A 122,701-nucleotide genomic window follows, 5' to 3' on the forward strand; every position below is an offset into this window, starting at 1 on the left:
GGACATTTGCATCCTGAGCCTATTTTCATCACATCCATTTCCCCTCATCAAAAGGAGACACTTGGACGTCCCTCAAATCTCATTTCGGTTGTGACTCACTAACCCCGGAGATGGATTTGATGACGATAACGCTGTGTGTGTGTGTGTGTGTGTGTGTGTGTGTGTGTGTGTGTGTGTGTGTGTGTGTGTTCTTGTATTTCTACCCTTCTTGAGACATCAACAGGGAAAAGTACCTTTCATATGAGGACCGGTGAACAGAGGTGGGTAGTAACGCGCTACATTTACTCCGTTACATCTACTTGAGTAACTTTTTGATAAATTGTACTTCTAAGAGTAGTTTTAATGCAACTTACTTTTACTTTTACTTGAGTATATTTATAGAGAAGAAACGCTACTTTTACTCCGCTACTTTTATCTACATTCAGCTCGCTACTCGCTACTAATTTTTATCAACCTGTTAATGCACGCTTTGTTTGTTTTGGTCTGTCAGACAGACCTTCAAAGTGCCTGCGTTACTGGTGACGTTTCACTCCGTTCCACCAATAAAATGCAGTCACTAGTGACGTTTGACTCCGTTCCACCAATCAGATGCAGTCACTGGTGACGTTGGACCAATCAAACAGAGCCAGGCGGTCACATGACCTGACTTAAACAAGTTGAAAAACTTATTCGGGTGTTACCATTTAGTGGTCAATTGTACGGAATATGTACTGTACTGTGCAACCTACTAATAAAAGTGTTGGAATAATTGTTTGTAAGTTATCACAAAAGAAACATTATATTACATTATGTTCCTGATGAGAAGATGAATGCTGTCTTTCGAGAATATGTACTACAGCTGTAGCTCAATTTAATGTTGTTCTTGTTGAATACTTTTCTTAGGGTGTTGTCTCTAAGAAAAGTATTCAACAAGAACAACATTAAATTGAGCTACAGCTGTATGAACAATATACGACAAATCATCTCAAACCACAACAAAACAATTGCAAATGAGCCGTCGGCCCCCGGACAGAGCGACTCCAAAACCAACAAAGGCTGTAACTGTCGAAAGAAACCTGATTGCCCTCTCAACGGGGGGTGCTTACAAACATCAGTTGTCTACCAATCTAAGGTAATACGCAAGGACATTAACACATCCGACACATATGTAGGATTAACCGAGGGAGAATTCAAAACCAGATGGAACAATCACAAGGCTTCTTTCAGGAACAAAAACCTGCGAAATACCACAGAACTCAGCAAACACATTTGGGACCTCAAAGACAATAATGTTGAATATTCAATAACATGGCAAATTCTTGCATCCAGCACACCTTACAATAGTGGTAATAAAAGATGCAACCTATGCTTGAAAGAGAAACTGTTTATTATTTACCGTCCAGACCTGTCATCCCTCAACAAGCGCAGCGAAATTGTCACAGCATGCCGCCATAGACGGAAACACCTCCTAGGTAACACATGAGCCAATCACCACGCCCCTAGGCCAGCCTGTACCCACCCACTCCGTGCCCTATATAAACCATGGTATGCGAATGCTCCCATTAAAAGCTCCCATTAAAATCTCCTGACGATTGAGGGTACCCCCCTCATGAAACAGGCCTGTAGAGATGAAATAGTCTTGTGATTTTTTTCCCACACATACATATATTGCGCTCTACTACGGTATCGAGCACTATTTTTTGGATAACCTTATTAAGACATATATATATATATATATATATATATATATATATATATATATATATATATATATATATATATATATATATATATATATATATATATATATGATATGTGTGTGTATGTTACTCATCAGTTACTCAGTACTTGAGTAGTTTTTTCACAACATACTTTTTACTTTTACTCAAGTAAATATTTGGGTGACTACTCATTACTTTTACTTGAGTAATAAATCTCTAAAGTAACAGTACTCTTACTTGAGTACAATTTCTGGCTACTCTACCCACCTCTGCCGGTGAACAAGTTAGGCCCGAAATCATGGTCCCAATACAGAAAACCATTGCATCTAGTAGAGAACCAAATACTGGAGTCCGTGAACATTGCTCCAAAGTCAGGATTTTTTTGTTGATTTAATGTGCATACAAAAGTAAACATTGACAGGTGCAAAAGCAGAAATATATGATAAGACAAACTAAAGAAGGACTTCCCTATTCATCCCCCAAAAAACCCGCCAGGTTAACAGCTGATTGTACAAACCCTGTTTCCAAATGAGTTGGGAAATTGTGTTAGATGTAAATATAAACGGAATACAATGATTTGCAAATCATTTTCAACCCATATTCAGTTGAATATGCTACAAAGACAACATATTTGATGTTCAAACTGATAAACCTTTTTTTTTTTGCAAATAATCATTAACTTTAGAATTTGATGCCAGCAACACGTGACAAAGATGTTGGAAAAGTTGGCAAAAAATACTGATAAAGTTGAGGAATGCTCATCAAACACTTATATGGAACATCCCACAGATAAACAGGAAAATTGGGAACAGGTGGGTGCCATGATTGGGTATAAAAGTAGATTCCATGAAATGCTCAGTCATTCACAAACAAGGATGGGGCGAGGGTCACCACTTTGTCAACAAATGCGTGAGCAAATTGTTGAACAGTTTAAGAAAAACCTTTCTCAACCAGCTATTGCAAGGAATTTAGGGATTTCACCATCTACGGTCCGTAATATCATCAAAGGGTTCAGAGAATCTGGAGAAATCACTGCACGTAAGCAGCTAAGCCCGTGACCTTCGATCCCTCAGGCTGTATTGCATCAACAAGCGACATCAGTGGGTAAAGGATATCACCACATGGGCTCAGGAACACTTCAGAAACCCACTGTCATTAACTACAGTTGGTCGCTACATCTGTAAGTGCAAGTTAAAACTCTCCTATGCAAGGCGAAAACCGTTTATCAACAACACCCAGAAACGCCGTCGGCTTCGCTGGGCCTGAGCTCATCTTAGATGGACTAATACAAAGTGGAAAAGTGTTCTGTGGTCTGACGAGTCCACATTTCAAATTGTTTTTGGAAACTGTGGACGTCGTGTCCTCCGGACCAAAGAGGAAAAGAACCATCCGGCTTGTTATAAGCGCAAAGTTGAGCCAGCATCTGTGATGGTATGGGGGTGTATTAGTGCCCAAGACATGGGTAACTTACACATCTGTGAAGGCGCCATTAATGCTGAAAGGTACATACAGGTTTTGGAGCAACATATGTTGCCATCCAAGCAACATTACCATGGACGCCCCTGCTTATTTCAGCAAGACAATGCCAAGCCACGTGCTACATCAACGTGGCTTCATAGTAAAAGAGTGCGGGTACTAGACTGGCCTGCCTGTAGTCCAGACCTGTCTCCCATTGAAAATGTGTGGCGCATTATGAAGCCTAAAATACCCCAACGGAGACCCCCGGACTGTTGAACAACTTAAGCTGTACATCAAGCAAGAATGGGAAAGAATTCCACCTAAGAAGCTTAAAAAATGTGTCTCCTCAGTTCCCAAACGTTTACTGACTGTTGTTAAAAGGAAAGGCCATGTAACACAGTGGTGAACATGCCCTTTTCCAACTACTTTGGCACGTGTTGCAGCCATGAAATTCTAAGTTAATTATTATTTGCAAAAAAAAAATAAAGTTTATGAGTTTGAACATCAAATATGTTGTCTTTGTAGTGCATTCAATTGAATATGGGTTGAAAAGGATTTGCAAATCATTGTATTTCGTTCATATTTACATCTAACACAATTTCCCAACTCATATGGAAACTGGGTTTGTATGACTTCCGGTGCTGACGTAAGACAACCCGCGTCCCATATGTGACCGTAGGATGAACAAATACACTACGGTACTAAGACTATAGTGGCCATTAACAGTTAGCTTCTACAGCTGGGTTGCCCAAAGTGCGGCACAGGGGCCATCTGTGGTCCGTGACTCGTTTGTCATAGGCCTTAAGCACATTACAAAAAAACAAAAAAATAGAGATCTCATTTGCACCCCTGGTGGTGAAATCTATTAAAATTAGGGTGGTCCCAAAAAGGAGTGATTTTTCATATTGACTGTGTGCCGGTATTAAAAGTGCTCCCCCTCTGGTCAACATATGAAATAACAACTGTGTGTAAAAATTTGAAGTGCTCCCCCTCTGGCCAATACATGTAATAACAAGCGTGTGTAAGAAATTGAAATGCACCCCCTTTGGTCAAAATTAATAAATAAATAAATAAATATGTGTTTAGAGACAAACTGTAATGACTTGAAGTAAATAATGAAGATTAAAAACCAATTACAGACAAAAAAAAAAAAAAATTGACTAAAAGTCTTTTTGTCACAATGTGTCAACTTTTTTCTTATAAAGTTGGGAACCATTTTTTATATTCTTTCTGTTTCTGTAATATTGCAATATTTTCTCGTAAAATTATTACTTTATGTAAAATGATTACCTTTTAATGCAAAATGGTGACTCTTGTCATATAAAATTCGGACTTTTATCACAATATTGCCAATTTTTTTGCTGTTCTAAAATAGTGAATTTTTTAAAAGTAAAATCATGACTTTTGTCATCATTTTGCTTAGTAAAAATTCAGATTATGATTATAATATTGCCAAAATTGTAAAGTTTTCTTATAAAATTGTGACTTTTGTTGAGTAAAATTACGACTCTTTTCATAAAATTGCCAACATTTTAAGCTTTTCTTGTAAAATTGCGACTGTTAGAGTAAAATTTCAACTTTTATCATAATATTGCACAAATGTTCAGTTTTTCTTGTAAAAAATGACTTGCGTTGAGTAAAATGACGACTTTTATTATAATACTGCCAAAATTCTACGTTTTTCTTGTGAAATTGTGACCTTTTTCTTGTGAAATTCCAACTCATTTTTCACAAGAAGCTTTTTTATATTCGCATAGTATGTATATATTATTAATGTTGTAAGTACTAATCGTTTTATATCTAGAAAGGGTGGTCCTACCAAGTGGTCTTTTTCTCACAATGTGTCGACCTTTTTCTTATAAAATTGGGAACAATTTCTCATAGTCTTTCTGTTTCAGTAATATGGCAATATTCTCTCAAAATTATAACTATGTAAAATGATTTCCTTTGAATGCAAAATGGTGACTTTTGTCATATAAAATTCAGACTTTTATTACAATATTGCCAATTTTTGTTGTTGTAAAACAGTGACATTTTTGGAGTAAAATGATGACTTTTGTCATAATTTTGCCAAGTAAAAATTCCGATTACGAGTATAATATTGCCAAAATTGTAAAGTTTCTTATAAAATTGTGACTTTTGTCAAGTAAAATTACGACTCGTTTCATAAAATTGCCAAAATGTTAAGCTTTTCTTGTAAAATTGCAACTCTTATTGAGTAAAATTCCAACTTTTATCCTAATATTGCGCAAATGTTCAGTTTTTCTTGTAAAATTTTGACTTGCGTGGAGTAAAATGACGACTTTTATTATAATGCTGCCAAAATCCTAAGTTTTTCTTGTGAAATTGTGACTTTTTTCTTGTGAAATTCCAACTCATTTTTCACAAGAAGCTTTTTTATATTCGCATAGTATGTATATATTAATAATGTTGTAAATACTAATCGTTTTATATCTAGAAAGGGTGGTCCTAAAGAGGTAGGCATTTTTCGCAGGTCTCAAGAAGGTAACAAATACAAGAGTGTGTGTGTGTGTGTGTGTGTGTGTGTGTGTGTGTGTGTGTGTGTGTGTGTGTGTGTGTGTGTGTGTGTGTGTGTGTGTGTGTGTGTGTGTTCTTGTATTTCTACCCTTCTTGAGGAGACATCAACAAGGAAAAGTACCTTCCATATGAGTCCCAATACGGAAAACCTTTGCATCTAATAGAGGATGTCTCATTTGCACCCCTGGTGGTGAAACCTATCAAAATGAGGGTGGTCCCAAAAAAGAGGGATTTTTCAAATTGACTGTGTCGGTTTTAAAAGTGGTCAACATATGAAATAACAAGTCAGTGTAAACATTTGAAGTGCTCCCCCTCTGGCCAACACATGTAATAACAAGTGCGTAAGAAATTGAAATGCACCCCTTTAGCCAAAATTAATAACAAATATTTAAAAAAATATGTATATAGAGGCATACTGTAATAACTTGAAGTAAATAATAATAAATGATTTATAAGTAAATAATGAAGATTAAAAACCAATCACCAACAAAAAAATAAAAAAAATAACTAAAAGTGGTCTTTTTCTCACAATGTGTCGACCTTTTTCTTATAAAATTGGGAACAATTTCTCATAGTCTTTCTGTTTCAGTAATATGGCAATATTCTCTCAAAATTATAACTTTATGTAAAATGATTTCCTTTGAATGCAAAATGGTGACTTTTGTCATATAAAATTCAGACTTTTATTACAATATTGCCAATTTTTGTTGTTGTAAAACAGTGACATTTTTGGAGTAAAATGATGACTTGTCATAATTTTGCCAAGTAAAAATTCCGATTACGAGTATAATATTGCCAAAATTGTAAAGTTTCTTATAAAATTGTGACTTTTGTCAAGTAAAATTACGACTCGTTTCATAAAATTGCCAAAATGTTAAGCTTTTCTTGTAAAATTGCAACTCTTATTGAGTAAAATTCCAACTTTTATCCTAATATTGCGCAAATGTTCAGTTTTTCTTGTAAAATTTTGACTTGCGTGGAGTAAAATGACGACTTTTATTATAACGCTGCCAAAATCCTAAGTTTTTCTTGTGAAATTGTGACTTTTTTCTTGTGAAATTCCAACTCATTTTTCACAAGAAGCTTTTTTATATTCGCATAGTATGTATATATTAATAATGTTGTAAATACTAATCGTTTTATATCTAGAAAGGGTGGTCCTAAAGGGGTAGGCATTTTTCGCAGGTCTCAAGAAGGTAATAAATACAAGAGTGTGTGTGTGTGTGTGTGTGTGTGTGTGTGTGTGTGTGTGTGTGTGTGTGTGTGTGTGTGTGTGTGTGTGTGTGTGTGTGTGTGTGTGTGTGTGTGTGTGTGTGTGTTCTTGTATTTCTACCCTTCTTGAGGAGACATCAACAAGGAAAAGTACCTTCCATATGAGGAGCGGTGAACAAGTTAGGACATAAATCATGGTCCCAATACGGAAAACCATTGCATCTAATAGAGAATGTCTCATTTGCACCCCTGGTGGTGAAATCTATCAAAATGAGGGTGGTCCCAAAAAAGAGGGATTTTTCAAATTGACTGTGTCGGTTTTAAAAGTTGTCAACATATGAAATAACAAGTGAGTGCAAATATTTGAAGTGCTCCCCCTCTGGCCAACCCATGTAATAACAAGTGCGTAAAAAATTGAAATGCACCCCTTTAGCCAAAATTAATAAAAAATATTTAAAAAAATATGTATATAGAGGCATACTGTAATAACTTTAAGTAAATAATGAAGATTAAAAACCAATTACCAAAAAAAAACAACAACAAAAAAAAAACATTAACTAAAAGCAGTCTTTTTCTCACAATGTGTCTATTTTTTTCTTATAAAATTGGGAACAATTTCTCATAGTCTTTCTGTAATGTGGCAATATTTTCTCGTAAAATTATTACTGTTTAAAGTAAAATGATTTCCTTTTAATGCAAAATGGTGACATTTGTCATATAAAATTCCGACTTTTATCACAATATTGCCAATTTTTTGTTGTTGTTGTAAAACAGTGACATTGTTTGAGTAAAATTATGACTTTTGTCATAACTTTGCCAAGTAAAAATTCCGATTACGAGTACCGTATTTTCCGCACTATTAGCCGCACATAAAAACCACAAATTTACTCAAAAGCTGACAGTGCGGCTTTTAACCCGGTGCGCTTTATATATGGATAAATATTAAGATTCATTTTCATAAAGTTTCGGTCTCGCAACTTCGGTAAACAGCCGCCATCTTTTTTCCCGGTAGAACAGGAAGCGCTTCTTCTTCTACGCAAGCAACCGCCAAGGTAAGCACCCGCCCCCATAGAACAGGAAGCGCTTCTTCTTCTACTGTAAGCAACCACCCGCCCGCGTAGAAGAAGAAAAAGCGCGCGGATATCACCGTAGGTTTCATTTCCTTTGTGTGTTTACATCTGTAAAGACCACAAAATGGCTCCTACTAAACGACAGGGAGACGCAATCTCTCCATCCGCACACGGATTACTATTTCACAGCAACTGATATTCCTGTCAAACGCACTGTGGATACAACGGGAGCACGTACGGTGAATATTCGCACCACAGGGAATGAGAAGTCATCCTTCACTGTGGTTCTAGCTTGCCATGCTAATGGCCAGAAACTTCCACCCATGGTGATATTCAAAAGGAAGACCTTGCCAAAAGAGACCTTTCCAGCCGGCGTCATCATAAAAGCTAACTCGAAGGGATGGATGAAGAAAAGATGAGCGAGTGGTTAAGGTAAGTTTGGCTTTTTTCACGCAGCTCTGTCCATGTTGATATACGTATGTTTGTGATTGCACATTTGCGTACATTTTGGGAGTGAACAGAGTTGTTAGAACGCTGGTTTTTAATATATTATTAAAGTTTGACTGACCTATCTGACTGTTTTTTTGACATTCCTTTAGCGCAGTTAGATGCGGCTTACAACACCGGGCGGCTTATAGGTGGACAAAGTTTTGAAATATGCCGTTCATTGAAGGCGCGGCTTTTAACCCAGGGCGCCTTATGGTGCGGAAAATACGGTATAATATTGCCAAAATTGTAAAGTTTCTTATAAAATTGTGACTTTTGTCGAGTAAAATTACGACTCATTTCATAAAATTGCCAAAATGTTAAGCTATTCTTGTAAAATTGCAACTCTTATTGAGTAAAATCCCAACTTTTATCATTATATTGCGCAAATGTTGAGTTTTTCTTGTAAAATTTTGACTTGCGTGGAGTAAAATGACGACTTTTATCATAATGCTGCCAAAATCTTAAGGTTTTTCTTGTGAAACTGTGACTTTTTTTCTTGTGAAATTCCAACTCATTTTTCACAACAAGCTTTTTTATATTTGCATATTATGTATATATTATTAATGTTGTAAAGTCTTTATACATCTAGAAAGGGTGGTCCAAAAGAGGTAGGCATTTGACAGAAATCTCAAGAAGGTAAGAAATACAAGAGCGTGTGTGTGCGTGTGCATGTGTGTGTGTGTGCGTGTGTGTGTGTGTGTGTGTGTTGAAGGAACCAAATCCCAGTAAATAGATGCATGAAGCCTTTGTGATGAACCCTTGAATACAAACAGCGTTGTCGTGTGTTTGGATGCGCATCCATCAACTGAAGAACGTCAGAGTGGATAATGGCGCTCTGATTCGACTGTCCATGAAGAAGTGTTGTGCGTAAAAAGCCGGCACTTGAGAATAAAGCCGCGCTGTACCGTAAACGACAGTGTCGCTCCTACTTGCGTAATCAACAACACCCAAATAGGCCTGACGGAACAATTTAAACTAGGGTTGATCATCTATGCAGTACTCCCGCCACCCCCACAGGGGGGCAACAGCGAGAGATATGTGTCACAACGAGGCAACAGTGGGACGAGTAGAAGAAGACTACTCATCCAACCATGAAAAAATCTAAATAAATTGCAAAAATGGGACTTTTAACACAAGTATGAACATTCTGCTTCCCCTTTTAAGCCAGGGTTAAAACCTTTTTCCACCAGGGACCGGTTTAATGTGGGCGTTATTTTTCACAGACCAGTTTTCCACGTGTGGCAGATAAAAACAGCAAAAAAATGAGCGTGAAAAATCAACTGACCATAACGGTGAAGAAGTGGGAGCATTGATGGCATATACTATATACCAGTGTTTCTTAACCATAGGGTCGAGCGCCCCCTACAATGTAATATACAGGTAAAAGCCAGTAAATTAGAATATTTTGAAAAACTTGATTTATTTCAGTAATTGCATTCAAAAGGTGTAACTTGTACATTATATTTATTCATTGCACACAGACTGATGCATTCAAATGTTTATTTCATTTAATTTTGATGATTTGAAGTGGCAACAAATGAAAATCCAAAATTCCGTGTGTCACAAAATTAGAATATTACTTAAGGCTAATACAAAAAAGGGATTTTTAGAAATGTTGGCCAACTGAAAAGTATGAAAATGAAAAATATGAGCATGTACAATACTCAATACTTGGTTGGAGCTCCTTTTGCCTCAATTACTGCGTTAATGCGGCGTGGCATGGAGTCGATGAGTTTCTGGCACTGCTCAGGTGTTATGAGAGCCCAGGTTGCTCTGATAGTGGCCTTCAACTCTTCTGCGTTTTTGGGTCTGGCATTCTGCATCTTCCTTTTCACAATACCCCACAGATTTTCTATGGGGCTAAGGTCAGGGGAGTTGGCGGGCCAATTTAGAACAGAAATACCATGGTCCGTAAACCAGGCACGGGTAGATTTTGCGCTGTGTGCAGGCGCCAAGTCCTGTTGGAACTTGAAATCTCCATCTCCATAGAGCAGGTCAGCAGCAGGAAGCATGAAGTGCTCTAAAACTTGCTGGTAGACGGCTGCGTTGACCCTGGATCTCAGGAAACAGAGTGGACCGACACCAGCAGATGACATGGCACCCCAAACCATCACCCAACCATGCAAATTTTGCATTTCCTTTGGAAATCGAGGTCCCAGAGTCTGGAGGAAGACAGGAGAGGCACAGGATCCACGTTGCCTGAAGTCTAGTGTAAAGTTTCCACCATCAGTGATGGTTTGGGGTGCCATGTCATCTGCTGGTGTCGGTCCACTCTGTTTCCTGAGATCCAGGGTCAACGCAGCCGTCTACCAGCAAGTTTTAGAGCACTTCATGCTTCCTGCTGCTGACCTGCTCTATGGAGATGGAGATTTCAAGTTCCAACAGGACTTGGCGCCTGCACACAGCGCAAAATCTACCCGTGCCTGGTTTACGGAACATGGTATTTCTGTTCTAAATTGGCCCGCCAACTCCCCTGACCTTAGCCCCATAGAAAATCTGTGGGGTATTGTGAAAAGGAAGATGCAGAATGCCAGACCCAAAAACGCAGAAGAGTTGAAGGCCACTATCAGAGCAACCTGGGCTCTCATAACACCTGAGCAGTGCCAGAAACACATCGACTCCATGCCACGCCGCATTAACGCAGTAATTGAGGCAAAAGGAGCTCCAACCAAGTATTGAGTATTGTACATGCTCATATTTTTCATTTTCATACTTTTCAGTTGGCCAACATTTCTAAAAATCCCTTTTTTGTATTAGCCTTAAGTAATATTCTAATTTTGTGACACACGGAATTTTGGATTTTCATTTGTTGCCACTTCAAATCATCAAAATTAAATGAAATAAACATTTGAATGCATCAGTCTGTGTGCAATGAATAAATATAATGTACAAGTTACACCTTTTGAATGCAATTACTGAAATAAATCAACTTTTTCAAAATATTCTAATTTACTGGCTTTTACCTGTATATATATCTACATCCTGAAAATATGCAAACAAAACTGTGTTTAGATAATTGATACTTCAAACTTGCATAAATAAATCTTAAGGATATAACATAACTTGGCTTCTGAGAGCTTCAAAATGTAATGAATAAAATGCTAAAGTTGTTGATAAACAAGCAATCATTTTAATAATTAAATATGGTCATTATAAATGAATTATTATGATCATTTAAAATTAATTATTTAATATATGTTTATTTTAATGTATGATTCTATGGCTGGATGTAATAAGGAGTCAGAAAAAATACAAATAAAAACAATTAATTTTGATGTTTTTAGCCAAATATAGTAAAAATGTATTTAGTTTTTTTTTGTAATTAATAAATATATTTATTTTTAGGTAAGATAAACATAATAGCGTTTTCTATTCGGGCTCCAGCACTATGGAATGCCCTCCCGGTAACAGTTAGAGATGCTACCTCAGTAGAAACATTTAAGTCCCATCTCAAAACTCATTTGTATACTCTAGCCTTTGAATAGCCCCCCTTTTTTAGACCAGTTGATCTGCCGTTTCTTTTCTTTTCTCCTCTGCTCCCCCCTATCCCTTGTGGAGGGGAAGACACACAGATCCGGTGGCCATGGATGGGGTGCTGGCTGTCCGGGGTCGGGACCCGGGGTGGACCGCTTGCCTGTATATCGGTTGGGAACATCTCTGCGCTGCTGACCCGTCTCCGCTCGGGATGGTTTCCTGCTGACCCCACTGTGGACTGGACTCTTACTGTTATGCTGGATCCACTATGGACTGGACTCTCACAATATTATGTTAGACCCACTCGACATCCATTGCATTCGGTCTCCCTAGAGGGGGAGGGTTACCCACATATGCGGTCCTCTCCAAGGTTTCTCATAGTCATTCACATCAACGTCCCACTGGGGTGAGTTTTTCCTTGCCCTTACGTGGGCTATACCGAGGATGTCGTTGTGGCTTGTGCAGCCCTTTGAGACACTTGTGATTTAGGGCTATATAAATAAACATTGATTGATTGATTGATAATAGAATTTATCTCTAGTCTGGATGATTTAGTTCTTGTCACCATGTTGTCCTCCTGTCATAAAAAAAAAAGGCTGTCCTCACTCAGGTCCGCATGGAGCTGGAGGGGGCGTGGCCTCCAGCTCCGGCTGAAAATCGGGAGATTTTCGGGAGAATATTTGTCCCGGGAGGTTTTCGGGTGAGGCGCTGGCCGGAAAATTCGGGAGGGTTGGCAAGTATGCATCTTGATAATAATTAGGTGTGCTTATTAATGTACTTAAACAAAGGAATTGTAATATACATCTATTAACACACTTATTGGTGTGTTTATTAATGTACTATAACAAAGGAGTTGTAATAAACATTTATTAACACGCTAATTGGTGAATCACAGACTTTTGGCCAAGGGGAGAAGAATGCAGATTTACCCCCAGATTGACTTTTTTTTTTTTGGTTAAATATAAACTTTCTATGGTAATTTTAAAGACCCCAACATGAGTACCCTCTCGCGCTCATCTCCCATCACACCTCAAACGTGTTGCCCGTCTCTCCTCGCCAGCGTCTTTGCATACAAAATGCTGACTTTGTTCGCCCGCCAAGTAGCAAACGTGCGCGCCTATGGTGTCAATGTGCGCGTCGCGCCAGGATGATTCATGCTAACTTGGCCAACACTTGCCAGGCCTGTTTGTTCTGTGGAAATGTGCCTCCAGTGCACGCCAGCCTATCTGCACGCATGGCGGCAAATGAACCTGTGAATGTGTGTGTGTGTGTGTGTGTGTGTGTGTGTGTGTGTGTGTGTGTGTGTGTGCTTGTATTTCTACCCTTCTTGAGCTATCAACAAGGAAAAGTACCTTCCGTATAAGGACCGGTAATCAAGTTAGGACTGAAATCATGGTCCCAATACGGAAAGAGCCAAATACTAGAATCCGTGAACATTGCTCCAAAGTCAGGATGTTTTTGTTGATTTAATTTGCATACAAAAGTAAACATTGACAGGTGCAAAGGCAGCAATATATGATAAAACAAGCTAAAGAAGGACTTCCCTATTCATCCCCCCAAAAAACCGCCATGTGAACAGCTGATTTTACGACTTCCGGTGCTGACGTAAGACAACCCGCGTCCCATATGTGACCATAGGATGAACAAATACACTACGGTACTAAGACTATAGTGGTCATTAACAGTTGGCTTCTACAGCTGGGTTGCCCAAAGTGCGGCACAGGGGCCATCTGTGGTCCGTGACTCGTTTGTCATCGGCCTTAAGCCCATTACAAAAAAAAACAAAAAATAGAGATCTCATTTGCACCCCTGGTGGTGAGCTCTATCAAAATTAGGGTGGTCCCAAAAAGAAGTGTATTCATCAATAAATCAATCAATCAATGTTTACTTATATAGCCCGAAATCACGAGTGTCTCAATGGGCTGCACAAGCCAAAACGACATCCTCGGCTCGGATCCCACATCAGGGCAAGAAAAAAACTCAACCCAATGGGATGGCAATGAGAAACCTTGGAGGGGACCACAGGGGAACCACGGGCGACCTGTGCAATGAACGTCGAGTGGATCTAGCATAATACTGTGAGAGCCAATTCAATTGAATATAGGTTGAAAAGGATTTGCAAATCATTGTATTCTATTTTTATGTAAGATTTACACGTTTGTACATTGGCTTCGCTATTGATGTGCTCAGTGGCCTAGTGGTTAGAGTGTCCGCTCTGAGCTCGGTAGGTCGTGAGTTCAAACCCCGGCCGAGTCATACCAAAGACTATAAAAATGGGACCCATTACCTCCCTGCTTGGCACTCTGCATCAAGGCTTGGAATTGGGGGTTGAATCACCAAAAATGATTCCCGGGCGCGGCCACCGTTGCTGCTCACTGCTCCCCTCACCTCCCAGGGGGGTGAACAAGGGGATGGATCAAATGCAGAGGACAAATTTCACCACACCTAGTGTGTGTGTGTGTGTGTGACTATCAGTGCCGGCCCAAGCCTCCATGGGGCCCTAAGCAAAATTTGATTTTGGGGCCCTCTATTTCTGCCAATAATATTGATTGTTGATCATTCACACACCTACTATAAACTCATTGCGGCTCTGGCAGTGTTGTTTACATGATCCTATTGTCAGCCTGGCATGTCTTTACAAATGACATGTCATTTATAAAGATATGGGGGTGGCCCAGTTAAGAACATAAATAATACCAATGAATGAACGAATGATGTCCAGAGTGCCACATATGGTTCCTAATCTTAAAATGTAGAAAACATTCAGCTACAAGAGTGGCCTGGGGTTGAACAGTCCAAGTGATAAAGCTTTGTATTTACAGTAAAAGTGTCATCTTGTCTCATCAGTCTTGTACATATTAGTCTTTAATTACTAGTTTACATTTTTAGTTAATTGTTCATATTTAATGTTTACTTTGTACAAAGAGAGCGCAGTCTACTGAAGTTAAATTCATCAATAGTTTTCCCCTTTGAAAGACGCAAGGCAAAATCCTTCCATTTCACCATGTTGCTACAATGATCTTCACTGTTTTCATGCTGTTTCAGCAGTGCACCTATGTTGACCCAATCCCGCTGTCCCTCGGCTGCCAGTTTTAAGGACTTTTTGGAAAATAATTTGCAGCAAAAGCAATAGACTGCATCTTTACTTCTTGAATAAGTCAGCCAGCTACGCTTGACTTTTTTCCCCATTGACTAGCTGTCTGTAGGTATAATGATAATGAAAACTTGGGCCATCATGCCGTTTGGGGAATGAAAAGTTCTCCTTAATAGACAGTGGTCCTCTGATCACCTGCTCAGTCCTGTCTGAATCTGAGAGGAAAGATATGGCGTCACATTAGTGCCAAAAATCCAAGCGCATAAAAACTGTTATCGCGCGCTGATTCTCCACCCTTTTGCACGCGCGTGGTGTCTTTTTGCGCGCGCGTGGTGTCTTTTTGCGCGCGCGCGGTGCCTTTCTGCGCGCGCGCCCTCTCGGTCTGTGCGCTCTCTGTGTACTCCTGGCATCTCTCCTCGCGCTGTCATTTTTTTTTTGGCACTTTGGGGGCAGGTATGCTTAGACAGCCCCTCCTTTCTGATTGGCTCTGAGCATTTTTCATATGACCAATCATTCTCCAGCGTAGCAACGTTGTAGCCATCTTACCTCGGACAGCTAGCCTCAATCATTACATTGATGTCAAAGCAAGTTATGGTAATTTAATTAGTACATGTACCAATTAAATTACCATAACTTGCTCGATTTTCAACCAATTTACAAACGGTTTGCCTTGTTACAAATCTTATTACATGTAGATATGACATAGGATGCTGCACCTGTTGAAATTACCTCTTTCGCTTTAAAAAAAAAATGACTTAATTGTGCAACATAGTTGTGTAGGGTCAGTGTTAGTCAGTTCTCTGATTATTTTAAACTGTTTCAGAATACATTATTAAAAGGCTATTTTTAACATTTTAAAAACAAAATTCAAAGATTATTTCATTAATTTTATGGCTGAATCAAAAGAAATTCCATAAATTAGAAAACAAATGTTCAAGAAGAAGTGAAAACTTTGCGCCTATAACAATCTTGATACATATTGACGATGACCCGCCCTGCTATACTTCTGATTGGCTCTGAGCGTTTCGCCTGACCAATCAGAAAGAAGGGGCCGTCTAAGCATACCCGCCCCCAAAGTGCCAAAACGAAACATGCCAGCGCACAGACCGAGACGGCGCGCGCGCAAAAAGGCACCACACGCGCGCAAAAGGGTGTCGCGCGCGCACGAAGTGGAGAATCAGCGCGCGATAACAGTTTTTATGCGCTCGGATTTTTGGCACTAATGTGACGCCATAGCAGGCGGCAAACGTCACAGGTGCAGCAGAGGCAGCTTTACATTTAAAGAGAGGCAGGAAGAATCACTAAGCCTAGATCAGCAGCAGCACTCTGTTGACCTAAAATTGTGTTTTTGTACAATAATATATCTTTGATCATTTAGAAATCATCAGTCAGACTCGTACATGCAAAAAATTAAAAATACGATTTTTTTGTTAATTGCTTTTGGGGGCCCCCTGGTGGCCGCGGGGCCCTAAGCAAGCGCTTAGTACGCTTATGCCATGGGCCGGCTCTGGTGACTATCATTGGTACTTTTAACTCTACTGATTAGCATTAGCGATTTTACATGGCAATTTCAACACCTCCAAATGTTTATTTACTGTCGTAGCGGAGAGTGGGGGAGGGGGGGGAGGGGGGGGGGGCGCCAAATGTTTACTTCTTCTTAGGAGGGGCGTAACAGAAACTAGTTGAGACTGCACTACACTCCACACACACTTGCACAGGCACACACACACATATGTACACCAGCCGTATGAAAAATGTGTTGCGCTTAGGTATGTCCAATAATGGCTTTTTGCCGATATCCGACTCTTTAATTACCAATACCGATATCAACCGATACCGATATATACAGTCGTGGAATTAACACATTATTATGCCTAATTTGGACAACCAGGTATGGTGAAGATAAGGTAAGTAAAAGGTAAAGGTAAATAAATAAAATAAAATAAGATAAATAAATTAAAAACATTTTCTTGAATAAAAAAGAAAGTAAAACAATGTAAAAACATCCATCCATCTTCTTCCGCTTATCCGAGGTCGGGTCGCGGGGGCAGAAGCCTAAGCAGGGAAGCCCAGACTTCCCTCTCCCCAGCCACTTCGTCCAGCTCCTCCCGGGGGATCCCGAGGCGTTCCCAGGCCAGCCGGGAGACATAGTCTTCCCAACGTGTCCTGGGTCTTCCTCGTGGCCTCCCACCGGTCGGACGTGCCCTAAACACCTCCTTAGGGAGGCGCTCGGGTGGCATCCTGACCAGATGCCCGAACCACCTCATCTGGCTCCTCTCGATGTGGAGGAGCAGCGGCTTTACTTTGAGCTCCCCCCGGATGACAGAGCTTCTCACCCTATCTCTAAGGGAGAGCCCCGCCACCCGGCGGAGGAAACTCATTTCGGCCGCTTGTACCCGTGATCTTGTCCTTTCGGTCATAACCCAAAGCTCATGACCATAGGTGAGGATGGGAACGTAGATCGACCGGTAAATTGAGAGCTTTGCCTTCCGGCTCAGCTCCTTCTTCACCACAACGGATCGATACAGCGTCCGCATTACTGAAGACGCCGCACCGATCCGCCTGTCGATCTCACGATCCACTCTTCCCTCACTCGTGAACAAGACTCCGAGGTACTTGAACTCCTCCACTTGGGGCAAGATCTCCTCCCCAACCCGGAGATGGCACTCCACCCTTTTCCGGGCGAGAACCATGGACTCGGACTTGGAGGTGCTGATTCTCATCCCAGTCGCTTCACACTCAGCTGCGAACCGATCCAGTGAGAGCTGAAGATCCTGGCCAGATGAAGCCATCAGGATCAAATCATCTGCAAAAAGCAGAGACCTAATCCTGCAGCCACCAAACCGGATCCCCTCAACGCCTTGACTGCGCCTAGAAATTCTGTCCATAAAAGTTATGAACAGAATCGGTGACAAAGGGCAGCCTTGGCGGAGTCCAACCCTCACCGGAAACGTGTCCGACTTACTGCCGGCAATGCGGACCAAGCTCTGACACTGATCATACAGGGAGCGGACCGCCACAATCAGACAGTCCGAAACCCCATACTCTCTGAGCACTCCCCACAGGACTTCCCGAGGGACACGGTCGAATGCCTTCTCCAAGTCCACAAAGCACATGTAGACTGGTTGGGCAAACTCCCATGCACCCTCAAGGACCCTGCCGAGAGTATAGAGCTGGTCCACAGTTCCACGACCAGGACGAAAACCACACTGTTCCTCCTGAATCCGAGGTTCGACTATCCGGCGTAGCCTCCTCTCCAGTACACCTGAATAGACCTTACCGGGAAGGCTGAGGAGTGTGAATGTAAAAACAGTTACATAAAACATTTACATAAAAATGATTAATTAATGAAAATTTGTAAAATGAACTGTTAAAGGTTAGTACTATTAGTGGACCACAATCATGTGTGCTTACGGACTGTATCCCTTGCAGACTGTATTGATATATATTGATATATAATGTCGGAACCACAATATTAATAACAGAAAGAAACAACCCTTTTGTGTGAATGAGGGAGGTTTTTTGGGTTGGTGCACTAATTGTAAGTGTATCTTGTGTTTTTTGAGTTGATTTAATAAAAAAAAATAAAAAAAATAAAAAAAAACGATACTGATAATAAAAAAAACGACACCGATAATTTCCGATATTACATTTTAACGCATTTATCGGCCGATAATATAAGCAGGCCGATATTATCGGACATCTCTAGTTGCGCTCATTTGACGGCGTGGCGGATCAAGAGGATAAGTCCTTAATGATATTCGTGGCGAGGCTCACAGGTTGGAGCCTATCCCAGCTGACTGCAGGCAAGACGCAGGGGACATATGAACAAACAAAATATACACAACTATTGTGTCAACAACATGTGGGAGGAAGTGGGCGTACCAACAGAAAACCCACACATGCAGAAGGAGAACATGGAAAGTCCACACATGGGATTCGAACCCCGTTCAGTCACACGGTGATGTCCGTGCCTCCAAGCGGAGAACGCTGCAGACTCCCGCCGTCGCGGCCCGTCTTAGCAGCGGACCGTAAAGCCCTCGCGTGTGCCACCCGAGCCATGAATTATTAGTCAGCAGCCGTCTGTCTCTGCTGCGCCGCAGACGTTGGAGAAAAAGGCCATCGCATGCGAGCACGTCAGCCAGCGCGGAGCGAGGGGGAGGGGCCGGAGCGTACAGTAAATCAGGTCCAATTAAAGGCAAAGAAATGTGAGGGGAGTGAAGAAGGGTAATATTTACTGCACATTAGCTCGTTACAGTTATTAACTGCATATCAGGACTTGGATTTATTGGCTTACACAGTCTTGTGAGCGCTCGGGCCTAAGGGAGTCGCATAAAGCAGGCCTGGGCAATTACAGGTAAAAGCCAGTAAATTAGAATATTTTGAAAAACTTGATTTATTTCAGTAATTGCATTCAAAAGGTGTAACTTGTACATTATATTTATTCATTGCACACAGACTGATGCATTCAAATGTTTATTTCATTTAATTTTGATGATTTGAAGTGGCAACAAATGAAAATCCAAAATTCCGTGTGTCACAAAATTAGAATATTACTTAAGGCTAATACAAAAAAGGGATTTTTAGAAATGTTGGCCAACTGAAAAGTATGAAAATGACAAATATGAGCATGTACAATACTCAATACTTGGTTGGAGCTCCTTTTGCCTCAATTACTGCGTTAATGCGGCGTGGCATGGAGTCGATGAGTTTCTGGCACTGCTCAGGTGTTATGAGAGCCCAGGTTGCTCTGATAGTGGCCTTCAACTCTTCTGCGTTTTTGGGTCTGGCATTCTGCATCTTCCTTTTCACAATACCCCACAGATTTTCTATGGGGCTAAGGTCAGGGGAGTTGGCGGGCCAATTTAGAACAGAAATACCATGGTCCGTAAACCAGGCACGGGTAGATTTTGCGCTGTGTGCAGGCGCCAAGTCCTGTTGGAACTTGAAATCTCCATCTCCATAGAGCAGGTCAGCAGCAGGAAGCATGAAGTGCTCTAAAACTTGCTGGTAGACGGCTGCGTTGACCCTGGATCTCAGGAAACAGAGTGGACCGACACCAGCAGATGACATGGCACCCCAAACCATCACCCAACCATGCAAATTTTGCATTTCCTTTGGAAATCGAGGTCCCAGAGTCTGGAGGAAGACAGGAGAGGCACAGGATCCACGTTGCCTGAAGTCTAGTGTAAAGTTTCCACCATCAGTGATGGTTTGGGGTGCCATGTCATCTGCTGGTGTCGGTCCACTCTGTTTCCTGAGATCCAGGGTCAACGCAGCCGTCTACCAGCAAGTTTTAGAGCACTTAATGCTTCCTGCTGCTGACCTGCTCTATGGAGATGGAGATTTCAAGTTCCAACAGGACTTGGCGCCTGCACACAGCGCAAAATCTACCCATGCATGGTTTACCGACCATGGTATTTCTGTTCTAAATTGGCCCGCCAACTCCCCTGACCTTAGCCCCATAGAAAATCTGTGGGGTATTGTGAAAAGGAAGATGCAGAATGCCAGACCCAAAAACGCAGAAGAGTTGAAGGCCACTATCAGAGCAACCTGGGCTCTCATAACACCTGAGCAGTGCCAGAAACTCATCGACTCCATGCCACGCCGCATTAACGCAGTAATTGAGGCAAAAGGAGCTCCAACCAAGTATTGAGTATTGTACATGCTCATATTTTTCATTTTCATACTTTTCAGTTGGCCAACATTTCTAAAAATCCCTTTTTTGTATTAGCCTTAAGTAATATTCTAATTTTGTGACACACGGAATTTTGGATTTTCATTTGTTGCCACTTCAAATCATCAAAATTAAATGAAATAAACATTTGAATGCATCAGTCTGTGTGCAATGAATAAATATAATGTACAAGTTACACCTTTTGAATGCAATTACTGAAATAAATCAAGTTTTTCAAAATATTCTAATTTACTGGCTTTTACCTGTATTTTCACTTGGGGGCCCAAATTTAAAGAAAAAAAAATGTGTCTATTTTTAGGAAGACTACCGTAATACAAAACCTCACAATGTCTGATTGAGTGCTAAAAACGTTATGACAGACCGCCTTCAAAAACGAAATGGAATTTTGAACTTTCTACTGAACGAGACACCCAGAAAGTACATGACAATAATGTGGGATTTACAATATTAACTATGAACGATAAAACACTGAATATTGACAACATATGAAAATTGCACCCCCTCTCGATCGACATATTTTACAATCAGGCAAAACACAACAAAAATGTAAAAAAAAAACAGCAAAATATCAATGCAAAGGGTAATAAACACCAACAATAAGATATATTATCACTTTTGTGCAGAAATTGGTTGTAAAAATGTGCTTCCGCGTGTGTTTCTGACGCGCGCGTTTCGGGCTGGCTGCTCTGAAAGCAAACCCCGCCCACTCTGCTTTGTTCCTGGTCTGAGTTGCTGTGATGTAGATTACCGTAATAACTCAAAAGCACAGATTTCAACCATTGAAATTAGATAATATCGGCTTGCCAATATTGTCGGCCAATAAATGCTTTAGTATGTAATATTGGAAATTATCGGTATCGTTTTTTTTTATTATTGGTATCGTTTTTTTTTTTTAATTATTATTAAAACAACATAAAAAACACAATATACACTTACAGTTAGTACACCAACCCCAAAAAACCTCCCCCCCAAAGGGGTTGCTTCTTTCTGTTATTAATATTCTGGTTCCTACATTATATATCAATATATATCAATACAGTCTGCCAGTGACGTGCGGTGAGGTTCATGACTGGTGAGGCACTGACTTCATCACAATCAGATTTACAAACATATGAAATCAAATCAAATCAAATCAAATCAACTTTATTTATAGAGCACATTTAAAATTTACCACAGGGGTAGCCAAAGTGCTGTACAATGAGCAGGTTAAAAGATAAAACGAGTACCGAGCAAACACAACACAACACAAACAGAACACGATAAAAAATAAATAATTAAAATAGAATTAATAAAAACATAAAAACATAAAAACAGGATCACAGCAGGTGTATTATGGGGCGCCATTGCAGGATGGATATCACTCAGTGTTAAAAGCCATGGAATAAAAGTATGTTTTTAAGAGAGATTTAAAAACAGGAAGAGAGGAGGCTTGTCTAACACTCAGGGGTAGGTCGTTCCAGAGCTTGGGAGCAGCAACGGCGAAAGCTCTGTCACCTCTAAGCTTCAGCCTTGTGTCAGGGACCGTCAACAGCAGCTGATCGGCTGATCTTAAGGATCGGGTGGGGCAGTAAGGCTGAAGGAGGTCGGAGAGATAGGTTGGCGCGAGGTTGTTTAGACATTTAAAAACAAATAAAAGGAGTTTAAAATGTATTCGGTAACGCACAGGGAGCCAGTGAAGGGACGCTAAAATCAGGGTGATGTGCTCACGTCTGCGGGTCTGTGTTAGCAGACGAGCAGCAGAGTTCTGCACGAGCTGCAGGCGGGCGAGGGAGGCCTGGCTAATGCCAACATACAGGGCATTACAATAATCAAGACGAGTCGAGATAAAAGCGTGGATTAATTTCTCAAGATCATGTCTTGATAGAAGCGGTTTCACTTTCGCTATTTGGCGTAATTGATAAAAGCTTTTTTGAACGACGCTGCTGATTTGTTTTTCGAATTTAAAATCTGAGTCAAACTTTACCCCCAGGTTTGTGACAGAGTCGCTGAGATACGGGGTCAGAGTGCCGAGGTCAACGTTGGGGGAGGGAGAGCGACTTGGACCGAACAACATAACTTCTGTTTTATCTTCATTTAGGCTCAGGAAGTTAGCTGAAAGCCAGACTTTGATGTCGTGCAGGCAGTCAATAAGACGTTGAACCGTGTTATTTTGTGCCATGGGAAAATAAATCTGGCAATCATCGGCATAAAAATGAAATGCAATACTGTACTTCCTAAAAATAGAACCAAGGGGGAGAAGGTAAAGCGCAACTAAAATTGGGGCAAGGATTGAGCCTTGGGGGACCCCATGTGGTAAAGGAGCTGTGGACGACATAAAACTGTCTACTTTTACACAAAAACTCCTGTCGGTTAGGTACGACCGGAACCAGTTGAGGGCGACGCCCTTAATGCCCACACAGTTCTCAAGACGAGTGATTAAGGTGGTAAAGAGTATCTTATTCACCATTTGATTGGCAGCAGTTAACGGGTTATGTTTAAAAGCTCATACCAGCATTCTTCCCTGCTTGGCACTCAGCATCAAGGCTTGGAATTGGGGGTTAAAGCACCAAAAATCATTCCCGGGCGCGGCGCCGCTGCTGCTGCCCACTGCTCCCCTCACCTCCCAGGGGGTGATCAAGGGGATGGGTCAAATGCAGAGGACACATTTCATTACACCTAGTGTGTGTGTGACAATCATTGGTACCTTAACTTAACTTTAACTTTACACATACAAACTGTAGCACACAAAAAAGCACATTTAATTAAAAAAAAACGTTATTATGGTCTTACCTTTACTTATAAATGAACTACTCCTTTTCGGACATGCTAATGAAACAACTGGAAATATGTGATGCATTACATTGTATTGTACGCATGTTCGAAATAAACTGGAACTGAACTGAAGTCCATGCGCCGCTGTTGTGCTGGATTAATGGCACCCCCGCCGTAGAATGCACCCCCTGGCGAGAGTGTTATATCAACTCAAGCCCTCACTTCAACTTTCCACGTGCAAGATTGAATCTATTTAAAAAAGTGTAACCGAGGGTTTATAAATGTCGCCTATACTGTATGAAACTACAAAATAACAAACACGGAGGCTCCAGTTTACACGAGGACCACTTTAATTACCTTCTTTCAAAAACCTCCGCTCCACTCCGTGTCATCACTTCCGCTCTTAGCGCCTTCAAAATAAGAGCTCAAGGCATAGACTGTATAACAGTGCATAACAGGAACTTAACATCACAAAGAGGAAAGCCCATAAAAAGAGGTTACAAAAGTTATCTAATAAGAAGCCAAAAAGTGCAAAAACAATAATGTTCGTGTTGGAGGAGTTGTGAATTAGGTACACCTGCAGTCTGCAGATGTACCTAATGTTGTGGCCCTGCAGTCATTCACAACTCCTCCAACACGAACATTATTGTTTTTGCACTTTTTGGCTTCTTATGAAATAACTTTTTTAAATAGATTCAATCTTGCACGTGGAAAGTTTAAGTGTGGGCTTTAGTTGATATAACACTCCCGTCAGGGGTTGCATTCTACGCCGGGGGTGCAGGAGGCGGGATTACTGCGAGCCTCAGCCAGTGCGTCTTTTGCAGCCGTTTTATGATCGCTCAGCACAAGAAATACGTTACACACATACAGTTGTTGACAAAATACACTGTACATTATATACCTCAGCTAACTAAACTATGGAAATGTATAATATAGTTCATATAGCAATACGGTCTCACTGCACAGCAGGCCAGCAGTTAGCCGAGTCCGCAATCCATGGTGAGGCACAACTGAGTGACGTGCCTCAACTGGCTGCTGATCACCGCACCGTCTCTTCTCAGTATTTGAACGGCAAATGTGAAAATTCAGCGATTTTGAATAAAGATAATCTAAAACTGGTGAAGTTAAATGGAAAATAACTTTATAGTATAATCACTATATGTGGGCGGCATGGCGTAGTGGGTAGAGCAACCGTGCCAGAAACCTGAGGGTTGCAGGTTCGCTCCCCGCCTCTTACCATCCAAAAATCGCTGCCGTTGTGTCCTTGGGCGGGACACTTCACCCTTTGCCCCCGGTGCCACTCACACCGGTGAATTGAATGATGAATGATAGGTGGTGGTCGGAGGGGCCGTTGGCGCAAATTGCAGCCACGCTTCCGTCAGTCTACCCCAGGGCAGCTGTGGCTATGAAAGTAGCTTACCACCACCAGGTTTGAACGATTGATGGGTTCTACATGTAAAGCGACTTTGGGTACTTAGAAAAGTGCTATATAAATCCCAGTTATTATATAACAATTTAATAAAAATAAAAAAATGTTTACATTTTTTTCTTTCCATGATGGCAGGTGAGGCGGGGCCTCACCTGCCTCTAGTGACTGCACGTCACTGCAGTCTGCAAGGGATACAGTCCGTAAGCACACATGATTGTGCGTGCTGCTGGTCCACTAATAGTACTAACCTTTAACAGTTAATTTTACTCATTTTCATTAATTACTAGTTTCTATGTAACTGTTTTTATATTGTTTTACTTTCTTTTTTATTCAAGAATATGTTTTTAATGTATTTATCTTATTATTTATTTTTTTTAAAGACCTTATCTTCACCATACCTGGTTGTCCAAATTAGGCATAATAATGTGTTAATACTGTATATATTGATATCGGTTGATATCTGTATCAGTATCGGTAATTAAGGGTTTGGTCAATATCGGAATATCGGATATCGGCAAAAAGCCATTATCGGACATCCCTAATTGAAATACTTTCTATAGTTCAAGACTTACGGTCGTTTAAAAGCAGCACTGCACATCATAATGGCGGCGACAGTTTTGATGTTAAAAGTCTAAAAAAAATTATGTAGAACGTCAGGCGAACCGGATTGAAAATCTTAACGGGCCGCATGTGGCCCGTGGACCGTATTTTGCCCAGGGTCTGCCTCAGGTTTAATTGTGATGAGTGTGCAAAATTTGGTGTGTGACTGTTGTCACATGCACAAACATTTGTAGTTTATTGTGTTAATGTATTAACACTAAACCTTCTAATTTATTAATGTAAAATACACAGTGGAAGTTGAACATAATAAAAGTATATTTTCCGTTTAGATTTTCAGACTTGAAAACCTAAATAAATAAAACTAAGGAAGGAAAATGGCAGAATAATTATATCTAAGTTATCGCAAAACTTTGTGTTTCAATGAGTTCCCGGCGAGAGCACAAAAGCTGTCTTTGAACCTACCAAGCAGAAGGCTTGTAAAACTCCACTGTGTAGGATGGGAAGCAACATGAAGGTGTTGTGTTTCTTTCATGTATTGCAATCAACAGAAAGATATTGTCTTGACCCAAGAACTACAAAAGGGGAGAGGAAGCAGGACCAGACTCCCCTCCAGGCGACCTTTTCTTTGAACTTTTGTATTCAAAGGCGATGGCTGTTTACGACCCCGTCCCTTAGAAACAGCTGTTGCCATGTAATCAGGGAAAGTCCAAATAAAAGAGGAGGCGTACAATCTTTCGCCAGAGCGTGTTGAGACATGTTTCTCCTCATTGAGCTAAATTTCATTCTGTCTCTGTTTAATTCCTTGTTTCTGGTCTTGTTTAATAAATGTCATCAGTGTTTGAACCTGACAGAAAATAATTCAAAAGAAGGAACATCAATCCCCAACAGAAAATCTGGAGCTTCTCTTTCTACATGCTGTTAACTAGCTGCACACGCTGGAAACAAGTAGCGAGGGCAGAATAATGAACTTATTGACAGTGCAGTGTGAAAGCCGATGTGTTTACTTTGTAATGAAGTAAACTAAGTCTCAAAGGAATATAATAGAGACACTTCCTGACGAAACATCCACATTTTGATGTCATACGGAAAGAAGCAGTTACCAGTGGAAGTGGATATGTCACCACAACATCCGGTTTCGCTGAGAAAAGTCTATTTAAGATGACCGAATTTCCGGTGCATCACTTGTCAATAGTGCGCAAATAATAGGCTATATACCAGAGGTGTGGACTCGAGTCACATGACTTGGACTCGAGTCATGAATTTGATGACTTTAGACTCGACTTGACAAAATGTAAAAAGACTTGCAACTCGACTTAGACTTTAACATCAATGACTTGTGACTTCACTTGGACTTGAGCCTTTTGAATTGACATGACTTGACATGACTTGCTACTTTCCCCAAAACCCAAAGATGAAAAAGTTATTCGGGAGCGCTCCGTATTTTTCATTGTGTACTTGTCTATCAGCGTTGCGTGTGTCAGCTGGTGTGGTCTCAGTACAACAGCCAATCAAATTAGATCTACTTTGTTTTCATCACACAGCATTCATCCAATCAAATTGCAGGACAACCAACGAAGAAGACATGTCCAAACCACACGCCAGTGAACAAAAAATGATGCCTAAAATAATTTCGTTTGGGTATAAAAATTACGAGGTGGTCAACACAAAACGGTTTGCAGTATGCAACACATGCGGTTCGAAAATTACTGATGGAGAGGCAACAACTTCCAACTTCGTCCGGCATTTGAAGTTGCACAAAGAACGGTAAGTTTTGAATGTAAGATAACGTTTATTGGCTAAGTAACGTGACTTTTATTTGCTGTGTAGTTAAATCAGTGAGGCTGTAAACTCACTGCTAACGTTATAACGTTATTGCAAACACGGGAATCTGTTGCAGTTCACTACCTTATTCATACTTTTTGTTCAGTGATTTTTTTTAAGCAGGGTTACGTTAGTCAATATATCACACATAACGTTAGACGGCGGTCAGCAGCACCGCGTATTTTAGCCACCTAAAAAAAGACAAAAATAGTAAAATAAAGGTCAGTTAAAATGTATACTATATTATGAATATGTGTACCGTTTTAGCTAGCTTTCTGACATACTGTTGGTTGTTTACCTCAGTGGTCCCCAACCACCGGGCCGTGGCCCGGTACTGGTCCGTGGATCGATTGGTATCGGGCCGCACAAGAAATAATATTTTTTTTTTCTTTTTTTAATTAAATCAACATAAAAAACACAAGATACACTTACAAGTAGTGCACCAACCCAAAACAACTCTCTCCCCCCTTTTGTTCTGGGCATTGAACATGAAGACTCTTCCTTCACTGTTCCGAGTGGCCATGAGAGTCTTGGCAGTGCCTGCCTCCAGTGCTCCAGTGGAGCGAGTTTTCAGCCATGGTGGCATCATACTACGCCCCCATCGTGCACAAATGACTGACAGACTCTTGGCTAATTTGGTCTTTTGCAAATGCAATGCAGCATAGGGCCCTGACATATAAAAAGTACAACTTTTTTGTTATGTTCACGTATATGTCATGTTTTTTCAATGTTAACACTTTTGTACAAATAAGTACATTTGCACTTTATTTTTCAATGTGTTTGTTCTGTAAAGGAATGAGTTAATGTTTAAAATGACTGGTTAATAGTGCTATTATAAAGTGCAATGTCAGCACAATTTTCTTTCCTGCAATTTAAAATGCACTTGTTTTAATAAATAAATACAGCGTTTGAAAAGCCTACACAATCTGTGTTAATATATTAGTCTGTGGTTAAAAGGACTTGAAAGGACTCGAAACTCAAAATGCAGGACTTAGGACTTGACTTGAGACTTTCCAGTGTTGACTTTGGACTTGACTCGGGGCTTGCCTGTCTTGACTCGGGACTTGACTCGGACTTGAGGGCAAAGACTTGAGACTTACTTGTGACTTGCAAAACAATGACTTGGTCCCACCTCTGCTATATACTATATAATACATTAATATATATTTTGATTACGAAGAAATACCGATTGTTGAAGGACCGGAATTGACGCTGTGGTCTGACTACGGTCCGTTTGAAAAAATCCTTAAAAAATAAACAGTCCAGGTGACTTTTCCTCTTTTATCCTCAATTTCTTCATTTTGTCTTCCTCTTCTTACTCCACGCAAAGTTATCAACCGCCAGAAAACAAGATCAGGATTTCCCCCTTAATGTAACCGGCAAAATAAAAGCTGCCACATCTTAAAAAGTATGTTGGTTTTTTTTATGAGAAAACAAATTAGAGGGATATAATGGATTGTAACCTCCAGAAGAAGTCACAAAGTTTGACGCTCTTTTTAACTTTTATTGCCAATCTCATGCTAAAAAGTATTTCTTCTCGTGCACACATGTATGTCTCCTTGCTTACCTACCAGACACAAAACAACACTTCCTCATTCTCCGCCAATCCTTTGTCAGGCACTGTGTGTTCGCCATCATGGGAACAATGAACATATCCTGTTGATATATATAATAATATATATTCTCACCACATGCAAAGTATCAAGCGCCAGACAAGCAAACCTGATTTGATTTAGATTTTTATTAAGGATCCCCATTAGCTGGTTGCCACAACAACCCACTAGTCTTCCTGGGGTCCACAAACTCAATACAATTACAAGTAAAAGCATATAATTATAACTACACAAATACAGAAACAAATAAAAGCATCAATAAGAAAACAAGCAAACAATTTACAGTCACAGAATAATAATTACCGTATTTTCCGGACTATAAGTCGCAGTTTTTTTTCATAGTTTTGGCCGGGGGTGCGACTCAGGAGCGACTTATGTGTGAAATTATTAACACATTACCGTAAAATATAAAATAATATTATTCAGCTCATTCACGTAAGAGACTAGACGTATAAGATTTCATGGGATTTAGCGATCAGGAGTGACAGATTGTTTGGTAAACGTATAGCATGTTCTATATGTTATAGTTATTTGAATGACTCTTACCATAATATGTTACGTTAACATACCAGTTGGTTATTTATGCCTCATATAACGTACACTTATTCAGCCTGTTGTTCACTATTCTTTATTTATTTTAAATTGCCTTTCAAATGTCTATTCTTGGTGTTGGCTTTTATCAAATACATTTCCCCAAAAAATGCGACTTATACTCCAGTGCGACTTACAGTGGGGCAAAAAAGTATTTAGTCAGCCACCAATTGTGCAAGTTCTCCCACTTAAAATGATGACAGAGGTCTGTAATTTTCATCATAGGTACACTTCAACTGTGAGAGACAGAATGTGAACAAAAAATCCAGGAATTCACATTGTAGGATTTTTGAATAATTTATTTGTAAATTATGGTGGAAAATAAGTATTTGGTCAATAACAAAAATTCAACTCAATACTTTGTAATATAACCTTGGTTGGCAATAACAGAGGTCAAACGATTACTATAGGTCTTTACCAGGTTTGCACACACAGTAGCTGGTATTTTGGCCCATTCCTCCATGCAGATCTTCTCGAGAGCAGTGATGTTTTGGGGCTGTCGCCGAGCAACATGGACTTTCAACTCCCTCCACAGATTTTCTATGGAGTTGAGGTCTGGAGACTGGCTAGGCCACTCCAGGACTTTCAAATGCTTCTTACGGAGCCACTCCTTCGTTGCCCGGGCGGTGTGTTTGTGATCATTGTCATGCTGGAAGACCCAGCCACGTTTCATCTTCAAAACTCTCACTGATGGAAGGAGGTTTTGGCTCAAAATCTCATGATACATGGCCCCATTCATTCTTTCCTTAACACGGATCAGTCGGCCTGTCCCCTTAGCAGAAAAACAACCCCAAAGCATGATGTTTCCACCCCCAAGCTTCACAGTAGGTATGGCGTTCTTGGGATGCAACTCAGTATTCTTCTTCCTCCTAACACGACGAGTTGAGTTTATACCAAAAAGTTCTATTTTGGTTTCATCTGACCACATGGCATTCCCCCAATCCTTTGCTGTATCATCCATGTGCTCTCTGGCAAACTTCAGTCTGGTGCAGGTCTACAATTCTTTTCCTGGTGTCCTTCGACAGCTCTTTGGTCTTGGCCATAGTAGAGTTTGGAGTCTGACTGTTTGAGGCTGTGGACAGGTGTCTTTTATACAGATAACGAGTTCAAACAGGTGCCATTAATACAGGTAACAAGTGGAGGACAGAAGAGCTTCTTAAAGAAGAAGTTACAGGTCTGTGAGAGCCAGAGATCTTCCTTGTTTGAAGTGACCAAATACTTATTTTCCACCATAATTTACAAATAAATTCTTTAAAATTCCTACAATGTGAATTCCTGGATTTCCACATTCTGTCTCTCACAGTTGAAGTGTACCTATGATGAAAATTACAGACCTCTGTCATCATTTTAAGTGGGATAACTTGCACAATCGGTTGCTGACTAAATACTTTTTTGCCCCACTGTATATGTTTTTTTCCTTCTTTATTATGCATTTTCGGCTGGTGCGACTTATACGCCGAAAAATACGGTACCATATAAATATAACTACACAATACAAAACCAAACAAAAATCATCAATAAGCAAACTAATTTACAGACTCAGATAAAATATCACTTTCCTTTTAAAAACCTGTTTACTTTCAATGCCGGTGAGAATTTGAGGCAGGTTATTCCAGAGCGATACAGATCTATAAATAAAAGATTTCCGCAAAGCATTCTTCCTGAGACGAGGGAGTACAAAAAGCCCCTCACTGGACGCCCTGATATTATGATTATGTATAGTGCTACTGTAAACTACAAACCCCGTTTCCATATGAGTTGGGAAATTGTGTTAGATGTAAATATAAACGGAATACAATGATTTGCAAATCCTTTTCAACCCATATTCAATTGAATGCACTACAAAGACAAGATATTTGATGTTTAAACTCATAAACTTAATTTTTTTATTGCAAATAATTAACTTAGAATTTCGTGCCAAAGTAGTTGGGAAAGGGCATGTTCACCACTGTGTTACATGGCCTTTCTTTTTAAAAACACTCAGTAAACATTTGGGAACTGAGGAGACACATTTTTTTAAGCTTGTCAGGTGGAATTCTTTCCCATTCTTGCTTGATGTACAGCTTAAGTTGTTCAACAGTCCGGGGGTCTCCGTTGTGGTATTTTAGGCTTCATAATGCGCCACACATTTTCAATGGGAGACAGGTCTGGACTACAGGCAGGCCAGTCTAGTACCCGCACTCTTTTACTACGAAGCCACGTTGATGTAACATGTGGCTTGGCATTGTCTTGCTGAAATAAGCAGGGGCGTCCATGGTAACGTTGCTTGGATGGCAACATATGTTGCTCTAAAACCTGTATGTACCTTTCAGCATTAATGGCGCCTTCACAGATGTGTAAGTTACCCATGTCTTGGGCACTAATACACCCCCATACCATCACAGATGCTGGCTTTTCAACTTTGCGCCTATAACAATCCGAATGTTTTTTTTCCTCTTTAGTCCGGAGGACACGACGTCCACAGTTTCCAAAAACAATTTGAAATGTGGACTCGTCAGACCACAGTACACTTTTCCACTTTGCATCAGTCCATCTTAGATGAGCTCAGGCCCAGCAAAGCCGACGGCGTTTCTGGGTGTTGTTGATAATCAGTTTTCGCCTTGCATAGGAGAGTTTTAACTTGCACTTAGAGATGTAGCGACCAACTGTAGTTACTGACAGTGGGTTTCTGAAGTGTTCCTGAGCCCATGTGGTGATATCCTTTACACACCGATGTCGCTTGTTGATGCAGTACAGCCTGAGGGATCGAAGGTCACGGGCTTAGCTGCTTACGTGCAGTGATTTTTCCAGATTCTCTGAACCCTTTGATGATATTACGGACCGTAGATGGTGAAATCCCTAAATTCCTTGCAATAGCTGGTTGAGAAAGGTTTTTGTTCAACTATTTGCTCACGCATTTGTTGACAAAGTGGTGACCCTCGCCCCATCCTTGTTTGTGAATGACTGAGCATTTCATGGAATCTACTTTTATACCCAATCATGGCACCCACCTGTTCCCAATTTGCCTGTTCACCTGTGGGATGTTCCAAATAAGTGTTTGATGAGCAATCCTAAACTTTATCAGTATTTATTGCCACCTTTCCCTACTTCTTTGTCACGTGTTGCTGGCATCAAATTCTAAAGTTAATGATTATTTGCAACAACAAAAAAATGTTTTTCAGGTTGAACATCAAATATGTTGTCTTTGTAGCATATTCAACTGAATATGGGTTGAAAATGATTTGCAAATCATTGTATTCCGTTTATATTTACATCCAACACAATTTCCTAACTCATATGGAAACGGGGTTTGTATTTGGGCCATGAGAAAAGCAGGAGTTTTACTACCGTTTACTGATTTGAACAATATTAGAGTATTAGCTGACAACCTGTTCTGCACTGTTAGCCAAGGAAAGAGAAGCATGCATTTGGTTTAACATTGCTTCTTAGTGAACAACCCAGAACCAGCCTTGCTGCCCTATTCTGGACAATCTGGAGCTTACTGATCTCACCACTAGCAGCAGAGGCCCAGACTGTAGAACCATAGTCCAGATGACACAAGACTAAACTCTTAAAGGGGAACATCATCACCAGACCTATGTAAGTGTCAATATATACCTTGATGTTGCAGAAAAAAGACCATATATTTTTTTAACCGATTTCCGAACTCTAAATGGGTGAATTTTGGCGAATTAAACGCCTTTCTATTATTCGCTCTCGGCGCGATGACGTCACAACATGACGTCACATCGGGAAGCAATCCGCCATTTTCTCAAACACATTACAAACACCGAGTCAAATCAGCTCTGTTATTTTCCGTTTTTTTCGACTGTTTTCCGTACCTTGGAGACATCATGCCTCGAGGGTGTAACAACACGAACAGGGACGGATTCAAGTTGCACCAGTGGCCCAAAGATGCGAAGGTGGCAAGAAATTGGACGTTTGTTCCGCACACTTTACCGACGAAAGCTATGCTACGACAGAGATGGACCCTAGCTTCCCTGGCCTGCTGACAACTCCAAAACTGAACAGATCAGCTTTCAGGAAAAGAGAGCGGATGAGAGTATGTCTACAGAATATATTAATTGATGAAAACTGGGCTGTCTGCACTCTCAAAGTGCATGTTGTTGCCAAATGTATTTCATATGCTGTAAACCTAGTTCATAGTTGTTAGTTTCCTTTAATGCCAAACAAACACATACCAATCGTTGGTTAGAAGGCGATCGCCGAATTCGTCCTCGCTTTCTCCCGTGTCGCTGGCTGTCGTGTCGTTTTCGTCGGTTTGGCTTGCATACGGTTCAAACCGATATGGCTCAATAGCTTCAGTTTCTTCTTCAATTTCGTTTTCGCTACCTGCCTCCACACTACAACCATCCGTTTCAATACATGCGTAATCTGTTGAATCGCTTAAGCCGTTGAAATCCGAGTCTGAATCCGAGCTAATGTCGCTATAAACTTGCTGTTCTAGCCGTCATGTTTGTTTGTATTGGCATCACTGTGTGACGTCACAGGAAAATGGACAGGTGTATATAACGATGGTTAAAATCAGGCACTTTGAAGCTTTTTTTAGGGATATTGCGTGATGGGTAAAATTTTGAAAAAAACTTCGAAAAATAAAATAAGCCACTGGGAACTGATTTTTAATGGTTTTACCCCTTCTGAAATTGTGATAATGTTCCCCTTTAAAGGGAAACATTATCACCAGACCTATGTAAGCGTCAATATATACTTTGATGTTGCAGAAAAAAATACCTTTTTTTTTTTAACCGATTTCCGAACTCTAAATGGGTGAATTTTGGCGAATTAAACGCCTTTCTGTTATTCGCTCTCGGAGCGATGACGTCACGCATCGGGAAGAAATCCGCCATTTTCTCAAACACAGTCAAATCAGCTCTGTTATTTTCCGTTTTTTCGACTGTTTTCCGTACCTTGGAGACATCATGCCTCGAGGGTGTAACAACACGAACAGGGACGGATTCGAGTTGCACCAGTGGCCCAAAGATGCAAAAGTGGCAAGAAATTGGACGTTTGTTCCGCACACTTTACCGACGAAAGCTATGCTACGACAGAGATGGACCCTAGCTTCCCTGGCCTGCTGACAACTCCAAAACTGGACAGATCAGCTTTCAGGAAAAGAGAGCGGATGAGAGTATGTCTACAGAATATATTAATTGATGAAAACTGGGCTGTCTGCACTCTCAAAGTGCATGTTGTTGCCAAATGTATTTCATATGCTGTAAACCTAGTTCATAGTTGTTAGGTTCCTTTAATGCCAAACAAACACATACCAATCGTTGGTTAGAAGGCGATCGCCGAATTCGTCCTCGCTTTCTCCCGTGTCGCTGGCTGTCGTGTCGTTTTCGTCGGTTTGGCTTGCATACGGTTCAAACCGATATGGCTCGATAGCTTCAGTTTCTTCTTCAATTTCGTTTTCGCTACCTGCCTCCACACTACAACCATCCGTTTCAATACATGCGTAATCTGTTGAATCGCTTAAGCCGCTGAAATCCGAGTCTGAATCCGAGCTAATGTCGCTATACCTTGCTGTTCTAGCCGTCATGTTTGTTTGTATTGGCATCACTGTGTGACGTCACAGGAAAATGGACAGGTGTATATAACGATGGTTAAAATCAGGCACTTTGAAGCTTTTTTTAGAGATATTGCGTGATGGGTAAAATTTTGAAAAAAACTTCAAAAAATAAAATAAGCCACTGGGAACTGATTTTTAATGGTTTTACCCCTTCTGAAATTGTGATAATGTTCCCCTTTAAAGGGAAACATTATCACCAGACCTATGTAAGCGTCAATATATACTTTGATGTTGCAGAAAAAAATACCTTTTTTTTTTAACCGATTTCCGAACTCTAAATGGGTGAATTTTGGCGAATTAAACGCCTTTCTGTTATTCGCTCTCGGAGCGATGACGTCACGCATCGGGAAGAAATCCGCCATTTTCTCAAACACCGAGTCAAATCAGCTCTGTTATTTTCCGTTTTTTCGACTGTTTTCCGTACCTTGGAGACATCATGCCTCGTCGGTGTGTTGTCGGAGGGTGTAACAACACGAACAGGGACGGATTCGAGTTGCACCAGTGGCCCAAAGATGCAAAAGTGGCAAGAAATTGGACGTTTGTTCCGCACACTTTACCGACGAAAGCTATGCTACGACAGAGATGGACCCTAGCTTCCCTGGCCTGCTGACATCAACTCCAAAACTGGACAGATCAGCTTTCAGGAAAAGAGAGCGGATGAGGGTATGTCTACAGAATATATTAATTGATGAAAACTGGGCTGTCTGCACTCTCAAAGTGCATGTTGTTGCCAAATGTATTTCATATGCTGTAAACCTAGTTCATAGTTGTTAGTTTCCTTTAATGCCAAACAAACACATACCAATCGTTGGTTAGAAGGCGATCGCCGAATTCGTCCTCGCTTTCTCCCGTGTCGCTGGCTGTCGTGTCGTTTTCGTCGGTTTCGCTTGCATACGGTTCAAACCGATATGGCTCAATAGCTTCAGTTTCTTCTTCAATTTCGTTTTCGCTACCTGCCTCCACACTACAACCATCCGTTTCAATACATGCGTTGTCAGGACTTGATCTTTATTGTTTGCTTTTCCGGGATGCAGCGGAAAGTTGGCACGGGCGAGACGGGAACCAAGGTACATGATTTATTTATTAACTATAAATACAAAAAAAAATCAAACAAAAAGCGCGCACAGTGGCGGAGAATAAACTATGAACAATTAAACAAAAACATTAACTGTGGCTTGAAAAACAAAAACTTACTTGGCATGGAACCGGCATGAAAAAGGAGCAGCAAGGATCATAAGGGTGTGCAGAAGCATATATGGGGTGTGAGGTCGTCAGAAAGACAAACTGAAAAACACTGAACTTAAATACTATGGACATGATGAGTGAAAGCAGGTGCGTGACTCAAAACGTGAAACAGGTGCGTGACGTGACAGGCAAAAACCAATGGTTGCTATGGTGACCAGACAAGGGAGTGAAAAAGACAGAAACTAAACAAAACATGACTTAAAACAAAACATGATAATACAGACATGACATGCGTAACCTGTTGAATCGCTTAAGCCGTTGAAATCCGAGTCTGAATCCGAGCTAATGTCGCTATAGCTTGCTGTTCTATCCGCCATGTTTGTTTGTGTTGGCATCACTATGTGACGTCACAGGAAAATGGACGGGTGTGTATATAACGATGGTTAAAATCAGGCACTTTGAAGCTTTTTTTAGGGATATTGCGTGATGGGTAAAATTTTTTTAAAAACTTCGAAAAATAAAATAAGCCACTGGGAACTGATTTTTAATGGTTTTAACCCTTCTGAAATTGTGATAATGTTCCCCTTTAACAATCTGAAAAAGAAGAGGTGGATCAACAAAAGCAGCACATTTCCTGGAAATACCAACAGCCCTTCCCATCTTTGTAACTATATCACTGACATGATTTGACCAGGATAGAGTGCAGTCCAGGAGCTTGGCACTTCTGACCTGTTGAACTGTTGAAATACCTAGCCTCAGATCCAACTTTGGTAGTGGATACTGCTACCTGATTGGCTGTTAGCGTGTCACGCCCACTAATCAGTGATCAGTTCCTGTGTTACTCGGTTACCAGAGAGCGAGGGCCTTTGTTCGTGCAACCAACCTTGTTTCCAACGAAATATAAAAATGTTTTTTCAACGTTTTATCGATTGTATTTTTTACTGATATCAGTTATTGCGTTTTATTGCCCCGCCCTATTTTCAAAATCATTAAATCGATCTTTTAAATTAAATTGACTAAATAATTAATCTGCATTATGCTTGATTAAAAAAAATATTCGACAGTTAATTTTATCTTGCAGTTAAACATTTCCTGGGGGGACGCCATGGCAAGGGATTTGTCGGAATATAAACACTTTATTCTAAACGAAGAACAACAACGAACGCCTCAGCAAAGCAGAAGACGAAAAGCTCAGGAGTTCCTCCGATGCTTCTCTAGAAAACAGAATTGGACAATTTATTAGAGGCTGTATTATTGTGGTCATGTCGGGTCTTTTAATATCTTTTTTTTTTTTTTTTTTTCATTACCTGCACATGACTCCAGTGAGGATAGCATCAGGAAATTTTCACACAGCGAAGCTCATATCTCGCCGTGACCCTTGACACACAACAGCCTCACTTTATTGCTTCTGTGTGTGTGTGTGTGTGTGTGTGCTCTCTAGATACTTGGCAGTAACACCTCGCCGTGCAGCTCCAAAGCAAACACTGAGCGGACACATCATTAGGCACACCTGCAACCATCTTTAGCAGGCCTATTCAACCAAGTTGTTTCGGGGGCCACATTTCCAGAAATCTTCTCCCTTTACTGTTTGTCTTATTTTGTATAATCCCGAAGAACCAGCATCTTCTCCAGTAGACCCCTGATTTTGGTCTATTTGTTTGTCGACCGTAGCGCCATACTTGCCAACCTTGAGACCTCCGATTTCGGGAGGTGGGGGGGTGGGGGGCGTGGTCTGGAGTGAGGCGGGGGTGTGGTTGGGGGTGTGGTTAAGAGGGGAGGAGTATATTTACAGCTAGAATTCACCAAGTCAAGTATTTCATATATATATACACAGGTAAAAGCCAGTAAATTAGAATATTTTGAAAAACTTGATTTATTTCAGTAATTGCATTCAAAAGGTGTAACTTGTACATTATATTTATTCATTGCACACAGACTGATGCATTCAAATGTTTATTTCATTTAATTTTGATGATTTGAAGTGGCAACAAATGAAAATCCAAAATTCCGTGTGTCACAAAATTAGAATATTACTTAAGGCTAATACAAAAAAGGGATTTTTAGAAATGTTGGCCAACTGAAAAGTATGAAAATGAAAAATATGAGCATGTACAATACTCAATACTTGGTTGGAGCTCCTTTTGCCTCAATTACTGCGTTAATGCGGCGTGGCATGGAGTCGATGAGTTTCTGGCACTGCTCAGGTGTTATGAGAGCCCAGGTTGCTCTGATAGTGGCCTTCAACTCTTCTGCGTTTTTGGGTCTGGCATTCTGCATCTTCCTTTTCACAATACCCCACAGATTTTCTATGGGGCTAAGGTCAGGGGAGTTGGCGGGCCAATTTAGAACAGAAATACCATGGTCCGTAAACCAGGCACGGGTAGATTTTGCGCTGTGTGCAGGCGCCAAGTCCTGTTGGAACTTGAAATCTCCATCTCCATAGAGCAGGTCAGCAGCAGGAAGCATGAAGTGCTCTAAAACTTGCTGGTAGACGGCTGCGTTGACCCTGGATCTCAGGAAACAGAGTGGACCGACACCAGCAGATGACATGGCACCCCAAACCATCACTGATGGTGGAAACTTTACACTAGACTTCAGGCAACGTGGATCCTGTGCCTCTCCTGTCTTCCTCCAGACTCTGGGACCTCGATTTCCAAAGGAAATGCAAAATTTGCATGGTTGGGTGATGGTTTGGGGTGCCATGTCATCTGCTGGTGTCGGTCCACTCTGTTTCCTGAGATCCAGGGTCAACGCAGCCGTCTACCAGCAAGTTTTAGAGCACTTCATGCTTCCTGCTGCTGACCTGCTCTATGGAGATGGAGATTTCAAGTTCCAACAGGACTTGGCGCCTGCACACAGCGCAAAATCTACCCGTGCCTGGTTTACGGACCATGGTATTTCTGTTCTAAATTGGCCCGCCAACTCCCCTGACCTTAGCCCCATAGAAAATCTGTGGGGTATTGTGAAAAGGAAGATGCAGAATGCCAGACCCAAAAACGCAGAAGAGTTGAAGGCCACTATCAGAGCAACCTGGGCTCTCATAACACCTGAGCAGTGCCAGAAACTCATCGACTCCATGCCACGCCGCATTAACGCAGTAATTGAGGCAAAAGGAGCTCCAACCAAGTATTGAGTATTGTACATGCTCATATTTTTCATTTTCATACTTTTCAGTTGGCCAACATTTCTAAAAATCCCTTTTTTGTATTAGCCTTAAGTAATATTCTAATTTTGTGACACACGGAATTTTGGATTTTCATTTGTTGCCACTTCAAATCATCAAAATTAAATGAAATAAACATTTGAATGCATCAGTCTGTGTGCAATGAATAAATATAATGTACAAGTTACACCTTTTGAATGCAATTACTGAAATAAATCAACTTTTTCAAAATATTCTAATTTACTGGCTTTTACCTGTATACCTTGATGTTGCAGAAAAAAGACCATATATTTTTTTAACCGATTTCCGAACTCTAAATGGGTGAATTTTGGCGAATTAAACGCCTTTCTATTATTCGCTCTCGGAGCGATGTGACGTCACATGGGGAAGCAATCCGCCATTTTCTCACTTTCGTCGGTGTGTTGTCGGAGGGTGTAACAACACGAACAGGGACGGATTCAAGTTGCACCAGTGGCCCAAAGATGCGAAAGTGGCAAGAAATTGGACGAAATGTGTTCAAAATACGAGGCTGTGGGGAAAGCCGACGAAATGGTCAGTCGTTTGTTCCGCACACTTTACCTACGAAAGCTATGCTACGACAGAGATGGCAAGAATGTGTGGATATCCTGCGACACTCAAAGCAGATCAGCTTTCAGGAAAAGAGAGCGGATGAGGGTATGTCTACAGAATATATTAATTGATGAAAACTTTATTCATTACTCGCGGTTTTACGTAAATTATTATACATAAACTGTGTTTACCAATAATTTAGCTTAAAGACATTTATTTTTTTCAATCATTCGAGTACATTCGGGTAATCTTGTGTAATGCAGTATTTTGTGTCTATTTAGGTATGGTTAACCTGAGTGCTGAAATCGTGGAAAAATATATGTTCTTAGCTCGCCTGAAATGGGCTGTCTGCACTCTCAAAGTGCATGTTGTTGCCAAATGTATTTCATATGCTGTAAACCTAGTTCATAGTTGTTAGTTTCCTTTAATGCCAAACAAACACATACCAATCGTTGGTTAGAAGGCGATCGCCGAATTCCTCCTCGCTTTCTCCCGTGTCGCTGGCTGTCGTGTCGTTTGTTGGTTTCGCTTGCATACGGTTCAAACCGATATGGCTCAATAGCTTCAGTTTCTCCTTCAATTTGGTTTTCGCTACCTGCCTCCACACTACAACCATCCGTTTCAATACATTCGTAATCTGTTGAATCGCTTAAGCCGCTGAAATCCGAGCCTGAATCCGAGCTAATGTCGCTATACCTTGCTGTTCTATCTGCCATGTTTGTTTGTGTTGGCTTCACTATGTGACGTCACAGGAAAATGGACGGGTGGTTAAAATCAGGCACTTTGAAGCTTTTTTTAGGGATATTGCGTGATGGGTAAAATTTTGAAAAAAACTTCGGAAAATAAAATAAGCCACTGGGAACTGATTTTTAATGGTTTTAACCCTTCTGAAATTGTGATAATGTTCCCCTTTAAGGAATATAACATAACTGTCATGTCTGTGATCATGTTTTGTTTGGTTATGTTTTGCTTGGTTTTTGGACACTTTTTAGTTCTTGTCTTCACTCCCTTGCTTTGTCACCATAGTAACCATTAGTTTCACCTGGTTCACATCCTCATGTCACGCACCTGTCTCACGTTTTTCACATTTTGAGTCACGCACCTGTTTTCACTAATCATGTAACCAGTATTTAAGCTTGTTGTTGCCAGGCAGTCGGCCTGGTGACATTATCCTATCTTACCCCTGATATTCTGGATTTGCTCTGTGCTGACTTATTTCATGCTTGTATTCCATGCAATAGTCTTCATGCTTTTCACGTCACAGTAAGTGTAGTTTTTCTTGTCCATAGTTTCTGTCTAAGTGTTTTTTGTTTCTTAGCCAAGTTTATCGCCGCCTTTGTGCGCGCCTTTTGTTTGCACCTTTTTTTTGTAGTTTAGAGTTAAAAATAAATATGTACTTACACGCCTTGCCCGCGCCAACTTTCCTTTCCATTCCGGGAAAACAAAACCCCCCAAGAGCCACGTTTTAACAATAACTTGGCTTCTGAGAGCTTCAAAATGTTATGAATAAAATGCTAAAGTTGTTGATAAACAAGCAATTATTTTAATAATGAAATATGGTCATTTTAAATGAATTATTATGATCATTTAAAATTTATTAATTCAAATATGTTTATTTTAATGTATAATTCAATGGCTGGATGTGATAAGGAGTCAGAAAAAATATAAATAAAAATACAATCAATTTTTATGTTTTTAGCAAAATATTGTAAAAATGTATTTAGTTGTTTTTTTTATTATTAATAAATATATCTATTTTTAGGTAAGATAAACATAATAATACAATGTATCTCTAGTCTGGATGGTTTAGTTCTTGTCACCCTGTTGTCCTCCCGTCTCTTCCCCAAGGATGGCTCCATGAGCTGGGCAAACGCCTGGAGATACCCTACGTCAACAACACGGTCGGCAGCCCGTCGGTGCGCAGCTCGTACTTCGCCGCCCTCTACTTCACCCTCAGCAGCCTGACCAGCGTCGGCTTTGGCAACGTATGCGCCAACACGGACGCCGAGAAGATCTTCTCCATCTGCACCATGCTCATCGGCCGTATGCCGGACGCCTCGTATGGAATAACGTGATTGGGCAGGCACGCTGTTTATATCGTGGGAAAGCGGACGTGAAAAAAGGCTGTCCTCACTCAGGTCCGCATGGAGCTGGAGGGGGCGTGGCCTCCAGCTCCGGCTGAAAATCGGGAGATTTTCGGGAGAATATTTGTCCCGGGAGGTTTTCGGGAGAGGCGCTGAATTTCGGGAGTCTCCCGGAAAATTCGGGAGGGTTGGCAAGTATGCGTAGCGCTCGGTTGTTTTTAGTAGCCTTACGCAAAAAAAAAAGCAATCAAAAAAAAGCATCTTTAGTGTTTAAAAATGAGAGTCTCTCGCAAGTTTTTTTAACCGTACTTGCGGGCACTTGAACTTGAAAAAGAGAGGACCTAAGATCAACATTCCCTCCGTCGAGACGCTTTAAAGAGGACATGAATTCCATCGATTACTTTATTGAGCAAAACTCTTTTGTCGGCCATGACCAAAACTTCCGTAAAAAAAAAAGTTTCTATCGAGCAAAACTGGTCATTTTCTGCCGTACAAACCAAACCAAAACCAACTTTGTCATCTGTCATATCAACAGCAGCTCCAGCACAACTCCAACACCACCATAATGTGTAATTCCAGGTCGCTACACTATGATTTACCAATCAAATGTGTGCCTATTCTACTGTCATTTATTAAGAATCTTAATTTATAAATATTAATGATCAAATGATGTTATTATATTAAAAAAAATACTAATAAAAATATATTTTACAAACAGAAAGTTACAGGAATGTACACATGATCCCATGCTTACATCTCATTGTGCAACATGTGAATGTTTTAATATTTTTTGTTATTGTCAATGTAAGTGGCCCAAAACACTTATATTAGAAAATAATCTCATGGAAATGACTGCAGTCATTTGATTATAATAATAATACATTTAACTTGTTATTTAGTCAGGTTTGGGACAGGTGTGCTGCTGATGTGACCACAGTGTGCACGCCTGACGTCGCTCACGTGTGCTCCACTGAATGCTCAAGGAGTTTTTGCGCTTTCCTAAGATGGAACTTTGAGGAACACCGCTATAGTATACCTACAGAAGTACAAACCCCAAAACCAGTGTGTAAATGGTAAATAAAAACAAAATACAATGATTTGCAAATCCTTTTCAACCTATATTCAATTGAATAGACTGCAAAGACAAGATACTTAACGTTTGAACTGGAAAACCTTGTCATTTTTTTGCTAATTTTAGCTCATTTGGAATTTAAAGCCTGCAACATGTTTCAAAAAAGCTGGCACATGTGGCAAAAAAGACTGAGAAAGTTGAGGAATGCTCATCAAACACTTATTTGGAACATCCCACAGGTGAACAGGATACTTAAGAACAGGTGGGTGCCATGATTGGGTATAAAAGCAGCTTCCATGAAATGCTCAGTCATTCACAAACAACGATGGGGCGAGAGTCACCACTGTGTGAACAAATGTGTGAGCAAATTGTTGAACAGTTTAAGAACAACATTTCTCAACGAGCTATTGCAAGGAATTTAGGGATTTCACCATCTACGGTCTGTAATATCAAAAGGTTCAGAGAATCTGGAGAAATCACTGCACGTTAAGGGGCAGTGATTTCCTCAGGCGGTAGTGCATCAAAAAACAACATCAGTGTGTAAAGGATATCACCACATGGGCTCAGAAACACTTCAGAAAACCCCTGTCAGTAACTACCAGAGGTGGGACCAAGTCATTGCTTTGCAAGTCACAAGTAAGTCTCAAGTCTTTACCCTCAAGTCTCGAGTCAAGTCCCGAGTCAAGACAGGGCAAGTCCGAGTCAAGTCCAAAGTCAAGACTGGAAAGTCTCAAGTCAAGTCCCAAGTCCTGCATTTTGAGTTTCGAGTCCTTTCAAGTCATTTAACCACAGACTAATATATTTACACAGATTGTGTATGCTTTTAAAACACTGTATTTATTTATTAAAACAAGTGCATTTGAAATTGCAGGGAAAAAGATAGTGCTGACATTGCACTTCAAAATAGCACTATTAACCAGTCATTTTAAACATGTAACTCATTCCTTTACAGAATAAACACATTTGAAAAAAACAAGTGCAACTGTACTTATTTGCACAAAAGTGTTAACATTGTATTTCCATGGCATATTGCATTGTAACTAGTTCCACAGCAGTTTCTATCCTGTTCTTACCTTATCTCATTGATCTCATCTCATACTGTATGTGTGTTGATGTGTGCGTACACATGAAAAACATAACAAATATATGAACATAACAATGAACAGAGTTGTACTTTTTAGATGTCAGGACCCTATGCAATATGTACACATATTCTTAATATAGTATACATTTTAACTGACCTTTATTTGACTATGTTTGTCTTTTTGTAGGTGGCTAAAATACGCGGTGCTGCTGACTGCCGTCTAACGTTACGTTACTGTGTGTGATACATTGACTAACATAATGTTACTGTGTGTGATACATTGACTAACGTAATGTTACTGTGTGTGATACATTGACTAACGTTACGTTACTGTGTGTGATACATTGACTAACGTAATGTTACTGTGTGTGATACATTGACTAACGTTACGTTACTGTGTGTGATACATTGACTAACGTAATGTTACTGTGTGTGATACATTGACTAACGTAATGTTACTGTGTGTGATACATTGACTAACGTAATGTTACTGTGTGTGATACATTGACTAACGTAATGTTACTGTGTGTGATACATTGACTAACGTTACGTTACTGTGTGTGATACATTGACTAACGTAACGTTATGTATAGGTAGCTCATGAAACCCTGTTTAAAAAAAAATCACTTGACAAAAAGTATGAATAAGGTAGCAAACTGCAGTGGACGCAACAGATTGCCGTGTTTGCAATGACGTTATAACCATAGACATCTTATAAGTAGACGCAGCATTGGTTGCTGTGACGTGAGCAATTTGCCCGCCATCTTGAAGTGCTGATGAGGAGCCGGCGAGCAGCCTAAACTGACAGTTGAAAGGTAGAAAACAAAGATGGTGTTCAGCGTTTTCCTGCTCAAATGAGCGGACTGTTGAAAATAGGAATCGGGGGATTATTTTTCACAAGTAAGATTTAACATTAACGTACTATTGGTTGTATTTTATGAAAATAATATTACCACAGAGTTGAGAAGGATCAAAGATCTTCAATATTTGTATGTGAAAATCACAAAGAAATCTTCTGTGGGAGGATGACGCCCCTACAGGGGTTTGCTTTACAAACTTTCAGCCCCACCTAAAACAAAATTCACCAGCCGCCACTGATTATGATGCATTCTCATTTTAGGCAAAGTATAAGACAATACTTTCTTAACAGTATAATTGTAACCAGGAATCAGTCTTCAAGTAACAATATTCAAATACTAACATTGTTGGGTTGAACAGAATTTGGTTTTATTCTGAATCCAGTGAAACAGATTGGTGGTTTTAGCTGATATGAAGACTTTCAGGTGTTTATATATGTTTAAGTATTTGGCAGACGCTTTTATCCAAAGCGACTTACATAAAATAATACATATAAAACAATCACTGCAAACATGATCATTTAAGGGAAGAATGTAATAGAAAATATCAATACAAAGTGTCAAGACATAAACTCTCTGCTGCTGAAGCAACAGAGATACAGTCTATAGGTCCCTAAGATATATAGATATCTAATGTATTCATACATTGTTTATGTAGGATACACGCATATGTATATATAACCTAATCATATTGTTTCTTCAACTTAAAAATAGTTTACCGGTTTTTTTCCCCTTCTCTGGGATTATATTCCCAGTTTTGATCTCGGACGTCTGGTCACTTATAGCGTATAAGAATATTATATTACTGTTAAGCAAACTATGAATAATAAAACACGCCAAAACCTGTGTCTGTTACACACGTATGACAAAAAAGGGGGTGAAAATCAGTCGTATTCAGTGAGGTAAAATGAATTAAATGCACTGACAGTTCATTGCTCCTGCCAAATGAATTGCACTGAGTGGAGCGGATCACCACTCCAAGATGGCGGCCACGCGCCTCGTCTGCGCCAGTAGGCAGTAGCGCTCGATGCTGCGTCTACTTATATATGGTTATAACGTTAGCAGTGAGTTTGCAGCCTCACTGATTTAACTACACAGCAAATAAAAGTCACGTTACTTAGCCAATAAACGTTATCTTACATTCAAAACTTACCCTTCTTTGTGCAACTTCAAATGTTGAACGTTGTTGGAAGTTGTTGCGTCTCCGTCTGTAATATTCGAACTGCGTGATTTGCATACGGCAATTCGTTTTTTGTTGACCAAGTCGTAGTTTTTATACCCGAACGAAACCAACTTTAACATAATTGTTTATCACTGGCACGTTGTTGGACAACTCTTGGTCATTGGTTGTCCTGCAATTTGATTGGATGAATGCTGTGTGATGAAAACAACGTAGTTCTAATTTGATTGGCTGTTGTACTGACAGCACACCAGCTGACAGGAATAACACGCTGATAGACAGACGAAGAAAATGAAAAATACGGAGCGCTCCCAAATATCCTTTTTAAGCTTTGGATTTTGGGGAAAGTGGCAAGTCATGTCAAGTCATGTCAAGTCAAAAGGCTCAAGTCCAAGTGAAGTCACAAGTCATTGATGTTAAAGTCTAAGTCGAGTTGCAAGTCTCTTTACATTTTGTCAAGTCGAGTCTAAAGTCATCAAATTCATGACTCGAGTCTGACTCGAGTCCAAGTCATGTGACTCGAGTCCACACCTCTGGTAACTACAGTACGTCACTACATCTGTAAGTGCAAGTTAAAACTCTACTATGCAAAGCCAAAGCCATTTATCAACAACATCCAAAAACGTTGCCGGCTTCGCTGGGCCCGAGCTCATCTAAGATGGACTGATGCAAAGTGGAAAAGTGTTCTGTGGTCTGACGAGTCCACTTTTCAAATTGTTTAAGGAAACTGTGGACGTCGTGTCCTCCGGACCAAAGAGGAAAAGAACCATCCGGATTGTTATAGGCGCAAAGTTGAAAAGCCAGCATCTGTGATGGTATGGGGGTGTATTAGTGCCCAAGACATGGGTAACTTACACATCTGTGAAGGCACCATTAATGCTGAAAGTTACATACAGGTTTTGGAGCAACATATGTTGCCATCCAAGCAACGTTATCATGGACGCCCCTGCTTATTTCAGCAAGACAATGCCAAGCCACGTGTTACAACAGCGTGGCTTCATAGCAAAAGAGTGCGGCTACTAGACTGGCCTGCCTGTAGTCCAGACCTGTCTCCCATTGAAAATGTGTGGCGCAATATGAAGCCTAAAATACCACAGCGGAGACCCCCGGACTGTTGAACAACTTAAGCTGTACATCAAGCAAGAATGGGAAAGAATTCCACCTGAGAAGCTTAAAAATGTGTCTCCTCAGTTCCCAAACGTTTACTGAGTGTTGTTAAAAGGAAAGGCCATGTAACACAGTGGTGAACATGCCCTTTCCCAACTACTTTGGCACGTGTTGCAGCCATGAAATTCTAAGTTAATTATTATTTGCAAAAAAAAAAAAAAAAGTTTATGAGTTTGAACATCAAATATCTTGTCTTTGTAGTGCATTCAATTGAATATGGGTTGAAAAGGATTTGCAAATCATTGTATTCCGTTTATATTCACATCTAACACAATTTCCCAACTCATATGGAAACGGGGTTTGTAAATAAAATAGCCCCTCCTACCAGTTTTACGTATCGACACGAAAATCGCAGGAAACGTTTATCATAAAGGTCTCAAGGACCCATATCTAAAAAAAACAACCAGGAAGTCGGCCATCTTGGTTTTCGTCTTCCATTATTCGGGCAAAATAAAGGGGTCGTACTTTAACCAACTCCTCCTAGGGACTTTGGCCAAATGAGTCAAGGTTAAATTTACAGATGCCACACAAATTCTGCCTAGGCCACAAGATGTGGGCGTGGCATGGCGCCAAACATTACTCTGATGATTTCGCCAGTGTTGGGTTAGTTACTGAAAACCAGTAACTACTTACAGTTACTAGTTTCTTTATTTCAAAAGTAACTCAGTTACTTACACCAAAGAGTAATGCATTACTGTGAAAAGTAACTATTTAGTTCTTTTTTTTCCTTTTTTTAAGGCTCCCATTAATGCCCTTTTGGCCTTCATTTCAGTACTGTTATTGCACTGGAGAATAATACAATCTGTTGATCAACTTGACATGCATTTGCATCACTGAACTCAGAAAGCAATGTGGTCTACATACAACACACAAAAGACAAAGATATGTTTCAAAGGGCCAATTTATTTCAGGCCAGAACAAATTGACAAAACTATTTTAAAAATCTTTGATCCAAGTCACAACTTACATTTAACTAAAATGTTATTTTCTTTGTGCTCGACAAAATAAAAGTATTGAGAATGTCTCCATGTTAAGAAACTCGACTTCTGGCTTCACCATGATGTCTTGTTAGTTGTTATGAGAGTAGCGTATGTGTGTGTGTGTGTGTGTGGCCCTTTAAGATATAACAGCATGTGAGGTGAGTGATGTCAGTGAGAGAGTGGGCGAGAGAGGTGAGCGAGCGGCAACAGTGAGTGCGTGCAGGTGCTCTAGCTTGGTGGATGGCTGCGACCAATAAAGTCACAAAGTTGCAACAAACCGCCGGCCTCGTCATTCACCCTCAGCTGTAAAGACCCACTTCCGGGTAAAGTGAAGGTTGTTAGCCCCGAAGTACATAGGCCCTGGAGGAACGTCTCTCCTGCGCCCCTCAACTACGGTCTGGGAGCCCACCCCCCCCATCCCCCACCCACACAAAGCACGCCTCTTCTCTGCACGCCTCTTCTTTTCCTTGTGACACAGAAGGACGACACCGCAGCGCTCCAATAAAACACACTCAGATCTTCTGTTTCTAGCCGATACTACATAAAAAAATAACGTAAAATAACGCAGTAACGCATCATGTAGTAACGGTAACTGAGTTACTGAATATAAAAAATAACGCGTTAGATTACTAGTTACCGCCGAAACAGTAACGTGTTACTTTGTAATGCGTTAGTCCCAACACTGGATTTCGTCACAAAACACGAAACGTTACGAACTTGTCACCACAAAGATCTTGTTGTAATTTGGTAGAAATGATGACGACGACCGGCACAGTGGAACAGAGGTTAGTGCGTGTGCCTCACAATAAGAAGGTCCTGGGTTCGATCAAATTTGGCAATATTTGCAAATCTTGCAGCATGACTTTTTCAATTACGCATGCACCTCCTGGTACCCTAGCACCTCCAAAACCCTCAAATCTAGACTCCAAACATCCCAGGACAAGCTAGTCAGATTACTTCTAGACCTCCACCCCAGATCACACCTCACTCCTACCCACTTCTCCAAAGTGGGCTGGCTCAAGGTGGAGGACAGAGTAAAACAACTTGCACTGAGCCTTGTCTATAAAATCCGCTACACCTCCCTGATACCGAAGTACATGTCAAACTACTTCCTTAACGTAAATGACCGCCATAACCACAACACCAGGGGGAGCTCCACTAACCACGTTAAACCCAGATTCCGATCTAACAAAGGTCTTAACTCATTCTCTTTCTATGCCACATCAACGTGGAATGCACTCCCAACAGGTGTAAAAGAAAGGGCATCTCCATCCTCCTTCAAAACCGCACTAAAAGAACACCTCCAAATCAAATCAAATCAAATCAACTTTATTTATAGAGCACATTTAAAATTTACCACAGGGGTAGCCAAAGTGCTGTACAATGAGCAGGTTAAAAGATAAAACGAGTACCGAGCAAACACAACACAACACAAACAGAACACGATAAAAAATAAATAATTAAAATAGAATTAATAAAAACATAAAAACATAAAAACAGGATCACAGCAGGTGTATTATGGGGCGCCATTGCAGGATGGATATCACTCAGTGTTAAAAGCCATGGAATAAAAGTATGTTTTTAAGAGAGATTTAAAAACAGGAAGAGAGGAGGCTTGTCTAACACTCAGGGGTAGGTCGTTCCAAAGCTTGGGAGCAGCAACGGCGAAAGCTCTGTCACCTCTAAGCTTCAGCCTTGTGTCAGGGACCGTCAACAGCAGCTGATCGGCTGATCTTAAGGATCGGGTGGGGCAGTAAGGCTGAAGGAGGTCGGAGAGATAGGTTGGCGCGAGGTTGTTTAGACATTTAAAAATTCGGTAATATTCGGTAACGCACAGGGAGCCAGTGAAGGGACGCTAAAATAGGGGTGATGTGCTCACGTCTGCGGGTCTGTGTTAGCAGACGAGCAGCAGAGTTCTGCACGAGCTGCAGGCGGGCGAGGGAGGCCTGGCTAATGCCAACATACAGGGCATTACAGTAATCAAGACGAGTCAAGATAAAAGCGTGGATTAATTTCTCAAGATCATGTCTTGATAGAAGCGGTTTCACTTTCGCTATTTGGCGTAATTGATAAAAGCTTTTTTGAACGACGCTGCTGATTTGTTTTTCGAATTTAAAATCTGAGTCAAACTTTACCCCCAGGTTTGTGACACAGTCGCTGAGATACGGGGTCAGAGTGCCGAGGTCAACGTTGGGGGAGGGAGAGCGACTTGGACCGAACAACATAACTTCTGTTTTATCTTCATTTAGGCTCAGGAAGTTAGCTGAAAGCCAGACTTTGATGTCGTGCAGGCAGTCAATAAGACGTTGAACCGTGTTATTTTGTGCCATGGGAAAATAAATCTGGCAATCATCGGCATAAAAATGAAATGCAATACTGTACTTCCTAAAAATAGAACCAAGGGGGAGAAGGTAAAGCGCAAATAAAATTGGGGCAAGGATTGAGCCCTGGGGGACCCCATGTGGTAAAGGAGCTGTGGACGACATAAAACTGTCTACTTTTACACAAAAACTCCTGTCGGTTAGGTACGACCGGAACCAGTTGAGGGCGACGCCCTTAATGCCCACACAGTTCTCAAGACGAGTGATTAAGGTGGCGTGGTCGACGGTGTGGAACGCAGCAGACAGATCTAAAAGCACCAGGACAACATATTTACCAGAATCAGTGGACAGGAGGATATCGTTAAAAACTTTTAGAAGCGCTGACTCTGTGCTGTGGAGGGCTTTAAAACCGGACTGGAACAGCTCAGTGATACCATTATCCTCTAAGAAGGGCAACAACTGACTGTAGACAACCTTCTCTAATATTTTGGAAATGTATGGAAGATTAGAGATAGGTCTGAAGTTAGAGAGGAGAGAGGGGTCGAGGCTGGGTTTTTTAAGTAGAGGTCGTACCACTGCATGTTTAAACTCTACTGGAACTATTCCAGAAGAGAGGCTACTATTGATAACTTCAAACCTAAACTAACACCCTCCCTTCCTCATATCTCTTCAGATTGTAAATAATCAAATGTAAATAATCAAATGTAGTCACTTTTTCTTATAATTTCGGATCTCTCTCTCTGTGTCCAATACTTGCTGTACATATGTAGCAAGTCAGACCTACACTGTTCCAATGTCAATTTCTCTGATGATGCAATTGTTGATACCAACCTAACTTAACCCCCCTCCATATCCCACACCCCGGATTGTAAATAATGTAAATAATTCAATTTATATACTGTGATGATTATCTTGTGTGATGACTGTATTATGAAAATAGTATCATGAATCAATTAAATTGGCCCCCGACTTAAACAAGTTGAAAAACTTATTGGGGTGTTACCATTTAGTGGTCAATTGTACGGAATATGTACTTCACTGTGCAATCTACTAATAAAAGTTTCAATCAATCAATCAATCAATCAAAAACTGTTCAGCCCTCTATTACGTCAATTACTGCCCTCATGTGGATTATACGTGTAATGCATGCATCTGATCCGATACATCAGGCTTTGTAAGGCAAAAAAAAACTACACTGATGATGTAGAGGGCTCCAAAACCTATGTATCACTCGGCGTTGCAGGGCTAAGACGAGCTTCATGCACAAGAAGAGGAAGTTGAGAGCTAATCGAGCGTCTAAGTGGACGCCTCGGCAAGTCAGGAAGAAGAAAAGAGGCTCTGCTGCGGCCGCGCGACCTCAACGAGCGTTATTTATTCATGATTCGCCCCGCGTTTGTGCCGAGTCAGAACGCATTTTGCGGGCAAATCAGAGGGGCGGGGGTGGCAAAGGTCAAAAAGGCCTGAAAATGCTGGGCAGGAAGTCACATGACACTGCGGAAACTGCTGTTGGTCATGAATATTGGATACCTCAGCAAAGACAAAGAATGTTGTCGTCCAATTTTGAAAAAGAGTGCATGATCGTGTCCATCTTCCCTTTCATTTCCTTGCCAGATGCTCATTTACATATGCAAATGCTTACTTGTACGATTGTGTCCTTTTTGGACCTTGAAGGAAAACCAAGGTTCTGCTAGGACTGGGCAATAAAACTATATCAAAGGGTTGGAATTAGGGGTTAAATCACCAAAAATGATTTCCAGGCACGGCACCGCTGCTGCCCACTGCTCCCCTCACCTCCCAGGGGGTGAACAATCCACCTACTCAGTGGCCTAGTGGTTAGAGTGTCTGCCCTGAGATCGGTAGGTTGTGAGTTCAAACCCCGGCCGAGTCATCCCAAAGACTATAAAAATGGGACCCATTACCTCCCTGCTTGGCACTCACCATCAAGGACTGGAATTGGGGGTTAAATCACCAAAAATTATTCCCGGGCGCGGCACCGCTGCTGCCCACTACTCCCCTCACCTCCCAGGGGGTAGAGATGCGCGGATAGGCAATTATTTCATCCGCAACCGCGTCAGAAAGTCGTCAACCATCCGCCATCCACCCGATGTAACGTTTGATCAGAACTACACCCGCCCACCATCCGCCCGTTGTTATATATCTAATATTAATAAAAAAAATTAAAAAAAAGGGTGAAAACTACGCGAATTGCACCTTGTGCAGACAAGATTTTTCGATCGGACACGGAGGAATTAGCGATGTAAAAGACCACGTTGGGACAAAAAAACACAAGTCTAATGCCGTTGCTAGCGATACAAGTGGAAAACTTTCAACGTTTTTCGTCGCCCAAACAGATTCTTTGGATGTGATAAATGCCGAAGTTTTATTTACGGAGGCAATAATTGAGCATGGACTTCCAATCGCACTGGCTGATCACATGGGACAGTTAATAATGTAATGCAACCTTTAAAAATCATTACGCGGTGATCGCGATCCCAAAAATAAACTTTTCTTGCATGATAATGTCCAGAAAAATTCGCTTTATATTACTATAGAGTCCTTTTAACGAATGAGTTTGATGGTTTATCACAAACCTTAAATGAAAGAAGTCCTTTGTTCTCCTGCACCATGCATGCGCAATCCTGTCGGCTGTATTTCACAGCACGACATACTGTAAAAAGTGTTTATACTATTTATACTTTCAATTAACAAATTGAAGTCTTGTGAAAGGTTGACAGGATAACTGGCATTAACTGTCAAAATAATTTCAAACTATTGAAGTTAGCTTACAGAATAAACATGTCAATCAACCCATATGATTTTTGCTGTAATATTTTTGTTTTGAAAAGTCACTGTGACTGATAGAAAAGTGATGGTTTTAGCAACATTTTAACCTGTCTGAATGCTAATAGTCATTTTGCGTCGGGGGGCGAAGCCCTGAACCCTCCACCAGGACTTTGTCCTGGACCTACCGGGGCCTGCGGCCCTTGGACCCTGGCTACTAGGTTTTTCTGATTTAAAAGTTGGCAGGTATGGTGAGGTTATAAAGCTTTTGCCTGTTAAAGAAAGGAGACTGATCCAATGCAGTGCACACATTCGCGTGCCACGCTGTCACGACCCAGACGCACACCAGTGCGCAATCATATGGGAGCCGCGCTGAGCGCACCTCCAAGCGCGTCTCGCTGCCGGCGACGGCCAGGTATGGGCCCACGCTCCAGCGCCATCCATTTTCAGGGCTAGTTGATTCGGCAGGTGGGTTGTTACACACTCCTTAGCGGGTTCCAACTTCCATGGCCACCGTCCTGCTGTCTATATCAACCAGGGTGAGCCCCACCCCTTTCATGAGCGCACTACGCGCGGAGTGACCCCTGTTACGCGCCCCCGGCAACAGGGGTGGCAAGCAGGTAAGCTGCGCGGGCGGAGCGCGCGGAGTGACCCATGTTACGAGCCCCCGGCCACGGGGGTGGCGGGCAGGTAAGCTGCTTACCTACTGCGCGTGACGCCGGCCGCGGCGAAAGCGGACGAGGCGGGGTGTCGGTGCGGTGGGCGCGGTAGTGACCCTGGACGTGCGTCGGGCCCTTCTCGCGGATCGCCTCAGCTACGGCTCCCGGTGGGGCCCTCTCGGGGGAAGGGGCCTCGGTCCCGGACCCCGGCGAGGCGTCCCTTCTCCGCTCCGTAAAAGTGTCCATCTCTTTTCTTTTTTTTTCTTCTGTTGTGGCATATGCAGCAGGTGCCTGCTCGTTTTTCGTATGTGGGTAACAACATTTAACTATGTATATATATTTCCCAATTGGTTTAACTGCCACCCGCAAAAAAAAAAAAAAAAAAAAAAATTAATCCGCCCGACCCGACCCGCGAGCGGATAAAATCTTAGTTTTTTTAATTTCATCCGCCCGATCCGCGGATAATCCGCGGACTCCGCGGTTGTGTCCGCAAACCGCGCATCTCTACCAGGGGGTGAACAAGGGGATGGGTCAAATGCTGAGGACAAATTTCACCACACCTAGTGTGTGCGTGTGGCAATCATTGGTACTTTAACTTTAACTTAATATATGTCGTCATAGAGGGCTTCACGGTGGAAGAGGGGTTAGTGCATCTGCCTCACAATACGAAGGTCCTGAGTAGTCTTGGGTTCAATCCCGGGCTCGGGATCTTTCTGTGTGGAGTTTGCATGTTCTCCCCGTGACTGCGTGGGTTCCCTCCGGGTACTCCGGCTTCCTCCCACTTCCAAAGACATGCACCTGGGGATAAGTTGATTGGCAACACTAAATTGGCCCTAGTGTGTGGATGTGAGTGTGAATGTTGTCTGTCTATCTGTGTTGGCCCTGCGATGAGGTGGCGACTTGTCCAGGGTGTACCCCGCCTTCCGCCCGATTGTAGCTGAGATAGGCTCCAGCGCCCCCCGCGACCCCAAAGGGAATAAGCGGCAGAAAATGGATGGATGTCGTCATAGACACGTAATTGATGTCAATAAAAACATGCGTTCGATAAAACCTTCAGTATTTTTTTTTAATTTCTTCTTGGTGGGAAGAAAGTGAAAGTGTGGAAGCAAGGTTGGTTGCACAAGCAAAAGGCACTCGTTCTCCGGTAGCCGAGCAACGGGAAGTGAATCACGTGACACGCTAACAGTATCAACTATCAAGTTTGGTTTATTGTTTGCATGGAGTAAGAAGAGAAAGTCAAAATGAAGAAATTGAGGATAAAAGGGGAAAAGTCAACTCGACCGTTTTTTGGATTTTTTTTTTTCCCCAAAAGGGACCGTAGTCTGTAAATGATGTAAGGCAAGACCGCTAATACCATACCATCTTAGCCGCACACACCCTTTAGAGCACAGTAGTGACTTTCTGCCACTAAACCTGCAGAAAATAGTTCTGTTTACATTTTCACACTTTGCACTATTTTCTTACAATTTATGAAGCATTTCTTACATACTTTATTTTTGCACCTTAATTTTAAGAGCTTATTGTTAAGTCTTCAATGTGATTTTACTTTTTTTTTTTACATAGTTTGAGTGTTTTCCACGATTGTGTTGACAATTCCTTTCTGCCTTGATAGCTAAGGGATTATAATTAGAGGAAGTCCTGCAACATATTTTCCATAGGTCATAAAAAATGTCAATAATTATCAATATACAGGACTGTCTCAGAAAATTAGAATGTTGTGATAAAGTCCTTTATTTTCTGTAATGCAACTAAAAACATGAAAATGTCATACATTCTGGATTCATTACACATCAACTGAAATATTGCAAGCCTTTTATTATTTTAATATTGCTGATTATGGCATACAGCTTAAGAAAACTCAAAAATCATATCTCAAAAATTCAAATATGTCCTCAGACCAAGTAAAAAAAAAGATTTATAACAGCAAAACAAAATCAAACATTTGAAAATGTAAATTAATGCACTCAGTACTTGGTTGGGAATCCTTTTGCACGGATTACTGCATCAATGTGGCGTGGCATGGAGGCAATCTGCCTGTGGCATTGCTGAGGTGTAATGGATGCCCAGGATGCTTCAATAGCGGCCTTTAGCTCATTTGCATTATTGGGTCTGGTGTCTTTCAGCTTCTTCTTCACAATACCCCACAAATTCTCTATGGGGTTCAGATCAAGGGAGTTGGTAGGCCAATCGAGGACAGTAATGCCATGGTCAGTACACCAGTTACTGGTGGTTTTGGCACTGTGGGCAGGTGCCAGTTCATGCTGGAAAATTAAATCATCATCTCCATAGAGCTTTTCAACAGATGGAAGCATGTAGCCGTATTCCCATGGCCAAGCCACTCCTGAACTCAAGACAACGGAAGAAGCGTCTGACTTGGGCTATGGAAAAGAAGCACTGGACAGTTGCAGAGTGGTCCAGAGTCCTGTTTTCAGACGAAAGTTTTGTATTTCATTTGGAAGTCAAGGCACTAGAGTCTGGAGGAAGGCTGGAGAGGAGCAAAATCCAAGTTGCTTGAAATCCAATGTGAAGTTCCCACAGTCAGCAATGGTTTGGAGAGCCATGTCGGCTGCTGGTGTTGGTCCACTGTGTTTCATCAAGTCCAGAGTCAATGCAGCTGTGTACCAAGAGATTTAGAGCACTACATGCTTCCATCTGTTGAAAAGCTCCATGGAGATGATGATTTCATTTTCCAGCATGATTTGGCACCTGCCCACAGTGCCAAAACCACCAGTAACTGGTGTACTGACCATGGCATTATTGTCCTCGATTGGCCTGCCAACTCCCCTGACCTGAACCCCATGGAGAATTTGTGGGGTATTGTGAAGAAGAAGCTGAAAGACACCAGACCCAATAATGCAAATGAGCTAAAGGCCGCTATTGAAGCATCCTGGGCATCCATAACACCTCAGCAATGCCACAGGCTGATTGCCTCCATGCCACGCCGCATTGATGCAGTAATCCGTGCAAAAGGATTCCCAACCAAGTACTGAGTGCATTAATTGACATCTTCAAATGTTTGATTTTGTTTTGCTGTTTTAAATCTTTTTTTTCTGAGGAAATATTCTAATTTTTTTAGATTTGAGTTTTCTTACGCTGTATGCCATAATCAGCAATATTAAAAGAATAAAAGGCTTGCAATATTTCAGTGTAATGAATCCAGAATGTATGACATTTTCATGTTTTTAGTTGCATTACAGAAAATAAAGAACTTTATCACAATATTCTAATTTTCTGAGACAGTCCTGTAGACTGATGTATTAATAATGTTCACACAATTACTGCATACCAAATAATTCCTTTCCCTAGTTAAATAAGAATAACAGGGCAAATTCATGTTACACAGCCTTTATTTCCTGCCACTAAACCTGCAGAAAATAGTTCTCAGGTTTCTTTATGTTCACATTTTCACACTTTGCACTATTTTCTTACAATTTATGAAGCATTTCTTACATACTTTATTTTTTAACCTTAATTTTAAGAGCTTATTGTTAAGTCTTCAATGTGATTTTACTATTTTGTTTACATAGTTTGAGTGTTTTCCACGCTTGTGTTGACATTTCCTTTCTGCCTTGATAGCTGAGGGATTATAATCAGAAGAAGGCCTGCACCTTATTTTCCATTTGTCATAAAAATGTCAATAATTATCAATATCCACTGATATATTAATAATGTTCAAACAATTACTGCATACCAAACAGCTCATTTCCATAGTTAAATAAGAATAAAATGGCAAATTAATGTTACACAGCCGTTATTCCCTAGCACTAAACCGGCAGAAAATTGTTCTTCTCGGGTTTCTCTATGTTTAAATTTTCACACTTTGCACTATTTTATTACACTTTATGAAGGATTTCTTACAAATTCATTATTTTTATTTCCCTCTTTTTAAGAGCCTATTAAGTCTTCAATGTGATTTTACTATTTTGTTTACATAGTTTGAGTGTTTTCCATGCTTGTGTTGACATTTCCTTTCTGCCTTGATAGCAGAGAGCATTACAGTCAGAGGAATGTAACATTTCAAATGAAATATATTTTTTTTACTGCTCCTTACTTTCAATAGGTATGGTAGCAATAATTATCAATATCAACCGATATGAACAGATTAAAAAACAACAATTGTAGGTAGAGGACTGTGGAGGAAAGAAGCAGTGTTGACACGTGTGAGAACATGGACAGGCTAGAAAATGCGAATCTGGCAGTAAACCAAAAAAAGTGGTTTTCTCTGGCCAATACCAAACACGTCGCCATGGAAACACAGGAAAGGAATCATATCGGGAAATCATTTCTTGGAGTCGAGCACCATTTATGCGGCGTGTCAACAAATCCCAGACGGCGTGCTGAATTGTGGGAGTTTGGCAGCGGCTCGCCGTTTTTTGGCCGCCGCGTAAACAAACGCGTGCGATGAAAGCGTTCGCTGGATTAGCGGCGGCTGTCATCCATTGTTGGGGACCAGCTGAATAAAAACATCGGCAAGGAATAAACTCCAAGCAAGCTGATTATCTTATTATCGACTTGGTCACTCAGTGGCGCCACCATCAGGATGCTCCACGTATAGCACACATACGCCGGGCAGCGGCAGTCAATACCATCTATCTATCCATTTTCTACCGCTTGTCCCTTTTGGGGTCGCGGGCAATGCATTCTAGGTAATACAGGGGTGTCCAAACTTTTTCCACTGAGGGCCGAACACTGAAAAATTAAAGCATGCGGGGGCCATTTTGATATTTTTCATTTACAAAATCAATACACACACACACACACACGTTAGGTCAGGAAAAAACAGAGGCTATTTCATCCCTACAAGCCTGTTTCGCAGGTTTCCGTGCTCTTCAGGGGATTTTAACATTTTAAAATCCACCTTCCCTTTATTTCGAAAATCCTCGAAAAAATTGTCGCACAGCAGCTAAATGAACACTTAGTGTCTAACAATCTCTGTGAACCTTTTCAATCCGGTTTCAGGGCAAATCACTCTACGGAGACAGCCCTCGCAAAAATGACTAATGATCTACTGCTAACGATGGATTCTGATGCGTCATCTATGTTGCTGCTTCTTGATCTTAGCGCTGCTTTCGATACCGTCGATCATAATATTTTATTAGAGCGTATCAAAACACGTATTGGTATGTCAGACTTAGCTTTGTCGTGGTTTAACTCTTATCTTACTGACAGGATGCAATGCGTCTCCCATAATAATGTGACCTCGGACTATGTTAAGGTAACGTGCGGAGTTCCTCAGGGTTCGGTTCTTGGCCCTGCACTCTTTAGTATTTACATGCTGCCGCTAGGCGACATCATACGCAAATACGGTGTTAGCTTTCATTGCTATGCTGATGACACCCAACTCTACATGCCCCTAAAGCTGACCAACACGCCGGATTGTAGTCAGCTGGAGGCGTGTCTTAATTAAATTAAACAATGGATGTCCGCTAACTTCTTGCAACTCAACGCCAAGAAAACGGAAATGCTGATTATCGGTCCTGCTAAACACCGACATTTATTTGATAATACCACCTTAACATTTGACAACCAAACAATTACACAAGGCGAATCAGTAAAGAATCTGGGTATTATCTTCCACCCAACTCTCTCCTTTGAATCACACATTAAGAGTGTTACTAAAACGGCCTTCTTTCATCTCCGTAATATCGCTAAAATTCGTTCTATTTTATCCACTAGCGACGCTGAGATCATTATTCATGCGTTCGTTACGTCTCGTCTCGACTACTGTAACGTATTATTTTCGGGTCTCCCTATGTCTAGCATTAAAAAATTACAGTTGGTACAAAATGCGGCTGCTAGACTTTTGACAAGAACAAGAAAGTTTGATCATATTACGCCTATACTGGCTCACCTGCACTGGCTTCCTGTGCACTTAAGATGTGACTTTAAGGTTTTACTACTTACGTATAAAATACTACACGGTCTAGCTCCGTCCTATCTTGTCGATTGCATTGTACCATATGTCCCGGCAAGAAATCTGCGTTCAAAGAACTCCGGCTTATTAGTGATTCCCAGAGCCCAAAAAAAGTCTGCGGGCTATAGAGCGTTTTCTATTCGGGCTCCAGTACTATGGAATGCCCTCCCGGTAACAATTAGAGATGCTACCTCAGTAGAAGCATTTAAGTCCCATCTTAAAACTCATTTGTATACTCTAGCCTTTAAATAGCCCCCCTGTTAGACCAGTTGATCTGCCGTTTCTTTTCTTTTCTCCTCTGCTCCCCTTTTCCTTGAGGGGGGGGGGGGCACAGGTCCGGTGGCCATGGATGAAGTGCTGGCTGTCCAGAGTCGGGACCCGGGGTGGACCGCTCGCCTGTGCATCGGCTGGGAACATCTCTGCGCTGCTGACCCGTCTCCGCTCGGGATGGTGTCCTGCTGGCCCCACTATGGACTGGACTCTTACTATTATGTTGGATCCACTATGGACTGGACTCTCACAATATTATGTCAGACCCACTCGACATCCATTGCTTTCGGTCTCCCCTAGAGGGGGGGTGGGGTTACCCACATATGCGGTCCTCTCCAAGGTTTCTCATAGTCATTCACATCGACGTCCCACTGGGGTGAGTTTTTCCTTGCCCGTATGTGGGCTTTGTACCGAGGATGTCGTCGTGGCTTGTGCAGCCCTTTGAGACACTTGTGATTTAGGGCTATATAAATAAAGATTGATTGATTGATTGATTGAAGAGCACGGAAACCTGCGAAACAGGCTTGTAGGGATGAAATAGCCTGTGTTTTTTCCCTGACCTATTTAATCCATACAAGCCTGTTTTGCAGGTTTCCGTGCTCTTCAGGGGATTTTTTGCATTTTTAAATCCTCTGAAGAGCAGGAAAACCTGCGAAACAGCCTTGTAGGGATGAAATAGCCTCTGTTTTTTCCTGACCTAACGTATATTCCGCTCTACCCCGGTATTGAGCACTGTATAACGGATAAACCACAATAACCTCGACTAATATTTATTGTGCCACCCACACTGTTTTAAATGCAGCTTAAAAATGTAGATAGTGGGTTTCACGATGTAAAGCGCTTTGAGTCTCCAGAGAAAAGCACTATATAAATATAATTCACTTCCCTCAAGTCATAAAAATGGTAAAATATCAGTCGTATGTGCCTTTTTTTACTTACTATTCAATGCTTAAATCTCGAGATCAACTTCAGTTCTATCTATTGATATCAAATTAAAAACAATTTAATTTTTATTTTGTATATTTTATGCCCTTTATGATGAAGAAAACCCTGTTTTTAATGGCAAACAAAATATGCAATATTTTCCCAAAATAAAAATTTCAAAGTGGAATATTTGAGGATGAATAGGTCAATAATTAATACAATTCATTAATGGTTTTGTTTTTTTTTCAATCAATGACACTTTAAAAACAATCCTACTTAAGTTCTTTAGAATCCAAAATGGCCCCACTCATAAAAATGTTTTAAAAATAAGTCTATATTATATATATATATATATTGCATTTTTTATGAAATACGTATATCTTTAGGTCAATTTTAATATATCGAGTAAACCATTTTAATTGTTTGTTTGTATGCCTTTTTGTCAAAAAAAAACCCTGTTTTTTTATTGCAAGCACACAAAATATGCAATATTTTCCCCCAAAAAATTATTCAAAGTGGAAATTTTGATATGAAGTAATTGTAGGTCAAAATTTCATGACAATGTTAATTTAAATGTATTATTATTTTGAGCACTGAAATTTTTCCAAACAAAATCCCAATAAAATGGTGCCACTCATAAGTGTTAAATATAAATCATACATTCATTTTTATTATTTTACTTTTAACACTTAAGTCTCAAGCTCAACCTCAAATCTTTCCGTCAATTATAAGTTTTTTTTTTAATGTTTTTTTTGTTGGTTTAACGCCCTTTTTGTAAAAAAAAATTTTATTTTTATTTTTTTATATGGCACATGCACAAAATACAATATTTCCCCCAAAATATATTTCAAAGTGGAATATTTGATGTGATTTTGATTCATTATTAATTTTTTGGCAATGACTATTTTAAAGAGAAAAAAACATTATTCATGGCAACTTTGTGTTATTAGAGTAAACATTGCAACTTTTTCTTGTTACATTTAATCCGTTTGCTCTTTTATTCCACTTTGTTATTTTTAGAATGTGCTTTCTGTGCTAAAAAAAAAATTAGCTGCAGGCTGAAAATCGCCCCCGGTCCCCATTTTGGTCTTCTCTGGTCTAACATGTTTGTTATTACAAAACACAATGACAATTTTTTGTATTTATTGGGGTTTCACAGCTGTGGGCCCGCTACAATTGGATTTGTGCTGATGAACACATTATAACGGGACTGTCTGTGAATGTAGCTTGTGTTTACAACAACATGAACAGCTCATACACACCTGGTCTGCCAGAGAATAAGAGGACATAGCAATAATTGTTCTATTTAGTGAGTATATAGAACTCTCTAGATACTATTTTCCAAAGGAGCTATAGCAACCAACCTAGCAACTTTTTATTGTCCAAGTTGACCGGTAACAGACGGTAATGATGATGAGATTTTTTTCATGTTTGTCTCGGACGGAAGCACCTCTAAACACGAGTACCCCAGCTTATGAGTTTTTCGGTATACAAGTTGTCTTTCAGCTCATTTTTAAACTTGAGGTGTTGTGAAAAATAATATAAATTAGGAGCCTCCCCGCCACTAGATGGCGTAGCGAATGTCACAGTGAAAAAAACATGCAAGATCCAAGGGATCCTCTGTACCGATTCCTGGTACAGAGGAATTGATATCAGTACTCAATGCTACCAATTTTTGGTACTTTTTGTGTATAACTGTTTTTGATAATAAAATCAAATATTTTTTTCAACATTTAAAAATGATAGTCAGTTCAGCCTCGGCTGAAGCTAGTCTTTTGTTGCGCCCTAAAAAGTGTTAATACTGAAAGTATTGTACTTAATATGCACCAGCTGTTGGATTGTAACGTGATTGTAGTTTTCATTAACACATTTGAAAGTGTTGAAATCGCCATGTGAAATCGCTAATGCTAATCAGTCGCATGTCAATAAAAAAGCCAATGTATATTAGCATTGCGCTAGCACATTTTTAGAAAAAGTGGAGCCCGAGTCATACCAAAGACTATAAAAATGGGACCCATTACCTCCCTGCTTGGCACTCAGCATCAAGGGTTGGAATTGGGGATTAAATCACCAAAATGATTCCCAAGCGCGGCCACCGCTGCTGCCCACTGCTCCCCTCACCTCCCAGGGGATGTCAAGGGTGATGGGTCAAATGCAGAGAATAATTTCGCCACACCTAGTGTGTGTGTGTGACAATCACTGGTACTTTAACTTTAACTTAACTTACTTACATTAGAGCATTTCTTGAGTCAATTACTTTGTTGGCATTGAAAAATTGCAACATTACCTGGAGGTAGTTTGGCTGAGTCGGCTCTCGGTGCTGCTGGAGTGATCGCCAAGTGCCAAAGTGCAACCGGGCGTACCGTAGGACCGGCGGGATTCAGTCTGTGCCAAAGAAGTACCGGATTTGGAAGCCATCCTTAGTTGGAGCATAGCACTGCTCGTCTGCACCATGTTGAATAATAATGAGTCAACGTTTAAAGAATATCTTAACATTTATCCATGAAAATATGGAAAAGCTGCTAAAGATGTGTTTGATGGAGAAGCTGGGAGACACTGTGAAAGTAAATATTGTACACTCTTATTAGAAACCCCAAAACCAGTGAAGTTGGCACATTGTGTGAACCGTAAATAAAAACAGAATACAATGATTTGCAAATCTTTTTCAATCTATATTCAATTGAATAGACTGCAAACACAAGATACTTAACGTTTGAACTGGAAAACGTTATTTTTTGCATATATTAGCTCATTTGGAATTTGATGCCTGCAACATGTTTCAAAAAAGCTGGCACAAGTCACAAAAAAGACTGAGAAAGTTGAGGAATGCTCATCAAACATTTATTTGGAACATCCCACAGGTGAACAGGCTAATTGGGAACAGGTGGGTGCCATGATTGGGTATAAAAGCAGCTTCCGTGAAATGCCATTCACAAACAAGGATGGGGCGAGGGTCACCACTTTGTCAACAAATGTGTGAGCAAATTGTTGAACAGTTTAAGAACAACATTTCTCAACGAGCTATTGCAAGGAATTTAGGGATTTCACCATCTACGGTCCGTAATATCATCAAAAGGTTCAGAGAGTATGGAGAAATCACTGCACGTAAGCGATGATATTACAGACCTTCGATCCCTCAGGCGGTACCGCATCAAAAAGCGACATCAGTGTGTAAAGGATATCACCACATGGGCTCGGGAACACTTCAGGGAACCACTGTCGGTTACTACAGTTGGTCGCTACATCTGTAAGTGCAAGTTAAAACTCTCCTATGCAAGGCGAAAACCGTTTATCAACAACACCCAGAAACGCTGTCGGCTTCGCTGGGCCTGAGCTCATCTACGATGGACTGATACAAAGTGGAAAAGTGTTCTGTGGTCTGATAAGTCCACATTTCAAATTGTTTTTGGAAACTGTGGACGTCGTGTCCTCCGGACCAAAGAAGAAAAGAACCATCCGGATTGTTATAGGCACAAAGTTCAAAAGCCAGCATCTGTGATGGTGTGGGGGTGTATTAGTGCCCAAGACATGGGTAACTCACACATCTGTGAAGGCGCCATTAATGCTGAAAGGTACATACAGGTTTTGGAGCAACATATGTTGCCATCCAAGCAACGTTACCATGGACGCCCCTGCTTATTTCAGCAAGACAATGCCAAGCCACGTGTTACATCAACGTGGCTTCATAGTAAAAGAGTGCGGGTACGAGACTGGCCTGCCTGTAGTCCAGACCTGTCTCCCATTGAAAATGTGTGGCGCATTATGAAGCCTAAAATACCACAACGGAGACCCCCGGACTGTTGGACAACTTAAGCTGTACATCAAGCAAGAATGGGAAAGAATTCCACCTGAGAAGCTTCAAAAATGTGTCTCCTCAGTTCCCAAACGTTTACTGAGTGTTGTTAAAAGGAAAGGCCATGTAACACAGTGGTGAACATGCCCTTTCCCAACTACTTTGGCACGTGTTGCAGCCATGAAATTCTAAGTTAATTATTATTTGCAAAAAAAAAAAAAAAGTTTATGAGTTTGAACATCAAATATCTTGTCTTTGTAGTGCATTCAATTGAATATGGGTTGAAAAGGATTTGCAAATCATTGCATTCCGTTTTTATTTACATCTAACACAATTTCCCAACTCATATGGAAACGGGGTTTGTACATTCTATTGTATTGCTATTAAACAATATTTATTATCTGAAAGTGAGGTTTTTTTTCTTTTAAAAAGACTTGTCAGGTGTTAAAATGGGGATCTCTTGGGGTCCGAGAATGGATGAGATTCATTCGTATTTTCCGCACTATAAGGCGCACCTAAAAACCACAAATTTTCTCAAAAGCTGACAGTGCGCCTTATAACCCGGTGCGCTTTATTACGATTCATTTTCATAAAGTTTCGATCTCGCAACTTCGGTAAACAGCCGCCATCTTTTTTCCCGGTAGAACAGGAAGCGCTTCTTCTTCTACGCAAGCAACCGCCAAGGAAAGCACCCGCCCCCATAGAACAGGAAGCGCTTCTTCTTCTACTGTAAGCAACCACCCGCCCCCGGAAGAAGAAGAAGAAGAAGAAAAAACGCGCGGATATCACCGTACGTTTCATTTCCTGTTTACATCTGTAAAGACCACAAAATGGCTCCTACTAAGCGAAAAGGATCCGGTTCATAAAAAGACGCAATCTCTCCATCCGCACACGGATTACTACCGTATTTCACAGCAACTGATATTCCTGTGAACTGCACTGTGGAACGGGAGCACGTACGGTGAATATTCGCACCACAGGGAATGAGAAGTCATCCTTCACTGTGGTTCTAGCTTGCCATGCTAACTTCCACCCATGGTGATATTCAAAAGGAAGACCTTGCCAAAAGAGACCTTTCCAGCCGGCGTCATCATAAAAGCTAACTCGAAGGGATGGATGGATGAAGAAAAGATGAGCGAGTGGTTAAGGGAAGTTTACGCGAAGAGGCCGGGTGGCTTTTTTCACACAGCTCCGAAGGCGAACACACCTTCACTAAGACGGGCAGACAGCGCCGGACGACATACGCCAACATTTGCCAGTGGATCGTAAATGCCTGGGCAGATATTTCGGTCACAACTGTGGTCCGAGCTTTCCGGAAGGCAGGATTCACAGAACAACAGCGACACTGACTCCCGATGACTTCGACGAGACGGAACCGGCCATTTTGGATACCACGCTTGCGCAACTTTTCAATTCGGACACCGAAGACGAAGAATTCGAAGGATTTACGAATGAAGAATAACTTCAGAAGGTGAGCGCTATGTTTATTTTGTGTGTTGTGACATTAACGTTCGAGCAACATTATGTTACTATTGCTCTACACCATTTTGAATTTTACTATGTTTGTGATTGCACATTTGCGTACATTTTGGGACAGAGTTGTTAGAACGCTGGTTTTCAATATATTATTAAAGTTTGACTGAACTATCTGACTGTTTTTTTGACATTCCCTTTAGCGCAGCGTAGGCGCGGCTTATAATCCGGGGCGGCTTATTGGTGGACAAAGTTATGAAATATGCCATTCATTGAAGGTGCGGCTAATAATCCGGTGCGCCTTATAGTGCGGAAAATACGGTAATTGGGCGAGTCGCATCTTGAATTAACCGAGATTCTTTTCCATGATCATGATTTCAAGCTTGCCTTGACTTTGAAACTTCATTTCTTGCGGAGACAACTGCAGCGTGGGAGGACGTGCTTGTGGTCACGGGGGATGGCACTTGATTAAAACGTGACAGGCCTGCGTGCTCGTTAAGCGCGGCTTCTTATTAATCAACAATTAGAGCTGGCGGCTAATGAGCAGAGTGATGCATCACTCCGCCAGAGGACAAAGATGTTTGACTAATATTATGAATAGCCACACACTATGGATGTGAGGCCATGAGAGAAAATAAAGTCCGTTGCTCATTTTTTAACGGCCCACAGCACAATTGTTAGCATTCTAACGTTAGTATGCTGGCTTATTTTGCCTAATTTTGTAGGTAGACACCTCAGTCATATATTGGTACTTGATGCATGCTAACTTTAGCGTGCTAGCATGTTAAACAAGTGTGTCATGTACTCACTTCAGAGTAATACATTTTGGTACTTGATGTATGTTAGTTAGCATGCAATGTTTTTTCCATAATTTAACAGTTATACTCGTCATTATTTCAGTAATGCCAATTGCAAGCATGTTATTGCTAGCATGGTAGTGTTAGCATGCTAGGTTTTTTTTTTGCTAATTTTGCAGGTTCACAGCATCAAATATTTTGTTACTTGACGAATGATACCTGTTCGCATTCTAACATTAGCATGCTAGCTTTTTTTTTGTTAATTTTGTAGGTAGACACCTCAGTCATATTTTGGTACTTGATGCATGCTAACTTTAGCATGCTAGCATGTTAAACAAGTGTGTCATGTACTCACTTCAGAGTAATACATTTTGGTACTTGATGTATGTTAGTTAGCATGCAATGTTTTTTCCATAATTTAACAGTTATACTCGTCATTATTTCAGTAATGCCAATTGCAAGCATGTTATTGTTAGCATGGTAGTGTTAGCATGCTAGGTTTTTTTTTTGCTAATTTTGCAGGTTCACAGCATCAAATATTTTGTTACTTGACGAATGATACCTGTTCGCATTCTAACATTAGCATGCTAGCTTTTTTTTTGTTAATTTTGTAGGTAGACACCTCAGTCATATTTTGGTACTTGATGCATGCTAACTTTAGCATGCTAGCATGTTAAACAAGTGTTTCATGTACACACTTCAGAGTAATACATTTTGGTACTTGATGCATGTTACAGTTAACATGCAATGTTTTTTTGATAATTTAACAGTTATACTCTTCATTATTTCAGAAATGCCAATTGCAAGCATGTTATTGTTAGCATAGTACTGTTAGCATGCTAGTTTTATTTGTGCTAATTTTGCAGGTTCACAGCATCAAATATTATGTTACCTGACAAATGATACCTGTTCGCATTCTAACGTTAGCATGCTACCTTTTTTGGTTAATTTTGTAGGTAGACACCTCAGTCATATATTGGTACTTGATGCATGCTAACTTTAGCGTGCTAGCATGTTAAACAAGTGTGTCATGTACTCACTTCAGAGTAATACATTTTGGTACTTGATGTATGTTAGTTAGCATGCAATGTTTTTTCCATAATTTAACAGTTATACTCGTCATTATTTCAGTAATGCCAATTGCAAGCATGTTATTGTTAGCATGGTGGTGTTAGCATGCTAGGTTTTTTTTTGCTAATTTTGCAGGTTCACAGCATCAAATATTTTGTTACTTGACGAATGATACCTGTTCGCATTCTAACATTAGCATGCTAGCTTCTTTTTTTTTGTTAATTTTGTAGGTAGACACCTCAGTCATATTTTGGTACTTGATGCATGCTAACTTTAGCATGCTAGCATGTTAAACAAGTGTTTCATGTACACACTTCAGAGTAATACATTTTGGTACTTGATGTATGTTAGTTAGCATGCAATGTTTTTTCCATAATTTAACAGTTATACTCGTCATTATTTCAGTAATGCCAATTGCAAGCATGTTATTGTTAGCATGGTAGTGTTAGCATGCTAGGTTTTTTTTTGCTAATTTTGCAGGTTCACAGCATCAAATATTTTGTTACTTGACGAATGATACCTGTTCGCATTCTAACATTAGCATGCTAGCTTTTTTTTTTTGTTAATTTTGTAGGTAGACACCTCAGTCATATTTTGGTACTTGATGCATGCTAACTTTAGCATGCTAGCATGTTAAACAAGTGTTTCATGTACTCACTTCAGAGTAATACATTTTGGTACTTGATGTATGTTAGTTAGCATGCAATGTTTTTTCCATAATTTAACAGTTATACTCGTCATTATTTCAGTAATGCCAATTGCAAGCATGTTATTGTTAGCATGGTAGTGTTAGCATGCTAGGTTTTTTTTTGCTAATTTTGCAGGTTCACAGCATCAAATATTTTGTTACTTGACGAATGATACCTGTTCGCATTCTAACATTAGCATGCTAGCTTTTTTTTTTTGTTAATTTTGTAGGTAGACACCTCAGTCATATATTGGTACTTGATGCATGCTAACTTTAGCGTGCTAGCATGTTAAACAAGTGTGTCATGTACTCACTTCAGAGTAATACATTTTGGTACTTGATGTATGTTAGTTAGCATGCAATGTTCTTTCCATAATTTAACAGTTATACTCGTCATTATTTCAGTAATGCCAATTGCAAGCACGTTATTGTTAGCATGGTAGTGTTAGCATGCTAGGTTTTTTTTTTGCTAATTTTGCAGGTTCACAGCATCAAATATTTTGTTACTTGACGAATGATACCTGTTCGCATTCTAACATTAGCATGCTAGCTTTTTTTTGTTGTTAATTTTGTAGGTAGACACCTCAGTCATATTTTGGTACTTGATGCATGCTAACTTTAGCGTGCTAGCATGTTAAACAAGTGTGTCATGTACTCACTTCAGAGTAATACATTTTGGTACTTGATGTATGTTAGTTAGCATGCAATGTTTTTTCCATAATTTAACAGTTATACTCGTCATTATTTCAGTAATGCCAATTGCAAGCATGTTATTGTTAGCATAGTACTGTTAGCATGCTAGTTTTATTTGTGCTAATTTTGCAGGTTCACAGCATCAAATATTATGCTACCTGACAAATGATACCTGTTCGCATTCTAACGTTAGCATGCTACCTTTTTTGGTTAATTTTGTAGGTAGACACCTCAGTCATATTTTGGTACTTGATGCATGCTAACTTTAGCGTGCTAGCATGTTAAACAAGTGTGTCATGTACTCACTTCAGAGTAATACATTTTGGTACTTGATGTATGTTAGTTAGCATGCAATGTTTTTTCCATAATTTAACAGTTATACTCGTCATTATTTCAGTAATGCCAATTGCAAGCATGTTATTGTTAGCATGGTAGTGTTAGCATGCTAGGTTTTTTTTTTGCTAATTTTGCAGGTTCACAGCATCAAATATTTTGTTACTTGACGAATGATACCTGTTCGCATTCTAACATTAGCATGCTAGCTTTTTTTTTTTGTTAATTTTGTAGGTAGACACCTCAGTCATATTTTGGTACTTGATGCATGCTAACTTTAGCATGCTAGCATGTTAAACAAGTGTGTCATGTACTCACTTCAGAGTAATACATTTTGGTACTTGATGTATGTTAGTTAGCATGCAATGTTTTTTCCATAATTTAACAGATATACTCGTCATTATTTCAGTAATGCCAATTGCAAGCATGTTATTGTTAGCATGGTAGTGTTAGCATGCTAGGTTTTTTTTTGCTAATTTTGCAGGTTCACAGCATCAAATATTTTGTTACTTGACGAATGATACCTGTTCGCATTCTAACATTAGCATGCTAGCTTTTTTTTGTTTGTTAATTTTGTAGGTAGACACCTCAGTCATATATTGGTACTTGATGCATGCTAACTTTAGCGTGCTAGCATGTTAAACAAGTGTGTCATGTACTCACTTCAGAGTAATACATTTTGGTACTTGATGTATGTTAGTTAGCATGCAATGTTCTTTCCATAATTTAACAGTTATACTCGTCATTATTTCAGTAATGCCAATTGCAAGCATGTTATTGTTAGCATGGTAGTGTTAGCATGCTAGGTTTTTTTTTGCTAATTTTGCAGGTTCACAGCATCAAATATTTTGTTACTTGACGAATGATACCTGTTCGCATTCTAACATTAGCATGCTAGCTTTTTTTTGTTGTTAATTTTGTAGGTAGACACCTCAGTCATATTTTGGTACTTGATGCATGCTAACTTTAGCATGCTAGCATGTTAAACAAGTGTGTCATGTACTCACTTCAGAGTAATACATTTTGGTACTTGATGTATGTTAGTTAGCATGCAATGTTTTTTCCATAATTTAACAGTTATACTCGTCATTATTTCAGTAATGCCAATTGCAAGCATGTTATTGTTAGCATGGTAGTGTTAGCATGCTAGGTTTTTGTTTGCTAATTTTGCAGGTTCACAGCATCAAATATTTTGTTACTTGACGAATGATACCTGTTCGCATTCTAACATTAGCATGCTAGCTTTTTTTTTTGTTAATTTTGTAGGTAGACACCTCAGTCATATTTTGGTACTTGATGCATGCTAACTTTAGCGTGCTAGCATGTTAAACAAGTGTGTCATGTACTCACTTCAGAGTAATACATTTTGGTACTTGATGCATGTTACAGTTAACATGCAATGTTTTTTTGATAATTTAACAGTTATACTCTTCATTATTTCAGAAATGCCAATTGCAAGCATGTTATTGTTAGCATAGTACTGTTAGCATGCTAGTTTTATTTGTGCTAATTTTGCAGGTTCACAGCATCAAATATTATGTTACCTGACAAATGATACCTGTTCGCATTCTAACGTTAGCATGCTACCTTTTTTGGTTAATTTTGTAGGTAGACACCTCAGTCATATATTGGTACTTGATGCATGCTAACTTTAGCGTGCTAGCATGTTAAACAAGTGTGTCATGTACTCACTTCAGAGTAATACATTTTGGTACTTGATGTATGTTAGTTAGCATGCAATGTTTTTTCCATAATTTAACAGTTATACTCGTCATTATTTCAGTAATGCCAATTGCAAGCATGTTATTGTTAGCATGGTAGTGTTAGCATGCTAGGTTTTTTTTTGCTAATTTTGCAGGTTCACAGCATCAAATATTTTGTTACTTGACGAATGATACCTGTTCGCATTCTAACATTAGCATGCTAGCTTTTTTTTTGTGTTAATTTTGTAGGTAGACACTTCAGTCATATTTTGGTACTTGATGCATGCTAACTTTAGCGTGCTAGCATGTTAAACAAGTGTGTCATGTACTCACTTCAGAGTAATACATTTTGGTACTTGATGTATGTTAGTTAGCATGCAATGTTTTTTCCATAATTTAACAGTTATACTCGTCATTATTTCAGTAATGCCAATTGCAAGCATGTTATTGTTAGCATGGTAGTGTTAGCATGCTAGGTTTTTTTTTGCTAATTTTGCAGGTTCACAGCATCAAATATTTTGTTACTTGACGAATGATACCTGTTCGCATTCTAACATTAGCATGCTAGCTTTTTTTTGTTGTTAATTTTGTAGGTAGACACCTCAGTCATATTTTGGTACTTGATGCATGCTAACTTTAGCGTGCTAGCATGTTAAACAAGTGTGTCATGTACTCACTTCAGAGTAATACATTTTGGTACTTGATGTATGTTAGTTAGCATGCAATGTTTTTTCCATAATTTAACAGTTATACTCGTCATTATTTCAGTAATGCCAATTGCAAGCATGTTATTGTTAGCATGGTAGTGTTAGCATGCTAGGTTTTTTTTTGCTAATTTTGCAGGTTCACAGCATCAAATATTTTGTTACTTGACGAATGATACCTGTTCGCATTCTAACATTAGCATGCTAGCTTTTTTTTTTTTGTTAATTTTGTAGGTAGACACCTCAGTCATATTTTGGTACTTGATGCATGCTAACTTTAGCATGCTAGCATGTTAAACAAGTGTTTCATGTACACACTTCAGAGTAATACATTTTGGTACTTGATGCATGTTACAGTTAACATGCAATGTTTTTTTGATAATTTAACAGTTATACTCTTCATTATTTCAGAAATGCCAATTGCAAGCATGTTATTGTTAGCATAGTACTGTTAGCATGCTAGTTTTATTTGTGCTAATTTTGCAGGTTCACAGCATCAAATATTATGTTACCTGACAAATGATACCTGTTCGCATTCTAACGTTAGCATGCTACCTTTTTTGGTTAATTTTGTAGGTAGACACCTCAGTCATATATTGGTACTTGATGCATGCTAACTTTAGCGTGCTAGTATTTTAAACAACTTTCATGTGCACACTGAGTAATATTTTTTTGGTACTTGATGCATGTTACAGTGAGCATGCAATTTTTTTCCAATAATTCAACGATATACTCATTATTTCAGTAATGCTAACTGCAAGCATGTTATTGTTAGCATAGTACTGTTAGCATGCTAGCTTTTTTTTTTTACAAAGTTTTACAAAAATAGAATAGTTGTCGAAGACCAAACGTTTTCACACTAAAAAATTCAAACATGTGAGGGCAATTTTGTTATTTTTCATTTTCAAAATATATGTATTTTTTTAACCTGTAGGGCTCCCTTCAAGTTTGGTCCCGGAGATTTAAAAATGTAAAAAATAAGTCATATATTAACACTTAAATCTCTAGATCCACTTCAGATCCATATGTCGATATAAAGTTGGGTTTTTTTTACAATTTATTTCTACTATTTTATGCCCTTTTTGTCAAAGAAAATATTTTTTTTTATGGCAAACCCACAAACTATGCAATATTCCCCCCCCAAAAATATTACAAAGTAGAATATTTGATGTGGAGTAATTGGAGCCTTTAAATAGATTATTAATTCATAACATTCATTTTAATTCATTATTTATTTATTTTTTAGTAAAGACAATTTTGAAAAAAAAATCTTACAAAAAATATTGGTTATCCAAAAGAGCCCAACTCATAAAACTGTTAAAAAATAAGTCACACTTTTTTTATTTGATTATTTATTTTAATTTTTTTTCAACGCTAATCAGTCTAAATACATTTTTTTTCAGTTTTTTTTGTTGGTTTGTTTTATGTCCTTATTGTCGTAGAAAATTTGGAGGGCGGGAGAGGGGGAGTGGCAAACCCACAAACTATGCAATATTTTCCCCAAAAAATATTTCAAAGTGGAATATTTGATGTGAAGTAATTGGAGCCTTATATAGGTAAATAATTCATAACAGTTATTTTGATTGATTTTTTATTTTATTTTTTTAGTAAAGAGTTTGAAAAAAAATATTACTAAAATTATTGGGTATCCAAAAGGGTCCCCCTCAAGTGTTAAAAATATATATTTTTTTACATTCAACGCCTAAATCAGTCTAAATCCATTTTCTTCAGGGGGAGTGGCAAACCCACAAATTATGCAATATTTTCCCCCAAAAAATATTTCAAAGTGTAATATTTATAATAATCAGAAATAAAATAAAATATAAACAGATACACACACACACATATATATATATATACACATATACATGCATATATATATATATATACATATACATGCATATATACATATACATGCATATATATATATACACATGCATATATATATATATATATACACACACACACACACACACACACACACACACATATATATATAAATATTATTAATGTATTATTATTATTTTATTTTTATTTTTTTTGGTTTATTTAATCGATGTATTTGTAGATATTACTTTGTTTTTTTTTGTTGTTTCTTTCTTTTTGGCGGGGGTAGCTGTTATGGGTGGGATATAAACAAAAATATTTTGACATTTAGGGCAGACAATAGATATATGATTTATGTGAATATGATGTAATGGATAGGAAAGTCTGATGCTGGATGTCAATAAAAATAAAATGAAAAAACAAAACAAAAAACAAAGTGTAATATTTGATGTGAAGTAATTGGAGCCTTACCTAAAGTAGATCAATAATTCATCACAACATTGATTTTGATCATTCTTTTTTTTTTTTTTTTTTTTTAGCAATGACAGTTTTAAAGAAAACAAATCTCACAAAAATTCCACTCATAAAAGTGTTAAAAATAAGTCATACTTTTAAAACTATATACATTTTAACGCTTAAATCAGTCTAAATCAATATTGTTTTATTGTTGTTGTTGCAATGCCAGTTTTAAAGAAAATAAATCTCACAAAAAATATTGGGGATCCAAAAGAGCCCCACTAATAAAGTGTTAAAAATAGGTTATACATTATTTTAATTTATTTTTTACTCTGCAACACTGTCAATTATTTGTTTTCATTCATTTATTTTTTGCCCTTTTTGTCAAGGAAAAAAAACGTCTTTTTTTTTTATGGCATACAACAATATGCAATATTTTCCTCAGGAAATATTTCAAAGTGGAATATTTGAAGCTTCAGCCTTTAACCAATTGTTACTATAACAATCTACAAGGTTAATACAGTTCACTTCTTTCTTTTGTATTTCAAGTTGTAGAATTGAAGACATTATCTGTAAATAAACAATCCGCCTGTTATTTTAAGTAATATGCCAGAAATGACAAACTATGTATATTTCTATTTTTTTTAAAGAAAAATACCAAATTAATTATACATAGCAATTTCTGTTTTCTTAAATTACTTTCAAATTCATGTAATATTACGATATTTTTCCGTAAAATGTTTCATGAAAATTTCTGTAATTATGTTTTTGATCATTATTTGGTTTACAATGTTTTACTTTAATTTTATGGTTTTCGTTTGGCAGTCGTAGCTGCCAGTAGATGACCGTTTTTTTACAGAATTTTTTTTTACAGTATATGATTAGCCTAAGTGGCTGGACAGGACAAAAAATAAAAATAAAAATAAAAAGCTTCAAATGGGTCAATTATTCACGTTATTATTTTTTGAGCAATGCCAGTTTTAAAGAAAACCATAATAGCCTGCATGGCAGCTTCGTGTTATTAGAGTCCACATTTGCAACTTTTTTCATTGCAGTTTTTGTAATGTTATTTTTAAAATGTGCCGCGGGCTGTTAAAAACATTTGCTACAAATGGCCCTTGGGTACCCCTGTGTCTGAGGGACCAATGCACATAAAGTAGTTGAATGTTTATTATCAGATTTAGAGTTGAATCAGACAGAAATGAAGGTTTATTTGGAAAGCATTCCACCGAGCTAATGGCACTGATTGAGCCTCCTGTAAGACGAGACGGGAGCGAAATGAGCCCTCAGAGGAAGCTCCCGGTTGCCAAATCGCTTCCGTGTGAGGAAACAAGAACCTTCCAAGCTGCCAAGATAGCAGGCAAATTACAAGATGCGGTTCTATGAATAAATAAATAATTTCACAGCCAATCCCGCTGCGTTCTCGGGAGATAGAAGACGTTGGGGCTGGTGACAAGGCGCACTTGGGGGTAGGGGGGGGAACAGGAGCATTGGCGCCCCCAGCCTGTTGGACAGGTGTTACGGCAAGCACATACCTGAAGGCATCCATGGCGTCATGTTGCGTCAGCCTCCGGGGACACGCTGGTTGACTGTGGTCATGCATGCTGCAGAGGAAGCAGTCAATTAGCCAAGACTTATCAGTAACAATGTGTACACGGCCCCCATTATCCCCCCCAAACAGCCTGTCCGCTCTTTCACTGCCGGCTTACACGACCGGGGGTTAAGTGTTCCTTAATTGACACAGACTCCTGCCGTCTCATGCGTTATTCATCAGGCATCGCCACACGGCAATCACACTTTCATGTGCGCCATTAGCCCGCCAGCAGCTAGCATCAGGCGGCAGGTATATAGCGCCATCTTCATTTCTGAGGGAATAATGCATGAGCGCTGACGGCAGAGTTCACTGGTATGCAGGACGGGTGCACGCCAGAAGGCGGAGAAGGCGTCATGCTCTGATAGGGACCCCGGTGCTACAGGTTGTCATGCTACCACGCTAGGAAATCAAGCTAATTAGCATAGTGTTTGAGATGAATTCTCCATAGCCCAACGTCTTCAATCTCCTGAGAAACCCTGGAGTTCTATTGTATTGCTTTTCATATAATATTGATTTTCTTCTTAAAAACGCATCTTGTTAAATGTGTTTTGAGTTACGACCTTATTGTGTAAATTGAGATGACACTACTGTATAAGAGACGTAAAAAAGTAAGCAAAGACCTGACGTTTCTGACGACTTTGGCAAACTAACAATGAATCTTCCTCGTTTACTCACACACTCGTTTTGGAATTTTATCTACCATTCACAATCCTTATGTAAGACAAGAACACATATGTTGTGTTTTTGCAGTCCATGAATGTCCCCCGCTTGCTTCATTTTCATTTTGGGGACGTCTGCAATCCATCCATTAAAAGGGGGGTACTGTAATGATTCGTTGCCCGGGTAATGACTTGGTTTGTTTTATTATTCTTCCTTTATTTTGCATTCTATATCGTAAATAAACATTAGCAATAGTCATATAACAATGGTTATGACTGAAAGAATAAGATCGCGGATACAAGAGGCCGAAATGAGTTTCCTAAGAAGGGTGGCTGGCATCTCCCTTAAAGATAGGGTGAGAAGTTCAGTCACCCGAGAGAGACTCAGAGTAGAGCCGCTGCTCCTTCGCTTGGAAAGGAGCCAGCTTAGGTGGTTCGGGCATCTCGTGCAGATGCCTCACGAGAGTCTCCCTAGGGAGGTCCTCGTTGCACGTCCCACTGGGAGGAGACCCCGGAGCAGACCACGGACCAGACGGGGGGAATACATCTCTTCTCTGGCCTGGGAACGTTTCAGGATCCCCAGGAGGAAGTTGCCAATGTTGCTCTGGAGAGGGAAGTCTGGGGGTCTCTGCTGGAGCACGTTGTCCCCACGACCCGATTCCGGATAAGCGGTTGAAGATGGATGGATTGATCCAACAATGGAGCTAATGAGAGTTGCTCTGTTCCACCTATAAAGTGCACTAAAAACATCCAAAATGTCATGATTCGTTGCCCGTGTTATGTTTTTGTTCTATGTTTTAGTCGAGTTGTGTTCACAATGTGCTTGTTAGTGTTGTTGGTTGCACCGGTGTCTTGCCCTGGCACTGCCTTCCTCCAATCCACCCTCTCTCTCCTCTTGTGTTTAGTCCATGTGTATTTAGTTATCTGTTACTGTCTTGTCTTTGTCTGTACGTCGTATGGAAGTTGTTGGGTCCTCCTCACCAAACCTCCACATCCACAACAGTGACAGTACGATCGGACTAAGAAATGGACCCAAGAGATGGCCTCCCTCCAGCTCTTCCCGACGACGTCACGGAAGAAACGTCCGCAGGAGCTTGCAGCCTGCCTCCTCGTTGGCAGTCCATAAATGCCCCCCGCTTGCTTCATTTTGGGGACGTCTGGAATCCGTCCATTAAAGGGGGGGTACTGTTATGATTCGTCGCCCGGGTAATGGCTTGGTTTGTTTTGTTATTCATCCTATGTTTTAGTTCAAAAGCTAAATACTATCTATGTGTGCTTCTCATTGTTTTACAGCTTTCTTAATTCCTTCAAAACATTTAGTAGTCATATCAAACTTACGAAGCACCCGCTCTCTGTTTCATCGCCTCACTTTCAGCTAGCTAGCTGTTAAAGCTAAGTTAGTCCCAGTCCGAAGCTAATGCTCCTTTCTCATGCATAGGTTGGCCCTACTAGAGGGCCGTGCCCGCCAGTTTGAGCAGAGTAATATCGCAACTATAGACGCCGTGGACACATTTGCTAGCGTTAGCTGTAGCGAGCTGAGTGGCCCAGTTTATAGCAGCCCTAAGCGGCCATGGTGAACCGGTAAAGACGCATAATATATTTAGCCCTTTAGCTAGTCCCACACCCCAGTCTACCGGACACCACACCTTAGTCATAGGGTACTCTATCACCCGGGGGCCGGATAAGCATTGAAGCGAATCTTAGGGAGCTGATTTGCAACCGGCCTGGCAAACATGTACAACAGGCTAATCGCTCCACTAGCTACGCCAACATAGTTGTACACGTCGGTTACAATGACACTAGGATGAGACAGTCAGGGATTACAAAGAGGAACATAGCTAGGACTTGTCTCAGGCCCCCTGCCTGCGAGAGGCAATGATGAGAGGTATAGCAGATTAGTCTTGCTTAACAAGTGGCTGGCTAGATTTTGTAGAGCACAGGGACTAACGCTTATTAATAATTGGCTCTCTTTTTGAGGCATACCGGGCTTGCTGAGGAGGGACGGCCTTCACCCTAACTGGGAAGGCACCATCACTCTAAATAGTACATAGATTACTGTTTGAGTCACACTTGACTAACTACACTAGAACAAGCTCGGACACAGGCAATTACAGTGTCTGTTAGTCCGGGTGAGGAGTCAGTTAAGATAGAACTAACCAGCACCAGGCTAGAAAATTCCTGCACACATAGCATTTCTCGTAGAATATAACTTTTTTTTTGCTGTAGTGACTGTGCCAGAGGAGGACCTGCATTCTATTAAGGTGGCAAATTATGACGCGTTCAATTTATCGCAACACCAAGCAAATAATCTCAAGATCCCCATAATATTCCTAGATGTGGTTGAAATTATTTAAGGCACACTATGCAAAATAGACGTAATGTTATTAATATCCGTACTACGGATACCATTAACAAAAATTGCTCAAAACAGCCCACTACCTATAATATGGGCTTTTCAAACACCAGATCATTGTCTCCCAAAACTTTATTAGTTAATGAGATCATTAGAGACAACAATCTTAAAGTCATTGGTCTCAGTGAACCTTGGCTAAAACCAGATATTTTTTTTTCCGCTTAACGAGGCATCTCCTTCTAACTACATGAGTGCACATATTCCTCATCCCCTTAAAAGGAGTGGAAGTGTTATGATCCGCTGCCCGGATCATAGTTTGTTTACGTTTTATGTCTGTTGGCTTAGTTCTGTTACAGCACCCCCGTTTTGTGTCTCCTTGGTTGCCATGGTTATTTATTGTTTTCACCTGCCTCTGATTAGTGTTCGGCACGCTCACCTGCTGACGGGCACTAGTCAGAGAGCTATTTCGTCCTGCCTTTTCGCCTCACTCATCCTGGTGCTTTTGTTTGCTTAAAGCAACTGTCACGTTGGTTCCCTATGGTTTTTCTTGCGCTAAGTCCCGTCTTAGTGTTCCTTGTTAGCTATTCTGTTTGCTCCTCGTGCTATAGGCATTCCAGTGCATGGATGCTTTTTGCACCAACAGCCGTGACGCCCAAGACTTAGGCGTGAAACTTTTAGGCTGCTGCGGTTCTGGCGACACTCGTGTCTGCCTTCTCGACAGCCATGGATGTGGCCATTCCGTGGTCGGCCTCGCCTGCTGCAGCGGCATTCCACTCGCCGCCGTCACCTGACTCGTCCTCGGTGGATTCGGGGACACTTGACCTGGCGACCCTCTGCCAAGTCCCCCCTTCGCCCTCCCGTGACTTTGGACTTTGTTTTTGTTTTTGTTTTGGGGAAATCTGATGATGTTGATCTTCCTATCATTGTGAAGCAGAATTTACCAAGTGTTGGATTGTTCACCCACTAATGGGGAACGTGAGCTGGGTTTAGACCGTCATGAAACAGATTCGTTTTACCCTACTGATGATGTGTTGTTGCAATAGTTATGGGTTACAGCCCTGCAACCCACATCTGCGGTCCCTTCCAAAGTTTCTCGTTGTTCCCTTTGGGTTGAGTTTTTTTTCCTGCCCTGATGTGGGATCTTAGCCCAGGATGTCGTTGTGGCTTGTGCAGCCCTTTGAGACACTTGTGATTAAGGGCTATATAAGTCAACTTTGATTGATTTAAGTATTTTTTTGCTTCTTGTTTTTGCAGTTCTTGTTAGCTATCCTTAGCTATGTTTCCTTGTGCTTGTTTTGTGCATATCCTTGTTGCACTCTACCCTTAACCTGCAGTTTTCTGCTTTTTTGAAATCACAAGCTCCACTAAGACAAGCATTCCTGACATCTCCGGGTATAAGTTTATGTCCACAGCCTTCTACTATCCAGGTGAGAGGCATGATTTATAATCTAGAATTTACTTTCACCAACTCAGAGGCAATGCAGCAGCTCTGTATAGCAGCTAAAGCTAGTTAGCTCTCTGTGATCACTGCGCCTCTACAAATAGTTTGTCTGCGTTAGCGCTTATAACAATATCGCTAATACTTGGTTAATATTCAGGTCATGTAAATGGAGTACTGCTGGTGGTTTTTGGATGTTTTTAGAGGTCTTTATGGGCGGAATAGTGTAGTCTCATTAGCTGCATTGTTAGCCACCTCGTACTTGCCGTGTTTTACGACTTAGAATGTATAAACAAAGAATAAAATCATATGTTCTTGTCTTACATAAGGATTGTGAATGATAGGGAAATTTCTCTACACCTGTCTTACTCAGGAGTCAGGAGTCTCAGGTGTTCTCAGGGCCCCAAAACGAACCGTATTCGTGGCGAAAATCAAGTCTATCCCGTTTTGAAATAGACGAGAAATGTCACGTTTGAAGGCACCATAACAAGCCGTGTTCTATATATCGTGCACGTATGACAACGCCTTCTTTCATCGCCGGCACAAACCAGATGAAAGGCGCTTCAAACAGAATTGGGCTTTGGCATGCAGCTCGCTTAACGAGCCTCCACCGCGCTGCAGCTCCCTCATGCGCAGACTCATGCCATTGGCTAAAAATAACACAGGTTCTCAAGGAGATTCTTCGGGGACACTTCTTGGATCGAGATAACAAAGATGCCTTTGGGCTTCCCTACTGACAACGTTGCCCCTAACCACTCACAATGACTCTAAAAATGTAGGAGAAAAGGAAGCAAAAGGAGCAGAAGATATGCTTGCTAGCAAGAGGATTTCGTGAGCTAGCATTACGTCAAGCGAGTTAGCGACTGACAAGATAAGACCTAGCTATGTTTAAAATCTGCATTCCGTCAGTTAGCTACTTTGGCTAGGAGCAGAAGATATGCTTACTCGCAAGAGGATTTTGCTAGCTAGCATTAGCGTCAAGCGAGTTAGCGACTGACAAACAAGATAAGACCTAGCTATGTTTAAAATCTGCATTCCGTCAGTTAGCTACTTTGGCTAGGAGCAGAAGATAAGCTTACTCGCAAGAGGATTTCGCAAGCTAGCATTAGCGTCTAGCAAGTTAGCAAAAAAAATCTACATTCCGTCAGTTAGCTACTTAGGCTAGCAACAGAAAATATGCTTACTAGCAAGAGGATTTTGCTAGCTAGCATTAGCGTCAAGCGAGTTAGCAATTCAAACAAGATAAGACCTAGCTATGTTTAAAATCTGCATTCCGTCAGTTAGCTACTTTGGCTAGGAGCAGAAGATATGCTTGCTAGCAAGAGGATTTTGCGAGCTAGCATTAGCATCTAGCGAGTTAGCGACTCACAAAAAAGATAAGACCTACCTATGTTTAAAATCTGCATTCCGCACTATGTATGACATCAAAAAAACAAAAAATATATAGACTTTTTCTTCACTTTAGGGCTCTCTTCAAGTTTAGTCCCAGGGACCCAGAAGGGTCTCAGTCATAAAAACAAAAACAATAAAAAGTCAGATTAGTATTTTTTATTATTTAAATCTATAGATCAACTTCAGGTCTATTGAGATAATTACAACATAATTATGTTTTATGCCCTCTTTTTCAAATCCATGTTTTCTATGGCAAAAACACCCATCCTTCCATCCATTTTCTACCGCTTATTCCCTTTGGGGTCACGGGGGGCGCTGGAGCCTATCTCAGCTACAATCGGGCGGAAGGCGGGGTACACCCTGGACAAGTCGCCACCTCATCGCAGGGCCAACACAGATAGACAGACAACATTCACACTCACATTCACACACTAGGGCCAATTTAGTGTTGCCAATCAACCTATCCCCAGGTGCATGTCTTTGGAGGTGGGAGGAAGCCGGAGTACCCGGAGGGAACCCACGCAGTCACGGGGAGAACATGCAAACTCCACACAGAAAGATCCCGAGCCCGGGATTGAACCCAGGACTTCTCAGGACCTTCGTATTGTGAGGCAGATGCACTAACCCCTCTGCCACCGTGCTGCCCTGGCAAAAACACAACATAGGCAATTATAATATAACTATTACAATAATAATAATAATAATAATTCATAAGAGCATCGATTTCAAATTGGGCAGCAGCCCAAGCAGGGAAGCCCAGACTTCCCTCTCCCCAGCCACTTCGTCCAGCTCTTCCCGGGGGATCCTGAGGCATTCTCAGGCCAGCCGGGAGACATAGTCTTCCCAACGTGTCCTGGGTCTTCCCCGTGGCCTCCTACCGGTCGAACGTGCCCTAAACACCTCCCTAGAGAGGCGATCGGGTGGCATCCTGACCAGATGCCCGAACCACCTCATCTGGCTCCTCTCGATGTGGAGGAGCAGCGGCTTTACTTTGAGCTCCCCTCGGATGGCAGAGCTTCTCACCCTATCTCTAAGGGAGAGCCCTGCCACCCGGCGGAGAAAACTCATTTCGGCCGCTTGTACCCGTGATCTTGTCCTTTCGGTCATAACCCAAAGTTCATGACCATAGGTGAGGATGGGAACGTAGATCGACCGGTAAATTGAGAGCTTTGCCTTCCGGCTCAGCTCCTTCTTCACCACAACGGATCGATACAGCGTCCGCATTACTGAAGACGCCGCACCAATCCGCCTGTCGATCTCACGATCCACTCTTCCCCCACTCGTGAACAAGTCTCCGAGGTACTTGAACTCCTCCACTTGGGGCAGGGTTTCCTCCGCAACCCGGAGATGGCACTCCACCCTTTTCCGGGCGAGAACCATGGACTCGGACTTGGAGGTGCTGATTCCCATCCCAGTCGCTTCACACTCAGCTGCAAACCGATCCAGCGAGAGCTGAAGATCCTGGCCAGATGAAGCCATCAGGACCACATCATCTGCAAAAAGCAGAGACCTAATCCTGCAGCCACCAAACCGGATCCCCTCAACGCCTTGACTGCGCCTAGAAATTCTGTCCATAAAAGTTATGAACAGAATCGGTGACAAAGGGCAGCCTTGGCGGAGTCCAACCCTCACTGGAAACGTGTCTGACTTACTGCCGGCAATGCGGACCAAGCTCTGACACTGATCATACAGGGAGCAGACCGCCAAAATCAGACAGTCCGTTACCCCATACTCTCTGAGCACTCCCCACAGGACTTCCCGAGGGACACGGTCGAATGCCTTCTCCAAGTCCACAAAGCACATGTAGACTGGTTGGGCAAACTCCCATGCACCCTCAAGGACCCTGCCTTGTCTTTGTAGTGCATTCAATTGAATATGGGTTGAAAAGGATTTGCAAATCATTGTATTCCGTTTATATTTACATTTAACACAATTTCCCAACTCATATGGAAACGGGGTTTGTGTATATATATATATATATATATATATATATATATATATAAACATTTACATACACACACACATTACACACATATATATATATATATATATATATATATATATATATTATATATATAGACACGTTTTTATACACATTCACATTTGTATATATACACACATATACATATATATACACATATATATATATATATATATATATATCTGTGTGTATGAATGTGTGTGTGTGTGTTACATGTCGTATTTGCTGATGTTGCTCTATTATTGTTGTGTTTGCTGTCGTTTTTGTCTCTCTGTCTAATCCCCCTCTTGTCCCCACAATTTCCCCCTCTGTCTTCTTTTTTTCCCTCTTTCTATTCCCTCCTGCTCCGGCCCGGCTGAACCAAATGATAATGTAAATACATTTACTAAAGTCAAATACAAATAAGGCAACAAGAGAAGTATCCTACACTTCTCTTTTGTAAAGTAAATCTGAACAGCCGATATTGGGCATCTACATCAACTCTAAGATTTGCCTGAGAAGCTCGACAGATCAAAAAAAAAAAAAGAAAAAAAAAAAGAATGTGTGTGTGTGTGTATACACAGGTAAAAGCCAGTAAATTAGAATATTTTGAAAAACTTGATTTATTTCAGTAATTGCATTCAAAAGGTGTAACTTGTACATTATATTTATTCATTGCACACAGACTGATGCATTCAAATGTTTATTTCATTTAATTTTGATGATTTGAAGTGGCAACAAATGAAAATCCAAAATTCCGTGTGTCACAAAATTAGAATATTACTTAAGGCTAATACAAAAAAGGGATTTTTAGAAATGTTGGCCAACTGAAATGTATGAAAATGAAAAATATGAGCATGTACAATACTCAATACTTGGTTGGAGCTCCTTTTGCCTCAATTACTGCGTTAATGCGGCGTGGCATGGAGTCGATGAGTTTCTGGCACTGCTCAGGTGTTATGAGAGCCCAGGTTGCTCTGATAGTGGCCTTCAACTCTTCTGCGTTTTTGGGTCTGGCATTCTGCATCTTCCTTTTCACAATACCCCACAGATTTTCTATGGGGCTAAGGTCAGGGGAGTTGGCGGGCCAATTTAGAACAGAAATACCATGGTCCGTAAACCAGGCACGGGTAGATTTTGCGCTGTGTGCAGGCGCCAAGTCCTGTTGGAACTTGAAATCTCCATCTCCATAGAGCAGGTCAGCAGCAGGAAGCATGAAGTGCTCTAAAACTTGCTGGTAGACGGCTGCGTTGACCCTGGATCTCAGGAAACAGAGTGGACCGACACCAGCAGATGACATGGCACCCCAAACCATCACTGATGGTGGAAACTTTACACTAGACTTCAGGCAACGTGGATCCTGTGCCTCTCCTGTCTTCCTCCAGACTCTGGGACCTCGATTTCCAAAGGAAATGCAAAATTTGCATGGTTGGGTGATGGTTTGGGGTGCCATGTCATCTGCTGGTGTCGGTCCACTCTGTTTCCTGAGATCCAGGGTCAACGCAGCCGTCTACCAGCAAGTTTTAGAGCACTTCATGCTTCCTGCTGCTGACCTGCTCTATGGAGATGGAGATTTCAAGTTCCAACAGGACTTGGCGCCTGCACACAGCGCAAAATCTACCCGTGCCTGGTTTACGGAACATGGTATTTCTGTTCTAAATTGGCCTGCCAACTCCCCTGACCTTAGCCCCATAGAAAATCTGTGGGGTATTGTGAAAAGGAAGATGCAGAATGCCAGACCCAAAAACGCAGAAGAGTTGAAGGCCACTATCAGAGCAACCTGGGCTCTCATAACACCTGAGCAGTGCCAGAAAGTCATCGACTCCATGCCACGCCGCAATAACGCAATAATTGAGGCAAAAGGAGCTCCAACCAAGTATTGAGTATTGTACATGCTCATATTTTTCATTTTCATACTTTTCAGTTGGCCAACATTTCTAAAAATCCCTTTTTTGTATCAGCCTTAAGTAATATTCTAATTTTGTGACACACGGAATTTTGGATTTTCATTTGTTGCCACTTCAAATCATCAAAATTAAATGAAATAAACATTTGAATGCATCAGTCTGTGTGCAATGAATAAATATAATGTACAAGTTACACCTTCTGAATGCAATTACTGAAATAAATCAAGTTTTTCAAAATATTCTAATTTACTGGCTTTTACCTGTATATACACACACATATATATATATATACACATACATATATACATACACATATACATATATATATATATACATACATACACACACACACACACTTTAACATTAACTTTAAAAGTAAAACAAATAAAGTACCAATGATTGTCACACACACACTAGGTGTGGCGAAATTATTCTCTGCATTTGACCCATCACCCTTGATCACCCCCTGGGAGGTGAGGGGAGCAGTGAGCAGCAGCGTTGGCCGCACCCGGGAATCATTTTTGGTGATTCAACCCCCAATTCCAACCCTTGATGCTGAGTGCCAAGCAGGAAGGTAATGGGTCCCATTTTTATAGTCTTTGGTATGACTCAGCCGGGGTTTGAACTCACAACCTACCGATCTCAGGGCGGACACTCTAACCACTAGGCCAACACTTCAATACCAATATCATTGTCAGATCTTTTCGTCGATATCAAGTTTTCAGGGTTTTGTTTTTTTTTAATATTTCATGCTATTTTTGTCAAAGAAAATAGTTTTTTAATGGCAAAAACACAAACAATGCAATATTCCTGCATGCACGCATGATATATTTGTAACTACATCCACACAACTGGTATGTCACTACCAATTTACAGACGATGTTTTTATCACATACAGTACAAGTTGTTGGCAGATTGAAAACAAACTGTGTCTAATATGACTATATGCTCCTCTATGGTACTCTGGCGGTATATAATGGTTGAGAGGTCAAATTACACTTTTAATAATATTTGCACTTATTTCAAAAGGGACAAGCTTGGATTATTTTGGTTTTAGTGGAAAAAGTGTTATTTTATAGCAGGTTTACAGTATATCGAATAATGGCATTACAAAAAGGAGCCAATGTATACTTACTCAATAGCTCGTGCCAAAAATACCTTAGCAAAAAACGGACAACGCTAATTGTGAGATTAATACATTTACAATTCCTGTGGCCATATTTCAACCCGCTAAACTTTAAAATGGACAGTCTGTTACATCATTTCATCTTCAAAGGCAATAAAAAGACCCACAATTGTCCCAGGTCTCCCCATCATCTCTCCATGGGGGGGGGGCCAACATGGTCCGGCTGGCGTCATTAGCTTAATAAGCATCATTCGTTAGCACGTTTAGCAGTTTGAAGCAGTGCCATCGATAAAATATGCCAGTATTTCTTCCAAGGAGGCTGAAGAAAACAACCTTGTTAGCGGCGGCGAATCAATACGTCAATAACGCTTGCTACAGCATCGCAATGATGAGCGCAAACAATCATTGACGAGTCCTCACTTCATGAAGAATCTGGTGGTTTGCCTCTAATGTAAAATATGTTACACACACACACATACTGTATATACAGTACATATACACACACACACTAATATATATATACATACACACATACATATATATACATACACACACACACACATATACAGTGGGGCGAAAAAGTATTTAGTCTGCCACCGATTGTGCAAGTTCTCCCACTTAAAATGATGACAGAGGTCTGTAATTTTCATCATAGGTACACTTCAACTGTGAGAGACAGAATGTGAAAAAATCCAGGAATTCACATTGTAGGAATTTTAAAGAATTTATTTGTAAATGATGGTGGAAAATAAGTATTTGGTCACTTCAAACAAGGACGATCTCTGGCTCTCACAGACCTGTAACTTCTTCTTTAAGAAGCTCTTCTGTCCTCCACTCGTTACCTGTATTAATGGCACCTGTTTGAACTCGTTATCTGTATAAAAGACACTTGTCCACAGCCTCAAACAGTCAGACTCCAAACTCCACTATGGCCAAGACCAAAGAGCTGTCGAAGGACACCAGGAAAATAATTGTAGACCTGCACCAGACTGTGAAGAGTGAATCTACAATAGGCAAGCAGCTTGGTGTGAAACAATCAACTGTGGGAGCAATTATCAGAAAATGGAAGACATACAAGACCACTGATAATCTCCCTCGATCTAGGGCTCCACGCAAGATCTCATCCCGTGGGGTCAAAATGATCACGAGAACGGTGAGCAAAAATCCCAGAACCACACGGGGGGACCTGGTGAATGACCTGCAGAGAGCTGGGACCAAAGTAACAAAGGTTACCATCAGTAACACACTACGCCGACAGGGAATCAAATCCTGCAGTGCCAGACGTGTCCCCCTGCATAAGCCAGTGCATGTCCAGGCCCGTCTGAAGTTTGCCAGAGAGCACATGGATGGTACAGCAGAGGATTGGGAGAATGTCATGTGGTCAGATGAAACCAAAATAGAACTTTTTGGTATAAACTCAACTCGTCGTGTTTGGAGGAAGAAGAATACTGAGTTGCATCCCAAGAACACCATACCTACTGTGAAGCATGGGGGTGGAAACATCATGCTTTGGGGCTGTTTTTCTGCTAAGGGGACAGGCCGACTGATCCGTGTTAAGGAAAGAATGAATGGGGCCATGTATCGTGAGATTTTGAGCCAAAACCTCCTTCCATCAGTGAGAGCTTTGAAGATGAAACGTGGCTGGGTCTTCCAGCATGACAATGATCCCAAACACACCGCCCGGGCAACGAAGGAGTGGCTCCGTAAGAAGCATTTGAAAGTCCTGGAGTGGCCTAGCCAGTCTCCAGACCTCAACCCCATAGAAAATCTGTGGAGGGAGTTGAAAGTCCGTGTTGCTCGGCGACAGCCCCAAAACATCACTGCTCTTGAGAAGATCTGCATGGAGGAATGGGCCAAAAATACCAGCTACTGTGTGTGCAAACCTGGTAAAGACCTATAGTAATCGTTTGACCTCTGTAATATAACCTTTATTGGCAATAACAAAGTATTGAGTTGAATTTTTGTTATTGACCAAATACTTATTTTCCACCATAATTTACAAATAAATTCTTTAAAAATCCTACAATGTGAATTCCTGGATTTGTTTTTCACATTCTGTCTCTCACAGTTGAAGTGTACCTATGATGAAAATTACAGACCTCTGTCATCATTTTAAGTGGGAGAACTTGCACAATTGGTGGCTGACTAAATACTTTTTTGCCCCACTGTATATACACATACATACATACATATACATACATATATATACACACATATATATACACACACATATATATATATATATATATACATACACATACATGCATACATATACACATATATATACATAAACATACACAAACACACATACATATAATATATTGCATATTTGCCACAAAAAAACAGGGTTTTCTTTGACAAAAAAGCATAAAACAATCTAAAATTAAAAAAAAAAAAAAAAGCGTTAAAGAAAGTTAAAAACTGATAGTGTTGAAAGTAAAAAAGAAAAAAATGTATGATTTATTTTTAAAGACATGAGTGGGGCCTTTTTTTAATCTCCAAGATTTTTAGTGGGAATTTTTTTCTTTAAACTGTCATTGCTCAAAAAATTTATAAATACATTTTTTTATATATTTAAGGCTCCAATACCATCAAATATTCCACTTTGAAACATTTTGTGAGGAAAATGTTGCATTTTTGTAAGTTTGCCGTATAAAAAAAACAATGTTTAAAACAAACTAATCAAAAAAACAGTAAAAACAAATTAGTGTTGAAACAAAAAACGTATGACTTATTTTTAACACTTTTATGATTGAAGCTTTTTTTGACCCCCCCCCAAATTAAAAAAATATTGATTCAAAATCAATTGGGTTAAAGGTGTACAAATAAAGAATGCGTAAGAAATGCTTAAAGTGTAAGAAAATAGTGCAAAGTGTGAAACCTAAGAATAACTATTTTCTGCAGGTTCAGTGCCAGGAAGTTACAGCTGTGCTCTGAAGGGCGAGCTAAGGTGGTGTGGTATTAGCGGTCTTGCCTCGCATCATTTACACACCACATTGGTCTGACTACGGTCCCTTTTTAGAAAATGTGTATGGCTATCAGTTAATTGTGTATTGCGATATATCTTGATATTTTTTTTTATCGCACATGTCATGGTCAGGTGAGTGTTGCTTCGGCGTGACCTCGTGGATGCAGAGAATGGCAGGTGGAATGCAAGTAAAAAAAAAACTATGTATTACTTACAAGGAAGCAGGGGACAAACAGAAACAGCAATTTTCCAAGTAACAGCAAGAATGATCCAACTCTGAAGGAGGGACCCAGGTGGAACTCAATAGAACTAATTAAACAAGGAACAGGTGTGCTGACAGGACATGGAACAGAAAGTAAAGGTGCTGTCAAACACAGGGACCAAACAGGAAACACTGACAAAACAAAAGCACCAGGACTGAAAGTGATTATAAACACAGGAAAACCCAAACATAACCAGTAGCACTTCTGACAGCCCAGCCCTAATGGGGCCCCTCCCAAGGGAGGAGCAGTCCTGGTGACAGGTGTATTTGATCCCCCTTATGAGTTAAGTTTAAGAGAACTTTCTTAAAGGGACGGGACTCTTTTGTGTTTTTCAAGGACACAGCACTCTGAGCGCTTTGAGTATCTAACACAGGGGTCCCCAAACTTTTTGATCGGTGGCCGTGTTGGGTTAAAAAAATGTGTGAGATATATATATATATATATATATATATGTATGTGTGGGGAAAAAATCACAAGACTATTTCATCTCTACAGGCCTGTTTCATGAGGGGGGGTACCCTCAATCATCAGGAGATTTTAATGGGAGCATTCGCATACCATGGTTTATATAGGGCACAGAGTGGGTGGGTACAGGCTGGCGTAGGGGCGTGGTGATTGGCTCATGTGTTACCTAGGAGGTGTTTCCGTCTATGGCGGCATGCTGTTACAATTTCGCTGCGCTTGTTGAGGGATGACAGGTCTGGACGGTAAATAATAAACAGTTTCTCTTTCAAGCATAGGTTGCATCTTTTATTACCACTATTGTAAGGTGTGCTGGATGCAAGAATTTGCCATGTTATTGAATATTCAACATTATTGTCTTTGAGGTCCCAAATGTGTTTGCTGAGTTCTGTGGTATTTCGCAGGTTTTGGTTCCTGAAAGAAGCCTTGTGATTGTTCCATCTGGTTTTGAATTCTCCCTCGGTTAATCCTACATATGTGTCGGATGTGTTAATGTCCTTGCGTATTACCTTAGATTGGTAGACAACTGATGTTTGTAAGCACCCCCCGTTGAGAGGGCAATCAGGTTTCTTTCGACAGTTACAGCCTTTGTTGGTTTTGGAGTCGCTCTGTCCGGGGGCCGACGGCTCATTTGCAATTGTTTTGTTGTGGTTTATGATGATTTGTCGTATATTGTTCATACAGCTGTAGCTCAATTTAATGTTGTTCTTGTTGAATACTTTTCTTAGGGTGTTGTCTTTGGGAAAGTGTTTGTCAATCAGATTGAGGAATTTGTGTCCAATGTTAGTTGAGACGTTTTTGCTGTATGGGGGGTTGTACCAGATGATGTCGTTTCGTTTTCTGTTCTTTTTTGGCTGGTTTCCTGGCGTGGGTTCATAGGTGAGGGTGAAATTGTATCCGCTTTCATCAAGGGCTTTTTGGTACGGGGGGGTTGCTTGGTCAAATTCAGCTTTGCTAGATGACAGCATCGATAGCCTTTTATTGATTCCGGTAGGTATTCTTTTCGTGGTGGTGGGTGGGTGGTTGCTGTCATGGTGCACGTATTGGAGTGTTGTGTTGGGTTTCGTGAATGGTTGGTAGCTGTTATTTCTCAGGTTGAAAGTGACGTCAAGGAAGTTGACGGTTTGCTTGTTGGCTTCAATCGTGATCCGTAGGCCGTTCTCTTTGAAAATTTGGCATATGCGCTTCTTGGTATTCTCGCTGCTCCTTGGCGAGGCGCGACACACTGCCAGTCCGTCATCACGGTAAATACCAAGGTTGATTGCCCTCTCAACGGGGGGTGCTTACAAACATCAGTTGTCTACCAATCTAAGGTAATACGCAAGGACATTAACACATCCGACACATATGTAGGATTAACCGAGGGAGAATTCAAAACCAGATGGAACAATCACAAGGCTTCTTTCAGGAACCAAAACCTGCGAAATACCACAGAACTCAGCAAACACATTTGGGACCTCAAAGACAATAATGTTGAATATTCAATAACATGGCAAATTCTTGCATCCAGCACACCTTACAATAGTGGTAATAAAAGATGCAACCTATGCTTGAAAGAGAAACTGTTTATTATTTACCGTCCAGACCTGTCATCCCTCAACAAGCGCAGCGAAATTGTAACAGCATGCCGCCATAGACGGAAACACCTCCTAGGTAACACATGAGCCAATCACCACGCCCCTACGCCAGCCTGTACCCACCCACTCTGTGCCCTATATAAACCATGGTATGCGAATGCTCCCATTAAAATCTCCTGATGATTGAGGGTACCCCCCCTCATGAAACAGGCCTGTAGAGATGAAATAGTCTTGTGATTTTTTTTCCCACACATACATATATTGCGCTCTACTACGGTATCGAGCACTATTTTTTGGATAACCTTATTAAGACATATATATATATATATATATATATATATATATATATATATATATATATATATATATATATATATATATAAGGGGTGTAACGGTACGTGTATTTGTATTGAACCGTTTCAGTACGTTTCAGTCGGTTTGGAGGTGTACCGAACGAGTTTCCACACGGACATATTAAGTAGCGTAATGCACGTTCTGTAAACAATGCATACTGAGGCACAACACACGGCATGCTAGCAGCTAACGGGCTACAATAGACTGACCATACGTCCTCTTTTCACCGGACATGTCCTCTTTTGCGGAGCTGCCAGGGCGGAGTTTCTTAAATGCCTCAAATGTCCGACATTTTGAGTTGGGTTACGTGTATTTTCAATGTACGTTCAGGGCTAAGAAGTGGTTAAAAACAAAACAAATTGTGCGCGCAGCAGCATTGGTGAGGGAGGGGCAGAGACAGAGAGAGAGAGAGAGTTATGATAAACGCGCATGCGTCGCCAGGCTCTGCTTTTTATCCATAGATTTATCAGATTTAATTTTTTATTATCTATAGCAGGGGTGTCAAAAGTGTGCCCCGGAGGCCATTTGCGGCCCACAGTTAATGTTTTAAAGGCCCACGGCACATTCTAAAAATACTATTAAAATAAACAAAAACATAACAGTGAAATAAAAAAGCTTAAAGGTTAAATGTAATTTAGAAAAAGTTGCAATGTTGACTAATAAAACAAAGCTGTTTTTTTTTTTTCTTTCAAACTGTCTAAATCTAAATCAATGTTATTATGAAATATTGACCTATCCAAGGTTCCGATTACTTCACATCAAATATTCCACTAAGAAAAATATTTTTGGTGGAAGATTTTGCAAATTTGGTAAATAAATATCCCAAAAATGTATATTTTGTTGTTTTCTTACTGTACCGAAAATGAACCGAACCGTGACCTCTAAACCGAGATACGTACCGAACCGAGATTTTTGTGTACCGTTACACCCCTAATGTGTGTGTGTATATATATATATATATATATATATATATATATATATATATATATATATATATATATATATTAGGGCTGCAACTAACGATTAATTTGATAATCGATTAATCTGTCGATTATTACTTCGATTAATCGATTAATAATCTGATAGAGACAAACTACATTTCTATCCTTTCCAGTATTTTATTGGAAAAAACCAGCATACTGGCATCATACTAATTTTGATTATTGTTTCTCAGCTGTTTGTACATGTTGCAGTTTATAAATAAAGGTTTATTAAAAAATTAATAATAATTGCCTCTGCGCATGCGCATCGCAAAGATCCAACGAATCGATGACTAAATTAATCGCCAACTATTTTTTATAATCGATTAGTTGTTGTAGCCCTAATATATATATATATATATATATATATATAGATTAGAGATGCGCGGTTTGCGGATACAACCGCGGAGTCTGCGGATTATCCACGGGTCGGGCGGTTGAAATTAAAAAAAAAAAAGATTCTAAATAGATTCAGGCGGGTGGCAGTTAAACCAATTCGGAAATATATATACATACCGGTAGTTAAATGTTGTTACCCACATACGAAAAACGAGCAGGCACCTGCAGCATGCCACAACAGAAGAAGAAAAAAAAAAAGAGATGGCAACGCCGGCAGCAAACGTGGTACGCGACAAACAAAAAAAGGGAATACTAAAGACCAGGGGGAAAAAAGGCCAGAAAAGTTCAGCGTGGACTCGTTTTTATGAGGTTGTAAATCAGGATGATAGTAATGCTGGCTACGTGATTTGCAAGAGCTGCGACGCTGTTTATGTCTACGACAGTCACAAAACCGGGACATCTAACATGGTGTATCACATTTGTGCAAACCCCGAACCTCCACAAACACCCTGAGCATGAGCAGTTTCGTCCGCCGTGATCCCAGAAGAGTGCCACAGGATGTTAAAACAAGATAGAACGCAGCTGCCTGCAGCAGTTTGAGTGGCGCGAGCGCTCTTGGAGGTGCGCTCAGCGCGGCTCCCAGATGATTGCGCACTGGTGTGCGTCTGGGCCGTGACAGCGTGGCACGCATTGAATGTCTCTGCTGCATTGGATCAGTCTCCTTTCTTTAACAGGCAAAAGCTTTATAACCTCACTAATGCCTTGCATCGTCTATATTAGATATATAACAACGGGCGGGTGGGGTTTTGATTAAATGTTAGTTCGGGTGGATGGCGGATGGTTGACGACTTTTGTGATGCGGTTGCGGATGAAATAATTGCCTATCCGCGCATCTCTAATATATATATATATATATATGAGATAGGCTCCAGCACCCCCCGCGACCCCAAAAGGGACAAGCGGTAGAAAATGGATGGATGTATATATACAGTATATACATATTCCGAGCGCGATGATGTCACGTTATCGATGGGAAAATGAATTTTTAGACAATATGATTTGCCTGAGGGGCTAGGAGACACCGAGAATAACAAGGGGTAGAAAATGGATTATTAAAGACAGATCTTTTTAAAAATAATAATAATTTAAAGTACCGGTACTTTTTTTTTTTTAGGGCCCGCAATGGCCCATTGCAAAAGGACTCCTTATGCAATGGGACATAAGGACCTATTGTTATTCGTTCGTTTTATTATTCTTTATTCTTCCGCCGCCACAACAAACTGTAATTTGACCCACTTAACATGCTTCAAAACTCACCATATTTGACCCACACATCAGGACCTGCGAAAATTACCTTTTTTTTAAAAAAAACGAACCCCACAACTCAAAATTGCGCTCTAGCGCCCCCTAGGGAAAAAAAAAACTAGACTGCCTATATCTCCCACGAGGAAGATCGGAGAGACATGAAACAAAAACCTGTATGTAGGTTTGACTTAGGCCTAGTTTTCATAATTGTATATCCTCGGGCAAAAATCAACAGGAAGTTGGCAATTCCCCCTTCAAGACAAAAAAGTACTAAAAACAGTCACTTTTGCCTCTTTGAGCTGTAATTTGACCCTCTTAACATGCTTCAAAACTCACCGAACTGAACGCACACATCAGGACTGGCAAAAATTGCGATCTAATAAAGAAACATAACCCCAAATTTAAAAATTGCGCTCTACAGCAATTTTTGAATAAAACGGAGAAAAAACTGCTCCTCGGAAGAAAAAAATGACAAAACTGCCTGTAACTCCCACTGGGAAGGTCGGAGAGACATGAAACAAAAACCTCTCCGTAGGTCTCACTTAGACCTACATTTCATAAATTGACAACCCCCAGCAAAAATATACAGGAAGTTTGCTATTCCCCCTTCAACACAACATTTTTGTAAAAACCCGTCACCTTTCTTCAAACATTATCTCCTCTGAGCGCGTTTGTTGTTTCGGCTTCAAACTAACACAGGAGAGAGATTGAACCCTTCTGATTAAAAGTTGGTGAAAGAGTTGTGATACCTGCTCCGGTTTTGATTTTATGACCCTTCAAAGACCCGCTGCACTGATGCTCCTGCGGTGCTGTTTTTTTAAGATGGCTGCTCAAAAGCAGGAAGCACCAACGTGCCCACACAATGCAGACAAGGTAGGTACACTAGACAAAAGTCTTGGGACACTTCAGACTACAAGTAGACAAAAGTATTGGGACACTTAGGACTAGCACCTGCCAAATACGCGGGCCCGAACAACGCTGCTTGCAGCTTTAATTTTAACTTGGGATTTCCTGCAGGACGGATTTTGGACGCTGGCGGCCCGTAGTTTGGGGACCACTGATCTAATAGAAAGGCACTATATAAATCTAATCCATTTATTTATTTTATTTATCTATTTTATTTAATATATTCTTAACTCAAATAATTTTCAATATCAATGTTTCTTCTATGGTTGCTGTTTCCTGCTCAAATCAGGTGGCATAAAAGTGATGATATTTTGTAAGAGGCCTGCTTATTGAATCAAATCCTTATTTGAAATCCCTGTTCACTCGGTAGTGTTTCTCAAACAAGGGGAAATAAGCTCATAAAACCCTTCAAGGGACGAGAAACGTCGCCTGACGTGCGCTCAAAAAGCACACAAGCTGACATTTTGTTGAAGGCGGGCGGATTAAACGACTGACGACGACCTCGTCTTCAGGTCGCCACGTGTACACCTCTGTGGGGATGCAAAAGTGTTCAAAGTGAAATGTTGCACGGACAAAAGGACGAGTGAGGAAACGAAGACGTGTCCCAATACTTTTATTGCACGCGCCACACCTCTGCTGCCTCCACGACATCAAGAGTATTAACGCGGCGTGCTGGGAGGAACGAGCGCGTGTTAAAAAATGCAAAGCCCATCAAAGAGCTGCTGGCTCCACCCTCTTTCAGCCGCCCTGTCAGATCTTCACTTTTGATTATTAAAATCCTGCGTGAGTTCGAGAAAGGATTCCTGTTTCTCTCAGTCGTGCCAGTGCGGCGCTATCTGGCACGGAAGCATACATGCTAACTCGCCGTAGCGCATCGCTAACATACCGAATATTATTGAATGCAAGCGACAGAAGCAACTAGGAAAGTCCTCGCCTGAATCCAGATCAATCAATCAATCAATCTTTATTTATATAGCCCTAAATCACAAGTGTCTCAAAGGGCTGCACAAGCCACAACGACATCCTCGGTACAAAGCCCACATACGGGCAAGGAAAAACTCACCCCAGTGGGACGTCGATGTGAATGACTATGAGAAACCTTGGAGAGGACCGCATATGTGGGTAACCCCCCCCCTCTAGGGGAGACCGAAAGCAATGGATGTCGAGTGGGTCTGACATAATATTGTGAGAGTCCAGTCCATAGTGGATCCAACATAATAGTAGTAAGAGTCCAGTCCATAGTGGGGCCAGCAGGACACCATCCCGAGCGGAGACGGGTCAGCAGCGCAGAGATGTTCCCAGCCGATGCACAGGCGAGCGGTCCACCCCGGGTCCCGACTCTGGACAGCCAGCACTTCATCCATGGCCACCGGACCTGTGCCCCCCCCTCTCAAGGAAAAGGGGAGCAGAGGAGAAAAGAAAAGAAACGGCAGATCAACTGGTCTAACAGGGGGGCTATTTAAAGGCTAGAGTATACAAATGAGTTTTAAGATGGGACTTAAATGCTTCTACTGAGGTAGCATCTCTAATTGTTACCGGGAGGGCATTCCATAGTACTGGAGCCCCAATAGAAAACGCTCTATAGCCCGCAGACTTTTTTTGGGCTCTGGGAATCACTAATAAGCCGGAGTTCTTTGAACGCAGATTTCTTGCCGGGACATATGGTACAATGCAATCGACAAGATAGGACGGAGCTAGACCGTGTAGTATTTTATACGTAAGTAGTAAAACCTTAAAGTCACTTCTTAAGTGCACAGGAAGCCAGTGCAGGTGAGCCAGTATAGGCGTAATATGATCAAACTTTCTTGTTCTTGTCAAAAGTCTAGCAGCCGCATTTTGTACCAACTGTAATTTTTTAATGCTAGACATAGGGAGACCCGAAAATAATACGTTACAGTAGTCGAGACGAGACGTAACGAACGCATGAATAATGATCTCAGCGTCGCTAGTGGATAAAATAGAACGAATTTTAGCGATATTACGGAGATGAAAGAAGGCCGTTTTAGTAACACTCTTAATGTGTGATTCAAAGGAGAGAGTTGGGTCGAAGATAATACCCAGATTCTTTACTGATTCGCCTTGTGTAATTGTTTGGTTGTCAAATGTTAAGGTGGTATTATTAAATAAATGTCGGTGTTTAGCAGGACCGATAATCAGCATTTCCGTTTCCACTGGAGCCTTCGCCGTCAGATGGCGATCCAGATCAGCTCCTGAATCTAAGCACTTATTCCACAACCCGTCCCCGACATTTCCTGAAAGTTAGATTCAAATCATCCAAGAATTTTTTGAGCTATCTATAGCGGAATGACATAAACGGAGTCTTTGTCTCTGTGGGTGGAGGCGGCATGCTAGCATGCACACACACACCAAAGTTGAAGCTTGTAATGTTGCCGTTGTTGATTATTTTATCGATTAATTTGTTTGATTATTCAAGATTCGGGTTGTAGGAAAATAGTTTAAATAAATAAATAAATAAATATTTTTTTCGTATAAATGCAAATCATCAACATTAACATTATATTTTTAACACGTGCGCATGTTAAACACACTGTATTGCGGCGACTGCTGCGGGAACTTTGTCCACACATTTAAAGTTCCAGGGTGTGAGGAACTCGCATGGCTGCCGTTTGTGTGACCCCAAGATGCAAGAACCAGGATGAGGATGAGCAGGTAAGATGATTTTAATAATAAAACAACAGAGAAATGTAGCAGTCTTGCATACAACAGTTCCTAACATAGTCTATCGTCGAGCACTGAGGAGTGCTCGAGTGAAAACATAAATAGGCATCTGCTGATTGGCAGCAGGTGTGGACCGGCTGCCAATCACCGGCAGGTGAGGAGAAAACAGTGCTCAGCGGAACCAACAGGAAATATAACAAAATAAGAGCACTGACAGGAAGTAAATACAAAAACATGGAAACCAACCGAAATGAAGTGACAGATCGTCACAGGACCCCCCCCTCAAGGAACAGATTCCAGATGTTCCCTGGAAACAAGTCCAAAAATTACGGGAGGGAGGAGGGTGGACATGGCGGAGGGTCGCCAGGCCAAGTGTCCCCGCAGCCAGCGAGGGAAAGTCAGGTGGCGGCGACGCGTTGAACGCCGCTGGAACAGGCGAGGCGGGCGACCACGGAACGGCCACATTAGTGGCCGACAAGGAGGCGGAAGCGCGTGGTACCTGAACACCAACAGCTGCGAAGGTCCACACGCAGGTTCTGCAGATCGCTGCCGACAGCGCGGATGAAGTCCATAACACCGCCGCATCTTTGGCGGATGAGGAGGAGGTCGCGCAGCCGGTGGTGACGATGATGATGATGATGATGACCATGAAGATGGCGGCGCCTTGCGAAAGCCCGCCAGAGACGATGTGGTTGTGGGTGGATCTGCTGCCGACCAGGAAGATGGCGGTGTCATGCGGAGTCCCACCGGTGACGCGGAAGATGTCCGCGCAGTGCGAATGCGCGCCAGAGAAGATGAAGGTGGCGGCGCCGTGGATTGAGACGATGATGTCTCCGTGGGAGGAGACGATGGCGGGGATGACAGCGGCGTGTGCTTGGCTGCACTGCTGCTGGTAGTAGCCCCCCCTCCACTAGGCGGATGCCAGACGCCGTCCACCACTGGGAGAAGGAGTTCTAGGTCTTTTATGTCCCCCGGTGCGAAAACCAGGGACGGGCGGAAGGGGGCCAGGAGGAGGGAAAACGATACGTCCCTCGCCGAGTCCCAGCAGGAGGCCAGGAAGGACATCACGGTGGGCTCCACTGGAGCCTTCGCCGGACTGGCAGGATGAGCGGGTGCTGGAAGGGATAGCAGCCGTGGTGCAGCTGCTGGAAGCTGCCTTGGAGCAGGAACGGGTGCTGGGCACTCAGCCGGTGTTGGTCGTCGTGGCGCCGCGACCGGCGTAAGACGCGGGGCTTCGACTGGCGTGCGACGCGGTGTGGGAACCGGTGGTCGGCGCGCTGGCACAGGCGATTGCCGTGGAGCCGGGACAGGATGCACAGCAGGCGACGGGGAAGATGGCGGCAGTGGCCGCGCCGGTCGGAGATCCGGAACCGGCGGCCGAGCCGGGAAGAGCGAAGGCGGCGGTGGCCTAGCCGGTCGGAGAGCCGGAACCGGCGGCCGAGCCGGGAGGAGCGAAGGCGGCGGTGGCCTCGCCGGTCGGAGAGCCGGAACCGGCGGTCGAGGCGGAGAGGGAAGGTCCGAGCCTGCTGTGGGCTGGGACCGCACAAACCTGGTTTTTAAGTCCTCCAAAAATTGTGCGGTCCAGAAGGTCGGCTGTGCATCGCCGACAGGGGTTCTCGCGAGGACACAATCTTCTGGCTCGACGATACTGTGAGGAACTCGCATGGCTGCCGTTTGTGTGACCCCAAGATGCAAGAACCAGGATGAGGATGAGCAGGTAAGATGATTTTAATAATAAAACAACAGAGAAATGTAGCAGTCTTGCATACAACAGTTCCTAACATAGTCTATCGTCGAGCACTGAGGAGTGCTCGAGTGAAAACATAAATAGGCATCTGCTGATTGGCAGCAGGTGTGGACCGGCTGCCAATCACCGGCAGGTGAGGAGAAAACAGTGCTCAGCGGAACCAACAGGAAATATAACAAAATAAGAGCACTGACAGGAAGTAAATACAAAAACATGGAAACCAACCGAAATGAAGTGACAGATCGTCACACAGGGTCTCCATGCGGTGCGGATTTGATCGATTTTTATTACTAACATTAAAAAAATTAATCTAAGTAACACAATATAAATTTATGTTTTTTTCTAATCCAATTAATTGACTACTAATTTCCCTTTTAAAAGTAACAGTTAGGGATGGGTGCTATGGGTGTAAAAAAAAAAAAAAAAAAAGATTTTCAGATTATTATTATTTGTAACGATTCTTAATCAATTCAAAAATCAATGTAATTTTATTTATTTTTTTCCAGTTTGTCCTGTCTAGCCACTCAGGCAAATCATATTGTTGATGTACAAACCCCGTTTCCATATGAGTTGGGAAATTGTGTTCGATGTAAAAATAAACGGAATACAATGATTTGAAAATAATTTTCAACCCATATTCAGTTGAATATGCTACAAAGACAACATATTTGATGTTCAAACTCATAAACATTTTTTTTTTTTTGCAAATAATCATTAACTTTAGAATTTGATGCCAGCAACACGTGACAAAGAAGTTGGGAAAGGTGGCAATAAATACTGATAAAGTTGAGGAATGCTCATCAAACACAGGCAAATTGGGAACAGGTGGGTGCCATGATTGGGTATAAAAGTAGATTCCATGAAATGCTCAGTCATTCACAAACGAGAATGGGGCGAGGGTCACCACTTTGTCAACAAATGTGTGAGCAAATTAATTGTTGAACAGTTTAAGAAAAACATTTCTCAACTAGCTATTGCAAGGAATTTAGGGATTTCACCATCTACGGTCCGTAATATCATCAAAGGGTTCAGAGAATCTGGAGAAATCACTGCACGTGAGCAGCTAAGCCCGTGACCTTCGATCCCTCAGGCTGTACTGCATCAACAAGCGACATCAGTGTGTAAAGGATATCACCACATGGGCTCAGGAACACTTCAGAAACCCACTGTCAGTAACTACAGTTGGTCGCTACATCTGTAAGTGCAAGTTAAAACTCTCCTATGCAAGGCGAAAACCGTTTATCAACAACACCCAGAAACGCCGTCAGCTTCGCAGGGCCTGAGCTCATCTAAGATGGACTGATACAAAGTGGAAAAGTGTTCTGTGGTCTGACAAGTCCACATTTCAAATTGTTTTTGGAAACTGTGGACGTCGTGTCTTCCGGACCAAAGAGGAAAAGAACCATCCGGATTGTTATAGGCGCAAAGTTGAAAAGCCAGCATCTGTGATGGTATGGGGGTGTATTCGTGCCCAAGACATGGGTAACTTACACATCTGTGAAGGCGCCATTAATGCTGAAAGGTACATACAGGTTTTGGAACAACATATGTTGCCATCCAAGCAACGTTACCATGGACGCCCCTGCTTATTTCAGCAAGACAATGCCAAGCCACGTGTTACATCAACGTGGCTTCATAGTAAAAGAGTGCGGATACTAGACTGGCCTGCCTGTAGTCCAGATCTGTCTCCCATTGAAAATGTGTGGCGCATTACGAAGCCTAAAATACCACAACAGAGACCCCCGGACTGTTGAACAACTTAAGCTGTACATCAAGCAAGAATGGGAAAGAATTCCACCTGAGAAGCTTAAAAAATGTGTCTCCTCAGCTCCCAAACGTTTACTGAGTGTTGTTAAAAGGAAAGGCCATGTAACACAGTGGTGAACATGCCCTTTCCCAACTACTTTTGCACATGTTGCAGCCATGAAATTCTAAGTTAATTATTATTTGCAAAAAAATATATAAAGTTTATGAGTTTGAACATCAAATATCTTGTCTTTGTAGTGCATTCAATTGATTATTGGTTGATAAGGATTTGCAAATCATTGTATTCCGTTTATATTTACATGTAACACAATTTCCCAACTCATATGGAAACGGGGTTTGTACACTGAACAAAAATATAAACGCAGCAAGATTTAAAACTTTGACTATATACACAAAAGACCTATTCCTCTCAAATATCGTTCACAAATCTGTGTAAGTGAGCATTTCTTCTTTGCCAAGATAATCAGTCCCGCCTCACAGGTGTAGCATATCAAGATGCTGATTAATCGGCATGATTATTGCACGGGTGTGCCTTAGGCTGCCCACAATAAAAGGCCATTCTGAAACATGCGGTTTTATAACACAGCACAATGCCACAGATGTCCACCAGAGCTGTTGCCCGTGAATTGAACGCTCATTTCTCTACCATGAGCAGTCTCCAAAGACGTTTCAGAGAATTTGGCAGTACATCCAACCGGCCTCACCACACCAGCCCAGGACCTCCACATCCAGCAGGTGCACCTCCATAATAGTCTGAGATCTGCCACCTAGTCCCATTTCTCACATTTCTGGAAAGTTTCATGAAAACCCACACACAACTTTGAGTTATTTTAAAGACTAACAGCAAACCCCAATGATTACATACTTAATGAACACACACACAGGTACACACACACACACAAACATCAATAAGCAGTGTACTGAAGGAACTCCTCAGGCAAAGTGCTGATGTTTTTTTTTTTTATTGCATCGATCCTTTTGAGTTTGCGGATTCTCGGACTTGTGCCGGGGGAGGGGCGTGGGGGACGTGGCCTGTCTGCATGATGTTTCCTTTGTCAAATGTAGTAAAAGGTAGCAAAACAAACATTGTGGTACCAAAAATGCCTTATTAGCCTTATTGCCCTTATTAGGGCAAATATTGAAATAACACTGCCCTTCGTTTGTGCTGTAAAAAATTTCGGTTTTGCCGTTACGGTTTTTAAGTTATTACATTCTTTTACCTGCTCAGTGGCCTTGTGGTTAGAGTGCCCGCCCTGAGATCGGGAGGTGGTGAGTTCAAACCCCGGCCGACTCATACCAAAGACTATAAAAATGGGACCCATTACCTCCCTGCTTGGCATCCAGCATCAAGGGTTGGAATTGGGGGTTAAATCACCAAAATGATTCCCGGGCGCGGCCACCGCTGCTGCTCACTGCCCCCCTCACCTCCCAGGGGGTGACCAAGGGGATGGGTCAAATGCAGAGGACAAATTTCACCGCACCTAGTGTGTGTGTGACAATCATTGGTACTTTAACTTTAAATTAAAAAAATATATACAGGTAAAAGCCAGTAAATTAGAATATTTTGAAAAACTTGATTTATTTCAGTAATTGCATTCAAAAGGTGTAACTTGTACATTATATTTATTCATTGCACACAGACTGATGCATTCAAATGTTTATTTCATTTAATTTTGATGATTTGAAGTGGCAACAAATGAAAATCCAAAATTCCGTGTGTCACAAAATTAGAATATTACTTAAGGCTAATACAAAAAAGGGATTTTTAGAAATGTTGGCCAACTGAAAAGTATGAAAATGAAAAATATGAGCATGTACAATACTCAATACTTGGTTGGAGCTCCTTTTGCCTCAATTACTGCGTTAATGCGGCGTGGCATGGAGTCGATGAGTTTCTGGCACTGCTCAGGTGTTATGAGAGCCCAGGTTGCTCTGATAGTGGCCTTCAACTCTTCTGCGTTTTTGGGTCTGGCATTCTGCATCTTCCTTTTCACAATACCCCACAGATTTTCTATGGGGCTAAGGTCAGGGGAGTTGGCGGGCCAATTTAGAACAGAAATACCATGGTCCGTAAACCAGGCACGGGTAGATTTTGCGCTGTGTGCAGGCGCCAAGTCCTGTTGGAACTTGAAATCTCCATCTCCATAGAGCAGGTCAGCAGCAGGAAGCATGAAGTGCTCTAAAACTTGCTGGTAGACGGCTGCGTTGACCCTGGATCTTAGGAAACAGAGTGGACCGACACCAGCAGATGACATGGCACCCCAAACCATCACCCAACCATGCAAATTTTGCATTTCCTTTGGAAATCGAGGTCCCAGAGTCTGGAGGAAGACAGGAGAGGCACAGGATCCACGTTGCCTGAAGTCTAGTGTAAAGTTTCCACCATCAGTGATGGTTTGGGGTGCCATGTCATCTGCTGGTGTCGGTCCACTCTGTTTCCTGAGATCTAGGGTCAACGCAGCCGTCTACCAGCAAGTTTTAGAGCACTTCATGCTTCCTGCTGCTGACCTGCTCTATGGAGATGGAGATTTCAAGTTCCAACAGGACTTGGCGCCTGCACACAGCGCAAAATCTACCCGTGCCTGGTTTACGGACCATGGTATTTCTGTTCTAAATTGGCCCGCCAACTCCCCTGACCTTAGCCCCATAGAAAATCTGTGGGGTATTGTGAAAAGGAAGATGCAGAATGCCAGACCCAAAAACGCAGAAGAGTTGAAGGCCACTATCAGAGCAACCTGGGCTCTCATAACACCTGAGCAGTGCCAGAAACTCATCGACTCCATGCCACGCCGCATTAACGCAGTAATTGAGGCAAAAGGAGCTCCAACCAAGTATTGAGTATTGTACATGCTCATATTTTTCATTTTCATACTTTTCAGTTGGCCAACATTTCTAAAAATCCCTTTTTTGTATTAGCCTTAAGTAATATTCTAATTTTGTGACACACGGAATTTTGGATTTTCATTTGTTGCCACTTCAAATCATCAAAATTAAATGAAATAAACATTTGAATGCATCAGTCTGTGTGCAATGAATAAATATAATGTACAAGTTACACCTTTTGAATGCAATTACTGAAATAAATCAAGTTTTTCAAAATATTCTAATTTACTGGCTTTTACCTGTATATATTTATTTCAACATTTTCTAACTCATCCACTTAAAAACAGAAATGGCAGAAATGTAGCACAAATGAGTGGCAACGTTATTTGGATATTTGCACTGATAAGTGAAGTTAATTTCACAAAACAGTAATTGGGCTGTTAAAGGGGCGGGACTCCACACCATGCAGTGTCTTGATTGGTGGACAGAGTAACGCTTACTTCCACGCTATGATGTCACACTAACGAGACCGGGCTGCTAGATGGAGGCGGGGCTACCAGACGACGCCTGACTCGAGGTATAGTCACGTGACCGCGAGGTCAAAGCAGGGGCCCGGCGGTTGCATGCGGCGTCCTGGGAATCGTTGCGCCGCCCTTCATTATGCATGAGCCGAGCAAACTCACATCATCTGCACGCCATCACTGATAAATGATTCATAAATCACCATGATCCATTAAGCATGGCGGCCAAGGAGAGGGCGGTGAAAAAAATGTACCTTACTGGACATATATTAGCTTTTAACCCCATATCTCGTATTAAATACTTGTACTACAACGTCGCAACACAGGTTGTTTTCTGTTGGTCACTCACTCGAAAAGTACAGCACAGTATTTACCAGAGGTGTGGACTCGAGTCACATGACTTGGACTCGAGTCAGACTCGAGTCATGAATTTGATGACTTTAGACTCGACTTGACAAAATGTAAAAAGACTTGCAACTCGACTTAGACTTTAACATCAATGACTTGTGACTTCACTTGGACTTGAGCCTTTTGAATTGACATGACTTGACATGACTGGCTACTTTCCCCAAAACCCAAAGATGAAAAAGTTATTCAGGAGCGCTCCGTATTTTTCATTGTGTACTTGTCTATCAGCGTTGCGTGTGTCAGCTGGTGTGGTCTCAGTACAACAGCCAATCAAATTAGATCTACTTTGTTTTCATCACACAGCATTCATCCAATCAAATTGCAGGACAACCAACGAAGAAGACATGTCCAAACCACACGCCAGTGAACAAAAAATGATGCCTAAAATAATTTCGTTTGGGTATAAAAATTACGAGGTGGTCAACACAAAACGGTTTGCAGTATGCAACACATGCGGTTCGAAAATGACTGATGGAGAGGCAACAACTTCCAACTTCGTCCGGCATTTGAAGTTGCACAGAGAACGGTAAGTTTTGAATGTAAGATAACGTTTATTGGCTAAGTAACGTGACTTTTATTTGCTGTGTAGTTAAATCAGTGAGGCTGTAAACTCACTGCTAACGTTATAACGTTATTGCAAACACGGGAATCTGTTGCAGTTCACTACCTTATTCATACTTTTTGTTCAGTGATTTTTTTAAGCAGGGTTACGTTAGTCAATATATCACACGTAACGTTAGACGGCGGTCAGCAGCACCGCGTATTTTAGCCACCTAAAAAAAAGACAAAAATAGTAAAATAAAGGTCAGTTAAAATGTATACTATATTATGAATATGTGTACCGTTTTAGCTAGCTTTCTGACATACTGTTGGTTGTTTACCTCAGTGGTCCCCAACCACCGGGCCGCGGCCCGGTACTGGTCCGTGGATCGATTGGTATCGGGCCGCACAAGAATTTATTTTTTTTTAATTAAATCAACATAAAAAACACAAGATACACTTACAAGTAGTGCACCAACCCAAAAAAACTCTCTCCCCCTTTTGTTCTGGGCATTGAACATGAAGACTCTTCCTTCACTGTTCCGAGTGGCCATGAGAGTCTTGGCAGTGCCTGCCTCCAGTGCTCCAGTGGAGCGAGTTTTCAGCCATGGTGGCATCATACTACGCCCCCATCGTGCACAAATGACTGACAGACTCTTGGCTAATTTGGTCTTTTGCAAATGCAATGCAGCATAGGGCCCTGACATATAAAAAGTACAACTTTTTTGTTATGTTCACGTATATGTCATGTTTTTTCAATGTTAACACTTTTGTACAAATAAGTACATTTGCACTTTATTTTTCAATGTGTTTGTTCTGTAAAGGAATGAGTTAATGTTTAAAATGACTGGTTAATAGTGCTATTATAAAGTGCAATGTCAGCACAATTTTCTTTCCTGCAATTTAAAATGCACTTGTTTTAATAAATAAATACAGTGTTTGAAAAGCATACACAATCTGTGTTAATATATTAGTCTGTGGTTAAAAGGACTTGAAAGGACTCGAAACTCAAAATGCAGGACTTAGGACTTGACTTGGGACTTTCCAGTCTTGACTTTGGACTTGACTCGGGGCTTGCCTGTCTTGACTCGGGACTTGACTCGGACTTGAGGGCAAAGACTTGAGACTCACTTGTGACTTGCAAAACAATGACTTGGTCCCACCTCTGGTATTTACAGTACTACCACCTCACTTTTTGTCATCCAAAAGGTCTGACAAAAAAATAAAACAAAATTCAAAGCATTTTTTTCCCAAAACAAATATAGTAAATCCTATTAATTAGTTGTAGACACCCAAAAGTATGAACTCCAAACACATTTTTGTAGAGAAGTAGATGAGGAAATGTTGGAATGGTTTGAATGTTGAAAAGCTGATGCTGAACTGAAATGCTAATGGCACGTAGGATGAATGCAGAAATGGTTTGAATGTTGAAATCGTTTAAACGCTGAAATGGTTTGAATGTTGAAGAGTTTGAATTTCCAGGGAAACCGGAATTTGGTTTGGAACTTGGCAATGTGTTAGTTTGAATGTCCAGGATGAGTGGAATGTGTTGGTTTGAATAGGTTGAAAAATGTTGGAATTGTGCAACTTGGAAAAATGTCCCATTCATTTCAATGGGAACTTCCTGGAAATTTGGGAATTTTTTGAAAACCGGCATTTTTTTTTTTTTTTTTAATGATTAGGAGCATGAATGTCCTGAATGAGCTGAATTGGTTGGTGTTGGAATTGTTTAAATCGGTCAAGAAATGTTGACAGTTTTTAACTGAGAAATTCCTGGAATTTCAGGAAAACCGGGAATTTTTCTAGTTCCTTAACCAACTTGGTTTTTGTCCTGAATATGAGGAGTGTTTTGACGGTGGAACGGTTGAAATGGGTTGAAAAATGTGAAAGGAGTAGTGGAACTTAAGGGTGGAAATAGGTTACCAAAAAACGGGGATTCCTGGAAATGTGTTTAATGTGGAAAATTGGTAGTTTGAATGTCCAGGATGAGTTGAATGTGTTGAAGGTGGAATGGTTTGAATCGGTTGAAAAATGTGGGAATTTTGGTAGTTTGAAAAATGGCCAATTCATTTTGAATGGGGAAAATGCCGGGGGGAAAAAAGGAATTATGGGAAATCCAGGAATAATTATTTTTAGAAATGTTGAAGTGGAGCACACAATTCCTGAACAGGCTGAATATTTTGAAGTTGGAACGGTTTGAATCAGATGAAAAATGTGGGAATTGTGGAACTTTGAAGAATGTCCCATTGATTTCAATGGGAATTTCCCACAAATTTGGGAATTTCGGGAAAAGTGGGAATTTGTTTTTAAATGGTAAACAAAACTTGAATGGTCTGAAGGAGTTGAAATTGTTGGTGTTGAAATTTTTCAAATCAATCGAGAAATGTTGAAGCAGTAACATGTTGAATTGAGAAATGGTATTAAGGAATTGCTGGAATTTTGGGAAAACCAGGAATTTTTCCAATTAAAAAAACAACTTTGTGTTTTGTCCTGATTAAGAGGAATGTTTTGACGGTGGAACGGTTGAAATGCGTTGAAAAATGGGACAGGAGTAGTGGAACTTAATGGTGGAAATAGGTTACCAAAAAACAGGAATTCCTGGAAATGCGTTGAATGTGGAAAAATTGTAGTTTGAATGTCCAGGATGAGTTGAATGTGTTGAAGGTGGAATGGTTTGAATGGGGAATTGTGGAAGTTTTAAAAATGGCCAATTAATTTTGAATGGGGAGAATGCAAAAAAAAAAAAAAAAAAAAAGGGATTATGGGAAATCCGGGAAAATATTTTTAGAATTGTTGAAGAAGAGCACATAATTCCTGAACAGGCGGAATATTTTGAAGTTGGAACAGTTTGAATCAGATGAAAAATCTGGGAATTGTGGAACCTTGAAGAATGTCCCAATTTTTTTTATTTTTTTTTAAATTGGGAATTTCGAGAAAAGCGGGAATTTTTTTGAAAATGGTAAAACAATTGTCTGAATGAGTTGAAATGGTATGTGTTGGAATTGTTCAAATCGGTCGAGAAATGTTGAAGCAGTAACATGTTGAATTGAGAAATGATATTACGGAATTCCCGGAATTTCGGGGGGGGGGAAAGGAAATTTTTCCAGTTAAAAAAAATATTTTCCAGTTAAAAGAAAACTAAATTTTTTGTCCTGATTAAGAGGAATGTTTTGACGGTGGAACGGTTGAAATGTGTTGAAAAATGTGACAGGAGTAGTGTATCTTAAGGGTGGAAATAGGTTACCAAAAAACAGGAATTCCTGGAAATTTGTTGAATGTGGAAAATGTGTAGTTTGAACGTCCAGGATGAGTTGAATGTGGAATGGTTTGAATGGGTTAAAGAATGTGGGAATTGTGGAAGTTTGAAAAATGGCCAATTCATTTTGAATGGGGAAAGTGCAACAAAAAAAAGGGCTTATGGGAAATCCGGGAAAATATTTTTAGAATTGTTGAAGAAGAACACATAATTCCTGAACAGGCTGAATATCTTGAAGTTGGAACGGTTTGAATCAGATGAAAAATGTGGAACTTTGAAGAATGTCCCATTGATTTCAATGGGAATTTCCCAAAAATGTGGGAATTTCGGGAAAAGCGGGAATTTTTTTGAGGATGGTAAATAACTTGAATGGTCTGGATGTGTTGGAATTGTTCAAATCGGTCAAGAAATTTTGAAGCAGTAACATGTTGAATTGAGAAATGGTATTGCGGAATTCCTGGAATTTCGAGAAAAACAGGATTTTTTTCCAGTTCAAAAAACACTTCGTTGAGTAATGTTTTGACGGTAGAACGGTTGAAATGCATTGAAAAATGTGGAAGGAGTAGTCGCCGGAAAAAAGGGTGGACATATGGCTTTGGAAAAGCAGGAATTCTGGAAAATCCTGGAATTTTTTGGAACTTGGAAAAAGGATGGTTTGAATTTCCAGAATGGTGGAATGTGTTGAAGGTGGAAAGGTTTGAATAGGTTGGAAATGGTGAAAGTTTGAAAAAATGGCCAAGTCATTTTGAATGGGAAAAATGTCCCGGAAAACCTGGAATTCTGGGAAATGTGGGAATTTGTCAAGAAGGCTGAACAGTTTGAAGGGAATGCTTTGGAGCATTCACACAACAATGACAGTTTTACATGCAGAAAACCACACAACAAACAAACATATAAATGATTAATAAAGAGGGAGCTGGACGCCACCTTCTACTCTCTTGGATTGTTATTAAAGTGCTGGTACTTGCAACGTCAACATTCTCACAACATTAACATACTTTGTCACCTACATATAACGTCATTGCATTCTTACGTAGGCTTGTTTTTTAAGCCTGTTCGTGAATAATTTATTAAATTAAAAAACACAAAAATGGTCGCTGACCGGAAGTCAGCTCAGCAGCAGTAAACAGAGGTGTGGACTCGAGTCACATGACTTGGACTCGAGTCAGACTCGAGTCATGAATTTGATGACTTTAGACTCGACTTGACAAAATGTAAAAAGACTTGCAACTCGACTTAGACTTTAACATCAATGACTTGTGACTTCACTTGGACTTGAGCCTTTTGAATTGACATGACTTGACACGACTTGCTACTTTCCCCAAAACCCAAAGATGAAAAAGTTATTCGGGAGCGCTCCGTATTTTTCATTGTGTACTTGTCTATCAGCGTTGCGTGTGTCAGCTGGTGTGGTCTCAGTACAACAGCCAATCAAATTAGATCTACTTTGTTTTCATCACACAGCATTCATCCAATCAAATTGCAGGACAACCAACGAAGAAGACATGTCCAAACCACACGCCAGTGAACAAAAAATGATACCTAAAATAATTTTGTTTGGGTATAAAAATTACGAGGTGGTCAACACAAAACGGTTTGCAGTATGCAACACATGCAGTTCCAAAATTACTGATGGAGAGGCAACAACTTCCAACTTCGTCCGGCATTTGAAGTTGCACAAAGAACGGTAAGTTTTGAATGTAAGATAACGTTTATTGGCTAAGTAACGTGACTTTTATTTGCTGTGTAGTTTAATCAGTGAGGCTGTAAACTAACTGCTAACGTTATAACGTTATTGCAAATACGGGAATCTGTTGCAGTTCACTACCTTATTCATACTTTTTGTTCAGTGATTTTTTTTAAGCAGGGTTACGTTAGTCAATATATCACACGTAACGTTAGACGGCGGTCAGCAGCACCGCGTATTTTAGCCACCTAAAAAAAGACAAAAATAGTAAAATAAAGGTCAGTTAAAATGTATACTATATTATGAATATGTGTACTGTTTTAGCTAGCTTTCTGACATACTGTTGGTTGTTTACCTCAGTGGTCCCCAACCACCGGACCGCGGCCCGGTACTGGTCCGTGGATCGATTGGTATCGGGCCGCACAAGAAATATATATATTTTTTTTTTTTCTTTTTTTAATTAAATCAACATAAAAAACACAAGATACACTTACAAGTAGTGCACCAACCCAAAAAAACTCTCTCCCCCCTTTTGTTCTGGGCATTGAACATGAAGACTCTTCCTTCACTGTTACGAGTGGCCATGAGTCTTGGCAGTGCCTGCCTCCAGTGCTCCAGTGGAGCGAGTTTTCAGCCATGGTGGCATCATACTACGCCCCCATCGTGCACAAATGACTGACAGACTCTTGGCTAATTTGGTCTTTTGCAAATGCAATACAGCATAGGGCCCTGACATATAAAAAGTACAATTTTTTGTTATGTTCACGTATATGTCATGTTTTTTCAATGTTAACACTTTTGTACAAATAAGTACTTTTGCACTTTATTTTTCAATGTGTTTGTTCTGTAAAGGAATGAGTTAATGTTTAAAATGACTGGTTAATAGTGCTATTATAAAGTGCAATGTCAGCACAATTTTCTTTCCTGCAATTTAAAATGCACTTGTTTTAATAAATAAATACAGCGTTTGAAAAGCATACACAATCTGTGTTAATATATTAGTCTGTGGTTAAAAGGACTTGAAAGGACTCGAAACTCAAAATGCAGGACTTAGGACTTGACTTGAGACTTTCCAGTCTTGACTTTGGACTTGACTCGGGGCTTGCCTGTCTTGACTCGGGACTTGACTCGGACTTGAGGGCAAAGACTTGAGACTTACTTGTGACTTGCAAAACAATGACTTGGTCCCACCTCTGGCAGTAAACAGGTCGGAAGTTAAAGGTTTCTTCAGGTAATACAAAGAGCCTCTGCTGCCACCAAGTGGCCGAAATATGGAGAGTGTTGGGAGAGAGGAAATAAGTCGAAATGGAGTAAGTTTGGCAAATAAAAAGTTCAATGAGCGGCGGACTCCGTGTCACTTTACGGAAGTGTTACGCAGGAAGCATAGTTTTGTCGACATTGACGACAGCCGACAGTAGTGATGGGTCCGGCAACACCGATGCATCGGCGCATGCGTCGAGTTCATAGAGCGAAACCCTGTGTCGGTGCGCGTACCGCTTTTAGAAAGTCACGTGACCGATCATGAGCTGTTTAGGTCACGTGACCGATACGCCAACTGTGTCGCACTGACGCCTCCTCTGTTCCCTGTGAAAGGGTCTTTTCTACAGCCGGAGAAATAATAACTAAGAAGAGAAAGCGTCTAAAATTGAATACGTTGGAAAAACTGTTTTTTAAAAAAAATAAAAATGTGTAAAAAAAAAAAAAAAATTCCAGGTCCACAAGCATCCTCATTCACAACACGTTCTCTTAGATTTCCATGTTATGATACATGTTCACATTATTTATTGACTGTATCTAAAAAAGACAAAAAATATATTTTTATTTAAATGAAGTTATAAAATAATCCTAAATGAAATACAATGACTTGGTTTATATTATTGTATATACTAGGTCAGTGGTTCTCAACCTTTTTTCAGCAATGTACCCCCTGTGAATTTTTTTTTAATTCAAGTACCCCCTAATCAGAGCAAAGCATTTTTGGTTGAAAAAAAAAAAGATAAAAGAAGTAAAATACAGCACTATGTCATCAGTTTCTGATTTATTAAATTGTATAACAGTGCAAAATATTGCTCATTTGTAGTGGTCTTTCTTGAACTATTTGGAAAAAAAGATATAAAAATAACTAAAAACTTGTTGAAAAATAAACAAGTGATTCAATTATAAATAAAGATTTCTACACATAGAAGTAATCATCAACTTAAAGTGCCCTTGTATTAGAGCTCCATCTGGATTCATGAACTTAATTCTAAACATTTCTTCACAAAAAAAAAAATCTTTAACATCAATATTTATGGAACATGTCCACAAACAATCTAGCTGTCAACACTGAATATTGCATTGTTGCATTTCTTTTCACAGTTCTTTTTGACAGACATTTTAGTGACAAACCTGAGCTTGTGCTTCACTGAGTTTATGAACTTACATTCATATTTTGTTGAAGTATTATTCAATAAATATATTTATAAATGATTTTTGAATTGTTGCTATTTTTAGAATATTTAAAAAAAATCTCACGTACCCCTTGGCATACCTTCAAGTACCCCCAGGGGTTCGCGTACCCCCATTTGAGAACCACTGTACTAGGTCATAAAATCAGTGTCAGTTGAGTCGGTCCATAGGTTGCCTGTAGGGATTTTTAATGTCCAGCAGATGTCAGTATTTAGTGACACAGTATCGACACAGTATCAATACAGTTTTGCAATGTGTCGAAACGCTTCATGACACCTCATCAGCCCATCACTAGCCGACAGGGTTGAACGCACATTAAATAGCCGGCAAACAAGTTTAATAAATACAGAAAACTTACCTTTTTTTAGTCCGCCCGCTTTCTTCTGGCATGGCGCTCATTTACTTTTAAATGTGTCAATAATATTCCCAATTAGCGAAAATCAGTTGATCAGTGTCAGGCCTGGAACCAATCAGCTGCGATAAAGGAGGGGTCCTAATGTCAATACAGAAATTGCCGACAGGGATGAACACACATTAAATGGCCGGCAAACAAGTTGAATAAATACAGAAAATTTACCTTTTTTTTTAGTCCGCCTGCTTTCTTCTGGCATGGCGCTCATTTAGTTTTAAATGTGTCAGTAATATTCACACCTGGCGAAAATCTGTTTATCAGTGTCAGGCCTGGAACCAATCAGCTGCTATAAAGGAGGGGTCCTAATGTCAATACAGGAAGTGCTGCATTTACTGAGTAGGGGTGGGCGTATATGCCTGTTTATTTTATAACTCTTATAGCAATGGTCCCCAACCACCGGTCCGGGGACCGGTACCGCTCCGTGACGCATTTGATACGGGGCCGCAGGGAAACATTAAATAATTTATAAACGGCTAGGCGTACAATTCTTTTTAAATGGAAGCTTGCGTCTCCGCCGAGCCATAACAGTTGGATACAAGATGTCTTGCGGTGTCTCTAGTTAGAGAAGCTTCGGTTCTCGCAGAAAGGATCTGTGTCATCTTTCCATAAAACTTGGGGCCCCCTCGGACAAGCTTGACATCACCCCAAGCGATTCGAGTAACACAACTTAGACAGAGCTGATCGCTGAAGCCCCCCCCCCCCCGACCCTCATTCCTTGTGTTTATTTACGTTTACGTTATATTTTTTGGCATATCTTATGTAGTATTTATTTATTTATTTTACCTTATTTATCTTTTGTTTATCTTTAATATATTTGTTAGATTGAATCTAAGTTTGCATATATTCATGTGTGTCTATATTTGTTGTGGGCACTAGGTGACAATTACCTTGGGAATTAAAGTGGGAGGGTATTGTAAGGGGTGGGGTTTACTATGTTACATATTGTAAAATGTGCAGATCAGTGTGTGAATGTGTGTGTGAATGGGTAAATGTGGAAGTAGTGTCAAAGCGCTTTGAGTACCTTGAAGGTAGAAAAGCGCTATACAAGTACAACCCATTATCATTATCATTATCATTATCATAGATACCTCAACTTGCTGTTGCCATGATCCATCATACTGTACTGTCTGCAAAATTCAATAAAAATATTTGGAAAAAATATATATATACAGGTAAAAGCCAGTAAATTAGAATATTTTGAAAAACTTGATTTATTTCAGTAATTGCATTCAAAAGGTGTAACTTGTACATTATATTTATTCATTGCACACAGACTGATGCATTCAAATGTTTATTTCATTTAAATTTGATGATTTGAAGTGGCAACAAATGAAAATCCAAAATTCCGCGTGTCACAAAATTAGAATATTACTTAAGGCTAATACAAAAAAGGGATTTTTAGAAATGTTGGCCAACTGAAAAGTATGAAAATGAAAAATATGAGCATGTACAATACTCAATACTTGGTTGGAGCTCCTTTTGCCTCAATTACTGCGTTAATGCGGCGTGGCATGGAGTCGATGAGTTTCTGGCACTGCTCAGGTGTTATGAGAGCCCAGGTTGCTCTGATAGTGGCCTTCAACTCTTCTGCGTTTTTGGGTCTGGCATTCTGCATCTTCCTTTTCACAATACCCCACAGATTTTCTATGGGGCTAAGGTCAGGGGAGTTGGCGGGTCAATTTAGAACAGAAATACCATGGTCCGTAAACCAGGCACGGGTAGATTTTGCGCTGTGTGCAGGCGCCAAGTCCTGTTGGAACTTGAAATCTCCATCTCCATAGAGCAGGTCAGCAGCAGGAAGCATGAAGTGCTCTAAAACTTGCTGGTAGACGGCTGCGTTGACCCTGGATCTCAGGAAACAGAGTGGACCGACACCAGCAGATGACATGGCACCCCAAACCATCACCCAACCATGCAAATTTTGCATTTCCTTTGGAAATCGAGGTCCCAGAGTCTGGAGGAAGACAGGAGAGGCACAGGATCCACGTTGCCTGAAGTCTAGTGTAAAGTTTCCACCATCAGTGATGGTTTTGGGTGCCATGTCATCGGCTGGTGTCGGTCCACTCTGTTTCCTGAGATCCAGGGTCAGCGCAGCCGCCTACCAGCAAGTTTTAGAGCACTTCATGCTTCCTGCTGCTGACCTGCTCTATGGAGATGGAGATTTCAAGTTCCAACAGGACTTGGCGCCTGCACACAGCGCAAAATCTACCCGTGCCTGGTTTACGGACCATGGTATTTCTGTTCTAAATTGGCCCGCCAACTCCCCTGACCTTAGCCCCATAGAAAATCTGTGGGGTATTGTGAAAAGGAAGATGCAGAATGCCAGACCCAAAAACGCAGAAGAGTTGAAGGCCACTATCAGAGCAACCTGGGCTCTCATAACACCTGAGCAGTGCCAGAAACTCATCGACTCCATGCCACGCCGCATTAACGCAGTAATTGAGGCAAAAGGAGCTCCAACCAAGTATTGAGTATTGTACATGCTCATATTTTTCATTTTCATACTTTTCAGTTGGCCAACATTTCTAAAAATCCCTTTTTTGTATTAGCCTTAAGTAATATTCTAATTTTGTGACACACGGAATTTTGGATTTTCATTTGTTGCCACTTCAAATCATCAAAATTAAATGAAATAAACATTTGAATGCATCAGTCTGTGTGCAATGAATAAATATAATGTACAAGTTACACCTTTTGAATGCAATTACTGAAATAAATCAAGTTTTTCAAAATATTCTAATTTACTGGCTTTTACCTGTATATGGAGCTTTTATTTTGAAATGCCGACAAAAGTCTGTCCTGCAAAGTGTCGTAAATCAGTAGCAGCTGCTGAAAAAGGTGCAGCGGCGGGAAAACGCAAGGTTCAGAGGAAAGTGTGTGCTCCACAGTTCAAGTTACTTCTAACGTTTACACCAATAAACATTCAGTCTTTTAGCACCCGGTTGATGAGGAAACAAGGTTGGTGTTACAATTAATGACGAAAATGTACTTTTTGTCGTGTCTTATCAAGTGTACAACTGACTACTACACGGTCGACGATATTTCGCCCACTAGAGGGTGCTGTCACACTGTCGTAAAACGTATTTGTAGCTAGACTACGCAATGTTTATTGTGAAGTATTGTCCTGCCAAGGACAATTACAATGTCATTTACATATGTAAGGTTAAAAATGGAAATGTGTTTTGAAAATACAAAAGATAGTATAACTTCATTATTCATGCGTTCGTTACGTCTCGTCTCGATTACTGTAACGTATTATTTTCGGGTCTCCCTATGTCTAGCATTAAAAGATTACAGTTGGTACAAAATGCGGCTGCTAGACTTTTGACAAGAACAAGAAAGTTTGATCATATTACGCCTATACTGGCTCACCTGCACTGGCTTCCTGTGCACTTAAGATGCGACTTTAAGGTTTTACTACTTACGTATAAAATACTACACGGTCTAGCTCCAGCCTATCTTACCGATTGTATTGTACCATATGTCCCGGCAAGAAATCTGCGTTCAAAGAACTCCGGCTTATTAGTGATTCCCAGAGCCCAAAAAAAGTCTGCGGGCTGTAGAGCGTTTTCTATTCGGGCTCCAGCACTATGGAATGCCCTCCCGGTAACAGTTAGAGATGCTACCTCAGTAGAAACATTTAAGTCCCATCTCAAAACTCATTTGTATACTCTAGCCTTTGAATAGCCCCCCTGTTAGACCAGTTGATCTGCCGTTTCTTTTCTTTTCTCCTCTGCTCCCCCCTTTCCCTTGTGGAGGGGAAGACACACAGATCCGGTGGCCATGGATGGGGTGCTGGCTGTCCGGGGTCGGGACCCGGGGTGGACCGCTCGCCTGTATATTGGTTGGGAACATCTCTGCGCTGCTGACCCGTCTCCGCTCGGGATGGTTTCCTGCTGACCCCACTGTGGACTGGACTCTTACTGTTATGCTGGATCCACTATGGACTGGACTCTCACAATATTATGTTAGACCCACTCGACATCCATTGCATTCGGTCTCCCTAGAGGGGGGGGGGGTTACCCACATATGCGGTCCTCTCCAAGGTTTCTCATAGTCATTCACATCGACGTCCCACTGGGGTGAGTTTTTCCTTGCCCTTATGTGGGCTATACCGAGGATGTCGTTGTGGCTTGTGCAGCCCTTTGAGACACTTGTGATTTAGGGCTATATAAATAAACATTGATTGATTGATTGATTAAGGTAAATATCATCACGGTAACTCATACAAGGTGTAATAAATCAGCTACAATCGTCATTTTTGTTTTAAATGTGAGAATCTTTGCCAAGTCAGGAGATGTTGGAGAGGGGGCGGGGTCAAAGGCATTGTAATGTAAGATGATTATGTATTTGAAGTTACTAATTTTTTTTTTTTTACTCCTGTAGCTCCCTTGTACTCCCTTATGTGAACACACATAAGGGAGACCATCTTTTCAACCCATGATGCTGCAACAGTAACGGCACAAACAACTGGGACATGGTGGGGAGGCCAAATTTCATCCATCCATCCATTTTCTACCGCTTGTCCCTTTCGAGGTCGCTGGGGGTGCTGGAGCCCATCTCAACTGCATTCGGGCGGAAGGCGGGGTACACCCTGGACAAGTCGCCACCTCATCGCAGGGCCAACACAGATAGACAGACAACATTCACACTCACATTCACACACTAGGGCCAATTGTAGAGTTGCTAATCAACCTATCCCCAGGTGCATGTCTTTGGAGGTGGGAGGAAGCCGGAGTACCCGGAGGGAACCCACGCAGTCCACGGGAAGAACATGCAAACTCCACACAGAAAGATCCCGAGCCCAGGATCGAACTCAGGACCTTCGTATTGTGAGGCACATGCACTAAGAGTGTCCGCCCTGAGATCGGTAGGTTGTGAGTTCAAATCCCGGCCGAGTCATACCAAAGACTATAAAAATGGGACCCATTACCTCCCTGCTTGGCACTCAGCATCAAGGGTTGGAATTGGGGGTTAAATCACCAAAATGATTCCCGGGCGCGGCCACCGCTGCTGCCCACTGCTCCCCTCACCTCCCAGGGGGTGATCAAGGGTGATGGGTCAAATGCAGAGAATAATCTCGCCACACCTAGTGTGTGTGTGACAATCATTGGTATTTTAACTTTAACTTTAACTTTAACCCCTGAGGCCAAATTCACAGGTCCAAAAACTAGAGATGTCCGATAACATCGGCCTGCCGATAAATGCTTTAAAATGTAATATCGGTAATTATCGGTATTGGTTTCAACCTCCCGATATTCCCGGGAGACTCCCCAATTTCCACCTGGACAACATTATAGGGGGAGTGTCTTAAAGGCACTGCCTTTAACGTCCTCTACAACCTGTCGTCACGTCCGCTTTTCCTCCATACAAACAGCGTGCCTGTCACATAATATAAGCGGCTTTAACACACACATAAGTGAATGTAATGCATATTTGCTCAACAGTCATACAGGTCACACTGAGGGTGGCAGTATAAACAACTTTAACACTGTTACAAATATGCGCTACACTGTGAACCCACACCAAACAAGAATGACAAACACATTTCGGGAGAACGTCCGCACCGTAACACAACAGAACAAATACCCAGAACCCCTTGCAGCACTAACTCTTCCAGGACGCTACAATATACACCCTCCGCTACCATCAAACCCCCGCCCCATCTCCCGAATTCGGAGGTCCCAAGGTTGGCAAGTATGCTCTAGTATACTCTGGACTGAAGCTGTGTTCCTTCATTGTTTTTGTAGCTGTTGTTTTGAGGCATGTTTATAAAAAAAAATTAAATAGTGCACTTTATGAAAGTCAAAGTATAGTATTTCCCATAGTTGTAGTGGGTATTAGGATTATCTCAGGGAGAGCATGTCCCAAATTCCAAGCTGCTGTTTTGAGGCATGTTAAAAAAAATAATGCACTTTGTGACTTCAATAATAAATATGGCAGTGCCATGTTGGCATTTATTTCCATAACTTGAGTTGAAGTTGTTCTCTTATTTTGGAAAACCTTGTTTTTGATTGATTGATTGAAACTTGTATTAGTAGATTGCACAGTACAGTACCGTATTTTTCGGACTATAAGTCGCAGTTTTTTTTTCATAGTTTGGCTCAGGAGCGACTAATGTGTGAAATTATTAACACATCACCGTAAAATATCAAATAATATTATTGATCTCATTCACGTAAGAGACTAGACGTATAAGATTTCATGGGATTTAGCGATTAGGAGTGACAGATTGTTTGGTAAACGTATAGCATGTTCTATATGTTATAGTTATTTGAATGACTCTTACCATAATATGTTACGTTAACATACCAGTTGGTTATTTATGCCTCATATAACGTACACTTATTCAGCCTGTTGTTCACTATTCTTGATTTACTTTAAATTGCCTTTCAAATGTCTATTCTTGGTGTTGGCTTTTATCAAATAAATTTCCCCCAAAAAAGGCGACTTATACTCCAGTGCGACTTATATATGTTTTATTCCTTCTTTATTATGCATTTTCGGCCGGTGCGACTTATACTCCGGAGCGACTTATACTCCGAAAAGTACGGTACATATTCCGTACAATTGACCACTAAATGGTAACACCCGAATACGTTTTTCAACTTGTTTAAGTCGGGGTCCACGTTAATCAATTCATGGTAAAGTTACATTGTTTAATGCATCCAGGCGGGGCATCACAACAAAATTAGACATAATAATGTGTTAATTCCACGACTGTACCGTATTTTTCGGACTGTAAGTCGCAGTTTTTTTCATAGAACGGGCTCCAGTGAGATTTATATGTTTTTTTTCCTTCTTTATTATCAATCAACCAATCAATCTTTATTTATATAGCCCTAAATCACAAGTGTCTCAAAGGGCTGCACAAGCCACAACGACATCCTCGGTACAAAGCCCACATACGGGCAAGGAAAAACTCACCCCAGTGGGACGTCGATGTGAATGACTATGAGAAACCTTGGAGAGGACCGCATATGTGGGTAACCCCCCCCCCTCTAGGGGAGACCGAAAGCAATGGATGTCGAGTGGGTCTGACATAATATTGTGAGAGTCCAGTCCATAGTGGATCCAACATAATAGTAAGAGTCCAGTCCATAGTGGGGCCAGCAGGACACCATCCCGAGCGGAGACGGGTCAGCAGCGCAGAGATGTTCCCAGCCGATGCACAGGCGAGCGGTCCACCCCGGGTCCCGACTCTGGACAGCCAGCACTTCATCCATGGCCACCGGACCTGTGCCCCCCCCTCAAGGAAAAGGGGAGCAGAGGAGAAAAGAAAAGAAACGGCAGATCAACTGGTCTAACAGGGGGGCTATTTAAAGGCTAGAGTATACAAATGAGTTTTAAGATGGGACTTAAATGCTTCTACTGAGGTAGCATCTCTAATTGTTACCGGGAGGGCATTCCATAGTACTGGAGCCCGAATAGAAAACGCTCTATAGCCCGCAGACTTTTTTTTGGCTCTGGGAATCACTAATAAGCCGGAGTTCTTTGAACGCAGATTTCTTGCCGGGACATATGGTACAATGCAATCGACGAGATAGGACGGAGCTAGACCGTGTAGTATTTTATACGTAAGTAGTAAAACCTTAAAGTCACATCTTAAGTGCACAGGAAGCCAGTGCAGGTGAGCCAGTATAGGCGTAATATGATCAAACTTTCTTGTTCTTGTCAAAAGTCTAGCAGCCGCATTTTGTACCAACTGTAATTTTTTAATGCTAGACATAGGGAGACCCGAAAATAATACGTTACAGTAGTCGAGACGAGACGTAACGAACGCATGAATAATGATCTCTGCGTCGCTAGTGGATAAAATAGAACGAATTTTAGCGATATTACGGAGATGAAAGAAGGCCGTTTTAGTAACACTCTTAATGTGTGATTCAAACGAGAGAGTTGGGTCGAAGATAATACCCACATATTATGCATTTTCGGCAGGTGCGACTTATACTCCGGTGCGGCTTATACTCCGAAAAATACGGTATGTATCGGTATCGGTTGATATCGGAA

At 40.8% G+C, this 122,701-nt stretch overlaps 1 long non-coding RNA gene across 2 annotated transcripts; it reads right to left on the minus strand.

Annotated features, from left to right (window-relative positions):
* Positions 1 to 36,816: 36,816 nt before the first annotated feature.
* On the minus strand, positions 36,817 to 115,583 carry LOC133577872 (uncharacterized). 2 transcript variants are annotated; one of them, XR_009811780.2, is made up of 5 exons: positions 114,635 to 115,583; positions 76,353 to 76,421; positions 63,567 to 63,724; positions 37,561 to 37,630; positions 36,817 to 37,467 (listed from the first exon to the last, which is right to left on the minus strand). It is a non-coding gene; the product is annotated as an uncharacterized lncRNA (long non-coding RNA). The 2 variants fall into 2 exon arrangements; XR_009811781.2 differs by lacking the exons at positions 36,817 to 37,467; positions 37,561 to 37,630 and adding an exon at positions 58,516 to 58,624.
* Between the last annotated feature and the right edge of the window lie 7,118 nt (positions 115,584 to 122,701).

This window comes from Nerophis lumbriciformis, linkage group LG39 (genome assembly GCF_033978685.3).
Source record: "Nerophis lumbriciformis linkage group LG39, RoL_Nlum_v2.1, whole genome shotgun sequence".
Classification (NCBI taxonomy): Eukaryota; Metazoa; Chordata; class Actinopteri; order Syngnathiformes; family Syngnathidae; genus Nerophis; species Nerophis lumbriciformis.